Source organism: Talpa europaea, assembly GCF_964194135.1.
Source record: "Talpa europaea genome assembly, chromosome: 10".
Taxonomy (NCBI): Eukaryota; Metazoa; Chordata; class Mammalia; order Eulipotyphla; family Talpidae; genus Talpa; species Talpa europaea.
The window spans coordinates 8114046-8258224 of NC_140077.1; positions in this window are offsets into that span (position 1 = coordinate 8114046).

Below are 144179 nucleotides of genomic sequence, written 5' to 3' on the forward strand. Positions count from 1 at the left end.
GTGGGGCTGGCTGTCATATGCCACACAGTGTGCTGCGTTTCTAGATGTGCTTGTAAAATCAAGAATGGGCTGAGGGATCACTATCTTTTTATTAGTCCTAGTAAGTCCTTTTTAGATTCAAATAGGGAAAGCACTTTTCAGGTGAGAGGACATTTTCAAAAATTGAATTTAGGTACATACCTTTTATATCCAGACCAGGTTTCTTTAAGAAGCACAAAATAAAAGGGAATGAAAGGCTCCTGGTGCTCCCTCACATACTTACTCACTGGCATCCTTCTAGAAGCCTCAGCCCACACCTCCTCCAGGGCCCAGGGGCCTGAATCTTGCTGAATTGCTGCCGGGGGCCTGCTATGTGACAGCTATGGAATGAGGTAATCTTTTCCCACCTCTAATTTCTGAAGGGTGTGTCTGTCCAGTTATTACTTGTTCATTGAACTTAAAGGTTTAGAAACCAACAGCTACGGTACAAGCTGTAATTATTGATGTCTGTTTCATATTCATCTGTAACTGCTGGCATTTGATCAAGAAGTTAATATATCACTTCATCTTCGGGCCGAATGTGCCTCAGCTATAAAGGTTTTATTGTTTGATGGATAGTGTACAATTATGACTACCCAGAGTAAAAAGTGTTTTCATTTGTAATTATGAATGTCACAATAGTGAAACAATGAAGCCTTGCGTTTCTTTGAATTCCTCCCCATATAATATCTGAGGAACATTGACTGAACACCTACTATGTCAGAGACAGTAAGCTAATTTCTGGCAGATGCCAAGATGAATAAGCACAGTCTGATGGGAAATACTTATGAGGCATGTTTGTTTTTAGGCAGACTGTTGGAGAATCAGTGACTTTGCTAAATACAAAGAAATAATCTACATGTGGTAAGTTAAATGACCCAGATTTAAAATTTTCACTTACCAGGGTATACATCCTCTCTGGACCCCAATTTCCTGGCTGGGTACTTGGGTACAGTGTTTACTGTCTTAATGACTGAATGGCACGTGCTTACACCACAGAGGATGGAACTGACACCCTGACTTCCACCGGCGTCCTTGGGCTCACCCCAGAGGTGAGGTTATTGGTGGGGTTGAACGCCAGAGAGATTGCAACTGTTTGGCACAACACTTGGTCACTTTAGTCTTCAAGTTTTTCTCAGACTGGATCAACATGTCCTTTACGTTAGAATGTCTGTGTCACAGCACCATGTTAGGGCCATGTTAATTGCTGAAACAAATATGCCCCCCAAAATGGAATGACTCAAATACAAGCTTACTTTCTTGCTCATGGGACAAAGGAGCATACTCTCGTCAAAGGGAATCTGCTCCACACAGTCATTCAGAGACCCAGGCTGACAGGGCCTTGTTTCCCTAGTCATTTTGGTGTCACCATCTCAGTGAATGGGAAGGGAAATGTGTGGAGAGCACTCGTGGGAAGTTAGGACCTGGCTGAAGGGGCAAGAGCGTTGCTCCTGCCCACTTTTGCCCTGGCTAGACCTTTGTCCCTTCACCACACCAACTGCAAGGGAGGCTGGACCTGTGGAATACAGAGGAAGTGAATTTGAGTAAATAGCCAGCAGTGTCTGCCATGTCGCCTCAATCACATGTGACCTTGAAGTACGAACTAAGCTTTGCTCAGGCATGATGTTGAATAGCACCGGCTGCTATTTGTGATTTGATGTAGGCATTTTTACTTGGATGTGTTGACAGAGCTGATCAAAATAGCCACTCATATTACCAGGTAATGTGCTTGGTAAAGGTCCCGAGGGTCTTGTGTGATGTCTCATAAGTGCTGAAATGGAATTATATGCTCAGTGAGGCTCAAGTGAGACTGCGGTTGCCACCCGCAGACGTTGGTCCAGGCTTTGTGGCAGAGACTGTCTGGTGTAAGTCGTTGAGGGTAATTGGGACCTCATCCAGGAGACCAGATGAAGCAAGAGCATCCCACGTGGATGGCACAGCCTGGAATGAAGCACTGGAGTTCTTGGGGTGTGGGGGGCGGGTAGAGGAGCCACAGAAGGATGCTGGAGATGGAGGCTGGAACCCACTTGCCCACAGCTCTATGACACATGCTGGGGAGCGAGGGCACAGTCACATGTATCAAGGATGCAGGACGCGCTAGTTCACATGCAAACAGCAGAGGGTTGAAAGGTGGAACTGAAGACAGGCCAGTTAGGTTCTATGAGGAGCCCGAGAGGAAAGCTGAATACCGGAGGCGTTCGGGTGGGAGATATGACAAGACTTGCTGAGTGTTTGTTTTGTTTTAAAGCCCTCAGGTGATTCTCATGCAGCTAGTCTGGCACAGGATTGCAGGTCAACATTTTATGTGGGAGAAAAGGATAAAAATGGATGGATGGATGGGTGGATGGATATAACCTAGTCCTTATAGTTAACCCCCTTGAAGTCCTTTTTTTGATGCCCTTATTAAATATTCATGAGTGAGCGGGAACATAGGCCTTGGAACTTTTGTTATTCTACAAAAAAATATTTTAAACATTGAGAAGTCAGCATTGTGTATGTCCCTGCCCGAAGGAGATACCTTAGCCCTACTACTGCATATGAAAGTATAGCAGGTGGAGAAGCTAAGTTTTCACCACACTCCTGACATAATGCTCTGGCTTGGAAACCAACACATAACTGTTTGTTTATTTATTTTTGTTTGTTTATTAGTTTATTTATTTATTTTACAAGAGCTGGGGTACAGGCCAGAGGCAACGGAGGGTGAGAGCATTCACCAGAAACAGAGGGGAGCAGAACAGGCAGACGACAGAAATACACTGCTGAGGGGAGCAGCGGGCGCGACAGGAGAGGTCTGTCGTGCCATGTGGGATTCTCGCTGGCCGGCCAGGATCAAACCCGCACTGCAGAGGCTGCGGACAGTTTCACAGTGCGCCGCACAACCCACTGCACCACCGGGGAGGCCCACATTATACCTGTTTTATAGATGAGGAGCCGAGATGTTGGGAGTCTGGGGGAGGACTCCAAAGCTGTGCGTCTAGCGTAGGAGGGCCAGGATTAGAAGCAGCCAGGCCTGTGTTCTTCTCTTCCAGTGATTCTCAAAGGGTAATGCAAACCAGTGTTGGAGACTCTTTGTAGAGAAGTGCCTTCTTGGGAAGCTAGAGTGGGAGGATAAACCAGCCAAGGAGACCAGTACATCATATCAAACCGTGTTGCAGTCTAATTCCATCACTACAAATACTCCCATCCCCAAATAGGCTGACCCTGCTCAGCAAACCATTTCATTTTCAGAAAAAAAAAAAAAAAAATTTCTGTGTCAACTCAATCGGAATCTACACATGGTACCTGCTTCCTTGCCAGCAGTCTTGAAGAGAAAAAAGAAAACACAAAGGGCTTCCTTCAAGCCCTCAGGTGTTTCTCCACGCCTTGTTTTCACAAAGTCCATATGTTACCAGAAGTGGCTTCACAGCCCTTGTGGTCACGAGCCTCGTAAATGGCACAGCTCTGTGTTGGCCCCTTGACTGCCAGCCTCTGCGGGAAGGGCCTGCTCAAGGAAGCTGCGAGGAGAGAAAGATGGTGCTCAAGTCTGCTCTAAAGTTTTCCAAGTGCAGGGTGGATAATCTGGAAGAAATAGCTCTTCTCCCCCATCTTCTTTCCTTAATCTTTCAATAAATTTGAGGTGGAGGCTTGTGTGCCAGGCACAGTCACGAGCACTGAGGACACTGCACTGAAGAAAGACTGACCACGCTCACATCTTAGCGAGGAAGACAGCTACCCAGCTAAGCAACATCTGGTGCTCCAGTGTGAGACCTAGCCAGCAGCACCCGGGATAGGTAGAAATGCAGGTCCTCAGGCCCCAGGCCAGACCTGAATGGGAGACGTAGCCCCGAGCCCGCAGGGATTCTGATGCACACTCAGGCCCAAGAACCTCTGCGCTCGAGTGTGGCAAGAAGCTGTGGAGCGTCAGAGAAGGGCCTGCAGATGAGTTGCTGATGCCACAAAGGTAATGAAGTAGTCAGCTCCGCTCCTGGCTTCAGGCCCCGCTCTGCCGCCGAGGTCCTGTGGCCTCAGTGGGTCCCTTACCTCTGTATCTCGGGTTGTCCTGAAAAGTGGAGATGACAATAGCACCTAATTAGGCTGTGCAGGTAAAGGAATCGGTGCAGATGAAGGTGCTTAGGTCAGGACACAGCACTTAATGCCCTTGTTGGGAGTTACTCCCCGGGCCTTTTGCCCTGCACGTCTGGCAAGCAAGGCACTAACTGTCCACCTCTATGCCAGTGTGCCTGCATGCATACAGCTTTGGGACTTGGAGATACTTTCTCCTTGGGGGAGAAAGCAGCTATGCTTACCATCGAGCACATAAAAGCGAACATCTTTGCAGCAAAGGCAGCCATAATTACTGCCGTCCCAGGAGATTGTAAAAGATTCCCTAAGCTCAGAGATCCTCCCCTTTACTGAAGTCAGCGGGCAGTGGACAGGCATCATTGTCGCAAAAATGCTGAGACAACAGCTACAGCTTTCAAGTAGTAAATGGTCCTTCATGTCTGACCCAGCAGCTTAGAGCGTTTATCAGCACCCACCGGACAGACTGCTTTGCTAACTTGAAGCAGGGTGAAACCTCGGGCCCGTCGCTTGCATCAGGGTGTATGCAAGTGTGTGTCAGTGTCACTGTTGCTATTACTTCCACCAGTTTTATGGAAGAAACAGAAATGTACCTGATGGCCTTCCAGGATTTCCCAACCACACAAGGAAGTTAAATATCTACATAAAGATGACATACAAGACAGTACAACTTGGGGTTGAATGTAAGCTCTGGACTAGCCCTGGAAACGCTAAGCTTCAATATCTTGTTTATAAAAAGGTGTTAATAATGCTTACCTGGTGACGCTGGCGCCAGCATTAAGGTAACGTGTGAGCGAGTTCAGCGCGAGACAGGGCGTGCAGCCAGCATCAATTACCATTAACTCAGTACCATATTAGTTTTGTGCTTTGGATATAGCCAGACCATTTCCGATCCTGTCCCTGGATCTATGGGGGATGAAGACCCCACAATGTACTACCTTCCAGGCAGAAGCTGCTTTCCTGGGAACCACCCAAACCACAACTAAGTATATGCTTAGATTTGGCTTAAAGAACTTCCCAAAGTGAATCTCCTTTAGGTCGGGTGGATAAAGGGCTGGTTTTAGAGTCAGAAAGCTCTCAGTTCATATATAATTTGAGGTTTACTATAACAATTTAACATTTATATGGCGGTTTGTGAAGAGTTTATTAATGTGCATAAAACTCCTAGTGCGTAATGTGTGTTCAGCCAGTGGTATCCTGTCCCCTAGGCTGCAACGCCGTGTGTTAATGGGCATCTGTTTTTCACGATGCTACCTGGTACATGGGAGATAGTGTCAATAGACTTTTTACTGAATGAGCTAAAACTAGCTACGATTCATTAATAATCTTATTGTCTCTGGAAAGTTCTGCTCTAGAGTATCCTCAGCATATTTCACTGAAACCAGGAGATTCTTGCCAAAACTCATTCCCTCACCTTTCCTCTGCTGTTTTTAAGCTTCTGGAGCTGCAGAAAGACCCTCGTTCTGAAGGGATACACATGCGAGCATACAGCCTGCCTTTGGACATGGTTCCGGCCACTCGGCCCTCCTAGGCCCCTCCCCTGTAGAGGACTCCTCCTAAGTGCTTTGGCTCTAGGGCACCCAGCTCACCAAGATGGCTAGGAAATTGCATCCCCTCTGTTTGTCCCAAATCACCAAGTTATCCTGAACAATTCCAACTTAATGGCTACTTCAACCCTCTAGTCAGGGCCAGTCTACTTATGATGTAGGAGCTAGCAGAGGGTTAAAGCATATCAAGTATTTTGGGTTTCTATGATAGACTTGTGATTTTTGAGTTAAGCTAATGGGAATATTTGTAACAATAGGTTGATTCAGTCTTACCTTGCTTAGAATCCTGAGAATTCTAAACATTCTTTTATATCCATATTTCTCCTCTCCTTCCATTCTTTATTGTGAGGAACCCAGTGGTCAAAGAATTAGCCAAGCTCCCCTTGACCTTAGGGAACTGAGCAGTCAAGACCCTTCTGGAAACAGAACAGAGGATCAGATAATAGAAGACTTTCTAAAACTAAATCATGTCAAGTGTCTTAAACTTGACCTCAAGAAATACTTCACCAGGGTTGCTAATTGATTGACAGGGGACCTCAAAGGAGGGAATGGGTAACGTGTGAAAACACTTAAGCAGAACTGCTCCAAGGAAGAACCTGGAAAGTTCAGCAGTAGATTTTCTGAGGAGATGAAAGTGTAGGCATTAGCGTATTGAAGAATTAGGCAGTGAGTTTTTCCCATTTGGAAACTAAAAAGAAATGATCTGCTGCCCAAGACAAAGAAGAAAATGATTTGGGCCCAGAGGGAACTGTCACTCACACGTACACTGTCCAGGGGGCTGTAGAAGGATTATAGCCGCCATTTTGGCTTCTCAAGAGTGAAACAGCAAAACAATGTCTAGCGGTTGCTAGGCAACCATTAGCCCACCGCTGCCCTTTTCCATTAAACATTATCTGCCTTCATAGATTGTTTTAATTTATTTTTTAAACAGGAAAGGTAATGCAACAGAGAATTACCACTGTGACCTAACAATAAAAATTCTTCTGAGGTTCCCAAATCAGTGAAAGCTTTTCAAAGGTTAGATCACTTTTGGGTCGGATGTCGAAGATAGTGATGGTTGCCTGAAACCTCTCCCCCCAGACATCATCCCTTGACCTCAGGTTTCCACCTGCCAGAAATAACACTGGGGACATAAAGATAATCCCTGAACATTGTAACCCTGGAGGCCAGAGATTTTTACCTTGATCCAGGTTGAATAATCATGTCAGTGCTCTGTCGTCACCCACCTCAAGCTAGATCTCTCCTAAAGCAGAGCAGGGCTGTCGGAGCTGGGGCAGGTGAGGGGGGCCATGGTGAGTGGATCTCTGTCCCGGATCAGCTTTGCAGGCAGCACGTTATTCATAATACCCGAGAGCAGACGTGTGGCAGGAACACCCATTTATGCAAAGAATACTTTTTTTGAGACACAAAATGAAAAATACCTGTAAGGAGAAAATCAAGAGACTTGATTGAGCACCTATTTGCCTTCAGGTTTTAGAGCTACATTTATGACTTTTACAACAAGAGGAAGAAGAGGTGCCCAGCACAAGGATGTAAAATTAGGACTGAAGGGCAGAGTGGCTAGCTTGTCACCCTCTGTGCACACAGAGCATCTTGTTAAATTCCAGCAGACACCCCGTCCTGCTCTGGAGGTGCCTGGGAAGAGACTCGGGGAGCGGAGGGGTGGACGGCCCGGCTGGATTCACACACCCGGGGCCACACATGGGACGCTAGCCCCTCACCCCCACACATGCCCTGCTGGAGGAGATGACAGTGGGCACAGGGCCTGGGAAATAACAACAGGCAAGCGACTCCCTGTTCTCCTGGTCAGGAGTGGTATGACTTTGAGCAACTTTTCCTGTGTCTTCATCTGTGAGTGGAGGTGATAACAATGACCTGTCAGGACTGTTATGGGAAACAGTAAAATGGATGGTAAATGGTAATTATTATGAAATGATTATTATTATAACTACTACTTTATTGTCATTGCTATCACTTCCACTACCAATACTGTTCCTCTACAGTAGAAACACACTGTCCCAAGTCCCCCCACCACATGGCTTTTATTCCTTCAGGGTGACTTAGTGTTTGATATACAGCTTCCTCTGTGCGGGAGGTGTGTGTTGTGTTCTTTGAAAAGACCCTTTGACAGGAAGGGTCTCCAGGCCAGGCTGGACTCCTCAGACACCTCAGGTGAAGGTGGCCTCCAGGGCCCTGGCGGGACAAGTGCCTGATTGCCAGTGCACACCCTCAGTGTGCTGAGATGTAGTCACCATATTCTGATGATGTGACTGACTTGGGGCAAGCACTCCAATGTGTTATTGTATTTAATTGTATGACTCTGTGAAATGGACATTAGTTTACACACGAGGAAGCGTGAGACAGAGAAGTCCCTGAATCTGCCCAAGACCTAATCTATGACAATGATTTATCATGACCACTGATAATGATAAATGGCTAAGCCACCGCCCAGAGCTCAGTGGGTGGCATATTACCATGATGGCTGTGATCTGGATGAGGTGGGCTGTCTGGTGATGAGATGTCACACATCCAAACAGAATTTAAGATCTTCAGCACCTTCTGATAGGCCCAGGAGGCACAAGACTAAAGAGACCCCAACCCATGCAAGTAATGGCAGCTGACAGCAGAAACATCAATATACCTGAGTTCCCACACAATAAGCACCTTGTTCAAAGGATTAGCTTAAGAGTTAGCAGGTGACGGAGGTGCTCACATGAGATGTGTGTTAAGCTCTATGTTTGGCTGAGGCTGGGGAATAGATAGTGACTGGAGGAATGAGAGAAGTTGGAGTGGAGGTTTGGCATGTAGAGTTAGCAAAACAAGAACATGCTCAGCTATTTATTCATCCAGTGTACGGTTAGCAATGCGCTGCCAGGGTGTACCAGGCGCTGCATAACTCCAGCAAAGCTTTTCATGATACCGAGACCCTGATTTCTAAGGCTTATATGGAGAAGCAAAAGACCTGGAATGGCCAACACACTGGTGGAGGAGCTATAAAAATAGCTGAAAATGGATCATTGACCTAAACATAAGATTTATGTAAAAATATAAAACTCTTGGAAGATTACAAAGGAGAAAACCTAGGTGATCGTGGGCATAGTGCTGCCTCTTTAAATGCAGGACCAGTCCTGATTCATGGAAGAAATAATTGATAAGCTGGACTTCATTAAAATTAAAAACTTCTTCTCTGGGAAAAACATTATCAAAAGAATTAGAAGACAAGCCACACCCTGGGAGAAAATATTTGCAAAAGACACATCTAATAAAGGGCTATTATCCAAAAACATACAAAGAACTAAAATTCAAAAGTAAAACAAACAACATGATTAAAAAATGGGTCAAAGACACGTCACCGCAACAAACAAAAAAACAACAGACTGTGAATAAGCACATGAGACTATGCTCCACATCGTCTTGTCAGATAAGTGCAAGTTAAAGCAACAAAAAGATACCCTTACACACCTACATTCTAGGCCAAAAATTTGAAACAGTGACAACACCAAGGATGGGGAGCAACAGGAAGGCTGTGGTGTCCCCAGACACTGGAATACAATTTCATGCTCAAATCCACGACCATGAAGAGACACACACAGCTTACATGCCTATTACTCAGTGAAAGAAGCCAATCTGGAAAGACTAAGTATTTTATGATTCCAACTATATGACATTCTGGAAAAGGCAAATCCATGGAGACACTTAAAGATCAATGGTTGCCAGGTGTCGCGGAGAGGGATGAATAGACAGACAGAGCCCAGGGGGCTTGGGAGCAGTGACAACACTTTGGAGATGGGCCATTAGAGACCTGCCCAAATTCATACAGTGAACACCAAGAGTGAGCTGTAAGGTAAGCTGAGCATTTTGAGTTCTAATGGCACGATCATGTAAACTCTCCCTGGGTAAACAACTGAGTGCTGTGGGCAGGACTTACTCAACGGAATGGAGTTTGTTTTTCATCATTAGAAGAGGACAAAACATGAGTTATCCAGACCATGTAATTAGCACTGAAAATATTCAACATTTTATAAAACTATTTCTAAAACGAGTTACAAATGCCTCTGCCTTCTTAGCCAGATTTAACTGAACATAATTGAGTCCTGGAATGGGTCAGGATAATCATGGTAATCACCACTTACAGAGTTGTGCTGTGATTCAGGGATGTCCACGGGGGTAGTTGTGTGAGCAGGGCTTATAGGCCTTTGCTGAATGACCCCATATGGGCTCTATTTTTGTAGTTTGACCTTCTTTCTCCATTAGATGGCCCTTTCTTACCCTGCTGTGCCTAGTGACCACCTTACGTTGCTTGTAGTTACCGATGGAATGGCCTGAGGGTTTTGTTCAACTGTGAAGTCTTAGGAAATTCTTGGAGAATGGCAGCCTGTGTCTGTGACATATAAAGTTGCTCATCCACAAGAGTGATTTGTTAGTTCAACTTGCCCAGCTTCCAAAACAGAAAAGAAGACCCAGGAAGGAGTTGGTGGACATTACATGTTGGTGAGCTGGTTCACTGAGACGGAACCCAAGTTCTCCAAGTCTCACCCTAGAACTTACTCTTCCCCTACAGTTTATTTTCAGAAAGTACAAACATCCGGTTCTGTTCTACCCTCTGACCCTATTTTGAGTGGCTGAGTTTCTGGAAACAAAGCCATCAGACAAGTGTAATTTCACTATGTAAATCTCTACTAATGGGGATACCCTCTTCTCTGTCTGAAGTCCGTGCTAATGAAAACTGCGAGTGAGAATTGCACTAGCAAGTGGCAGAGGAAGGCAGGCCATTCCTTGGTCCAGATGTGACCCTAAAGGGGTCTCTGCTCAATGTGCCAAGGTTAAGCCATGGCGCGGGCTCAGCCCCAAGGTGTCACATCATTTCTTCCACATCCATATTTTCAGGTAAGAGAAGTAAAAATTCCAGTGAGGCCAAACTTTAAAAAGAACTATTCCTTATGCGCAGATGCTTCTGGTTGCCTCCCAATGTCCACTGCCTTTTCTTACATAACCCTAATTTAATTCAAGATACAGCAATGATATTTTGCTGCAAGGTGGATTTTTGATACATTTCTGGTTAATGAACAGGCAGGACAAAACCCAGGAGGATGCTGGATCACTGAAGGGGATGTGTACCAAGGTCTACAATTTACTGTGCAGTGCCTCAAAAATCAATATTATGAATTGATGGATGAAGAGAAAGATGATAAGTCAAGTATAGAAAGCATGAACGATAGACTCTAGAGAAATGTTTCCTGTCAAATACTTAAAACTTAGCTGTATGTTTGAAAGAGGTCAAAATAAAATGCTGGGGAGCAGACACCCTGTGGTGTCTCGGATTAGGGGTCCGTGCACTCGGATTGGGGGGTCCTCTTGTGACAATGATGGTCACTTTGCTGCACATGGAGCAGAAGGGCCATAGCTGGCGCAGGTCCTTGATTCATTCCTTGAATAAGTGCCCCAGGAACGTCCTTCTAGACCTCTTATTGCAGGAGGCAAGAAGATCCTCCAATGTTTGTGACAACATTGCCTGGTTTTCTGACTGATAGGCTTGGATACTCTAGAAAGAATACTTGCTTGAGAAGTTTCAAAGACAGAGTGTGTAGTCCAGGGAGACAGCCACACACTGGTTTTCTCCCCTGGTGCTCTTTGCATTTCTTGAATTTTTTTTCTGGTCCAGAATTGAGGAGCCTCGCTTTCATCACATAGACTGAGACTGATGATCTGATTTCAGGGGAGGGTCTAGGCTCTTGGGCAGACACTGAGGCACTTGGCAGGCTGTCTGTGCTCCCCTTGGTCTATCCAAAGGCCAGAGAGATTACTGGGGGATCCTGAACTGTGGGGGAGGATTATGAGGGCTTTTATGGGGTGGTGTGTGACATAAACCTGAATGAAGATGTGTCCCCTAAATAGTGTTGAAAACGGATGTTACATCAAAAAAAAAAAACAACAAAAACCAAAAACAACCAAAACAAAACCCACAAAAAACAAGTAACAGTTACAGAAAAAAAGAATAAGGTAGACGAGAAAGACAACAAAAAACAAAGACCAGAGAAGAAAGGAGGTGTATGACAGACCCACTATGGAGCTACCCTTTGTTCTAATCAATCCTGGACTTAAAAATTAAAATTAAATACTACTTTGGCGATGTGCTATAAAATGTTCGCTTTAGGTGCCATCTGTAGGAAAAGTGAGGGAAGAGACAGAGAAAAGAAAAGAATGGTTTACTACTAATCCCTACTACATGCCAGACTGGCTGAGCACCTCCTATGTGCTGTTCTTGACACTGAAAATATATCACATATTGGATGTTTATAATAAGCCTGTGAGTAGGTGTTTTTGTTCCCATTTTGCAGGTAAGTAAACTGAGAGTCTGGAAAGTTAAGGCAGAGGGGACCAAGTGAGGCTCTGGGAGTCACAGCCCCCACATGCCTAGTGCCTAGGGAGCTGGCATATGCCTGCAGGCTGTCTGGATTCCCAGGTTGTGATTTCTCCACCACTTTGTAGACATTTTCAACTCTGAAGACTGAGACTTATTAGAGGGCTACAAATCCTGGTGTGAACATCTAAGTGTGGATGGAAAATAAGTGTGCATGATTGATGGTGAACAGAAAGCACCTCAAGAGAAAGTGGGGAGAAAAGGCTCCCCCACTTTTTGTAGATTTCTGCACTTTATTGTTGTTGATCACATTGGGGTAAACTATGGAATCATCAACTTCTTTAACAACTTGATCAAAAAGCAATGAATCTTCTTTTCAGAAAAATGCATGCAAACTACATAATTTAAGAATGATCCAGAAAACCATGGAGTTTCACAAAGGTGGTTCTAAGAACTGCTGGTCAAGAATCTTAGATGAGACATGACATGCTTCAGTGACAATCTGTGTTGTGTGTGTGTGGTGCAAGTAGGTCTTTCCTTTTTCTTTATATATGTGCATGATTATATATGTAGTATATAGCCAGCTCAGGGAGAAATAGAAAATAAAAGTTTAGCAGAGTCTTCCAGAATCTGTCTAGTAGCTAGATAAGCACTGGGCTTAGTGCTATTTGCATGTGCATCTCCCCTGGGGCCACACCCTCTGGGCGGAAGGCCCTCTCTACCTGCAGTATTTCACAGAGGGCCTCGAGACCTGTAGGAGCTTTTGGTAGGTACTTGTTGATGGATTAACCATCATTTCTGTTGCTCTCTAGCCCTTTAGCGAGCCTTATATTTAACCAGTGGTTAAATATATTAACCACGATGTTAACACAGAGAGGTTGCAATGTCATGACCTAGCTCTTCACCTTGCAGGGCTCCTCATTAGACTGTGTGATCTTGGCCAAGTGACTCCCATTCTCTGGGCCTCATTTCTTCATTTTAACTGTAATTTCAATATGCCAGGGGCTGAGCTGGGAGGTCACTGGGATTACAAGATGGATGACTCCAAGTCCAACCTCAGGAAGTCTTGAATATATATTGAAAACAAAACAAGCAAGGGTGATATTGGCAGTGTTTTACAATCACAGAGGCAGGGACAACAACTACTCATCACATTTAACTGGCGCATCTATTTTTAGTTTATTCTCAAAGAATGTGGTGCCAAAAGACCATGGTCACAGTATAGATTCAGTACAAGATTCAGTGACAGAGGAGTCCCCTGGGTCTCACTTTCCATGTATATAAACTGAGAGGTTAGACAAGCATGGGAGCAGCCTAAAGTGATAGCGTGGCATGTGGACCAAATTCCACTTGCGAGATATTTTTGTAAAAAAAAGGGTTATTGAAGCTCACTTGTTTACATGTTGTCTATTGCTGCTTTTGTGCTGCAACAGCAGCACTGAACACTTGCAAGGAGAGTGTCTGCCCGCACAACCTGAGAGATACACTATCTGGCCCCTGGACTAGTCACCTCTAACCTCCTTCTATCATGAAGTCCCCACGACTTCAGCAGGAGGTTGGGTCAGAGGGTCCCAGCTTCAGAAGAAGCTGTGTTCCAGAATCAGGGAAGGAACTGCAAAGCCAGTGTTTATCTACCTTCTTCATGGACCTCCTCCACGTGCCCCCCAAATTTTCAATTGCATTTTAATCAGTTGCTTTCTCAACGCCTTTCAGCTTGTTTCTAACCACTATCATGTCAACATAGAGCCTTGATGACTACTTTTTGGAGAATGTGATTAGTCTGTGTTACCTTTTCATTGCTAACTCCCATCCCTCCACCCTTATCTCTGGTTGTGCTACATACAGCCCAGTAGATGCCCTTTCAGCCTCAGTGGATCTGTCATTTCTGGGCCAGCACTCAGCTGAAGCCCATTGGGGCCACAGTTGGCAGAATGAGCTGAAAAGTCTGCTTTCTATGCCTTTCCCCCAAACGTCTGTTTACAGTGGTACCTGGGAGGTGAGGCAGTCAAGTAGGGGTCGGGTGAGGAGCAAAACCACAGAAAGTCTCCTGTATGGATTTTCCTTGAATTTCTTCCTGTCTCCCACAGTGCAGTTCCCAGCAGGGGTGGGGTACCTCAGTTGCTGTCACAGAACCCGCAGTTCTTGGTTCACAAAGCCACCCTTGCTAATTCAGGTCATGCCTCTCTGCCAAATTTGTGAATGTATCTGTTGCTCTGAGCCAGGTGGCTCTGGTTCAGGTTCTTTTGTGAGGGTGCCATCAAGATGTTGGCCAGGGATGTTTCATCTGAAGGCTTGACTGGGGCTGTAGGATCCACTTCCAAGGTGATTCATCCACCTGGCTGAATGAGTGCTGACTGTTGCAGGAGGTCTAAGCTGCTCCCCACATGGGTCTCTCCATTGGGTTGTTGCTTGAGCATCCTTACAACATGACACTTGGCAATGATCCAAAGTAAGCTCAAGGCAGATGCTACAATGACTTTTGGGACTTACTCTCAGGAGTCACACTCCATCATTTCCCCAATGTCCTGCTGGTGGCACAGTCAACAGTATTCAATGTGAGGTAAGTTCTAGCAGACAAGGATCACTGGGGAACCATCTTGGACTGGCCACTACATTCAGATACTTGCCTAGTGGAAGGATTTTCCCAGTAAACAATAGTTGCCGCCATTTATTCTGTACTCACTATGTTATAGCCAGTGTAGAGTGTACTTTACATGTTTAACTCATTTAATCTTTTCAACCATCCTCTGAAGTAGATACTATTACCCTCATTTTATATGTGAAGAAACTGACGCATCAAAAGTAAGTAGTTAGCCCATTGTCATTTGTTCAGAATGCAGAAAACCCAGGGTTGAAATTCAGGCAGTATGGCTTCAGAGGCCACACTTGTAAGCGCTGTATTTATCTTGCTCCTTGGTCCTATTAAATTCTGCTACTGTGGCTTGGCTTGCAGTTGCTTTGTGGGAGTTGGAAGGAAATATCAAGGATAGGAGAGGGCCAAGGGAGATGGAGTGACTTGTTTGCTACGGTGCTAAGAATAGCAATTCAAGAATGCAGAGGCTCCCACTCTAATGGGAAGATCGTGCTCCACAGTGGCCCTCTGTGCTCATCATGGCGGTGGCAGCTAGCTCCCTGTTCCCCATCACCACACAGGTGCGTCCTCAGGATGCCTTCTGAGGGAGGGTCTATGCACAACCAAGCTCCTTCAGCATCTTCACCCTCCCTGGAAAATAATACAATTAATTTTTCCTTTTAAATAAACTTTCCACGCCAGTCTATTAACAGTTATCTGCTTTCTGCCACCAGGGAGTGGAGGCAGGTGGGCGCACCTTACCTCTGTTTGAAGAGTATTGGGCAGTAAATTATAAATGAAAATCCCACCAGCCCAGAATGACTCTGCCTATATGTTCGACCCCGAGAGAATGTTAACTTGCGTCAGCTGCAAGAAAGCAGCTGGGTTTCCCAAGAACAACCTGTGTGATTCTGTGGTCCTGGAAGCACAGGTGAGCCAGGGGAGACCAGTTGTACATTGGGATCCAGTTGTGGCACCGTAGGGGGCGCTCGCAAGGTCAGGACTTCCTCCTGGGACCTTGATCAGGTTTTGATGTCTTGGGACAGGCCACGTTGCCAACCAGGGTTTGTTAAGAAGAAATCTGACTAGGGCATGGGGCAGGTGTGGAGAGGACAGAGTGGACGGGACAGTGAGGGGTCCCCTGCCATTCCTGCGGCTCTGACTTTATAATCTTTCTTTTCTCTTTCTTTTGGCTCAGATGAGTTAACATGTGGCTCACAGCTGACTCTGGGGGGCCATTGGATAAACGATGAGCAGACAAGTAACACCTGGGCACTTTTATACCATTATGTGTGGATCGAGGCTGGAGCCAGATGGGCTCCTTTCTCTGGCCCTTTATTTATGGAGGACTTCACTCACTTTCAGCAGGAAAAGAGAAGAAAGGACCCTGAGATTCTGCATTCAGGGCTAGAAAACAGTACGCGCGAGCAGGGGCCTCTGCTAGGTCCCTGAGTAGGGGCAGGGTTGGGGGGACCAACAGTCCTTGGTTTGTGGTCCAATCCAGGGCTGCTCACTAGGGCTACCCCGAGCCAGGCGCCCTTCCAGGGGCCAGGCATAGAAATATTTAGAGTGTACTTCATTTCCCAGTTTACAGAGAAGGAAAATGAGAAAGAGAGAGGTCAGCCTGGCCCGCTTGCACCTTCCAGGTGTCAGCGGCGGAGTGAGGAAAGCGGCCCGAAAGCCCGGCCCCTGGGCCGTGCTCATAACCAGCCGCTCTGTGACTTGTCCAAGCAGGGGGGTCCTTGAGGTGGTCTGGCCCAGTGTTTCCCAAGCACCACTCCCTCCCAAACCACCTTCAGGATCTGTAACCTCAGTCCCTCAGTCCCGCCTCTAATTTTTTTTACGGAATCCTTTTCTTTTAATACTTCACTATGTTTACTTAAAAATATATTTAAAAAGAAATCTTGGTCGTCCTACTGGAGATCAAACCCAGCATCATTTGCCTCAGCTAGCGAGGACGTGGAAAACTGAATTCAGTGCAATCCGGTGACCCGGTGTTGCGAGGTCCTGCTGCCCACCCACGTGTGGGCCCTTGGGTGCCTGAGTTGAAGGATGAAAAGGAAGTCACAGGACTTTGCTCAGGGGGGCGCTGTGACCCTCCAGGTTACCCGCATCACTTGCTCCCCACACAGAGAAAGCGACTCAGCCCAGCAGCCGCATCTCAGCACTGAGGACATGGCGCTGCAGAGGGGACTGCTGCGCCCAGGGTGTGTTGGTGGCCGAGCCGAGTGAGGTAATAGAGTGTTGTGGTGAAAACGCTGCTCTGCTCACCCCAACACTCACTTCTCTGGCATCCACCAGTGATGAGAACCGTGAAGGAAGGGAGGAGCATTTGGGTGGACACAACAGGTAGCTCAGAGCTGGCTCTGGCATTTGTGGGACATCTGCTCCCTGCGCGACCAGCTGGCACGAGTGGGTGATACGACCTGCAGGTAGGACCTCACGGCATGAAAGTGGGGGGGCTTCCTCATGGCACAGACCTTCACCCCGAGCAACCTCAGTCTTCTTGAGACCCCACCTCACAGGTTTTGTATCTGTTCCCAAATCACAGGCCAGCAGGACCAACAGGAGGAAGAAGCAGGGGCCAGAGTTTGGACAAGGCCAACCTGGCGCCAAGGACAAGGGCTGGCCCGGAGGGAAAAGGTAAGAAAACAGAGGCAGGAACTTGCGCGTTGAAGTCCGAGGTCACTTGGTGGAGGAACGCAAAACCTTCCAAACTTCATCTACCCTGGTGTGGTGGTTTGTAAAACACAGCCATGACTAGCGAATATTCATAAGGGCTGTGTTTGCTGTTCCCTAGGCCGGGCAGTCTCTTCCCCACACCCTGATGCATCTGGGCCCACACTAGCCGCCATCTGAACTATAGCCCGTCCTGGCTCTGGCAACTCTTCCTCTGCTTTTGGCTTTTCTTTTACATAGTGCTTTATCACCTTCAGATATGCTATTTGTTATCTATCTATCTATCTATCTATCTATCTATCTATCTATCTATCTCTCTCTCTCTCTCTCTCTCTCTCTCTCTCTCTCTCTCTGTCTGTCTGTCTGTCTGTCTGTCTGTCTGTCTGTCTGTCCATCTGTCTATCCATCTGTCTATCCATCTATCTATCTCTATCAGTCCTCTCTTTCTCACCTATTGATTCCATCTCATCCTGTTTTTCTTCCCCTCATGCTTCCCCTTCTACCATCAGCTTCTCCTTCTTGTCCCTCTTCTTCCTCTTCACTAACATCACCTATCTCTATCGATTGTCGTGATATTATATGTATCTACTATCTGCCTATCTATCCTACTATTCTGTAGCAGCATCATCATCTTTATATCGATCTCTCCTCTTTTCATTGTTGTTATTAATCTTTCATTTATCAATACTTTCTTAAGATTTATTTTATTTATTTATGCATACAAGAACTTGGGTGTAGGCCAGAGGTGTGGGGGGTGTGAGGGGACTCACCAGAGACAGAGTGGGGAGCAGAACAGGTGGATCTACTGAAACATGCTGCTGAGGGGAGCAGCAGGCGAGACAGGAGAGGTCTGCTGTGCCATGTGGGTAGCTCCCTGGCTGGGGACAGAACTCGTGCCATAGTAGCAGGTGATATCTTGATAATGCTGTGACTTTAATCCCTGTGCCACCAGGGAGGCCCTGTTATGACTTTCTTGACTCTCCTCTCTTGAATAGACGTTCCATGACAGGGTGTTTGCTCTGTCCTCTGATGCAGCGTGATCAAGTGCGTAGGTGTTCAATCAGCATCTGCTGGTTGACCTCCGCTTCTGGGCTACCAGGAAAGAGCCAATTGTAGTTAACGTATCTGAAAACAGCCTTGGTAAGAGCTTCCACCCTCATTGCTCCCCATGGTCACTTCCCCCCTGCACAGCAGACGGGGCTGCTCCTGTGGACACCTGCTCCAGGCAGGGCCAGGCGCTGCCAGTCACTCCTCCAGCTGGCTCCTCAGGGGCTTCTTCCTGCACGGACTTCCCAGCAGAGGACTTCCACAGACAGACGGGGTTTTGTTTTTTCTTTTTTGCCACTTGACCACTTTCCTTCATCATGTCTATATTTCTCACTATTCTCTAAAAAGTCATTTAGAAGATACATCACCAGCATCCCCATAGGCCTGACATACAGGGAAGACACTGTAAGTACCACAATTTGCTATCCAGGTTGATCCACTTAAAAGGAAAAACCTAGAAAGGCAAAAGTTTCAAATTAGCCACCTAAAATGCCCTGCTTAACTTAAGCACTTCCCTGGCCCCTACTGTTGCCATAGCAACATGAAGCCGAGCTCGGTGGTCACTGTGCCCAATTCTATTGAAGCTAAAAATTACCTTCGTCTTGTGTATATGTGTGGCTAGCTCAGTCGAGTCTGGGTTACAGAAAATGAAAACTTTTTAATCAGTGAAATTACTTTTACTTCAGCAAAAGAAACTTCTCAAATCTAAGTGTTTTGCTTCTTTAAAAAAAAAAAGAATAATTTGTCGGACATTAAAATAACAAAAGGGCTTTGAGAAAGGATTATGGGTTTCTGATGTTTCACCACTAGAATAGATTTACTTTATATCCCACTGATGTTGTAATCTTGCATTCTGAGGTAATGTTTTAGCTCTTTCTCTTCCCATAAATAAAGATTTCAATGATAGCACTTCATTCCTTTTCCAGAGCATTCCTTTAGATTTTTTTCCTCTTAGATTTGTAAGCCATTTCACCAGGACTGGGTACAAATTGGATGCAGGACTTCTGTCGGGGGCAGGGAACTCATTACCAGAGGTTTTCAATGCTACAAACGTAAAATGGAAAATGTCTGAAGTCGGGAGAGTTTGAATGAGACTCCGGGCAGCAGATGCTTTTTCTACCCACGAGGAGGAGAAATTCAGTTTTTGAAATGGAGAGTTCAAAGTTCTCTTCTTAAAACCAACAGGCGCTTGGCCCTGGGAGTTCTGGGAGCCCCCAGGCTGTGGCTGAATGCTCAGCCGGGTAATTCTGATTTCAGAAAGAAAGCGCCTGTTTACAGCCCTGGCCAGCCTGCTAATCACGTGCCCCTCCTGCCCCCCTGCAACCTAGAGAGTTGCCCACGACTTTCTCTGGGCAGCATCGATTTAATTAGGGCGGAATCTCTTTAAAAATTCACATATATATTCCTTTCCTTGACCAGCCACTGCAGAAACTACCCCGGCTTTGAGTATCTTTTGAAACCAAAACAACTGTATGTAAATAAAGGGCTGTTATTTACCAACAAGGAGACAAAAGCCCCAGGCACCCCCTCTGCTCCAGGCCTGCAGGAGTGCTCTCCCCAGCAACTTCATACTTATTAGCTTGATTGCCAACTTCGGTTTATTATTCACAAACTCGCCCTGAGCCCGGTCTTTGAATGCAAAGAAAAAATGGTGTTTATGTTCCAGATTTTTTGCTTTATTCTCATGACTGAAGTAAATGATGAAGTATTTTCTGCCTCAGCAGAGCCAGCAGGGAAGAAATACATGTTGTAATTACCTTAAACAAGCAGGCAATGGAGACTGCTTCCAGAGCTTCGCTTTGGGGGCTGAGGAAAAGTGGGGGAGCCAGGCGGACCCCCCTACACTTAGCCTTCATCGTATCTACTCACTTGGGGAGTAAGGAGGACTCACTCCCTTGTCCTGTGTCCAACTTTAGACCAGAAATGCTTCCTCCAGCCACTGAAACACATACTATTAGTTGGGTGTGAGTTAGACTTTTCTCTTGAAAGATTTAAATGGAGGAAACTGTTTAAATGTTTTCCAGGAAAATGGTTGTATTCGAGCAACACAAGATGACAAGGAAAATTTAAATTTTACTCCAAAAATCTTTCTTTAGAAGGCATTGTGATAAACCTCTGAATGTGAAACAAAGACACCTTCAGACCAAGATTTTGATTAGAAAAATCAGACAGTGATCAAAAAGTACAAAGCATATTTGATATTTGACCTCAAGAATAATTTCACATTCTGGTATCTGATCCGGTCCTGGTTATATAAATGTCCTCCTTAATTGTTGCGTTGGCAACACCACGCTGATAGATGGGAGTCATGGAGCAGTCTACACCATGCAGGATGCTGCTGAATGAGCAAGATCCTGGCCTTTTTATTGATAGAATCATCATCCAGCATTGGTTATGTGGGATAGGAGAAAAAAATGTGCTTATGTCATCTAGGGCTTCAGGGGGACATGAGTCTGCTGACCAGATCATTCTTACCTGCTTGGTGACCAAGTGCAGTGCAAACCATAGCCCAGACCCCTGGCCATGGTTCAAATCTTATCAACAAGGCATTCCACTGATCAGTTTCTGGGGTCCCTTGATATACCTCAGTCAATGGCCCCCTGGGCGGTCCTGCTCACGCCTGGTGATGCACACCCTTCCCAGGGTGATCAAGCTTTCTGCTTTTGATTGATTTGAAAGGCACCTTGTGAGGTTTGGCTCTGACTGATTGACTGCGCAGTTCTGACCTTTGTACAGGAATGCAGAACTGCAGGTAACAAAAATGGTGGCTGCACAGGCTGCTCAATCTAACAGACCCACACTTCAATACTAAGAAAAGAACAAATCAATGGGGTTTTACTCTCCCAAACATTCGTCACTGGGGTTTAGGCTTAAAAGCAGTATTTTTATTAAGTGGTCTACTGAGCTTCTCCAGCAAATAACAAGGTCTGATTGTCCTTGTGAAGCTGGAGGTTGGATGGAGGCCAGAAGCTCTGTGCACCACCCCCAAGGTGGGGACTGAGCTGAGCTGGGTGCCCCCTCCCTTCGGTTTCTCCCTCTTGAGAGGCTGCAGGATTTATTTCTCCTACCTTCTCCCATACCAAGTGTGTGTGGTGTTCCTCCTCCTACTAATTAATGTGAGAATAGAGAATCAAAGAGGTGTCCCTCTAAAGAGTTGTTTTTGAAGAGTGACAAATTAATCCCCTCGGAAATGCCTGGAGACAGGCAAGATATCTTCTGTTTTGTTTTGCAAAATTCTGCAATTAGATGTGCAAAAGTTCCATTTTTAGTAAAGATTTTGTTGACAAATTTCATCCACTCAGAAAATACACTTACACACACACACACACACACACACACACACCCCATTTCCAGAGAACAATTCTGAAGGGAATTGGGCAATTGAAAAATTCCCATGCCAAGGTCAGCTTTTTTGCTAACCCCCAAGCCATGTCCTTTCAGCAGCAATTGGCAGAGTGCCCTGGGCTCCGAAGCGCAAGGCAGACTCAGAAATTGCTCAGTGGACACTGCTTTCAAACGAACTTGGACACCCCTTCCTCATGTTATCCCTAAAATAACCCAGGAGGGATTCTTATTGCCCCTATTTTACAGGTGAAGAAACCAAGGCTCAGAGCAATTCAGTGACTTACAAAGATTAAATGTTGGAGCCAACCTTCAAGCCCAGATGTTTTTATTCCAAATCTCTACCTCTTCCTCCAGGCTCTCCTGACTTCCTGCAGATTTTGGAGAAAGGGGAATGAAACTTGGACAGGTGAAAGAGCTTCAAACTTAATTGTAACCCTAATGAAAAAAAAGTCTGTTTCTCTGGCAACTCAAAGATCCACATATGAAATGGAAGATAATTGCAGGTCATGATTTCAAGTTCAATGTTCAGCTTTTGCTTAATGCCCACAAAATTAGGACATAACTTTCTCATGAATCAATTCCCTTCAATCAATTAAGCTCTTAGTCAGGGACCCTGGCAGAGAACTCTAACCAGAGCAACGTTGTGCACCGAAGACTTTATTTCCTACATAAAGAAGGTGACTTATTGAAATGACACTTAAGTTGAGGTAAGTTGAGGTACCTTTCTTCCTTTCTTCCAATTACACGTTGTGCCAACATCCCTCAGCCCCCACCAGTTCAGAACCCATGCCATGGCACATCACTTGTTTGGGGTTTGTGTGTGTGTGTATGTGTGTGTGTTTTGCTTTTTGGGTCAGTTCTTTAATCATTTGGCTAGACTGCATAAAATAATACCAACATGTGCTTTTGCTCTTTGAAGCCTCAGGGGAGAGGAGAGGAACTGACATTTCTTGGGCTCCTGCTCCACACAGGCCCTTGTGCTAAGTCATGGCACTCAATCTTTCAGCACAAATTGGCTCTCCAGGATGCTGAGGAGTGAGTAGAGGACTGCTGAGCCCTTCCAGCCCTTTCCAGCCTCCCCCTCGCCCCCTACCTCTCTAACAGCAAATCGAGAGATTCACAGCACAAGGGGGTGGAGCAGAATGTCCTTGCTAAAACCTTGGCTGTTGTAATCTTGGAATATGGCCGCAAATCTCACCTCAGGTCTACTTTGAAGGGGCACATCTGCAAGAAGGTGAATGATTTACCCGAAGTCTTGCTACACTGATTTCGTGGTGGAGCCTAGATTCAACTCAAAGGGTCCCTTTATTCCTAACTCCATGCACTTGACATTTACTTACATGCATTTCTGTCAACATTATGTAAATTCATTAAAGTTGGGTAGTGAAAAAATAGCAAGATGATGGTGGAGATGAAGATCCTCTTTTCAGCCCACTACCAGTGTGTTGAAAAGAAGATGTTGGCAGCTCCTCACCTAAGGCTGAACACTGAGTCTTACTTTCTTGATCAAGTTCCCACTTGGAGCCTGAGATTCCTGCAGTGGGTAAGATTTTTTGTATTTCTTCGAGTCACATAATTAGGGGCTGATTCATTAGTCTTCAGGTTTCCAGTCTTTGTGTTGGGGCAACATCTGAGCGGATATTTAGCCAGGAGAAAACAGTTCCAGAACCAAGATGTTATAAGCTGAGCCGTGTATGGACTTCTGAGGCTGCTGGAAGCTGGAGCAGAGCATTTACAGTGCCTGGGGGCTGCTATCTGCAGACCTGGTACAGAGAGGAGGGTCACATGCGGGATATGGGGTGGGCAATTGTGGTCAAGGGCACTGTGGCTGGGGCATTTTGCCTCACCTGGCGGAAGTGGGGGGCTTCTCAGAGCTCACTGGAATCCCCATTATTGGCTACTGACCACATTCTAGTTCTTTGTGACTTGGTCTCCCCGGTCTGCAAAATGCTAAATATGATGATTCAAAGCAAGAATTCTGCAGTCTGACCAACCAAGCTTTCATTCCAGGTCACTTCATTGCCCTGTGACCTTGGGAAGTCACTTCACCTTTCTGAATCTTAGCTTCCTCATCTGTAAAGTGAAGATAAAAATCGTGCTTATCTGATAATGAGTATGTGAGATCTTCTGTATGAAGGACTCAGAGCCTGACACATACCAAGTATTCAATAAATGGTTATTGCTTTTATTATCTGTGTATTTTGAACATACACTTTAAAGAAGACTAGGCTTAAATTGGTGTAGAGTGCTCATATAAACTATAACAAAGATGAACCTTGAAATATTATGCTGAGCAAAAGATCAAAGACCCCTAAGACAATGTGCTTTATGAGTCCATTCATAGGCAATGCCAGGAGGCAGAGAGTAGCTTAGAGGTTGCCAGGGGCTGGGGACAGAGGTGAATGAGGAGTATCTGCTTAATGGGTACAATGCCCCCCTTTGGGAATGGAATATTCTTGAATTAGACAGTGGTGATGTTGTACAATGTTGAGGATGTGCAAATGCCACTCACGCTGGCACTTGGAAATGGGAGAAGGGTAAATTCTATGCCAAGCGCAGTAGCCATAGTTTCTTTATCCAGTTGGAATCACACTGATCCCACCAAGGTCATCGAGGTCCTCACTCATGCTGCAGACTGATTTATCAAAACCAAAAACTTTCAAAGTTCAGAGCGTGCTTTATCATTTTACGTGTTTACTTGATATACTTTTCGATGTGCGATTTTTACAAGCCCATTAGACCACACTCCTCACTGCACTGTGAGGGGCCCGCACGTAGCATCGCACCGTTTTACAGACAGAAACATGAGGCTCCACAAGGCCAGGGCTGCTGAGGCTGTTACACCGGCTGTTTTACAGCGTTGACATTATTTTCTGAATTCACAGAGTTAACGGGTGTCAGAGGCTGGACTCAAATATGCTGTCTTCTCCTTCCTGGATCCGAGCTTTTCATTTTTCCCCTCCACTTCACATCATGCATATTTCTTGACAGTTAATTTTCTCTTTCACATGTGACTTTATTTTTATGTTATTCCTTTACACGCGATATTGGATTCATGGATTCCCGAGGGTCTCTGGGAAAGGAAGGTTGCTTCCTGGTGGAGCTCGCATTTGGACCGGTGTCTTGCTTTATTTAACTGGAAATTACTGCCTTCACTAGGGGTCATTAGCACATCAAAATGGTGTTTGTTGAGCCAGGCAGAGTGATACATGACGCTTGCATTTATTCTTTGGTCCCCGAAGACTAATTGTTGGTTTGTGTTTTTAAACACCCTTTCAAGTGCTAAGAGCCCCTAATGAGTTAAATTAACAAACCATTAGGGTTAAAAATAGTCATGTCACAGCATTCCAGGGAGGGCCGCTGGACACCAGGGTGCCGAGGGCAACACAGACATGCACAACCCTCCACTTCTGTGCTCCCTGACACCTGACAAAGCGCGGCGCGACATTGTGCCGCCCTCCACAGGGCTGTCCTTGACGTGGGCAGTGGCAGGGCCTTTTCCATTCTACTCCATGTAAGTAGAGAAGTGAAGAGGGTGTAGACTACTCAGGGGCACCCCGAAGCCTCCTCATCAGCCCAGAGAACACCTGTTCTGCAGGTGATGTCACACACCAGGATGGTTGGGGGCATGTACGCTGGCTGGGTTTCTAGCACAACCCTCCCAGGGCCCACCTCAACCTGGTTTGAAGGGCATGTCCCGTGGCGCCATTTAAAGGTCTGACACCTGCAGAGTCAATTCTTTCATGCAGCTCAGTGGCTCAAAGCAGGTCAGGACCAGCACCCATGGGGAGATGTTTGGGGCCTGCCACTGAACCCTGATGAGCTACTCAACTGATTTTTCTAAGTGGACAGAAACCTTAATCTTGTTCCTCAGAGATCGAGCAGCAGCTCTGTTATAAACATCTGGAGATATCACCTGGGTATGGCTCTTTCCAGGGGAGCTGGAACACCCCTGTTCGGGTTGATGGTGTTTATCCACATGATTCCCATCACACGGTATTGTGTGCTGGGCACACATCATGTATTTTTTTAAAAATGATTGATTTATTTATGCATACAAGAACTGGGGTATAGGTCAGAGGTATGGGAGTGTGGGAGGATTCACCAGAGACAGAGTGGGGAGCAGAACAGGTGGATCTACTGAAATATACTGCTGAGGGAAGCAGTGGGCGAGACAGAAGAGGTCTGCTACGCAATGTGGGTCACCTCCCTGGCCGGGCGGGGATTGAACTCAAGCTGCATGCGCTTAGCTTGATAGTGCTGAGACTTTAACCCCTGCACCACCAGGGAGGCCCCATGTCTTGTATTTTTGACCTGGGATCATGTCAACTGTGTTATGAGATCAGAATCAGTTTCCTGTTTCAGAAGAAGATATGGAAACCCAGAGCAGAGGAGCGGCTTTCCTGAAGGCACAGCCACCACCACTCTTGCTCTCTCCTGTCACACTTGAGATACTCAGCTGAGGCCTCCTCCGTGGGGTTGTCACTGCTGGTCATGACAAGCTGAGCTCTGGATGTGTCAGGACCGTCGCATCCTATTAAGCCAGCTAAGCTGAGACGGTCAACGGCATGAGATAGAAGGAAGTTCACTGACAAGGGAATCAATCGTGGCCACCCTTGTAATTTACAACAGGGAGGGGAGATGCGCCAGGAGGCCCTCAAAGCCAGTCTCTACTTCGGCGGGATTGTTCTGCTGCATTTAGCAAAATAAAGCATCTGGCTCTGTTGGAAGCTTTCTAACCAAAGCCTGGCTCCCCAGATTCAACCTCAACATCCCCTAGATGCTATTTGGTGCCACACAGCACACACTAATGGGAGTTGCACTGTGTTAGGGGAATTTGGCTTCTTCTTAATACATAATGATCAACCTCTCAATTACTTAACAAATGGAGAAGTGCAAGGCCATGCTGTTTCTTTTTTTTTTTTAATTTTTTTAAGAGGCATGTATTTTTATTTATTTATGATTTTTATTTATTTGTTTGTTTTGTTTATACAAGCACTGGGTACAGTCAGAAGCACGGGAGGGTGAGAGAATTCACCAGAGCCAGAGTGGGGAGCAGAGCAGGCAGAAGGACCGAAGTACACTGCTGAGGGGAGCAGCGGGCGGGCGGCAGGAGAGGTCTATGCGCCATGTGGGACCCTCCTCCGGTGGCCGGGGAGCAGCCAGGGATCGAACCGGTGCCGCAGAGGCCGCGGGGAGCTTCGCAACCCAGCGCTCAACCTCTGCGCCACCAGGGAGGCCCAGGCCATGCTGTTTCAAAGGAGTCTTGTGAGAGTAGGGCTGGAGATCTCCAATCATTACCCAGAATTTGTGGGAGAGGCCAGACCACTGGATCTTTTAATGGACACCCAGGGGAAGTATGCATGTACTGTGTGCTAATACTTCTGGCCCTACCACAATATTTATTCCTCGCCCCTTCACATTAAGCTCACTCTCTCCTTGCAATTGTGAAGAAGATTCCGCCAGGTGCCTTTTGCCAGTAGCCCAGGTGATGGTGGGCTCCCTTGCCTTCAAACTTAGTAGACCCACCTCTGGTTTGGAGAGCAAATAGAAGTCAGGCAGAGATGAAAAAAAGAAAGGAGAAAAAAACAAACAAACAAACAACAATAAATGTGGTAGTGAGAGAAAAGAAGTTAAATTGTTTGATAAAAAAAACAAATAACTGGGTTGTAAGACCTATTCCTCCTCAGTCTGGAATTGTGCTACCACCTTTTGTGCTGGGTGTGTCTATAAAAGGGCACTGTTAAAATTCTGTGAAAAAGACGCTGTGGACATGTTAAATTTCACCCATTTTCTTAAGAAACACACTTTTTCCTACGGCAATATTTAGCATCTTAAGTAAGCACCGTTTCCTGTGAGAAAGTAGAAGTAAAACAAGATCTTCAGTTTTCCATCCAAGATTTGATTAGATTTCATGTAGGTTTGCAACTTTCATAGGAATGTTGGTGTTTCTGATGACATGAGAAGGAAAATTAAATTTGGATTTAACTAGAAACCCACAGTGCTTCATGAGGAGTAGATGTTAGGGATCTGTCTGACCATGAAACTTTTGATTTCATTTTGACTGGCATCCCTGAATCCTCAGGGCGGAAGCCTGGCTTTAATGTCTGGGCGTGTGCACGCGGGGATCCACTGGCTCGCTCTGCACGGGCCTTTGCACGGAGCTCACCGCCCAGCACTTCTTGCAGAATCAAGGACTAAAGAAGCAAGGGGGAGAGGAGAGATTACCCTTTCAGAACTCCATTCCCACTAAACCAAAGGTAAGCTCTTTGTAACTATTGATCAGGAAATAAATCCTCTTTATTATTCCGCAGATGCAGGAAAACCCCTGCTCTCTGCTTTTCTTCACCTCTTCCTGCAAAAACCTAGTTTCTACTGACCTTGCATTTCTTCTCACAGATCTGCCAGTTCTGGATGTTGCTGACCTTAATTACTCAGGCTATTTTTTTCCTTCCAAAACAGGAAGCGAAAATACCCCAGCTGGCGAGTTGAACGTTTCCATCAAAAATGTTCCCAGCCATGTACCAGTTTCATTTCATCCAGTTAAAAACCAAAACGGAATAGTGAGCTATTACCATGCTCTGATATCTTCACGCAGTGTCTTAAAACAATGCTTTTAATTATATTCCAGGAGCGATGATGTAAGGGCTTCGGGTGGGAGGGGAGGGATTGGGGTCAGAATGGGGGGGGGGGTTGCAATTGTATGGGGAATATAAAAATAAAATTTATTATTTAAAAAAAAAGAAATCAAATATGATGGATGATTACTATGGACATACCAGGAAGCAGTTAGAAACAATGAACTTTACTAGATGAGTATATATATGGAAAGATCTTAAAAATCTAATGATGAATTTTAAAAGTAAATTAAGGAATGAAATTGATAGCCCAGAATCATAAAAAAAAAAAAAATTAGAGCGCACGACTCGCGTTTTGATGCTGGCCTCGCGCTTGCTGAGGAAATGGCACTTTCTTTACTGGGGGTCCACGCGACCAGCCCCACTTGCTTGACCCGCAAGCCCAGGATGCTGGGGAGGGACCATTGCAGAGGGGGGGAGAGGCAGCGACTTGCGGGTATATGTTTATGTTATTTTAGTAGAAAATCCATGTGCCATTGGTAATGAATTGAAGGTTAAGTGACAATTTTTCTTTACAACCACTCTCGTCGGATAGTCTGTGAACTGAAAACTGGATTAACCTTTAATTACCCTCAACGATCTCTCCACCCCAGACATTACCACTCCTACCAGCGGTATTTGCATGTACAATTTAATGAGAGAAACATCTGTTTGCCTATTTGGTATCATGAATATTATGCAGATGAATAGATATTCACAATGTGATAGGCATTCGTGCTAATGTCTCTCTCTTTTTTTTTTTTCTTCATTTCTAGTCTTTCTTCCTCCACCCACTGATTCAGCCGGACTTGGATTAATTACAGTGCAGGCTGTCTCAGCAAACAGCCCCTGCAGACGAGGCACAGATGCAATGGGGGTTGAATGGCTAAAACTGGGGACAGCCCTGGAGGACCCTACATCAAGTCTGTGATCCCTGACTGTGTGTCTGTATGCTTCAAATTAAACTGTTTCCCCTTTTTAATCCAGGTTAAAAAAAAAAAAATCCTTCCTATGCCTACTTTTGGAAACCTTTGCTTTCACATACAACTTTCCCCTCCCATGGCAATGTCACATGCTTCCTGTATGTAGTTTGATGATGTTAGTGCTGAAGAGCTCTTGGAGGTCAAACCAATCAAACCTTTATTTTCATCCAGGCTAAGCGACTGGCCTGCAGTCCCCTTACAGGCCAGTGGTGGAGCTGAGTCTGGGCATCTGAGCCTCAAGCCTCCAAACCTTTTCACCTGAATTGTGCTCCTCTCTATGTGAAAGAAGTTTCAAGATACAACAGTCAGTGAGCCCACGATTAACAGTTTCCTGGAAATGCTATGCAGTTACTGATGGAGGCCATTTTATTTTTTTATTTTTTATTTTTTTAAAAAGATTTATTTATTTATTCAAGCACTGGTACTGTCAGAAGCACGGGAGGGTGAGAGAATTCACCAGAGCCAGAGCGGGGAACAGAACAGGCAGACTGACGAAGTACACTGCTGAGGGGAGCACTGGGCGCGGCAGGAGAGTTCTGGGCGCCATGTGGGACCCTCGCCCTACAGCCGGGGATCAAACCCACGCTGCAGAGGCTGCGGGCAGCTTTGCAACCCAGCACTCAACTGCTGCGCCACCAGGGGAGGCCCTGGAGGCCATTTAAAGGTGGACACATTGTGTATATGAAATGCCCGCTACTGAGCCAGTCTTTCTCAGCAAACTTCCTCTATTTTGTGGCCATGTGTTTTGATCCTGGCGTATCCAAAGCTGCTATTTTTGCATTGGTCCAAGGATAATGAAAGATTCCTTACAGATTTCCAGTGCTTTAATTTCATGGCACATTTTTCTATGCTTCTTTCAATATGAAAAAAAAAAAAAGCGCTGCCCTTTTATGCTTTTTAAAAGTGATCAGCTCTCAGTTCTAGCTTCATTTCATCTCTTCTGATCAGAAGGCTCGCACAAGGCACTGCCACCTTTAGCACTTCCAGCTCCCCAGCATATGCTTTGGAAATTATTTTATAGAGCACCACCCCATGACTGTATTGTCTCATCAGAATGAAGAACATTCTTGGCTTTCATTAGTGAATCTGTCCTCATTAATTCAAACTAAATGACGGTGGTGGTGAGGGGCAGCCAGATTAACTAGTGAACACTTTGAACCCATAGAAATTTTTTATAGGGATGTACTATTCTTACTTCCATGGATGCTCTGTAATTAAAGCTGGGCTGTGACTCTAAAGGTCTTTAGGCTACATGATTAAATCAATTGGTTGTGATTTCATATCCATGATTTGCAGGCAAAGGTATATTATGAAGCTATAGGAAGCAACTTGTTCCCCAAGGATTTTCAACACTTTTCTTACCTACTGTCTCCTCCCTGACACTATTCACTTATACTATCGATGCACTCAAAACGTTTCTGAAGACGGGAAAGAGGCATTAGTTCAGATAACTAAATAAATCAGATTTTTACCATATTGTCCAAGTGAAAATGGACATACTATGACAATTTGATTTAAAAAGACATTTTGAATACCTGTTGTGGAAAGAGCACTGACTGGGAATTAGGTGTCTAACTGAAGTGCAATCATTCCATACAATCATTTTAGATGCTCCATCTTGTAATACTGTCTGGTAAATAACCTATAAATATTCAATACCAGGTGAAAATATGTCCCTTACAATTGTGACTATTAATACTGCATGTGAATATAGATATACAACAGCAATAAACATTAATTGGATGGATGGATGGATGGGTGGATGTATAGATGGGTGGATGGATGGATGGATGGATGGATGGGTAGAAGCTGGCAGCATAAGGCATCTCGGCACTTAGCCATTTTTAAAATCTGTGCATGTGTTGGGATTCATAAAAAATAAGTGTAAAACTGCATTTAATGAACAACCAGAAAGCATAACATAGCTTCCAGCTCCATGGTAACTGATATTCACTTTAATTTATGCTACAACTTTTTATTTTACTATTTTATACTTGACCTGACCCATGGTGCTCTTATGTGTTTCTGGCTGTGTTATAGATTCTAGAAACTCTATAGCTCTCTGGGCTGTGTGGATGCCTGGGTCACGAATGCATTCACTTCGAGTTGGTGGGGAGGAGGTTTAGGAGGGGCAGGGCCAGGTTTCCCCTGTGGGATGCTAAGGGCACATCTGCTCAACCCCTCCTTGGGATGCCCTTGGCTCCTGCTATAATTGCACTTCACCTGTTTCTAGCCTAATTAGGTCAGAACCCTTGGCCAGGGACCAAGCTCTGGTTGCATTAGGCAGTGGATGCATAAATTCCTTATGAGAGGGACAGGAAGGACTTCCAGGGCAGACCTTGGTTTCCAAGGGCCCACCAGCTTGGGGTCATCTGGCACCAGTAACAACCCACTGGGAGAGGAAAGAAAATACTAGAACTTCTATTCACATATTTTGATTAAAAAAGAGAAGAAATAAAATAAACATTGCTTGTATTTACTATATAGCTTCAAATCAGTACATGCTTATCATTTAATCATAAATAAACATACCTTGGGGATGATCCACTTCTTTTTCATGGATGGGGGTACATGATCAAAACATCTGGAGACCTCTGGTTTTGGGGAAGATGCACCTCATTTCCCAGAACAGCCAACTGGGGTTCTTGTCCACCTCTCCCGTTTGGTCTCCTGCTCCTTCTCAGTCATTTCCCTAGAGCTCAGGACAGTCTGGATCTCCCAGCAACCTTCATGCTAAGCTGCTGTGTTCCTCAGGGCCTTTGCACCTGCTAATTTTTTCAGCCTTAGATTTGCTTTTCCTCTGCTTAGTGAATCTTTACATGACTTCTGCATTTTCTCATACATGTGGGACAGTATTTCTTTAGGCCTTACCTTCCCTCTGCCCCCATGTCTCTGTTACTGTTTTACAAATTTATTGTCCTTATTGCTCTGAGCAGCTTGAGGGTAAAGATGGAATAGTATACACCTGTGTATAAATGTTGGAGAAGGAGTGAATGCAAGAATGAGGTGATGGTCCTCTTGGACAATGAGGGGCAGTTTGGACCCTGTGGGTGGTTCAGGTCCCCAGGAGGGGTCGCTGTTGGTACTTCCTGTAACCAGAGCGTCTACGTGAATCTTTTCTTAGAAGTACATTCTCTCCCAGGATGGCATTTAGGTTACCTCCTTCTCCCACCCACTCGCTTTGGAAGGGGATCTGGGCTGATTTAGAAGGCAAAAGAGACTCTCTGCTTTTATGAGATTTTTGGGCCTGGGATGCCCTGGGAAATGCCGCTGGCGAGATAGTTGCTTATTTTTCTAGACCAGAGAAACTGTTTGGAACAAGTCATGGAATATTAAAGAGACTTTGGAAAAATGTCAGTGACAAGCGGCAGTGAACTCTCTTGAGCAGATTTTGTGAGGCATAAAATCACATCGCTTAGGCAAAATATTTCATGACATAAGTTGTAGGAAAAAAAAAAATGTCATCCCAGCCTCTGTGCCAGGGAGTTCTTTCTTTCTTGGAAAACTGGATGGAAAAATGCAGCAAACTAGGCAAGCTCTTTGAACCTTAAGGTTGGAGAATGCGTTGCCATCGACCCTGAAAACCTGTGTTTTAATCAGACAAGTCGCAGAGGAAGGAACTGGTACAAATAAAAAAAGGTACAGAAAGTCTCAGTTCCCTCCCTTCCATTTGCTATTAAAAGTTTGTACTTTTTTAAATTCAAGGACATTTTTATACCTTAGTAATAAATTAACATTTCAAAAGTACTTTTACCTGCTGAGATGGTTCATTCCGCTAATATGGGTAACGCTGTGGACTCAAATAATTAGTGTAAATTGCCTTTGAATAACACAGAGCTGGGAACAGCTCTGACTTGCTGGGGCTTAGTGCCCCTTGCTGTACGGGATGAAGAGTCCTTAATGGGGCCTGGAAAAACAACTAATACCTACAAATCAAAGGAGAAAAGCCGTTTTTGATGCATTTGTCTGAGAGTGTGAGTTTTAAACTAAATTGTTAACACTTCCTCCCTGCTGAGGGTCATGGATTAGCTAGGCTGGGAGATTCTTTGAGAATCTTTCACACTGACCAGAGGAGGTAGGGGGTTCCAAATACAAGTGTTTTCTTAACCCTAATCCCTACCTCCCTGACCAGGACAGCGCTGCATTTCCCTCTAATTAGGTGAAGAATTAGGAGGTGGATAAATGTGTTCAGGAATGAGGATGAAGTGATTAGTTCACTCCAGACCATGATAGCGATTTCCAGGCGCTACTTAGTTCCTTTCAAGATAATAACTTTTCTCTTTTCCACAAAAACGTATTCAGGCAGACCTCAAACATGTATTTAGAGGCAATGATAATTATCTCTGGGTAAGTTTGGGGCAGCATATTGACAACGATTTTTACTCTCCTTTTGCATTTGTTTAATTTTCAGAATATTATTACACACCACGGAGGAACATCCAGAGCCATATCTAATCGGATCCAAGTATTATAATGATTTGTACAATCGGAACAAAATCTCATAACCTCACCCCCCAAAATGTATTCACATTTAAATGATCCTTTCAAAGAAAGGCAGAAGGACGTGTGATTCAGGAACGGTCTGGAATCAAACCATTTCCACACGTCTTCTGGGTATGAATAGACATGTATGTGTCTTTTTTAAAAAAGACACTTCACTGAAGTGTGATTTGAAATTTGAAGTTCACTAAAGCAGTTTCTGAAAGCTTCAGACTTTGATGACCTAAGCAACCATTTCCCCATGCTGAACATCCCAGGCTATGTGACCCCAAAAACCCTGCCAAGTCCCCAAAAGGACGTCTCCTCTTTCACACCCTGGTAATCCCTTGCAGAATCCCATACAAACATGCTTCTTCTTCTTCTTCTTCTTTTTTTTTTTTTTTTTTTGCCATTTTACTCTCTTGTGGACTGAATATCGCCTCCTTTTGCCTTGCCCAGTACAAGTCTTATGTGCTGTAAATGCATAATGAAATGACTCCAGGAAAACACAACGTGGTAGCAACGAACAACAGAACATGGCGTTCTCCTCTTTCCCAGGGCATTTGAGGGCCCGGAGCATTCCCCCTGGTCCTTTTTGAAGGCAATGATCTAACTGCCAACTCTTGGAACAAATTCTCCCTCTTGAACGCTCATCTCAGAGGCTTAGAAATGGGCCAGAGGCAAACAAGTGAAAAGCAAAACTGGAGGTGCGTGCTGGGTCTGGGGGCCTCGTTTCTGAGTTTGTCTCCATGTGTCACATGATGATTCAAAACCAAAACCAAATCCTCCAACTCTTTCTTGCCACTGCAGTTAAGACAGTTCAGGGCGCAACGACACAAGACAGATCACACGACATGAGCTGGGATTATGTTTCCTCTTGATCTTATCAGCTTTGTTTCCTAAACTACACAAAGATCTGACACAGGGCTGAGCAGTTGGCTTCCACCCTCTCCACTGCCATCCATCACTGTCCCGGCTAGCGGGAGGCCTTGGGCACAAAGCGAGGAGACAGGACGGGGCCTGAAAGTCTCCCCAAGCCACTCACTGGTTTCCCACTGACACCAGATCTTCTGTCATCCCCACTTACCTTCAAAACACTCTTCCTGGGCCAAAGGAAAGCCATGTCCTTTGCCTTCTGAAACCTTATGTGCCACGTTACACACTGAGTTGTTTACTTGTTTTTAAATTCAGGACAACTGTCAACTAGAGAGGGAGCAAGTGTATAACGTGAAATATACATCCCTAAGCTCAAAAGAAGGTAGCAGGTTAGAAGGAGAGGACGCTAATTGGCTGATTAAATGTGGACCAGCCCTTCTTTTGGGGTTAACCGGGATAAACTCTGTCTACCGTGGGGCCCAGACACAGTCCATCTAGCAATAGGCCTCAATTCAGCATCTTCTGCATTGGTTCTGGAACTATTCCAAACTGGAGTCAGCTAGGGCCCAGTTAAACCCGTTGTCACCGCAGCCTCATCCCAGGCTAAGCAGCACGGGATTTGAAAACAGAATCATGATCTTATTTGTGGTCCAAGCCTGATAGGATCAACTGCTAAGTCTCCGGGTAGAAACGACGCGCGGCCGTCAACTGGGTAATTGTGGGAATACAGTCAAGGCGCAGGAGAGAATACCAGACCAGGAGATTAACATTTCCGTTACATAATTACAAGTTCAAGGAGTTTGGCCTCTTATCACTTTATAGTGAGTAGAGAAAGTAGGAGTGATCCTCTTCAATCTGTAATTATTTAACTGAAATGTAAGGTCCGGCGGCCCTTCCTTACCCTTCCGGGCCGGCAGACATTGGTATGCAGGAGCGCCTCTGGAAGGCACAGTTCTCTATCATAGGGAGACATGTTTGATTATTCTTTAAAACCAACTAAGAGAAGTTAATCTCATTGAACTTCTTTTTATTCAACAAAAGAGTTGGATGTTTCCAAGTCTAATGTGACTATAACGTTCATTAAATGGACTTCTTTACACCTTTAACTGGATTAACGGCACATCTTCACAGTCTAATTATTATACATGTCATTCAAAAAAATCACAGATCTAATTCAGGGGATGATAAAGGCCTTTCTTTTACCACTATGGAAAAGACACTGCAGTAAATGGATGTGATTTTTATCTGTGCCTTTTTTTTTTCTAAAGGGCACATGTTGCTCCCAGGAGGTGGGAGGCGAGGACGCACTGCCTGTGCTGAGATTTTCTGCCCTAGTAATTTTAGTTTTGAGATTTAGGAGCTGATCATGCCGGAGCTCGCTCCTTCCGGCCTCGCTGTGCCAGGCACCTTTGAGGTCCTTCCCGCCTAAGCCTGCCCGGCTAATGACTTCAGTCTGTCCTGGACGGCTCTTAGTCAGATAAGCGATAAATTATGGACAGCCTCCTTCCTTCGCAGGCCTTTGCGGCTCCTCTGAGAGCCTTTACCCAGCCCTCTCTGAAAGGGAGAAAAACTCTTGCCATGCCCCAGAACGGCAGTTGGCTTTTCACGGATAGGCTTCTCCTCAGCGCTCCCGTGCTTGCCTCTCTTTTTTCATTTTGCTGAGAGAGCATTAACGTTGGGGGAGACTAAGAATGTCACAGGCTTTGCTTGGTGCAGGTGGGTGCAGAATGTTCTAGAAGCTCCCAGACAGAAGCAAGGACATTTCTGTCCTTAGGAACCAGACTCATAAGTGGGGAAGGCCCTGGAAGCCTGCAGTGAGTGATTCAGGTTTTAGGTTTAAAGTTGAAAGAAGAAGAAAGCACGCTTCACCTTCGTACACTCAATTCACTGATATTCGCCAGAAAATTATGAGCAGGTCAGGGACTAGGCCTGGCCTGTCAGATGCAGCCCCATCCTACCCTCAGGGAGTGTTCCTGCTAAGATGTGAACAGATAATTCCATGAATTGACAGAATCTCTGCATTTTCCATATGCAAGGGCCTCCAAGTGTTGGAAGGGGACACTAGAGGTCTTCCTTTGGGCTTGGGCTTGCTTCACCAGCTCTATTTATTTTTTTATTACCATTTTTACATTTTTATTTACATTGTATGGAGTTGCTTTGGAGTGTGGGCAAAGACCTGGGGGAAGGAAGGAGTCACCCACCTGTTCCCATCAGGCCACCTCTAGACAGTAATTTAATCCTCCAGTCCTGGGGAGACAAGGTGGCCCCGGCCTGGAATGAGCTAGGATGTAAGGTGAGATTCTGGAGCATCCTCATCTCATGGCGAAGACGCACAGGCCGTGGAGAGCATGTCAGGTGGGGATGCTGGCATGGCCACTTCCAGAAATATGACCAAGTAACTCACCTTTTGACGTCAATCTCCTCCTCTGTAGAGGTTCTTGCGGGGTCTGAGAAACAGCACACATGGAAGGGTCTAGCACGTGGCTTGGCACAGACTTTAGTAAATACCTGCTCCCTGTCCGCCCCTATCAGCTGCCCTGCCCCTTGTCCTCCTTCACCCCCGGTCTCTTGATTTGTAGTGTTTCATTCACTCTGACTGAGGTCTTCTAAAGCATAACCTCTCAGTCTTCCTGGACCAGCGTCTCTGCCTTTTGAAAGGGAAACCATGAAACATTCAAAATCCCAAGGAGCAGTGAAGGGAGGCCATTGGGCTTGGAGCAGATGGACACTCCTTTGGGTGGGCAGCCCCAGAACCATGCACCCATGAACTCTCCCAACCAGATGCCCCATTTCAGTCTCTGCGGTCTCGCTCCGGGTTGTAAGAGAGGCTGGTGTGTCCCAGGATCAGCTTGGGCCTGCCCCTTGCCTGCGGTCCCGGGCACAAAGCTCAGACACCACATTCCTGCTCCCATTTGAGCCTACCTTCTCCTTTGTCTCTGGCCTTCCACAGGAGAAGGCAGCAGTGGGTGGGGACACACGCAGAGACGCCTGTGCAGAGGCAGGAAGCTCTTTCATAAATCATTTAGGATCCATGTTGTACCAACATCAATTATCAGAATTAATTGTACCCTAAAACATGAGGAATTGTGCTACAAAGAGTCAACACTGGCGGGGAACTGCAGCCTCCTCTTCCTGACTCCGAGGGAACATGCAGCGAGCACCTTGAGAAAGCAAACACCTGCCCCCTGCGTGCTAGGTACCATGTCCCTGCTTCCGCACTAATAAATACTGAATGAGTAAATAATTTTGTTTTCTCTGAGCTATAAAGATTCAGTCATATTTGGTCAAGTAACTTCAGGGAATATCATTAAATACTTTTCAAATACTGCTTTCTCTAAGCCATATTGCATTCTTGGAAAATGTCTATAGACTGATCTAGAAAATCAAGGTGGAAGGAGGTGGGGTATGAACCCAGCTCTCTACAAGAGGCTCCCCAAACTGAGACAGTCCGTTCCCAGGAAGCACCTACTACAGCTCACTCACTCACTCACTCACCTGTTTGTCTTCTCATTAGTTCCAAATGGGACCAAGGATTTGATGGTGGACAATGGAATCCTAATTTTTAGGAATTAAGATCGTACCCAAACAATACAGTTTGTAAACAATACGTGTCTAGTCTATAGTCCTCCGCTCCACCAGCTGAGCTATCTAAGGGCGCCATTTTGTAAATGATACGAAGTCAGAAAAAAATGTAATCATAAAAATTTGACTTCAAAATATTTGAGAATAGAATTCTAATCTTTATTATATATGTGTAGAGTGTCTCCGTGACTATGTTGATTGCATATAAATAATATGCGTGTTACATATGAGATGATGTAACTACCAAAGGTCTATACTCAGTATGCCAGAAACATGGATTATTACTTCATGGTATTTCTGCACCAGGGTGTTCTGTGGCAATCCTATTTTCAACTTAGACTTATGTGATCTGTAAGGTTGGAAGAGTTAAACAATCTTATTACATGTGAATTTTGTCCAAGGCTTTTCAGGGAGTAACCAACGGGCTCCAGTTGCACTTGCTCAGGATCTCACACCAGCTTTGGAGGCTGGGGAGGGAAACGGGTCTTTGTGCTGCACAGTTAACATGTGGAAAGTGTCCTGACTGGTATGTACAAATGATAAGTTCAAGTTGAACTTCCAAAGGTGGGAGGCTCCTTCTTCCTACAAGACTGTGACATGTCTTGCTGATGGAATAAATGGCATCATTATACTTCAGTCTCCAAGTAATTATCAGAAATGAAGCTTTGTGAATTCTTCCTTAATGGGGCCACCTGTCACCCTTCAGTCTTTGTACACAATGGCATTTATTTCTGAAGGCCAATGGTAGCTCTTCCTAATGTCAGGAGCCGTGTCTTGATCCCCCATCTTGCTATGATAAATTGGCATATTTTCAGTGGTTAATCACGCTCCATCCAACAGGTGATTCTGTGTGTCCAACATGCCTGCAGCAGGTAGGCAAAGTGATGGCAAAGCCAGGTGTTCCAGCATCACTGCCCAGCAGGAGAGTTGATGGCTGAAACATTCTGGGGGTGGGGGCTGGACGTCTCTCAGGGTGGCCACCCACTGTTCCCCTGGCCTCCCTGCCTGCGGCTGCCAGCTGCCCCGGGACTTGTGGCCTCTGTGTCAGGCTGCGGAGACCAGGGCTTGTGGGTGGCTCTGTGTAGGCTGTGGCTTGGAATTGGGGCTTCCGGGACTTTGCCCAGCACCCCAGCTCTGTGTTGTTTCTACTGGTCGACTGCATGTGCTCAAGGCTTTTCCTGAGGCTGGACGAGATGCGCCTTGGTTTTGAGACAGCTGTGTGACCAGCAGAAGCCAGTGGACAGCGTCCTGTGGTTCTCTGATCAAAGCTTCCAGATTCTGCTCCACCAGAGCATGGGTTTGTTTGATCTGTGAGATAAGAAGAGTCAGGTAACAGCTCTCTGTTGTGTGCTAATTTTGTCCTAGGCTTATTACAGAGTATCCAACAGGTTACTCCAGATCAGACACCAGCTTTGGATACTCAGGGGGAAAGGATTTTTGTGCTGGAAGGGAGGCATTGGACAGTTAACATGTGGTCACTGCACCAAACAGTTGTGAAAATGACTAACATTGTTTAGCTTAGTGATAGCTTTATTATTTTTTTAAAGTCAGTTAACATTTTTATTTTTTTTAAAAGATTTTTTTATTTATGCATACAAGAGCTGGGGTACAGGCCAGAGATGCGGTGGGTGAGAGGATTCACCAGAGACAGAGTGGGGAGCAGTACAGGCAGATCTACTGAGATACACTGCTGAGGGGAGCAGTGGGCAAGTCAGGAGAGGTCTGCTGCACCATGTGGGTTTCTCCCTGGCTGGCCAGGGATCGAACCCATGCTGCAGTGGCTGCGGATTGCCTCACAGTGTGGTGCTCAACCCCTTGCGCCACCAGGGAGGCCCTAACATTTTTATTTTTCTATAGGGAAAATATTATCAATTCAGCATAAAACAAGGAACACTTTATTTTTCTATTCCCAAAAGATTTAATAGAAAAATGTTATTTAATCTCATTTTTTTTGGTGTTTTATTTTTATTTATTTACTTTTATTTTTTACATCATTGCTCATTTTTAAACAATGTTTGCTTCCCCCTCCCCCCTCAGGTGTAGTCCCCATAGACTTTCCTTCCCCAGTGCGCCCGTGCACCATCACCCCAGGCCCCGGTGCCGGCTGGCTTCTGGATCAACATGGCGGCAAAGAAACACTGCAAGTGAGTTCTCCCATAAAAACAATTAACAGGGAGGAAAAGCAGCAGGTGCCTGAGAGAATCGGGACATGGAAGATAAACGGGCGACACTGGCAAGCTGCCCAAAGAGGAAAGTTGCAACGAAAGAGGACAAGAGGAGAGGAAAGCAACTGAAGTGATAGCTTTAAATGGCCGACATCTTCCCAGAGTGTGGGGCCCTCCCAGTGCTGGCCTGGGGCGCTGACCACTGGGCTCTCTGAGTAGACACAGGGGTGCGCCAGGACCAGGCCCACAAAGAACTCACTTTAGGCTTTATCTTGTGCTTAGTTCTCTAAAACCCGGGAGGGTGGGTGTCTCAGGAGTCTTTTTTCATTTGAGTGGTGATGTTGCCTCGTTTGAGTGAATAGTGCCTTTGAGGACTTGGGAGTGACCACGGGAGCTAAAATTTGAATCCAAGCCCTGGGAATCACGTGTGTGGAAGACCTGAACACTTTTCTTACCCAGGGAATGCCGCCCCATAGCCCATGGGTGGAGCTACAGCAGAATGGCTCTCACTAATCAGGACTCCTTAACTCCCCTTCCTGAAAAGTTAGGGTTTTCATCATTGATGCAAATTTTAATCAGCAATCAAAAGCACTTACTCCTCGGGCAGGAAGAATCCTCGATACTTACTTACGACACCGAGACTTCCCTACCCTAAGCTGGTTCCACAGAAAGTGAGTGACAAGTGGACAGCTTAGCCTATTTGAGCCTAAAATTCTCTTACAAGTGATGGGTCCTCACCCCTCCTTCCCCTGCTGTCGGATAAGACACAGTGACACCAGCGCCCTAGTGGCTGACTGGAGGACTGTCCTCCCCCCTGGACAGGCGGTGAGGTTCTGACCACAGCCCCCAAATTGACACCTGTTGAAATAATATCGGAACCACATTTGTAGCTAATCGCATCTAAGATGTCAACTCAATTAATCTGACAATAGGCCAACCCAGGAGACTCTGCTCAAGTCTGGGCTGACACTCCCAGTCAAGTTCAGACTTGTCGTCTATTATCTGACAAGCCCAGGACAAAATTAACACTAAATATAAGGTAATTTAATTAACTCCTCCTATCCCAGCAGGCAGGTCCCAGCACCCTGGGTGCCCCAGGCCTTCCAGCAAGCAGAAGAGTGTTGCACGCCCAGCTAGTAAACACTTAGGCTGTGCTTTCATTATTTTTAAGTGGGTGATTTGCAACCAAGGATTTCTATGAAACTCCTTTGGGCACTAAAGCAAAGCATAGTTTTTTCTTATCTTTAACATGGTAATAAATTGTGTGAAAGAAAATCATTCATAGGGAAACATACCTTGTGTGTGTGTGTGTGTGTGTGTGTGTGTCTGAGAGAAAGAGAGAGAGAGACACCCTGGGAACAAGAGAATCTAGTTTGAAAGGGTCAGAAAAGGAAAGGAAAAGGAAAAAGATGCTCTGACTGTAAGAAAAAACAATCACACTTTGCGAAATTGTTTTATTTTAAAGACATTGCCTGAGCTGATATTTTAAAGGGGCAGAAACACCCCTCCCATTTCCAAATTTCGACAAATATGACCCTTGACTCTCATTCCCCATGAACTGAACATCAACTTGTTTATTCTTCCCGCTGTCCGCTCTCCAACACTAAACCAACACCAAGGACAGGAAGCCACAGGTAAGAGCCTCCTGGTGCCAGTCTCCGCTCTTCCGTCCATAAAGGCAAAGCAGACAGGTCAAAAAGACTCAGTGGGAAAATGAGGCCACTATGGCTGTCCATATCAGCAGCGGAACACTTGGAGGGAGACAGCCACTGGGGGTCACTGGCCTGCAGGCCAGTCACGGCGCCCTGCTGTGGGACAGCTTCTCACCCGGGCCTCCTGGTGGCCTGGACAGCCCACACTGGCGGCCGGCTGGGGCTCGGGCTGTGTGACGGGGACACAGCTCTTCTGCATGTGAAGTCAGTTACATCAGACGTCAAAACAATCAAGAGGCGGCAGCACACCTTCCAGTGTGGACGGGGTAAGGGAGCTGCTCAGGGAGGGCCGCGCCAATAACAGCTTGCGCAGCTCATTAAAAGACAGGTCAGCGGGATGGGCCAAAATCCTGAAATATATTAACTTACAACAAGGAAATTAAAACTTTGGGAGAAACCAGGCCTGAGGGGTACCCTGGGCCAGGTCTTCACTTTGGCTCCCCGGGCTCTCAGATTGGGCCACCGAGGGTGCTCTGGGTACTGGTCTGCTTGTCTGTTGTGAGGGGTTTGAGTGGGTGTATGACATGATGTTCACCCCCATTCCATGTACGTGTTAACTTGGGGTTCTAGACGCCTTGAGCAGATGCTGCTCAGCCAGGCCACGCATAAGAATTACCCAGGGACCTGCAAACTAGCCCCATGCCAGGCCCATCCCTGGCCAACTCAATCAAAATCTCAGGAGGACCCAGGAGTTGATATTGAAACAAAAATCCTCCAGGTGATTCCAATAGATTCCAAGCTCGTGGACCACCAACCTCTCATTCTTTCTAATAAATGGGAACTTGGGACATTTAAATGCCCCCCACCTCCCCACTGCCCTTGAAGAGAGTTGGCATTTTCCTGCTGGGAAGGGATTGAACGAGCTGCCCCAGCTCGTACTCTACTACCTGACAAAAAGCATAGGAACGGCTGGGGTGATGACGGGTCACAGGTCCACATGACTATTCATGGGAAAGGCATCTGCTGCCCAGGTGGCCCGCTGATGGGCAGAGCTGGTGAGAGCAGCATGGCCCATGCCGCGCTGTGGGCACATGGGCCCTTTGCAGGATTTAGAGCTGCCGCCTCTGTTTCTTAACAGGTGCTTTGTGCCTGCTGAAGGGCGGGCAGTTCTCAGCAGCCTCTTGTCCTTTGCAAAGCAGCTCAGGGTCTGTATTCTCCCTTGCCCTTCCTCTGGGCGGCTAGAGATCAGGGAGAAAACGGATCTGCACAAAGCAGTCAGCATGTGAAGTGGGAGCGGGTGAGCTGCTCTTGCAGGCAAAGTGCAGCGACTTGAAAATGTCCTCCTGATTCCTGTCCTCCCGACCTGGGCAGGTGACCTTATTTGGTAATGGGTTTGGTGCACAGATAATTCATTAAGACCAGGCCGTGCTGGAGCAGGGCATGCTGGCCCATCGGCGGATGTGACTAGTGTCCTTCTAAGGAGAGACACAGGGACATCTGGCCTGCTGGGGCTGTCGTACAAAGCATCATAGACTAGGGGCTTAAAGAACAGAAATTTGTTTTTTTTTTTAATATTTATTAATTTATTTTACATCATTATTCATTTTTGTATAATGTTTGATTTCTCCCCTCAGGTGTAATCCCCATAAAATTCCCACCAACAAATCACCAGGGAACTGTTACCTAGTCTCTTGTACAAAGTGCAGTCATTTGTTTTCTTACCGTTCTGGAAGTCAGGAGCTCAAGATCAAGGTGCTGGCAGGGAGGGTTTCTTCTGAGCTGCCCTCTTGGCCGGCAGAGGCTGCCTTTGTGCCGGCCCTCACACCACTGTCCCCTTTGTGCTCTGTGACCTCCTCTCCTACAAGTTCTATTGGATGAAGTGCATCCTAAAGACCCCCTTTTTACTAATCACCTCTTTACTGTCCCTGTCTCCAAACACAACCACTCTCTGAGCTTCTGGGTATTTAACAAGGGTTTCTGAGGGGTCATGATTCAGCTCATGACACCTGACAGCAGAGGCAGGTTGGAGTGAACCCCAAGGATGGCTGGCGACTACCAGAATCTGGAAGAGGCAAAGAAGGACCCTTCCCTGGAGGCTTCAGAGGGAGCCTGGCCCTGCCAACCCCTGGTGTCAGACTTCCCGCCTGGGAACTGTGAGACAATAAATTCGGTTGTTTTAAGCCACAGGTGTGTGATGCTTGCTAGAGTGTGTGTGTGTGCTTGGGGTGGGGGGGTGGGGTTTGCACAGCTTATCACATGCCCTTCTTCTGTGTGCCCATAACATGGTTTATGCGTCTAGTCACAAGCCAAAGCTATGCCCTCAAACCAGCTTGTGCTGCCCCTGCAGCCGCAGCACTGGGCACCCCCGGGGCCAGGAGTGGAGCTCCATCTGTGGCTACGGCCGCCATCTTGGCCCATGCTTTCCATAGGGCCCCTGGAGAGGGACGACAGGCAGGTCCTTGAGGCGGAAGGTCCTTGCCCTCCTGCCAGCAGTCCTCTGAGTTCAGTGCTGGCTGTTGGGCAGAAGCTCAGCAGGGGTCTGCCCTCCCCGCGGGGCCCGTGGCTTACTTCCTGCTCTCAGCACCCAGCTCCACCTGGGCTCCTGTGCAAGCAGGGCTGGCTGTGGCCCAGGCCGGTGTGGACAGAGGCCAGAAGGCAGCAGCAGGCCTGCCACACAGCCTTCTGTGAGAGGACAGCAGCGGTCAGCCCGGGACCACATTGAGCAGCCAGCAAATTTACAAAAGGAAATGGGTGTGTCCCCCAGCACAGAGTGTGGTGGCTGGTTTTGGGCAACACAGTCAGGAGCAGAGAGGGAGACATGAGCCCACCAAGACCACATGGGGGGATGTCTCAGGAAGGCACTTCAGCTGCAAACAACCGGGTGCCAGGGGAATCCCCAGACAACTGAGTCTCCCCTGTGGGGAGTTCAAGAACCCAAAGGCTGGGCTGGGGGTCCTGGGTTCTCTAAAATATGTTGCTGTCGCTGCAGGACTTGTCTGCCATGGGCGAGGGGCCAAGTTGCCTGAGTGACTGAGTGACTGTGACCAGGGAGGGGAGACTCGGGATAGCTGCTCCCTGAGGCATGTGTGCACAGGAAGTCAGCAACCCTGGCTTCTCCTCACTGAGGGGTTTGGAGCTGCAGCCTCACCTCTGGGCCTCCAGGGGGGAAACGAGGGGAGCACCCACCTTTCCCCGAGTTGGTTACTTTTGCCAGCAGTGAGGTAGGAACAAGCATGGTTCTTTATTTCTCTTGCTTTTGGCTCCTGACCTTGCAAATGAGTGTAGGGGTGTCAATCAGGTGCTGGAGAAGCTTTGTGGAAGTGAAGGGGGCGTCCAGGGGGAGGAACCAGCAGCCCTCACACCCCACCTGCCTCTAGGTACCTTTGAAGAACCAGAACATGGAAGTTTGCACAGAACCCCAGGTCCGTCTGACCACACTGATTCTGGGGACTGGGTTTTAAATTGGTGTTTAAATATAGGAGGAAGGGAGAGAAGGGACAGGGGCGAGGAAGGCACCCCAGGGTGGAGCGTTCTTCCTGGAAGGAAAGCCATGAGTGATAGGAAGCTGCTGAGAGGTGCCCACTTTTTCAAAAGGAAAATGTCATTTGTAAACAATCAACATCTTAACGAGCTATAAACAGCCCACCCTGACTTCTAGCGGATTTACTGATGCTTGAGTGACTAAAATTCACAATGTTTTTCCAAACCAGCTCCCTTAATTTGAGGCCTGGTACTCATTAGGGCAGCAGGTCCCTGGCACTGCCTGCAGCTCCCCCCAGCCTCGTGATGGATGTGGGGCTGGGGTCCGGAGCCCGCCCAGCGTGCCCGCCCCCCACTGGGCCCGTCCGTCACTTCCTCCCTCTCCTTGCCGTGGTTGGCCTGGGAACACACAGGACAGGAGGTGTTTGTTTTGTTTTAAAATTCTAGGCTTTCAAAAATTGCCTATCATTTATCACTCATCTGAGATAAGCAGTCGTGGTTGGAAGCCGCCTGGAGGCTCCCCCCACTCCCAGCTCCTCCTCCTCTTGCCCCCACCCCGGGGGAAATCAAGAAAAACAAGATTCTACTTGTCCCGGCCCTCCGAGACACCTCAGAATTGCTGGAATCGTCACAATAAGTGGTAGTAATGGAACCATATACAGGACTGTAAATACGAACTGCTCGGTGGAGTGGCAAAAAATAATGAAGTAATTAGGTGAACTATTATCAGCACCTGTGACTGATTGGGACAAGCACGTTCCGGCTCTATTCTATTATTATTTGTCAGAACAAGAAGCAGCTTCTGAAGTTGCTAACTTCTGGCCCCCCACCCAGCTCCCCTCTCCCTAGGGCTGCCATCCCCCCAGGAGCGAGACCCAGGATGGGGGCACCTCGGCTCAGCCGGTGGAAACCCACAGTGGGGACACGTGAGTCAGCTTCCCAGCCCATTAGGGTTAATGCCACTTTAATTAGCAATTGATGCGATGCCTAAGAGGTGCTATTTAATGCACCATTTCTAGGAGAAGTGTGTCCCGAAGACAGACAGACCCAAACCGTGAGCTGACTCTGAACGCGAGACACTGGGGGCAACAGAGGTTTTCAAAACACTCCCTGCCGGTTCTGAGCGAAAATGCCTGTGCAAAGGCGCGGCCTGCGGCCTGCAGCCTGGCGCCCGGCGGGCTGCCTGCCTGCTGCCTGGGCTTTCTGCACACGTGTGCTCACTTGCCGGGGATCGTAATAATTTGGGGCTGATAATAAGAGTTAACACCTGCAGTGGGACTGGGCACTGGGCTTTTTTAAACGTTGCTCCTCACAGCAACCAGGTGAGATGGATACTGTTGTCATCCCCATTTTACAGATGAGGAAACTGAGGTGCAGAGAGGTGAAAGGACTTGGTGACTACGGCCTCAGAGCCAGGATTCCAAAGCCGGGCAGTTTGGTGGCAGAGCACACTTAGGCTTCAGCCCACACCCTGCTCAGTGGGTGCCTATGGGACGATGGTCCCAGGGGGCACCCCCCCCCCCCCGTGTCTGGCGAAGGCTCTGCTCCAAGGAGGGAGGGAAAGGGTAGAAAAGGGTCATGCTAACAGCCAAGACAAGAGAGATTCTCGCAGACATGCCAGCTGACCTGGGGGAACCCAGGGCCTTCTCGAGCGGGGATGGTGGCCACCCCAGGGCAATCAGCCTGCTCATGTAGGAATTCTTAGCCCCCTCAGGACAGGTGTGAGGTTGACAGATGGGTCCAATGTCTGAGAGCCACAGATGCTTCTGCCCCCTGACCTCCAGCCCCTCTCCAGATCCACAACATTTGACTGTCTGGTAGAGACTTATTTTTTAAGCCATAGAATTTGCTGACTCACTAGCCTGGTGACTCCATTTTGCAAGTTGTGCTCCAGCGGGAGGTGGGGCCACTTGCTCCCTGCACCAGTGGACATTTCTGGCAGATGGTCGCTGAGCAGGGACTTGGCTGGGGGACCTCAGACACGTCACTCAGCCTCCTGGGACCTCAATGTTCTCATCTGAAAAATGGAAATAATGTCCCACTGGCCTCCTGGCTGACTGTGAGGATGACGTGAGTTAATACAGGTTTATCACACACCAGGGGGTCGGTGATGCTAAAGAGCCTTGAGCTCTGTCTTGCCTGGGCCCTAGATCTTAGATTCCTCAATTTCTCTTCTTTTTCGTAAAAAGAGACTCGGACTATATAAGTTTCAAGCCCCTGAAAGTTGGCCCTGCCTGTGATTGTCCAGAAAAGGAAGAATTTGGTTTGGGTCACTGCTGGGGTCCTGCCTGGCTCGACAGGCAAAGCCACCAGGTCTCAGACGGGCGAGCACGCGAGTCCCGGGCCTGCGGGCAGGGCACGGACACGAGACCATGGAGCCGCAGGAGTCCCAGCTGCTCCCGGCCAGCCCGAGCTGGGCCAGAGTCAGAGCCCAGAGCTCAGTGTGTCTGGGATCCCCTCGGTCCTGAGAAAACCCAGACAGTTGCTCACCCCCTGTTGCTCACCCCAGGGCCCCCAGCCAGCTGAGTGCCTGGCACGTGGTTGGTGCCCAGGAACTAGTAGTTGGTGAGTGGAGTGTAAACCTGGGCTCCCTCTGTGCCCCCCCATCAGGAGCAGTGCAGGGTGTGCTTGGGGGCAAGAGGGGAGATTTCATGGAGACCCAGCGCGAAAACAAGCCTGAAATTAGACCAGAAAACTACCAAATTGGGGAGCACTGTGATGAGGGGTCCCCCCATGCAGGATGACGGTCCCACCCTGATCGTCCTGTTTACTTGTGTGTACCTGGTAATAAACAGTTCGCCTTCCGTTCAGACTCTGCATTGTCATCGTCTCAGTTCATAAACAACCTGGCCCGTGCAGCAGCCTGTCACTACCAGCTAAATCTGGCTGGCTCAGGCCGTGGTGCCCCAGGCAGGTCTGCGGAGGGCTTCAGGCACATGGGCGAGCCATTGGGCCCGGATTCCACATGCTGCGTGGACTCCACTTATCTGCCCCTTGGAGAGGGAACCCCCCACCACCCTCTGCCCCCTTGAAGGAGGCCTTCCTTTCACCTTGCACTGCACCCACAGCCACAGCACGGGGGGAAATCCACCTACCGCCGTCCTCTGACCCCCCAACCTCCCTGGAATGGCTGTGGTTACCCCAGCTACATCTCCACACAGCGACCGGGGAGACAGAGCTCTTCAAAAGAAGGGAGTGTTTCCCGAGAGACTGCGCAGGCCTGCGCGCTGACCGCAGACAGCTTTCCCCCGTCTCCCACTTTGCCAAGGACAGAGAGTTTGAACATTTTTATTTATGTTTATTTTTAGGTTTACTTAAAGATGTAGCCTTGGCCTGTGAGGAAGATCATCCGCATCAGCCCTTAGCTAGCTGGGGTGCTGACGCACGCAGGGACCCCAGGAAAACACCCAAGGCCAGAGAGCAGAATTTGGCAAATTTCATTTGTCTCCCTTCTACAGTACAAACAGTTAGGATTTGTAGTAAGATCTCGCACAGCCCCAGACTGATCTGATTTGCTTTTCAACAATGTCAGTTATTCCAGAAAAAGCAATCACTTTGACCATGTAAGAATAAGGAAAGCAAAAAGGCGCGGGAAAACTATTCTCTTTGTAGGCATCAAAATAGGTGGGCAACGCCAGAGAGGTAAACTCACCACCTGGTTGGTTTTTCCCTACAGACCAGTATATTTTAAATGGGTAGCTTTTGGACAGGGGTTTAAAATTAAGGATAGTGCACTAAAAGGATGGCAAATGTCAGGATGTCCTGGTAGAGGCTGAACCTGGATGACAAGCAGGTCCTTCAGGGGCTAATTGTTTACTGGCTTTTCTAAAAATGACTGGTACAGACACTTTAACTCAATCAACCCTCCTTTTACAATAAACAGCCTTTTGCTAGAAAGAGAGGGAAGGAGACGCATCCTAGATGTAGCTGAAGCTGCAGCATGATGTGGAGATCAGGATTATAGTTCAAAAGGCAAATGCAAATATCTGTTCTGCTGAGCGTTTTATGCTGGGAGCACATATTTATCATGGAAATCGACCTTCACAGGCAGGGGAAACAATCCTGGAGGATTTTCTATTTTGGAACGAATATGCTAAATCATTTCTTATTTGGTGGTCTTAAAAAGCAGTTAACCTGACTTTGAAAAGCAGCCTTTTTCAAGCCCTTTAGACACACTAGGGTAGGGACCTGGAGAGAAACAACATTTCCTGTCTGTGAGAATCCTGAACAAATTGTTTTAAATTCAGTTGTTTACTCTCAGATCTCACCCCACCATGTCGCGATACCCTCACACTGCTGCTTTAAGTCATTTCTTTTGTGAAATTTACACCGAAATGACTTCCTGTCTCACTCCAAATTGTCTTGGAGATACTTAAAGCCGATGTAACGTGAGAGGAACTCAAAAAGCTCCCTCTTTTTTTTTTTTTTTTTTTTGAGATGATTAACACAACAAGAATAAACCTGGAGATATTTCTTAGTTACTACTTATTTGGATTTTACTCTAATTACCCCTAATGAGAACGTGAAAAATCAGATAGCTGATAATTGTGAAAAGTGATATCGTGATCCATGGCAAAACACCACGATTATGCATATGTGGAAGAAGTAAGATGTCTTACGAATTAGCACCAAATGCTGCTGAAAACAAGACTTTGCCACACAGTCTCTCCCCTTGTGCAAATTCCACAACGCTCCGCTCGCCCTCTGCATTGTAGAAGTCAGGGCGAAGTCATGGATTTCTGCACACGGTGCCGTTTTCTGTGGGAAAAACGTAGGAGGGAATGTCATGCTACTTACCTTACTTTATACCAGCACCGCCCAGGCAAAGATTCCTCCCAGGGCTTCTCAGTTTGGAAGGATCTGGAACCAGAAAGAAACGGTTTTCCTGACCAGTGACTTCTTAGTTGTTCCTTAGGATACAGACATTTTGGGAGATAATTTTGCAGGCTCGCCTCAGTGGCCCCCCGCAGCTTAAAGCTTTAAAGATGGACAAATCTGCACTGGCTGCCCGTCAGCCACTGAAATTCGGAGCCGGGTTATCTTGCTCCAAATGCCTTTTCCACGAATGAACACATTCCACATACGGCCACTAGATGGTGTCTGACAACCATTTGTGTCAGCTAAAAGGCCTGCATCCCGTCTGTCAATAACTGACAAATTCTACACAATTCCTTCAAGACAACTCCACAATTAGATTATTATTATCATTTCAATCTTTATATGGAAATTTAAATGGTTCTGATTTGTGTTTTGGAGGTCAGGGAAATCTTCACGGGCAGAGCCTGCATTAGAAAGTGCCCTGTTGCGTTTGTACCTCTCCATGTTAATGAACACGGGCATTTATAGCTGAATTAAGACACAAATGTTAAATGTCATTCTCTATCCTACCCGCTTATCGACACGTGCTTCGTGCTTCAATCGACACTTATTAAGTGTCCACTGTGTGCAACATGTTACTTGTGTGAAATGCTGTATGTGCTTCTGAAATGGTGACCATTTTATTACCAAAAGTTAATGCAAGTATCAGAAAATAAAGATGTCAATTCCACACTGTGGAGTTGAATGTTACAACCAAAAATGTTTCTGGGAGTTCAGCAGTTTCAATTCTTGATGTAGAATAAATCTGAATGTCAGGGACAGAATAGAAATCACAGGAAGCACTTTGTAAATTCTCTTCCCCCAAACCCTTTTGCCTGAACCAATATCAACCCCCATAAGGAAAAGAAACTAGTAAAATATGCAAGTTCCAAAGTGGGGTTAGCCTTCTCTTTTTGTCCTTTGTCAGCAACTGTAGGAACGAGATGTTTCCTGACGTGTTTTAATATGCTAATAAGCCTTGATCCTAATAAAGGCTTTCTCACATAGCACTTTTGGAAGGACAAGAGAAGGCTTCTTCAGAAGTTCCATACCTGTGGAGGGAATCAGTAAATCTCTAAGAGCTTTTCCATTTTTAAAAATCAATGGTTTAAAAAAAAAAAAAGTTAGGGACATTCGAATTCTTTCACCCTTCTCAAAATAGGTGTGACATTTCTGCTAAGTCAACCTCTACCCAAAAGAAAAGAATGGCCTCATTTTCAGAATTGCTGTCTGTTTGTTTGAACTGAAGAATTAGTTGCATTTCAAAATAAAGACATGCCTAATGAAATGATTAAAACATACAGAGCATTAAATTATAAGCAGATGGGGTGAGAGTAGGGGGAGGTGAGTTTGTGAGAGACCCAAGTGCAGGAAAGCTGACAGCTTTGGATTTTTCTCAACAATACAGAAGATGACTGTTTAAGCAACAGAAGATAAGAAAACAACCTCTGAAAGGGAAATTTTTTTTTTTTTTGATAGACAGCAACACACAAGAAGAGCCAGGAAAAAGTCCATGTGTGTTTGAACAGTTTAAAGAGACAGTCGCTCTTTGAAGTAAAAGCCTTCACCATGTCCTAGGAAAAAAACCAGGGACCTTGCAAATGCGTCATAGCACAGGAGGTCCAGAGTGAGCAGAGAGAACCGGACCGGCCCAGAACCAGTCACGCACAGCATTTTGAGGCTTCCTGCGAAAAGTCAGACAGTTCCCGGCTCTGTCTGGTCCCAATTATTCACGAATCGCCTCCTCTCTACCTTCCTCCCTGAAATTTATCATTTAAAACGTTGCTCTGTAGAGTTAACAGATAAGAGTTTGATGAGATAGAGTTTAGAATGGCTAAAGAAGTTTCCCGAAGGGTGGAGGGGGGAGTTCACAGACTGCAAATTGTCTGTTAAGTGGTACTTTATGGTTCAGCCGAATCCAGGAGAGTTTTATCTTGAATTTCTATCAGGCTGCATTCAGCAGGAGCTGGTTCCCTGGAAACGGCATTAAAAAAATCTGTGTTGTTTCTCTCTTTCCTGGATAGACAATGGCTGTTTCGACCCATTTGAGCTGCCTTCCTGGAGGGCCGCACCAATTGTCTCCCAGCGCAGGTTAATGGATGTAGGTCTAGAGATAAAGGAAATAAACCCTCTAAGATTCTGTCTAATTTAAGAAAGGCATCGCCCCTTCCTAAGTTGCATGTCTCCTTTGTCTGGATGTCTGCAGAGAGGGGACTGCAGCACAGTGGCGACGGTGGCCTGCACTGGGGGGGCAGGGCTGGTGCAGAGAGAGAGCGAGGGGTCACTTTCTGGACTGAACGCACTGTTGCTTCAATAGCAGAGGGAGGGCCCCAAGAGGCACGTGGGGCACACACGGACCCTCTCCAGGGACCACTGGCTGCCCCGTTCTATTCCAGGTGAGGCCTCCCCCGTTCTGAGCCGCCCCTGGGTGTGTCTGCAGCATCTCCAGCCTGTCCTCAGCGTGCAGCCGTGCAGCCCGGAGCATGGGCCTGAAAGCAGAGCCATGCCTGAGGAGTCTTCCCGCAGCCCCGAGAACGCCCGCAGATGGAGGGGCAAGCTATCCCGTTCACTCTGGCTCAAGCCTTATAAAAACGCTGCGAGTCCTCTCTGCCGGAGACAATGACGATGTGTGCAGGAATGGAGGGTGTGGGATCCTCCCTCAATGAACTGTCTCATTCACGGGGCAGGTCAGCGTCGGATGGGATGCTTTGCAGCACCAGCCATGTTGGTCCAGCCCCCTCCCCGCTCCCCCTCTGACCACTACAAGACTGTACTCTCTGTTCTTGAATGTTTGAAGTTCCGTCCCTGCGTCCTAGAGTGAGAACATTCAGCCCTTGGAAAATAAATGGTGCATACACGTCACACTTAGCATCGATGGAAAAGACACACGAATATGTCTACTGAGAGGCCGCCTCTCGACACGCGCTCTTTAGAAATTTGAGAGTGTCCACTCCGCTGAGAAGAGAATGCTCTTGAAGAGGTTGACTCCAGACACCTGTACTAGCTCCTGGCCAGAGTGGAGGGCGGGAGGGAGTGGGGTGAGTGGCCAGTCAACCAGATGCAAAGCTGAGCAGGGGCCTGGCAAGGAAATGAGACAGAACCACCACGGGGGACAGGTGGGTGGGGAACCATGCCCCCCGAGGGGGTGGCCCAGAAGGAGCCAGGGCGCCCATGAGCCACTTCCTCCTCCTGCATGTACATGGCCTCTCTGAGATCCTGCAGGAACAGAGGGAGGGCTGCAGTCTGCACCTCGAAGTCAGAGCCCAAGCTGACCTGAGGTTCCACCTGCCCCATCAGGTACTTTGGGAGGCCTGGAGCCATGTCCTCCCTCTCGCCCTCATCTTCACCACAGCAGCAGTGGAAGCTGATGCTTTGAACACCACACATCCTGGGTTCCCCTCCGCCATGTAAGCCTCCCAGCCTCCCAGTGACTTCATTGCCCTGTTGGTCCCAAGTCCCGGTCAGCTGTTCTTGGCTGACAATGCGAGCTCCAGGAGAAGCGGTCCTGGCCGGGGCTGTGTGATGCTGGTGTCGGGAGAGTCCTCTGAAAGAGCCCAGAGCTGCCCAAATGACTCCTTGGCACTAGTGTGCTGAGCACCTGCTCCATGGGCTTCTGGAAAATCTTAGGCTGTTGGTTCTCCAGACCTCATGTCACCCCCAGAACTCACTCCCTGGTTATGTCAGTTTATAGGGGATCCAGAGACCTCAGTGGGTGCCCCCTCACCCTAAGAAGCTCATCCTGAAGGCGAGGACAGGAGATGCAGAGTGAGAGGAAAGCCAAAGGAAGGGAGCAGGAGGTAGGCGCCAGACAGTGGCCTCCCCCACCCTCAGCTCACCAGCACAGACCGGCAGATACCTGAGCAGGAGGGTGAAGAGGCGGACACCTGGGCCCAATCCGGAGACGCTGATTTGCAGGTGTTTCTGATGCTGGGGGGTCCAGAAAGACCCAGAGGAGACAGATGACAGGGGATTGCGGTGGTGTAGGACAGGGAGGCACTGAGCGGGCCTGACCTTTACCACAGTCAGCTCTTCCCCTCCTGAAGAATGGGGTTAATTGCTGGAATTGTAGGGGGCACATTTTCAGAGATATAAACTATGATTTTTCAGGCCTAAGCGCCTGGAAGAGGGAGCAGAGATGGGGCATCCTGATTTGGGAGTTGATGCTGGGGAAGATGAAACAAGGCTCAGATTAGCTGTGGGGCCCTCAGAGTGTAGGGCGAGCCCTTGACCAGCCAGGAGGCCGGGAGCCTCCCTTAGCTTTCCTTCAGCTGCCTGTGGAGACAGTGGAGCTGCAAAGGAGGCTCAGGGTACCCTCCAGGGCAGCTCTGGATGTGTGGGTGGGTGGGTGGGGCACCCAAGGGATCTGGGTAATGAGCTGGAGAGTAGGGAGATGGGGGGCAGAGAGAGAGAGATGACTCGGGAGGAAATGAAAGAGGTTTGGGTTTTATTTATGAAGGGAGGTGGGCATACTTGGAAATATCTTCTGCATTCGTGTATAAATCAATGCTGAATTATAAAGTGGTCCTGATAACCCCTTGAATATCCACACTGAGAAATTGCTTCAGGCTAATTCCACCTGCATGTGGACTTGAAGGGCAGCCCCTAAAATTTCCTGGGAGCCAGAAGGCAAAGGACCTAGGGTACACGAGTCACTCTCAGCAAATGCTTTTGTGACTTTTTTTTTTTTGCTTGAGATGCAGTGATTTTAGAGAGTTTGGCTAAGGGGTGGAGAAAACCTCAAACAAACAAAAGAAAGCCACTGAGGATTTGGAAGACAGAACAGTTAAGAGCCTGAACCGTGTTCTGTCTTCGGAAGACAACAGAAGACAGGGCCCCCAAGCAGTTTCACAATAGGTGAGAAGATGTTATCAAAGGAATCGCTTTCAATGGCTTAAGTTACAGGAGGGAAAACATAGGCTCAGAGCTTGAAGAAGTACAAAAAAAAAAAAAAAAAGAAGAAAAGAAAAAACAGGGATTGTGCTGAACAAGAGAACAAGCAAAACAAGGGAATGAACTGCCAAAGAAAGTGGAATTTCCATCCCTGGAGCTATTCTGAGCGAGAGGAGGGACCTCTTTATTACAGGTTGTTTGGAGTAATGAACTCGATCCCATCGTGATGCATGGGAATGGACTAAGTGACCGAGGCCAAGTTCCTCCAGTCCAAACAACTCCATAATTATTGACCCAGGTGGCCAAGGGTTTGTCTCAGAGGAAGAAGAGGCCATTTTCAACCGACTAGCAAGGGCTCAGTTGCCAACAGTGCTTTGTCATTAACTGGATCGTGTTCAAGTCATGTTGTTTGGTCAAAACTCCAATGGGGAGGCCCACTCAGCAACTGGTTAAGCATCTGACGAGACCCAGGGGTTCGCAGAGCTTGCTGGCCAAACTTAATTCCCAGTTGGATCATGTAGATTTAGGGGAGGTCCCAGTGGTCCCCTAAAGAATCCCATGGCTCCCAGGAGAAAGAGAGGCAGCAAATACCCTCCATGTCTTCTCTTTCTAGAAATTTCTACATATTAGCTGCTAAAACTGGTTGATGGCTGAGCAGAGTACCCATCCATCCTGTTTCAGTCACTGAGATGTGAGTTTGAAATGATTCTGGCCTCCTGCTCTGCATTGTTGCCACGTTTTCTCACCCCAGTGACTTGACGTGAGGTTGTCTTATCCTCCGTATGGGTCAAAAGAGACTCATAATTGGTTTTAACTCTGCTTCTCCCTCCTCTTCCAATTTCAGGGAGACCATTTGAAAAGGAGCCTTAGAAACCAGTTTCAACATTTACATCCTATACAGAAAATACTTTGTCGTTTAATAAAAGAAAAGTAGAAACTCCAATTTTTTCAGGGGTTACCAGCTCTGGAAACCCCACAAGGGCAACTAAACCACACACCGTGGCCCTTGCGCCTGTACAGACTACCCATGCCACCACAGCCCTCCAAGCCAAGGCCTCTGGCTCTCGAGCCAGCTCTCAAGAGGACACAGAGCCAGTCCACCTTGGCCACACCGAAGGGCAATTCCTCTTCTCAGAACCCATGGTAACAAAATGGATTCCCTGACAAGAGCCGGTTCTGATGATCCTGAAGTGGCCAGTCCAGGGGCCTCAAGGTGCTGTGCTCTTCATAACCATCCCCAGGGTGAAGGCTCAGGTTCCAATCCAGACCCTCCCTCTGACCTCCTGCCCCATTCTGTCTCCATGCCTCAGTAAGGAAGCCTCAGACACTTGGCCATTCAGCTTAGCCAAGATATGAACACTTGGCAAAGTCAGAATCTTACCTGTTGTTCTCCTCCACCAAGAAGCAAGAACCAAATTCCCTGCTGCATCAGGCACCTGGGGCCACCCAGTCAGGTAGGAACCCAGCTGCGGTTTTGCTGGCATTTTCCATCTCTCAAAACCATCCTGCTTTTTCTTAAGGTGTACCCTTGCATTCAGTAATTCCTTCTGAGTTGCTTTTTCTAGGGAAATAACTCTGAGGTTGTTATGCACAAAGATGCTTGTTGAAGCATCATTTAGAAGAGCAAGAAATCAGAAATCACTGAACTGTTCAATCATTAAAAATGGATAATTATGGACTATCCCCCTCAAAGGAATAGTCCACAGCCACCAAAAATTATGCTTACAGAGGCTTTGTACAAGGACAATAAGGACCTTGAACAAGTGAAAAAACAATCAGAATACAAAATTCTATATTTAAAGTGGTATACTGGTATAGAACATGGTATGAAATAAAATATGCATAAAAGTCAGGGAGCATATATTTAGCATTACTAATTTGTCTTTAGGGAGTAGAATACTGGGCAGTTTAAAATAGATTTCTTTAGGGCTTCCCGGTGGCGTAGAGGTTGAGCCTGGGTTGCGAAGCTGCCTACAGCCTCTGCAGCACCGGTTCGATCCCCGGCCACCGGGCGAGGGTCCCACATGGCGCTCAGTCCTCTCCTGCCGCCCGCTGCTCCCCTCAGCAGTGTATTTCGTCAGTCTGCCCATTCTGCTCCCCGCTCTGGCTCTGGTGAATTCTCTCACCCTCCCGCGCTTCTGACTGTACCCAGTGCTTGTATAAATAAATAAATAAATCTAAAAAAAAAAATAGATTTCTTTATACTTTCGGAATATATCAAGTTTCACCAAATAAGTTTCATCAAATAAAAGTGACCCCTGAATAAAGTAAAAGATAAGCATAGTGAAAAGAATAAAAAATAAAACCACCCTCACCCCTGTGTCCATCAAGCGAAAATATAGCCCAGATCCGCTGGTGGAGGACACCAAAGGCCAGCACCCCACTGGACATTTGGGGCCGGTGTTCCCTCCTAAGGAAGCACAGAGTCTAAATGCCACACTAGACTTTGTTCAAGTCTGTTGGTTCCCGAGTAGTTATTAAGCACCTATCATGTGTCCATAGTGCTTATTAAGCACCTATCATGTGTCCAGCATTATCTCCCTGGAAAAGACAGAACATACGTACAAATTAAGGGCCATTTTGAAACTTTTTAGAATTCCAGAACTAATGCTCATCTGTCAGCTCTGCCCTACTCTTCGGCTTGGGAAGCTGCTGGACCTGACTCCACTCTGCAAGCCCCATTACTGCTGGGCCAGCTGCTCCTTGAGAGACTCGGCCAATAAAAGAGAGGCCGGAGGAGGCAGGAGAGGTACCCTCCTTCCTCTTGACTTCTGGCTCAGTGAGCATCTCCAACCTGCTGCACCCCCGGGCGGTGGCAGGTCCTGACTGGGGCAGTGACTGAAGCCAGCCTGCAATTTCCCGACACTTGCGGCATCTAGCGGTGCCCCCTTAGAGACACATACTCTGCCAGGTGCTTCCTCCTCAGAGTTCTGGGTCCCCACCCCCGCAACCTGCCTTTGAGTTTCAATAACCCGCTCTCTTGTGGCTGTTCCTCCAGCCCTGGTGCGGTTGTTGCTTTCTGCAGCGCTTATCTCGTGATGATTTAGAGCCATCCTTCGAAGCTTTTCAGTTACTGAATCACTTTATACCATACTAACGCTTCTTTACGGTCATTATTTCAGTTCAAATAGCTGGGGTGGCTTCTCAGCCTGGACTGTACCTTGATGGAGACACACTCCCCGAACGGCAAAGTCACTTGGATGGGGTGGAAAATACCCAAAAGCAGGGGCCTCCCTGGTGGCGCAGGGGTTAAGTCTCAGAGCTATCAAGCTATCGCCAGCCACTGTGGCAAGAGTTCGATCCCGGCCAGGGAAGTGACCCACAGGGCGTAGCAGACCTCTCCTGTCACCCGCTGCTCCCCTCAGCAGTGTATTTCAGTAGATCTGCCTGCTCTGCTCCCCACTCTGTCTCTGGTGAATCCTCTTAACCCCCAACTTCTGGCCTACGCCCTAATTCTTGTATTCATAAATAAATCTTAAAAAAAAATCTCCAAAAGCAAATACCCCTAAACCTGTAAGGAGATTCCTCCTACCTCTGGGTAACAAAGGGACACCTCCAGCTGAGAGCCCCTCTGTTCCCCACACCCCAGGCATACAAATGGGCCACACCTGTTCCCTATTCTCTCCTGTTTTGCACTATTTTAACAAAGCCACCTCTTGTGTTTAAGAGCAAACCACACATGCATATTTTCAAGTCCATTGCCCTCCTCAGGAAGCCTACATTGTTAATTCTCCATTTCCTCTGTACAGTCAACATTTCCTCAAACAATTTGTCCTATTGGCTTTTAAATCTTCTCAAATTACACAGAATAAAAAAAAAAAAAAAAAAAACAACCTTTCCTTGGGCCTCCCTGGTGGCGCAAGGGGTTAAGCACCGCACTATGAAGCAATCCACAGCCTCTGCAGCACAAGTTCGTTCCCCGCCAGCCAGGGAGCAACCCACGTGGCGCAGCAGACCCCTCCTGTCTCCCCGCTTGTAGGGTAAGGAAAAAGTATCAGGCTTTATGCCCTCCCGCCATTAGGTTAGATGCGGGAACCCTGTGGTCCTGAATGCATGCCTGATGGCGGCACCTGCAGTGGGTACACCTGGGCGGAGAGACTGAGTTTATAAGGGCGGCGTCACGAGGACGCCAGCAGAAGCCGAGAACGAAGAGAAGCCGAGTGCAGAGAAGCAGATAGAAGGCCAGAGAGCCCAGATAGAGTGAGGATTTGCTGGGGGCTGGGAGGCCTGCCAGCCCCCCAGCACCCCTGCCTGCTGTGTACCTGGTAAATCCCAATAAAAGCCTGCAAAGCCACTGAGGACTCTGACTCCTCCTTCACCTGGTCTGCTGGGTCAGAAAACCTGCTCAGTGGCCTGTCCTGCCCCTACACCGCTGCTCCCCTCAGCAGTGTATTTCAGCCAGTCTGTCTGTTCTGTTCCCTGCTCTGTCTCTGGTGAATCTGCTCACCCCCCACATTTATGGCCTGTACCCTAGCTTTTGTATGCATAAATAAGTCTTTTAAAAAAAAGCAAATCCGCCAAATCTCCCACCAGCGAATTCCAAATCTCCCACCAGCGAACACCCTGCCTTTCTCATCCCTCAGGAGCCAAGCTCCGTACATTTTCGAATTCATCACCTGTTTCTCCATCTCTACTTCGTCCTTGAGTTACTTCAATCTGGTTTCCTCCTGAGCGGTCAACTTTGTTAACGACACCAATAAACATTATATTTATAATCAAATGAACTTTTTTTTCAGTCCTCATTTTATAGGATTCCTCAGCACCACTAAACACCTTTTTTACCCCCTGAAAACAGATGCAGAGGCAGGCAGTCTCCCGCCATTGTCCCTCTGTCTCCTGGGAGACCACACTCTCCTAGTTTCCGTCCTGTCCTTCTAACTCCTCAATGCCAAGTTCGCCTCCTCTTCCAGGACATTAAATATCATTACCCATGAGCTTCAGCTCAGGCTCCCTCTCTACTGATGGCTGCCAAGGCCATCCTGTCCACGCTGAGCTCAGTATCTGTGCACGCATGTGTCCTAGTCCCCCTTGAATCTGCTCTTCCATGTCTCACAGGCCCCTTGGACTCAGGAGATACAAGATAAAATCCACTCTGTTTTCTCCCAAAATGGCCACCGTCGAGGGCCAGGTGGGGGTGGAAGTCCATTTCCTGTTCAGTTTCTTGGTGACATGTAATGGGGGTCTCCTTGTTAGTGCTGGGTAGCTGAGGGGTTCTGGTTCCCCACTGATAACCTAGAGTGAAATGGCCTCTTCATGTTGGAAGGTTGTGAGACTCCTGCTCTTTAGGACCCTCTGACACCACCCAAGCAGGGGAAGGATGTGAGGACACCTGTTATCGCCAGGTCGGGGTTTAAGTTCAGGCTTTCCACCTGGTCTTCCCGGACACTGTGGGAGTGTAGGCGTTTGGGAGTAGGAAAATCTTTGCCATCTGGAAGAAATGAGAGTCCAACTACTTGCCATCTCCAGCATCCCCAAACAGAAGTTGGGGAGCCCTTGAGGTGCTGCCACCTTACAACCTGGTGAGGGTGGACATCTAGGCTCGTCTTGGCCTTTCCCAGTGTTGCTCTGTTTAGCTCCAGCAGTGTTCCTTTTCTCAAGGTTCTGCTCTTGCGAGGCTACCCCTCCCTTGGCGAGAGAGCAGGTTTTGTGTTGGGGCTTTTTTGTTTGCATCTGTTGGTGTTTCCAGGTCGCCAGCTTCTCTGTCACCCAGGCTGGGACATGAGACAGCAAAATATGTGAACTACCAGGAAGCTGTGTAACATGTAAGGAAGAGAATCCGGGGCACACGCCACTGTGCAGCTCTTGGTCCCTGGACCCGGCCTACCTGTCTCCTCCCCACCTTTCAAAGCCCCCTGATGTTTGTTTTTATATGATGTCCACAAGTTTTCATTGTTCCTGAGAGAGATAGGGAAAAGCATATCTACTTCATCTTTCTTTTTTAAAAAAAATTTATTTATTTATGCATACAAGAACTGGGATGCAGGCCAGAAGTGTGTGGGGTGAGAGGATTCACCAGAGCCAGAGTGGGGAGCAGAACAGGCAGACTGACTGAAATACACTGCTGAGGGGAGCAGCGGGCGAGACAGGAGAGGTCTGCTGTGCCATGTGGGTAGCTCCCTTGTCGGGGATCAAACTCATGCTGCAGAGGCTGCGGAGAGCTTCAAAGGTTGCGTCTTAACCTCTTGCGCCATCAGGGAGGCCCTAGTTCATCTTTCTAGAAAGAAGTAAAAGCTCTTGCTTATTTTTATTTTCAAAGAACATAAAGATTTTTGTTAAAAAAGTAATTTTGAAGGTGTAGGTTGCATGTCAGGAAAATAAATCCAACAAACATAGAACAAATTTAGATGGGAAACCTAGAGATTAGCACTTGACACCTTCTGTAAAAAATCTGCAATCATTGAGACAATCCCAGACCTTCAATGAAAAAAAAAAATACTCCTTTAGATATAGAGTTCTTTATACCTTCTTAAGAATTTTCTTGTATTTTTATCCTATTTGATCCTGCTGGGAGTTCTAAACAAGCAAATATTATTATGTTAGTTTTACAGAAAGGGGAATGGGGCTATAAAAGTCAAAACCAGTCCAAGGATTCACAAAAAATTACACTAACAATTGGTATATTTGTTTGTCTACTGTGAACTAGACAACTTTTTAATAGAAAAATCATGAAAACTGACCTTTTGGGAAGTTTTCTTCCCTATCATCTAAAAAGGGAATATTTTACCTGCTCGAATGCTTCCAGGTTCCCACATGAGATTGGATCAATGAGGATGGGGATTTACTACTTCTCTACCCCCTTCGAAAATTCCGCACCGTAACTCCTTCGACTCATGAATCATCTTTTGAAAGTCTTGAGTTATATTCTGAATCCTCATCTGGATCCAAGCTGGAGAAACGGCATCTTCTTTGAATTTCAGATTCCCTCTACTCAGTGAAGGCCAAATGCTGCTGGGTCTCTTCTACCTGCCCGTGCGGCGGAGCTGAGACACGGGCACCATTTGAGCAACACGTGAGGACGGGCCGGGATGGTGCCCCGGCCGACCCCGCAGTACAAAGTGCACTGTAGTGGATTTTTTCTGGGGCTCCAAAGAATCTCGCATGATGGAAAAATTCCTCAGGTCTGAGCCTTACCATCTGCCGGCAGTTCTGTCGGCAGGGAGCTAGGAGGAAGTGGCCGTGGGGCTTTCTCTAGGAAATGCAGCGGGCTGTCTAGTTTGATTGCTGTGTGCAGATTTAAGAGATTCAAATATAGACTCTATGGATGAGGAAAGGGAAATAAAAGAATACATTAAAATTCAAGATGACTTATAACATCATGATAGAAAAGAAGTGTTTGAGGGGAAAGAATTGAAAACTGGCAACAAGTCATACTGAGTTTGTTGACGTGCTGAAAGAAGACTGACTGTGGGTCTGCTAATCCTCAGCGGCCTGTCCGGCCACCATTTTGTTGCCCACACTTCTAAATCCTAAGCAAGGTCAGAACGGCCTGGTCAGTTGGGTACAGGAGCCCAACCCCGCAAGGTGCCTTTCAAATCAATTAAGAGCACAAAGTTGGATCATGCTGGTGTTATAGGGCAGCCCCAATACAAAACGGGGTGCCTGACTGTGGGTCCTCACCCACGCGCTTCAAAGGTCTTATCAATGCTCTGCTGCAGGCACATGTGAAAGGTTAACAAAAGGTTTATTCACAAGGGAAGGGCAAATGGGGAAATGTACAGCTCAGGGAGAAAAGTGGGAGACAAAGTTTTAAATGCGTCCTACCCGATCCGCCGATCTGGAATCCCAAATGGCGCTCTGAGAGCTGGCCGCGAGCCAGGAGCCGTGGAGCCAGGAGGTGAGCGACAGAGTGAGAGACCCCAAGGCCCACGTGTCTGGTTTTTATACCCAACCTGGCTGCTTAACTCCACCCTCAGGTCCCTGCCACCTTCCCTTTGGTGGTGACAGGATTTGTCTTTCCCAGTGTCCTCATGGCTTTGGTCTGGAGTGGGGGTGGCATCCACAAAGCCTGTGTGGGATTAGCTCAGGACATCCTTTCCCCCTAACACTGGGAAGGCGATGCATCATGAGGTATGACCGGAAACACCCACACCCAGGGGGCTGATGACCGATGCATAAAGCACTCCCACTCATAGAAGTACTCCCGATTATACATCACGAGGCATGACCAGGAACGCCTGGAGGACCCAGGACCAATGTATAACAAGGGACCCCAGAAAGCCTTAATGATAAGATTGAAATCAGGGCAGGGGAACTAGAGCTTGATCTCAATGACAATACCAAGTCATCAAGCAGATGAGAAGCGCCTGGAGGGCAGACTCACAACCCTGACACTATAGAGGACAGAGCACCTTTTCTAGTCTCACCCCGCCCTTTTCTCTGTGTCCTCCTTCCTCTCAACTGATGCTGTATAATTCTTAAAATAAAAAGGTGAGGATCTAGCTCTTCAACAGCATCCTGCATTATGGAGCTGTTCCACCACTCCTGTGTCTTTACCAGTGTGGTGTTGCCCGATGCAACCACTGACCCACAGATCCAAGGCATATGCAGTGGAGATGACTCCTCCCCAAGTGGGCCAGGGTTTGGCTTTCTTGTTTAGGGTTGGGGATTATCTGTGGCCCATTAACACTGTCTAAGGGTTTTTTTTTGGTTATTTCTTTTAAAAGATTTATTTATTCATTCATACACGAGCTGGGGTACAGGCCAGAGGCGCGGACGGTGGGAGGAGTCACGAGAGACAGAGCGGGGAACAGAACAGGCAGACTGAGTGAAATACACTGCTGAGGGGAGCAGTGGGCGAGACAGGAGAGGTGTTGCTCCCTGGCTGGCCAAGGTTTGAACTCATGCTGCAGAGGCTGCATCTTAAGCCCTTGTGCCACCAGGGAGGCCCATGTCTAAGGTTATTAGGGGAGCAGGAAGACCCCACATGTGTCCTAGGAAGCTTCCAATCTGATTGAGGGGCTAGACCCAGAGACAAAGAGATGAGGAGGTCCTAAATGAATGGAGGAGACATATCACTGCTTATTTCTGCCTCGTCTGAGCACAGGAAGTCGGCCTGGGATGGAGAAGGGGAGAGAGATTTCAGCCAAAGAAGAGGAAGGAGAAAAGGCCCACGGGTAGCTGTCCACCTTGCCTTCAGGGGCAGTGAGTGGACATGCCTCTAGGGCCTCTGCCAAGGGGAGAGTGTGTAGCAGGACAGTGGAATCAGTGTAGCAGGAGGTAAGGCAGGTGAGGCTGACGAGGAAGGAGAGCTCTTAAAGGTCAGCAGGGGAAGCGTGACACGCAGAAGGAAAAGCTCTGGAGGTGGGTCACGCAGTGATGGACTGCAGAGCAGATGCCAGGCAGGTGGTGACGGCTCAGTTACCTAGGGGGAAACATTCCCTTTTTGTTTAATTAATAAGGTTACGCAAGGGAATCACCAGTTTGTATCCTCTTGATCTGCTTACAATTAAAATGCTCACATATAAGTCTAAAATCCAGATTCAGCCGTGACCAAAATTTGCCAACCTGGGACCTCCTAATAGAGCTACAAAGCCATCATTCAGCATCCGACACCCAACCTGAGGCTAAAAATGAAAGAATCCAAACGGTTAAAGACAAAAAATCAAACTGCCAAGTTTTCATAAGATTAGGAAGAGCTCCACTGGGTTGGTGGAAGGAATGTCCTTTAAGACCAGATTTTATAAATGTTCATTCTCTAGGAGAGGCTGGCAGGATCTAAACCGTTTCGGGGCCCCTTGTGTGGTTGGAGGCCAGGCTGGACTGGTCAGGGCCCACCTCACAATTGTGCCTCCTGAGGCTCCCGGGACGCACACTCACATCCCAGGCTGCCTGGCCCTGGCTGGGCCACTTAGGTGCTAGCATCCATGCCCTGGCCTGGGGTCTAATTGGACAATGTGTAAGTCCCCAAACTCCACCAGAAATTTATGGGGCTTTCCTAGCACTCAGGTGCTTCTGGAAAATGGACCAAGAGCCAGTCCATCTCTTTACAGAACTCTGGTTAAGATCAGGGGATACTGACTGTGAACTTTCTATGAAAACAGTAATTCATGATCCAAGTATTTCCACAGTCACTCATTTACTTTCCTGTGAATGGTGGATCCATCTGATGTAAGTAGTTGGGTAAGAGCTAGTTTTTAAAGTCGTGGCCAAGTGTTAGTATTTATACAGAAAGCTTTTGTCATTATACGGAAAGAGTCATCTCCACTTACACTGACCTAGAGAGGGTTAGAGGAACGTGAGAATAATTTTAATAGCTTCTGTCTCAAAGGCATTAAGGACAGGAGGGGATGGCTTCCTTCCTTTCCCCCAGAAATCTGATTCCATGGTTTACTGAGAGACTCAGTTTGCTCCTCATTCTTTAGGGGGGATCCTACTCCGTGCCCGAAAGGTCAGCACCGAAGCTCAGTTCCCAGGGAGGGTGCAGGGAGGAGAGGGGAGGGGACAGGTGAGGAGTGACAGCCCCAGGAGGAGAGTTGCCAGGTGACTGTGGCCCTGGCGGATGACCATGCGGTGCTGGGTGCAGATGCCTCTCTGTCTATCCTTTCTTCTTCTTAAACAGACATCACCCAGCATTTCCACTCCTAGGTATTTACCCAAAGGATACAAAAACATTAATTCAAAAGGGCACCTGCACCCCTATTTACTGCAGCACTATTTACAATAGGTAAGCTACGGAAACAACCCAAATGCCCAAAAATAGATGACTGGATCAAGAAGATGTGGTACATATATACCATGGAATATTACTCGGTAATCAAAAAGCATAAACTCATACCATTTGCAGCAACATGGATGGAGCAGGAAGGGATCATGCTCAGTGAAATAAGCCAGAAAGAAAAAGAAAAATACTGGATGGTCTCACTTATAGCAGGAATTTAGAAAACCTAAGTAAGGAAGACCAGGAAAAAGACTAATTATAATAAAGTAAAAATCTAAAATCAACAAGCAACTATGAACCAGAGACACACTGCAGGGGTCGCGAAAGGAGAAGGGAGTAGGATCAAAACAAGGGTGGTGGGAATTGTGTGGGGACTATAAGATGAAAATGCATACATTGTGCAAAAATGAAAAATGATGTAAAAATAAATAAAATAAAAAACAAAACAGACATCAGCACTGAGTTCAGGACCTGCCCTAACTTGTACAACCTCATCTCAGATTAACTATATCTGCAAAAGTCCTATTTTTGAATGGGGTCTCATTCTGAGTTTCCAGGTGGACATGGATTTGGGGGGTCACTCCTCAGCTTGCTCCTGTGAGCAAGAGAGAAAATCAACAATGGGGTGGGCGGAAGAGCTTGCCTGAGAGAACAGAGGTGAGGTTGGTGTCCAGAGGGCCTGCCGCGGGTGCTCCACATTTGTTAGAGGCAGATTTGTTCTTGCAACTCCTTGGAGGATAAAGTTGCGATGACTGAGAGCTCGAGTTCTAGGGTTGAATCCTGGCTGATTTTACCAATGTGATTTGGGGTAAATTACTTAATTCCCCTGCGTCTCAATGTTTTCATCTCTAAAATGGAATTAATGGGGCTGTTGGGGGAATAAAGTAAATCATGCATGTAAAGTACTAGGCACAAGAAATGTTCTTGGGACAGTTAGATATGAGAACACTGGCTCTGCCAGGTCTAGGAAGTTACCATGTTTGGTGTGGGAGGAGGTTTCAAAGGAACTGGAAAGGCTATGAGTTGCCAAGGAAAGGCTGAGTGGAAGGGATGGTCATCAGATGATCTGCATGTCTCAGGTGGGTGGGGAGATGCCCTATCCAGTGAGCCAGGAAAGTAGGGGTTTGTGGGGGAACAACAGCTAAGCCAATTTGGGGGGAGCATAGAACATAAGACAAGAAACTGGCCTGAAGACAGGGTGACCCACTGGATCAACCCAGCCGTCATGGCGCCATTGGAACATGCCAAGCTCTGACACCAGCATGCACATGCCCTGCTCTTTGCAGGACCCAGCCCGCCCAGCTGCTGCTTCCCCATGGCTGCTCCTTCATATCTGCTGTAAATTTCATGGCGATGCTTTGAAGCGCTCAACCCTCTCCTCGTCTCTCTTTGGTGGGACCAGAACTGGCGGCCACTAGGGCTTCCCCTACCTCAGCTGTTTTATTCCAAACTCCTAGTTTTACAGCCCTGGATCTTCTGCCTCTCCACTCCCTCATGCTTTATCTCTGCGCAGGGTTACACATGTGACTCTGTGTCTGGTCCACGGTGACCCCTGGATCCCTTCCAGCCTGTCTCAGGCGTGCAGGCTTTCTAAATCTTCTCCTGCCTCCTCTGCATCTTCCTTCTCTGTACGGCACAGAGATGTGCTCGCTCGGGCTGTTCTGTATCAGCGCCATGGCCGCCTGCTCCCCCCAGCCACAGACCATAAAATTAAGAACGGCAAGACTCTCTTGATTAATTTAATTTGCCTGTCTTAAAATCCATGAAAGAAAACGCCTGTTTAAATCATTCTTTTGCAAGCATATTTGTAAATAATACTTAAAAAAACACTTCATCTAATTATTCTTACCACAGCTGAATGTTAACAGATTGAAGATGAGATTTATGTTTAGACAGCATTAAGGTACTAATTTTTTCTCAACAATAGGCGCTGCCATCGACAAAATTAAAACAGAAAATGTAGACCAACAAAAATTAATTTGCACCAGGCTTAATAGTTTCTCTAAGTAAATCCAGTCTCTCCTCAGCTGCCTAAGAAAAGCCATAAACATTTCTGAGAAGACTCTGGAGTTTGGGATTCCACACTAATTGCTTTCCCTCCCCTTGTACCTCATCTCCTTTCCTTGCTGGTCCTGACCGGGAAGGGACATGCAGTTTCCATACCCAAGATGCCTTCGGCTCTGCTGGGGTAAGGAAGTCAGGGGGAGGGGGGCCCGGCTCGGGAACCCCATAAATAAATGAGCATTTCTACATGGACATGAGGATTTTCGTTTTCATTCTTTAAAAATGAGAAGAAGGCACGAGTAGAAATTCCAAAAAGAGCAATTTATGTAAGTCTATCATTTTTGGCAACACAATAGAACGCACACTGGGATGAGCAGTCACAAATCACTTCCCTTCCCACTGTCTGTTCGCTGTGCCATATGTTGTGGGGAATACAACTCACATGTTGAGGCTTCGCCTCCTCTCTATGTGAGGAAGCATATTGCGGGGCGGGCAGCTGGTGGCCGCGCCCGTGTGTCCTCGAGTCGTGGGGGTGGGAAGAGCCGACGGAGGAAACCCCACCAGCCCGCCAGTCAGAAGATCACTGAAGCCTGGAGAGCCTCAAAAGTAGCTCATTCCTGGCCCAGGCGCGGAGGCCCAGCTGGACTGCGCTTCCTCCAGCGGGTCTCCCCGACTCCCGAACTTGGGGGCTCACCTTGAAGGCAACCGGTGCCACTACGTGGCCTGGATGTCCTATCAATTATTATTATTATTTTTTTCCACTTTGCCATACACACACACGGATATGTACAAGAACAGCCCCTCCCCACCTCTGGTGGCGCAGGGGTTAAAGACAGCACTATCAAGCCATAGCCAGCTAGTGCATCAGGAGTTCGATCCCCGGCCAGGGAGCTACCCACCTGGCACAGCAGACCTCTCCTGTCTCACCCACTGCTCCCCTCAGCAGTGTGCTTCAGTAGATCTGCCTATTCTGCAGATCTGGTGAATCCTCTCACCCTCATGCACCTCCGGCTTACACCCCAGTCCTGTATGCAGAAATAAATAAATAAATAAATCTTAAAAAAAATATTTGCTTAGTAGAAAGGTTATATTTGAACCCCTCCTCAGCACCCGCCCCCTCAAGTGAACTCATCTGGCCTCCATGACTGGTGAACGGGACAGCCGTTACTGGTGCCATAGACAAAAAGTAATTCCGAGGCAGACACACTTCCCACCTCATCAGTACTTCATTGTAACCCAATGAGCTGGGTACCCACAATACACCTGCACACGCAGGAGCAGCTAAGGCGGTTCTGATCCCTCAGGGACAGCCTCCTTCATGGTGGAAATGACCGTCGGATGTGCTTTGTGTCATGGCTTTCCTACTCTTCCTTCCTTCCATGTACATGCCACAGATGGCCCTGATGAAATGAGACTTTCTAGAGACATTCTAAGCCGACTCAGTATGAGGTCAAATATTTTATTAAGCCCTGCTCTTTGAGTTGGTGAAGAAAAAAAAGCCAACCAAACTTGTGTTTTCATTTACAGCATGACAATGTTTGAAACAGTATTTTTAAAAGCGTTTTCATCAATTAGAAAAGCCAAGCAAACCTAGGAAACTGCATGGAAAACTGAGAAAAATCATTTTTGGTTTTGGGAATGATAAGAATCACAGGTTAAAAAAAAAGAACTTGATTCTCTAAATTGTGCATCAAACTCCTTGTCTAAATTAAAGTGAACAGATGTGGAAAAAATGAGTCAGGGGCTCCCCATATAATTCTAAATGAGCTTTCAGGTTCCGCTTCCTAGGGCTGATTTCAGTCTAAGCCGCCTTATTGCCTAAAATCTGCAACTTGATACTAAAAGCTTGTCAAAATTAAGTGCACGCTTTATAAGTTTACATTTTTACAGTCTAACTGTTTTTCTTTGATATTTGACAGGGACACAGGTTCCCATGTCATCTGGCCTTGAAGTACTTTTAGAACTTTCTCCTGGACCAATTTGAAGGAGCTCAAGCCTGCAGTGAGTTATGGGCCCTTAAGCTGCCTGCCCAGCAGCCGGCCGCTGGGCCCACACTTGAGGGCTAACACCTGTTGGCTGGACAGAGCAATTAATTTTTTTTTAAATGCAATAAGCCGTCAAAAATCAAAGCCAAAGGATAAAAATATAATTTTACCTCTTGAGCTTCCAGGGGTGACCTTTGATCTCCCCCATGTCTGTGTGGCAGGAGGCACAGACCTTAAATTTTCTTCCCAAAGAAGCACCTTTGAAACGTGAATGCTGAGAGCGAAGGAACCCGCCTGTCCTCCGTCACTTCACTCTGGCGGGCTCGCTCCCACGGAGCCAGGCTGTGACAGCCGCTCCCCACAAAAAGGCAAATCCACCCAAGGTCCCCCTCTTCACGCAAAGTATAATTGGAAGCGCTTAAATTATACTGCAGTCCATCCCTTGTGAGATCAAATGTTATTTCCCGAAGAGGCGACAGTTGGGTTGATGATTATAATGTGGCATTTGTTTCAGCCCATGTCTGGACATTAAATGGATAACTGTGAACTTCAAAGAGCTCGATACCAGTCGTGGGCTGGGGCACGGCCACACGTACAGCCTCCCTCCTGCTCCCAACCCTCTGGTAGCCAAGACAAGGTCACTGATCAGGGTAATTTGCAGGAAAAGTCAATTTCTCAAGTACCGAAGCAGGTGTTGTGGCCCTCTATGACAATTTACTGAATCTAAATTGAGGAAGTTGAAAAAAGCAAAGGTCGTGATCCACAGGAAGAAAGGAGGAAAGGAAATCTCTTTGACTGTATTTTTAACTCCTTTTCAACCAAGACACACTCACCAACCGAGACGATTAACGCTAAAAATAAATAAATGAAGATCAGAATATCTCGTTCCAATCAGCAACTTATCTAACTTCTTTAACCAAAGGAGAGGAATTCCATTTTGCTTGCATTCACAAGAAAATAAGTTCAACTCATAGGAGCTAAAAAGTAGCTCTTGTGCTCATGAGTTTGGGAACAAAAATCAAATCAAGATGTGAGAACTTTCTGTCTTAAAAATATTAGGTGTACGATAGACACGGTATGATACATACTCTTTTGCATAGAGAATATAGTTTATAGTGTGATGTATGATAAACATGTAACACATTATCCTGGATATTTTCTTCAAAATTAGCACATTCCCCAACTCCCTAGCCCCAGGGAAAGAGAACATTGCTGAAATGGAAACTGCTTTTAGGAAGGGAAATTGGACATGACATTGTTGAGGAGCAAGAACATGGGTGTGGAGCAGGAAGATTTCAACTTAATTTTAGCGAATCACTAATTTTTCTGTGAATTATAGAAAATCGCTTAACCTCACTAATCCCTCGTTGTGAGAATTGAATGAGCTAATATATGTGAGAGCAATTGACGAACTAAAAATATTAATTATCACTATAATCTTTAGGGCAAGACCATCCTGAAGAATGACCAGCAGCCCTCTGGCAATGCATGAGGCCTTGTAAGCATTTAAGGTTTAAAAAAATGAATCAGTTGGTAGAAAAATATTGAAAGTGTCATGTGAAAGACTATGTTTGGGTTACTTCCCAAGACTTAGTTAAATTCTTCTTGGGAGGTGAGGAAAAGAGATGAAGCCACCAAGTTCATCATGATGGATGTTTCCAGGACCAAAAAAAAAACATGCTTTGAAAATGTTGGTAAGAAGCAGAAACATGAGTTATTTTTAGTTATTTCAAACACTAGCTCTAAGGAGAAGAAACATTTGCTTGTTTGTCAATTTTGCTTATTAAAAAGAAATTTCTCATTAAAACAACATTATTCACATAACCCAAAGACTTCTGAGTTCTTGCTGGTAGTAGAACATTTTCAAGCAATAGAAAATGCAATAAAATTTCTTCCAACGTAATCTGAATGTTCCCGTTGAAAGTCATGTCCTCTCTCTAGGTAGGTCAGCTCATGAGGTTTTCACAGGTGTGAGTGTGAAATGAGGATAATGAGGAGCAATCACAGATATCATGTATACTAACCTCACTGCGTTATAAGTGGGGAAACTGAGGCCCTGGGAAAAGCAGCAATTTGGTGACTGCATAAGTCACAGATCTAGGGTTCCATTAAGTCCAGGATGTTTCAAATTCTTAAGTGTCGAATGCGTAATGTCCCAGCTAAGTCAGGAGGGGTTGGGGAGGGTGCCAGCATTAAATCTTTATTTGTTTTTCTTTATGAATGCTAGAGAAAAACCATTGATCACACATAGAGGGAAATCTGAAAAAAAAAATTAAGCATTGAATTGAAATACAGATTGAATATTACTTCTTCCAGACCCACATTCTCACCTGCTTTTAAATTTTATGGTTCTTTTGTAGTCTTAATTTCATTCTGAAGTTACTTTCTATGTTTATGTTACCTCCCCTTGGTTATGAAACATGTTTGCACAAAGGTGCTTCTTAACCTTGATTATGATGGTTGTGTGCCACCTACCTTTATTGAAATGGTTTAATATTTAGTATTGATAATTGAAAATTCGGCACAGAAATATTTGTGAGGAAGACAATAATGTAGTGGTTGATGTATATTAGCACTTTTGAAGCATTTAATCTGCAAATAGTGTGCTTTTGGGGTACACATTGTTTGCTAAAATAGGTATTTTCCAGTGGCCAGTCAAATAAATTACTGGAAAATGAATCCTATTTTAGTTATCAGGATTCCATGGCCATTTCAGCTTTCAGAAACCAAGCTCCAAACACATGGAGAGAAACATGTCTTGAGGTAATTAGTCTCGGGGCACTCAAGCATTTTACTTAACCCATAGCACTGTACCCTATGGAATTTGATGTCTCATCTAGAGGCTTGCTTATTTTAAAGTTTCTTTTTATTACATTTTTAATTTTGAAATAATTTCAGATATATGGAAAAACTACAAAAGAGGACATAAGAGTTCTCTATAGTTCTCATTCAGAGTGCCAAAATCTCCCCATTTTACTAAAGTTGCTTTATTGTTCTCAAGACATGGATGGATGGATAGATGGATGGGTGGATGAATGGATGGATGGATAGATACTTTTTCCTGAACCATTTGAGGATAAATTGTAGGCTTGCCCTAAACATGCCAGCATCTCTTTCTCCCAAAAGCCACAGTACAATAATCAAAACCAGGAACTCAACTATTTTATTTAATTTATACACCTTATTGAAATTTCTTAAACTGTCCCACTAATTTGGCTTACAATACTTTCAATATTTCGTATCATCTTCTAAATGCCTTGTTCTCCCCTACATATTGACAATCCTATATACCAATCGAAATCATTAGCTTATCTATTCTCAATAAATTGATTATAATAAATTGCTCAGATGGAAAGAATGCTCATTTAAATTTGTCTGTCAGAGTGCCTTCTGGTGGTGGATGGATATCATGTGATCTTGTCTGAAATGTGTGTTTCATGACAAAACTCTGACTTGTCAAAGTGCTTCTGCTCAGAGGGCTGGGTCTCCTAGACATGGAAAGCTAATACACATTTGCAACCATGCGCCCTCGGAAACATGCCTGGCACACGCTTCAAGGCAGCTGAGGCTCACACACCCACAGGCAGGTGATCCTTTGAGCCTCCACCACTCTGTCTGGTCAAGGAGATTTGGGAGCTCAAACTCACATCTTCATGATGTGAATGACACGAGCTCAATAAAGCATTAGGATGCAATTAGGTGGCTCATTAGGTGTCCAGTCACTGATAGACAGAATTGGTTATAGTATTTGAATGAACTTAATAGGCAAATACACTGTTTTGCATGAAACAGGAAAAACCCTAATTCCAGTTCAATGGGATCAGCACACTCATTTCTCACAGCTTTTGTAATCAAATTAGAGAAACCCTGAGCCTCTCCATGAAAGAAAAGATAATCAGTCTTATTTCAGAACTTTTTGTATTGAGAGAGTATGTTCAGCTAATTGTACAGAACTGGGACAGGGGCTATCAAAATATCTATGTTTTCCAAGGGTGGGAAGAGCTCAGGGGCCATGGTGATAGCTCATGGCTGAATGGGTGGTGGGAATTTTACAGAGACTCTAACCAAGATGCAAATGCATACATTGTACAAAAATGAAAAATGATGTAAAAATATATAAACTAATTAAAAATAAATAAAAAAATAAAAAAAAATTGATCCTAAAAAAACCCCAAAACACTGACCATCTAAATGATGGTCAGATCACACTTCTGTTTCTTGTCTAAGAATCTGAAAACAAGACAACTTATTGGAGAAACTAAAGATCTCGTCTTCCTTCTTTCATGAAGGGACAAAGGGACATAGACGGGACACATCTAGCTTGGGAACGTGACCCTTAGCTGATTAGCCAGGCAAATAAATAAATACAGCAGAATATACAAATAAACGCCGCCACACCTGCAGGCAAGAGGGCTGCGCGAGGGGGCTCGGCCCGGGAGGACCACACGGCTTTCCACCGCCCCGACCCGCCCGCGGTGCAGCTGTGGCACCACTTCGCCTCCAGCAAGGTCAAGGCCCGGAGGAGCAGGAACAGAGGCCGCTTTGTTTCCAGGCTCACACGGACACTGTCCGAGGCGCTCTGATCTGCAGCTGCACCAGGGCCTCCCCTGTGGTGTCTGCGCCAGGGCCTCCTTGGACGGCCGTCTGCTGTCACCCATTAGCCACCTTTCTTCCGTGAACTTGCCTTCCCTAAAATGCCTTATCTTGGCTTTTTAACACTCCTCAGTCCTTTGGTGAATCTGAGAATTCTAAACTTTCCAATTTGTACAAATTGCCTTTAAATGAGAAGTTATTTGGCCTGTGGTAGGCACTGCCACCTGGAGCCAAAAGCTCAATGAAAGCTATGATTAATGAATTATAAAGCCAATTCGTCGAGCCATGACATTAGAATAGCACTGTCGTAGGCAGGAACTAATTATATGTGGAAATAATCATTCAACCTGAGAAAGGCATTTCCTAGCCATTAAAAAATGCTACGAAGAGATAATATTTAAAAAAAAGAAAAGCTTCTTATACTTTTGGGCAAAAGAAAGGATTATTCTATTCTTTATAATGAATTGTCGAAAAACCTTAAATTTGAATTTTGGTTCCATTATAGGTTTTGCTTTTGAAGTAAAAGAAATGCTACTTGATTATTTGATTATAAGCAATTCAGTCCATGATGAGTTTTTGGAAAAAAACCATATCTTTATAAGTTTTCAATTTACTCAATTACCAAAAGATTCCATTAGAAAAAAAATGTTTACAAGATGACAACATAAGTTTAAGGAAAATTTTTGGTCATTATTGTTCATTTATTTTCCTTATTGAGCTAATTTAATTATCATAGAGACACAAACATTAGCTCCAGTACTGGGCTTCTCACATCTGTTAGTAAAGATTTGATTAGGGCACACAAATGTGCTAGATTAAACTATCTAGTTGGTGAAATTCAAGCCACCTGGATATTTTAGCAACATCAATAAGAATAATTCTCTTTTTCAAAATCAGTAAATCCAAGCTATATTAAAAAGAATTAATTAATGAGTGCCAGATAGGCAAAACAAACATTTGACAATGAATCATATTATCAAAGGTTTTGAGGGAGATCCCTCTCAGCTTATGTTTAGATGTCAAATTATATTACCAAAACTAAACAATCTGTTAAAATGATGTCTTAATGCAATAAGTCTTCTGTGCCATACGGGGTTTTTTTTTCTCCTTTTTTTTTCCCCACTTCTTTAAGATTTTTAGTAGGAAAAAAAGATATACTCACTCTGTTTACCAATGATAAGTCATGAGACATTTGCCATAAATTATTGCCTCGCTAAGGACTGTTAATATAATTTAAATCTTATAAGAAAATTAAAAAGAAACTATTACAAAGTTTGGCTAATATATCAGACATACCTTCTGAAACAGCACAGGCATGCTTCATAGGAGAAGCTCAGTAAAGATATTGAAAAGCCCCATATATAAAAATCAGGTGTTTTATGCACTATATGAAGAATTTTATAATTGGAAAAGACCCTAAAAATTACCTGGCCTGGGGCTGACAAGTGTATTCTGTTGACGGGCACACAGTAAATCTTGTAGGCTTTGTGGGATGGATGGTCTCTCACTCAACTACTCAAATCTGCTCTTTCAGCCTTAGCAGTAAACTGATGGGCCTGGTTTGTTCCAATAAAACTTTATTTACAAAAACAGGCTGCACACTGGGTTTGGCCCGCTGGTGGTATTTTGATGATTCTTTACTGAGCCAAACTTCCATATTTTAAAGATCTGATCTTAGACCTTCTGTGGGAAAGTGACTTACCCTGATAAACAGTAAGAGAAACAATGCCCAGTGGGAGCTGGTGTCAATCCTTCCAGCTTCCGGGCTCACCCTCTGAATTCTCTAAGTTGACTCATGGGCCTGTGGACCCACCGTGAAGTGCATGGGAAGACTTTCTGCACTTGACCTCTATAGATTGCCATATGGAGTTGACTCCTAAAGTCTCCAGAGACTACTTTGCTTTCCAGAGACTTAAACAGGTCACAAAGAATATTTTTTGGGAAGGACTGTGACCATCCTGACAGTTAACCAAGCATGAAAATGCTTCACTGAAAAGCCACACGTGGCTGGCTTCATTAAAGACCAGCCCAGTCCTAGAAAACTGCATTTCCATTGAATATTTATAACAAATACATTGAGTAAGAAGAATTTAAAGTGGAAAAAACCCTGTGTGTTGTGATTCCAAATTAAATCTTGTTTTCATGGTTGACTGTGTTTTGTATTCCCCATGTTTTCATTGCAATGAAAAATAACCATCCTATGAGAATGTCCTTTTCCAGCACCAAATAACATGAATTTCTAGATTAACACTCGAGGCACCAACATCCATTTTTCAGGTGGGATTTCTGCCGTTCACACAATTCATTCTTTCCATTTGGAAGGAAGCAGAAGAGGAAATCTTAAATGAAGAAGTGGGTCTGCTTCTTTCTCTGAGGACGTCTGTGGATGTTTGCGTGGAAAGGTTTGGTAATCATTGCTCTGAAACTGACAGTCCAGAAAGACATGATTGATGAAAGGGAATTGGATGTTTGAGCCAAAATGAACCGTCATTAACTAACTGAACCAAGTTAACGAAATGGAGTTTCCATGGGGGCAGTGGGGCACATTCTTCTTGAAAACATGGACCCCATGTTCAAGTTGTGTTTCTCTGAAGGGGGTGGGGAGACAGGAGAGAGCCATTACTTAATGGCTCCCAGCTTGCAAAGGTGAAATCACCCACACTATACAGGTTATTTTTTTCTTCAGCAGCTCTGTGGGGCTGTTCATTTGCACATTTCTCACTGAACAGCTGAAGGTACATCTTCTCATGCCTCAAGCATTTCTGATCTTGAAATCCCAAAAACGTTTTCCATACTAATAAATGCAACTAAAATTCTACCACTGTAATTGTTTTCTAGCTTAGGCATTTTAGGCCAGATTAGAAATAAACTAAGGTGTATTATTTGCTACCTTAGCTTGTGTAAGCAAACAAAATCGTATGCATGTATAAGATAGAAGTATGCGTTTATATGAAATCATGTTTACATATAAATCATTAGTTTCTCTCATTAGTCATTAGTCTTATGTTACTATAAGCTCATGTTAGAACTTAAAATAATATGTAGCTTTATAATGGAATACAAATTCATATGATTATTGAAATATTGGAGCTATATGTGTGTGTGTGCATACATATATATAATTTTTTTTTCAAATGTGCAGTTTGAAATCCCATCCCATGCTGAACAAAAAGTCTACCAGATTGCTTTAGGTTCAGGATAACACAAGTTGAATGATTCAGATGAATACCTTTTGAACTTTGCTCAGGAAGACTTGAGCAGTAGGATAACTTAGGTCTTAGCCAGAATGCGTGCAGGTGGCCATTTCTCAGTTTGAAACATCTTGAAACAGTTTTCATACCTAGCAAGGAGGCTCCTGGTGTCAGAGTGTGGCTTGCTGAAGAGGGAGGGTAAGAGTATGCAAATGAGTGCATGTGTATTAGTTCAAGAGCGCCTTGGAGGTAAGAGCACAGAATCTCATTACCCTCTTCTCAGAAGCTGGCCAGAGTACATTAAATGACCAAAAATGCCTTTTTCATTATGCTTCATTAACTGAAGGATTTTCTGTTTTGGTTTCTGTAATAGACTATTAAGGAATACGGGACAGCCTGAAATACATTATTATGCAAGAACAACAAAGACAAACAGATGCAAACTACTGAATTCTAGTGGATTTATTATGGAGATGTTTAACTGAAGTCTGGGACATTGAATTTAAGTGTTCGTGGATAAAAATCTTGGCTGAGCTCTTAGAGCTATCCCTACTTATAAAATAGAACCTGAGACAAGTGTGTAAGATTCTCAGATGTAAAAATACATTTTTACATTAGTTTCATCCTTGTTCCATGCTGTGTTCTTTTCCCCCCCTTCTAATTTATGTTCTTTGTATAGAACATATGAATTTATGTATCTTTAGAAATACTTTAGGTCCTTTTTGGAAATAGGAAGTTATTCATACAGTGTGAATTTTGCACAATCATGGAAATTTGAAGATGTTATCATTCACAGATAAGTCCAAATTATTATAAGAAAAGATGAAGTCATTAGCTCAAATAAAGGATTAGTGTTAACAATGGAATTAAACCTAGAGTATAATTAATGAATTCTCTAATTGTACTTCCTGTGTTAGTTCATTAAGCCTGACTACCGAGTGGATATTTGGGCATCTGTCTCCAACATCTGTCATCTCATTGATTCCCAGGGTTGCCTCCATGAATGCTTACGAAGAAGGTTGTGCTTTTCTTCCTTCACTCGTTTGTATTTCCCTCCCAAACCCGAACATGTGTGAAAACAATAACCATCCTCTAATCTGCTAGTATGACAGTGGCTAGGACCACCTTGGGGAAGGTTTAACTCCCCTAAGACATGAAAAGTTTGGAAATTATGTTAAATGAGTACAATTTGTTAGATCAAATATATTCAATGTAGTTTCTCAAGAAACTTGTTTTGTGTTCACATTTGCTGAATTCATACATTGAGCACTTACTTTACACAATACATTCTTGGCCAATGGCATTTCTTAGTGAGCACTTAGCTTGTGCCAGATTTGGTGCCAAGTATCTTACATACATTATCAAGTTTGATTTACTCTCTCCTGAGGATTAGTATTGGTATCCCCATTTACAGATTAGTAGACTGAGGCTCAGAAAAATCATCCAACTTGCCCAATTCCACCAGGCTAGTAAATGGTGAAGTGAAACTCCCCATATGTGTAGGCATGCCTCCTGCACTGAACTTTTAGCCAATACATGGAAGTCAAACTTTTCTCCTCTAGAAAGCAGTTTGCAGCACATCAGTCTGTTCAGGCTGCAATAACAAAAATGCCATAGATTTGCTGAAACAGCAAATAATATTTCTCAGTTATTGAAGCTTAGAAGTTAAAGATCAATATATCCAAGGATTCAGGGTTGAGTGTCTGGAAGGGGCCTGCTCCTTGGTCCATAGATAACCACCCTTTCCTGTGTCCTCAAATGGCAGAAGGAACAAGAGAATTCTCTTTTATAAGGGCACTAACTCATTCATGAGGGCTCTACCTTTACGATCTGATCACCTGCTAAAGGCCCCACCTCCTGATATCATCACTTTGGGGATTAGCATTTTCAACATAGGAACTTTGGGAAGTTACAAACATTCCATGCAAATGTTCCATAGCAGAGAGGAGTATCATAACTGGTCCAAAAATAAAAATGTGAATAAGGAGTTAGGAAGAAAACTAAGAAACAAAAACCTACCACTTGTTATTGATGACAGGTGTCAGGGAGGAAAGAAGGCATTTCTAGAGAAGTGTCTAGTTGCTTAGGTTCTCTAAGTTAAAGAACTTATTGATTTGCCTATTTCATTGTATGCCATTGACAGTGTGGCAGCCCTGCCATGTGGCATTGTCAGGCTCAGAGCTTTGCTGGTGATGAGATAGTAGATGGGCTGACATCTGCATGGATGCGGGACTGTGCCAGAGCCTCAGAGCCATTTGTCAGGAACAAGTTCCTGGCCTCTCTGTGGTTAAACCATATGACCTCTGTCCAGCAGGAGTTCTCTAAACAATCTCACTGTGTTCAGAACTTACAGTGGAGAGAAGAAATAAGCTTAACTTTTTCTTGTTTTATGCTGACCTTTACTGAACTGCTAGTCCAGATGATCTACTCACTAAGAACTACAGGAGCAAAAAGACCTAGGAGGAGGCAGAGGCACAAAAAAGCAAAAGGTATTCTCCACCATTTAATCAACTTGTTAAGTTCTAGCACTTTACAGTAAAAAAAGAATAGTTTCTCAGGCTATTATTAAAAGGGAACAATGGCACTTTAGCTGAAGAATAGTGGACTAGCAAAAGTAATCCCAATATGAGTTAAAAGCTGGAAATTATGTTGGTTGGTGGTTGGGGACAGCATGCTGGGTTAAAACACTTCTCCTGCAGATGTGGGTGGTGATTTGTGTAAGCCAATTGAAATGGGTTCAGGGGGGAAATATGTATACATACACACATGCATATATTATTTTAAAAGTAAGTGTGCTTTACTTTATTTGTATCTAAAATGTCTTATGTTTAATATATAAAATGAAGCTCATTGCTACTTAAAAAATAGCTTTGCTTCAGCTTGCACCTGCAGCTGGTTGTATGTATAAATATTTTCTCAAGGCCATTACTACTATTAATGTATAACATTTGGGATATATCAGAGTTCCGGTTGCATGGATTTATTAGAAAATGCTCTGCTCTTTGGAAGATGTGCATTGCTACAGTATTTTGTAGGAAAAGTCAGTACAGCCAGTCAGCTGCACAGTTCCAGCCAGAAATTGTGGTGCTCCATTTCCCTCAGGCTGTATTTCAATTTGGTGCAGAAATGGGGGTGGAGGGAAATACGGAAGTTGGAGGTGGAAAGAGCATGAAATAGAGAACCAGAAGTGTTAATTTCTAGTTCAGTTGCTGCCATCCAAGTGTCCAGTGACCTCCACAAGTCTTGTCATTGTCTAGAGAAAAAAGAGGTGAACTCATGGATTTCTAAAGTTCCCTTCAGGTCTGACTTAGGACTTCATGTGCTTTCCCCCTCTAGAAACACAAGGATGATTCCCTAAGGGCAGTGGGTTCAAGAAATGATGCTCAGTGAGTAAACAACCCTCCACTCCCTGCTGAGGGAACCCTAACCTCCCTTCAGTTAACTCTTATGCATGTTTGTGCTTTATAAAACTATGAAGAAAATACCGTTTACCAAGAGTCACCTGAGTAATTAATCAATTCAGAAGATTTTATTTCATCATCTGGTAACTGAAAGATTCATACATTTATTTAACACCTATTTGCTATGTGTACACTGTGGATCTGCCACTGAGAAGAGGACAAAGCAAAGACATGACAGAGTAGAACTTACCCTCCTGGAGTTCACAATTAAATGGAGGATAGAGATTTTTAAACGATAGCTCACTAAAATGAAGTGGAAGGGGTAGAAATGATAAGGACATAGAGGAAGCTGTAGGAATATTTGTCACAGAGCACCAATTCAATCTAAGAGCTATGGAGACAATCTAAGAGACTGAGAGGCACATTTGAGCAGGTACCTGAAAGCTGGGGCATAGGTACTGAGCTGAAGGGTGCTACGGTGAGAAGACAAAGAAAATGGTCATTTATTCAAGTTCAATAAATCACCTGAGAGGTAGAGGCACCTGCCACAGAATCTTAATGGACAGCTCAACAGGGGAGAATGGGAAACTTTGAAACAGGAAAAGATGGGACATCTGATTCTAACCTTTGGAGGAATGGACAATGGATTAAAATAGGATAGGATGGATGCATCAGACAGGATTTTAGTAGCAAGCAATAGACACTAAATCTAGTGGATATGTCCACAAAGGATATTTATATACATGACACAGAACTGATATCAAAGATCTACAAAGAGGGGCTTCCCTGGTGGCACAGGCGGTTGAGCGCAGCGCTGTGAAGCTGTCCGCAGCCTCTGCAGTGCTGGTTTGATACCCGCTGGCCGCGGAGATAACCACATGGCAAGCAGACCTCTCCTGTTTCCCCTGCTGCTCCCCTCAGCAGTGTACCTTGGTTTATCTGCCTGTTCTGTTCCCCATTCTGTCTCTGGTGAATCTTTTCACCCCCACACCTCTGGTCTATACCCCAGTTCTTATATGCATAAATAAATACATCTTAAAAAAAATAAGAGGGCATTGGGTAAGGACTTTCTTTTATAGTCAAGGGACTGACTTTACTCTCCTGTAGCAACCTCAACAACAACAACAACAACAACAACAATAAAATACATTAAACAGCAGTTCTCAAGTCACTGAATATCAGACAATGAACAGTGATCTCTGAGAAACCAGTTTATTAATAAGGTAAATCTTATGTCTTTTCCAGGCTTACTGCCTGGAAAAAGTCTCCAGACTGTAGTACGGGGCCAGACAACCTGGAAGAGCCTGTACGAGTTGAAGAGAAGAAGCTAAGAATCTGGGAGACTAAACAAAGTAGAGTGCATAGTACAGGATGTCTAAAAAGAGACAGCAGCACACAAGGAGAATGCAGAAATCTGCCAACAGTCCCTGGCAAATATATAGCTGATTAATAGTCACTGTATGTGTGTGAAGAAACAACTCAAATCTAGAGAAAGTACTACTTGAAAAGAGGGAAGATGGTAGTGCACAATATACATGTAGGATTAGGGAAAGTTCCCATTTGTACCATTCAGACTCAAAAATCTCTTGACTTACAGTGTGCTGGATAGATTATACTGAAAGTTCTTACCTTTGTAGTAAGAAATAAATATTTTTAGATTGTACATATCTGGTTCCAACTAATAAATCTTAAAAGCAGGATCCAAAGAGGCTAGCCTCTTTTCAAGTAACTTAATTGTGTGTCAGAACCAAGCTCAAGAATATTTAGAGGACCATAACAACACCAAGCACCCACTAAAGTAAAATGTATAGTGTCTGGCATTCAGGCAACCAAAGAAGCAGGAAAGTACAATCTGAAATGGAAAAATCAAACAATTAAAACCAACTCTGGACTAATACAACTGCTAGAATTAGCAGAACAATATTAAACAGTTACAACATGTATTCCATATATTTAAAAAGACATTAGAAATTATTAAAAACAAGACTCAAATTGAATTCTTAAGGAGGAAAACTACCACTTATGAGATGAAAATACTATGGATGAAATTAACAGTAGATTAGACTTTGCAGAAGAAAGGATCATTGAGCTTGAAGACATTTCAATAGAAATTTTCAAAATAAAGCATAAAAGTAAGAAAGAAATTATTTTTAATGAAGAAAAAGTTTGTAAGCTATAGGATCACTTGGGAGGCCTAATATAGCTGAAACTGGAATCCCCAAGGAAGGGAGTGTGGGGAACAGAAATAAAATAGTTGAAGGAATAGTGTCTGAAAATGACCCAATTTTATGAAAAGCATAAATTCAGAGATCTAAGAAGTTCAACAAAACCCAAACACATGAAGCACAAAGAAAACTATAGCCAGGCACATTATAATGAAATGGCTTAAAAGTAAAAAAAAAAAAAAAAAAAAAAAAAAAAGAAACAAAAAAGTATTTTTTAAAAAAGTAAACAGGGCCTCCCTGGTGGCACAAGGGGTTAAGACACAACCTATGAAGCTGTCTGCAGCCACTGCAGCACGAGTCCCATCCCCGGCCAAGGAGCAACCCACATGGCGCAGCAGACCTTTCCTGACTTGCCCGCTGCTCCCCTCAGCAGTGTATTTCAGTCAATCTGCCTGTTCTGCTCCCCACTCTGTCTCTGGTGAATCCTCTCAACCCCCCACCCCCCACCTCTGGCCTGTACCCCAGCTCTTGTATGCACAAATAAATTAATCTTTAAAAAAAAATAAACAGTCTTAAAAGTAGCAAGGAGGGAAGTCACATTCTATACAGAGGAGCAAAGACAAGAATTATTGTAGATTTCTCATCAGAAACAATGTGAGGAGACAGTAGGACAAGATTTTAATAAAGCTGAAAGCCAAGCATCTATGCCATAAAAAATACCTTTCGCAAAGATGAAATGCCTTTGTCAGATATGCAAATATGGAAAGAATTCATCAACAGCAGAATTCATTGTAAAATCTTACAAGAACAAAACTTTACTCACCCCCCTCCCCAAATAGTCATAGAAATGATATTTAGGCAGAAGGAAAATGATACTAGATGGAAATATGGTCTTCAAAAAGGTATGAAAAACATGGGAAATAGTAACTAGGTGGTTTTGAGTTCTTTCCTTTTTTTTTGTATGGAAGAACTGGGGTGGAGGTCAGAGGCAGAGTGGGGAGCAGAATAGGTAGATTTGTCTGAAATACACTGCTGAGGGGAGCAGCAGGCAAGATAGGAGAGGTCTGCTGTGCCATGTGGGCCAGCTCCTTGGCCAGGGATCGAACTCAGGTGGCAGTGGTGCTAGTGCTGAGACTTAACCCCTAGGCCACCAGGGAGGTCCCAGTTTTGATTTCTTTTAGACCATTAGTTTATTTAGTACATTTACAGCAAAATGATAATCATAGTGTGCTTATAATAGATATAAAGCTTGTATCTGTTGATATGAAAACCACTAAGCAAAAGATAAATGAGATAAAAATAAATGAGAACATACTCAATTTCAATAAGAATTGAAGAAATGGAAACTACAACAACTTGAAGATATTTATTTTTCCTTTAACATTTTTAAATGTTCCTAAAGATCCCGAGCAATTATCAAGGTATTGTACTACAGTTTCTCACACAATGCTAGTGACCGTGTAAAATTACATTATTTTTTGGACAACAATTTGGTAATATGTATTACAAATAACATACAACCCACGTCTTGAAAATGAACTTGATATTGATCCAGTAATTTTACTTCTGGGAATCTACCCTAAGAAAAAAATGTCAAAAATGAAAACTTTACTTTTCCTCCCAAATATATTTATAGCAATGATATTTATAATAAGAAAGTCTTCGACACAGTCTGAAATTGAGCCATATGGAAATTATTTTTTTGTTGCTACACCAATTTCTTGAAAAATGATACAGTGCTATAAATTCTATTTACAAAGATTTTATAATTGGGAGAAAAATTAAAAAAAAACAAAGGTATAAAAAAATCGTTGTATGATTACTATAGAGATTTAAAAACTCTGCTTTTAAAAAGTATGTTTTACAAGAAAACACATATTAGGGTAAAGACTAGATTTGAATACATCAAGGGATTCACATGGATGTCGTTGGGATTATTAACTTAGAGCTTATTTTCTTACCTTCTTTCTGATCTTCAGAAGTCTCCAGTTTTGTTTTAATGGCTGTATTAAACTTTCGTGTTCAGAGGTAAAACCCACTCTGTGTAAAATATAGAAAGAAGCAGGAGGTCTGCCAGTTACTCACAGATTTTAAGTTTGGGAATAAAAGGCCCATTATGGCTTTTTCCTTAGTTACTTGCCACCCACAAAATAGCATTTGGAAGGATCACTTTGCCACCAATTACTGTATGGCGAGTTTTTGTCTGTCAAAGCTATTTCTTTATCTTCTCACAGAGAAAGTTGGTCTCATTTCATTCATTGCTTCATCACGTATTTTTGGAGTACCTGCTCTGGGTAGAGTCCCAAGTGGCATGCTGGGAACTGCAGAGTCTCTGAAGTTCTGCGTCCAAGTTTCCCTCCAGGAGGTGCACATGAAGTGCAGGTTCTGAGACCGGGAAGATGCTCGATGAGCCAACCCAGACCTCGGGCTGGCGTCCCGGTGGGTGTTCTGGTGGTCATTTCACAGAGACGAGAACAGCTCAGGCCCACAGGTAAGCTCACATTGATCCCAGGAGCTTGTCCATCTCTAAACCAAAAGGACAAGTAAGTTCAGAAGAAAAATAGAAAAGACAGCCTAATATTTCTTATCGCTCAGGTAATGCCCACCATCATTCAGCTCAGAGGGGATCAAAGACACAAAGGCATTTCCCTGGAGAAAGAAATGGTCATGTGGGGGAATCATTTGGAAGGAGGAAAAAGCAAGCTAATAGTGCTGTCTGTCAACCTAATAATGCTACAAGCTTACAATGTGTTCGTTTATTTATTTATTTATTTGTTTGTTTGTTTAATTTTTAAAATATTTATTTATTTATTTATAAAAGCACTGGGTACAGTCAGAAGCGCAGGAGGGTGAGAGAATTCACCAGAGCCAGAGTGGGGAGCAGAACAGGCAGACTGACGAAATACACTGCTGAGGGGAGCAGTGGGCGCGGCAGGAGAGGTCTGCGCGCCATGTGGGACCCTCACCGGTGGACAGGGATCAAACCGGCGCTGCAGAGGCTGTGGGTAGCTTTGCAGTCCAGTGCTCAACTGCTGCGCCACCTGGGGAGGCCCTGTGTTTATTTATTTTTTTAAAGATTTATTTATTTATGCAAACAAGAGCTGGGATACAGGCCAGAGATGGGGTGGGGGGTATGGGGGAGGTGAAAGAATTCACCAGAGAGGGAGTAGGGAGTAGAACAGGCAGACTGACTGAAGTATACTGTTGAGGGGAGCAGCAGGGGAGAGAGGAGAGGTCTGCCCACCATGTGCATTAGCTCCCTGGTGGGCCAGGGATTGAATTTATGCTTCTGTGGCTGGTGGCTGGCGATAGCTTGATGGCGCTGTGTCTTTAACCCCTGTGCCACCAGGGAGGCCCTCAGAATGTGTTCATAGCCAAATTTTATTGACGCAGAGGACTGAGGACTTAAGTCAGGTGGCCAGTTCTGAATGGGTTACCAGGTCCATTCTCACAGGAAGAATAAGTTGCTCCAGAAACACTTTGACCCCAGCCCAGATTACATGCTCCCTACCTCTAGACACTCCGCCTATCTTTTCTATCCTGACTTTTTCATGTCTGTGACTCCAGAAGTCAGACATTCAGAGGGAAAAATGTGCTAGCTGCCGTTAGCCCAGACCTACATTATGCTTCTGATTTACGCATGAAAAAGAGATTCTATTTTGACTTTCTTCCATAAGTAAATAGTGATCATTTGATGATAGTTTCTTGTGCAATTCAAAAAGAAAATTATTAGACGTATGTAGGCAAGTCCTGACTTGTGACGGCAGTGTCAGCGAACATGTAGAATGTATCAAAAATATATTGCTAGGGATTTTGTTTGTTTTCATTATCTAATGTGCACTGGGTTTGCAGGAGGTGAGTGTGTGTGTTTCCATGTAGGGAGAAAGTGCAAAGTTATTAGCATTTCCATCTGCAGAAGCTGATTGAAATTGAGTTCACTGACTCACAAGTAAGATCCAGCACAGGACGCTGGTTGGCAATGTGGACAGAAAAGCACTCGGCGCATAAGAAATTGTCATGGGCAGGGACAGCAGTGGCCACTTCTGAGACAAGAGGGTTGAGGGGTGGTTTTAAAGGGGCTCGGCTGAAGGTGGAGGACCCTTCAGGCTCCAGCGAAGGGTTTGACGACAGTTAATAGGTCACACTCTGGCTTGTCACATCCTCAGGAAAAGCTGATCTGTTTTCTGAGTCCACGAGTGACAGGGTTATTGTGTAAGTGCTTCTGAACGCTTCCATCTTGACCGATTTCATCTGAAGCTGTTGTAAAGGGCTTTGCCAAGAAAAGCAAAGAATAAAATCGAACCTGCCCTGTGCTAATATCTTTGGTTTCACGAGCTCAGCACCAGGGACTTCAGTGTAAAATGTGGGGGGGGGGGCACCCTGAGAGGTCATGGAGCCCAGGATGAAGCACACCAGGGGGTGGTCCATAGGACCAGGGGAGCGCAGGGGAGCGCTGCCGAGCACCTGGCCCTCCTCCCTGCTTGCCCTCCTCCCTCCTCCTTGCTCGCCCTCCTGCCCCAGTGTCAGGGCCCTGCGGCCACAAATCCCTCCAGGCTGCCTTGGGGGCAGCTCTCAGTTTTGTGGTGCACAAAACTGACAGTGCTTCTTGCTCACGCTCCACCTGCTCTCAGGAGGCCTGGTGCTCTCTTGCATTTCTTCTCTTGCTCACAACACCTACTAAGCGCTCCTCCAGCCGGGTTCATGTCACCTGCAGCTCACGATCAGGAGCGAGAGCCAGAAGTAGATCACAGACACCCTCCATCCCCCCACCCCCCTGAACCTACTGAGTCAAAATGTTGATCCAATGTGGCCTCCCTGCCCCACCCCCTGCCTCACCCCTGTCCACTCTGCGTCCTCACCGCCTGTGCCTGCCTTGGGCCCGTGTGGCTCTGCCCCCCTCACCCCTGTCTCCCAGCATGGGGACAGGGAGCCCCTGCTCTGCTGCCAACAGACTCATTGTGTTGCGGTGGTTGCTTCCGACTCTCCCCTTCTCTCCTGGTTGCAGTTTCCTTTGCACCCAGCAGGGCAGAATCTCTGCAGGGACACATCGAGGCAGCGCCCTCCCCAGGCCCGCACGGAGCGCGTGCAGTTGTCTTCAGCATTGACCTCCCGTGGGACCAGCGTCCTGGCTGTTCTTCCCGCAAAGGGTGACAGCAGCAAAGCGTGGGCCCCGCCTCTTCATCCTGCCTCCCCTCCCCTCCTCGCCCCCGACCCCATCAAAGCTTGTCTTTCCTGGCACCAATCAAGGCCTCTCAGAGCCAAGTGTCAACTATAATGGCCACAAGTGGTTTTGTGTGTTACTTCCTCCCTCCACACTTCAGAATTTTCTCAGGAGTCCTCAATGCTGTCAGCGCAGGGCTGGGCGCACTGTGGTTGGCCTTTCAGTTCTCCGGAGCCCAGAGGTGGAGAGGATTCCCGCACCCCAGCAGGAGGACAGGGGCAGCTGTCCAGTATCCTGTGTGCCAGCCCAGGGGTGTCTGTCTAGGAAACTGCTTCCTTGAAGAAACTGTAAAATCCAGGATGCTTGACACAAGTCCTATTGTGCTAAAAGCAAAACAAAACAAAACTTAGGCATTAGTCTCAGGCCTGAGTGTGTGTGTGTGTGTGTGTATTAGGGTTGCTGTGCATGGTTGTGTAGGCTGTGAACTGCGCAAGGGGTGCCGAGAAGGGGGTGCCATTGCGTGGCCAACATTGACTCCTACATTTAATTTGACAATTGGCTGGCAGGTGTGTCTGATCCCATCAAAATCACAGTGTTATGAGAATACCTTCAAGATGGAAGCAAAGTGCCTGGAGGCAGAGGCCTCCTAATTTGGAGCTGAGAGAAGCCAGTACTGTTTCTGTGAGAGACCAGGAAGCTTCCAGCTTATTCCTTGAGGACTCTCCCCAACTCTACCTTCCTCATTCCTCCCTGATCACCTCCCCTGTCATTTCAGACTCAGCCGGAGACAGCCACGTCCAGTCTCTTTCCCCAGGTCCTCTGAGGCTTGTTCTACACGGTTCCATGCAGCCCTGTGTGTCTGAGGGGACCCGCGGGATGCACCTGCTGCTGGGCTGGGCCACAACCCCACCTTGTCACACTGCAGACCCCCTCTTTCGGCTCCCTCTGCTACTTGGCTTGGATTATGTCCTTGCTAACTGTCAGCTCCTTGACTCCCTGGTCCTCCTCCTTTAGATTTTCAGATCCTACCAGCTTCCAAGACCCCATGCATATACTTCTCATACTTCCAGAAAGCTCCTTCTCCCTTTTCTGCTCACGCCAGCCCAAAACATTCGTTCTTGTCTCTGCTGTCCTATAACTCTGTCTCTTCTGCTGTGAGCCAGCGAGTGCCCTGCAGAATTCTGGCCCCAGTCAACCCTCCGGTTCCTCCGAGCAGGGACAAGAGCTTCGTTCTACCTGTGGCCCCCAAGAGCCCTGCCAAGGTCCCTCATGCAGTCCGTCCTCAGCAGTCTTGGCAGATGAACTGAATTACCAGGGGCAGTTGAGAAGAGACGATATTGTCTGCCTCCCTGGCTAGCAGTGCATATGCGATTATCTTTTCTTGTTTCCTTTATTGTGAGGATGCCCGACTGCATCGGAGAGAGCTATCTCTTTATCAATTCAAAAATTTTTTTTTAAAGATTGATTTATTTATGCATGCAAGAGCTGGGGCGCAGGCCAGAGATCTGGGGGGTGAGAGGATTCACCAGAGACAGAGTGAGGAGCAGAACAGGCAGACTGACTGAAATACACTGCTGAGGGGAGCAGTGGGTGAGACAGGAGAGGTCTGCTGCACCATGTGGGTAGCTCCCTGGCTGGGGATAAAACTCATGCTGCAGTGGCTGCTGATAGCTTGAGAGTGCTGTGTCTTAACCCCTTGTGCCACCAGGGAGGTCCCTCAATTCAAATATTAATGTCTTCCCAAAACACCCTTCCAGACACACCCAGAAATAATTTTTTTAACAGTTCTATGGGGATTCTTTATTCCAATCAAGTTGACCCATAAAATTACCATCATAAAGGTTTTGGGGCAAAAATAAATTCCTGCATAGATGCATTATGTGACTCAATTATATCCTTAAGTGTAAAGAATCTGGGGCAAATCTGAGCCTGGCCAGCGATGCCTGTATACAGTAGTGGACCTTTTATTTCAGGAGGGAACAGCAGAAGACTCTGAGCCCCTCAGCCCCCTCAGTGAGTCTCTGTGACACTGAGCAGCTGAAAGCAGTAGAAACAACCCACTCCAAGGTTGTCACTCAGCTTTGTGGAGCTGGTGATAGAGAAAGGGAATCAAGAGAGCCTATTGGAGAGAAGAATGAACAGTCTTTCATGTTTAGACTGAGATAATATGTTGAAGTAAATAGAGGCAAGTGAAAAGCATACCTTTTTCCAGACCCTGAACTTCTTACAGGAATGTTATGAGACAAGGAAAATTCCAAGCAAGACTTGCCTCAGTGGATAGGATCATGTTACCTGATTTAAAGTCTATACTGCTATTGATAATTTTATTTCTACTGGTACATGAAATTAGTTGACTTTGGAATAAAATTTTTAAAAGGGGGCAGTGGAATGTCTGAATTATTTGGGATCATGGGAGAGATCACCATAACCTTTGAACACACTTGCTTAGGCCATGTCCTCTCACCTTGCATAGTGCCTCAAGTATCACAGAATGTACTATTTGGAAGAAAATCTAAAAATTCTCTTCGATGGCAGTTACTATCTTAGGCAAATGACTTTTTAAAAAAAAATTTGCAAAACTCACTTCCTTTCAAGGGCATTTCAACTTGGAGTTAGCACTGGTATTCATATGTGTGGCACTATGAGAACATCTTGGGTGTGGTAGAAAAAGAAAAGGAACATCCAGCTGCCCTACTTTCCTTGACATATTCCAGAACTTTGATGCAACACAAAGATGCTTGCATGAACTCCAGCTTAGGTCCTAGATGATTTCTGGGAAGACTGTCTCAGAATCTTTACAAAACGTCAAGAACAGATTGTCTCCAGCATTGCAACCTTGTCTATTTGGGCACAAAATTGACCATGTAGTGGGAACTCACCTCATTGACCTGATTAGTAATGCAGGTTGGGATGACAACTTCCCCTGGTCGCTGTTGGTCATCTTTCCTCAAATCTTCTCTTTGTTACTCCCAAATCTCAGCTCATCTTCCAATGTCTCCGGCTCTTGCTTCCCCTGTTGCACCTTCTCTCCTGCAATGTTCATCCAACCTTCCCCCCAGTCTAAGTACATCCTGAGCCCTTCCTTGCCTTCTACTTTCATCCTCATTGACCATTGTCTTCACCTTACCCTCTGGTCATAGCCTGCCAGTCATTGAAGGGATCAATAACTGTGGTTCATGGAGATAATGACATATTATTCAGCACTAAAAAGAAATGAGATCTCAAGTCGTGAAAGGGTTTGAGACCATAGAAGAAATTTAAATGGATATAACTAGGTGAAAGAAGCCAATATGAAAAATGTTACTGACTGTGTGAGTTCAACGACATGACATTCTAGAAAAGGCAAAATGTTAAAGACAATAAAAAGATCAGTTATTACCAGGGGTAGGGGGAGGGAGAAGTAAATAAGAGAGAATTTTTAGGACCTTAGAAATATTCTGTGTGATACTTTAAGGGTGGACACATGTCATTATAGCTTAGTCAAAGTCCATTGAATATGCATCATCAAGGGTAAACACTAATGTAAGCTACTGACTTTGGGTGACAATGATACGTCAGTGTGAGTTCATTGGCTGTGACAAATACACCCCAATGGTGTGGGGATGTTCATCGTGGGGGGAAGTTATGCAAGTGTGGGGACAAAAGTATATGCAAACTTAATCAAGACTTTCTGCTTAATTTCACTTTTAATGTAAAATTTCTCCAAAAATAAAGTTTATTAATAAAAAGTTTAGGTCCTTTAAAAAAGTCATTCCCATATAATAGCTCAAATACAATTTATTGAAAAATCAAAATTTCCCTTGACACCCTCTTCTCCAAATTTTTGCACAAGACATTATTTCTGAAGAATCAGAGGAAAAAAGAAAGCCGCTGACCAAATCTCCAGACCCGAGGCTTGAACACACCAGTCTTTGCATCAGTTTTTCAGTCTCCAGTGTGAAGATGAAGAGAATAGAATTTGTTTTATTTTGACCAACGACCTAGGAACATGAATAACTTGGCAAATACTTGCCAAGACATGAAAATAGTGGGAATGCATCTGACTCAAGGAGCAAGCGTTACAAAACTGAGAATAGAAGAAAGATGACAAGACCTCAAATATAAATTAGAGGCAATTTCTCTCTGTGATGAGCCATCCCCCGTTCTTTACACCACTTAGAATCAAACCCCAGTCCTCACTGGCCCTGCAAGGCCCTGCATGAATGGACACCTGGCCACCTCTCCAGCCTCATTTTCCAGCACTTGTTCCAGCCACTCTGACTGCCTTGTTGTTTCTGCCCCCGGACCTTTGCACTTGCTGTTGTTTTTGCCTGGGAAATTCTCTCTTCCATCATGACTTCCTGTCACTTCCTTCTATTCTCTGATCAAATGTCAGCTCTTCAGAAAGTCCATCTGTGATATAAGACTGAAAAGATAAAATCTCCCTGTAAACTCCCTGCTTTACTTTCCTGCTTGATGTCTCTTCACAGCACTGAGGGCTATCTGATGACTCAGTTACATACTAGTTTCTTCACCTGTTCCCTATCTGTGAGCTCCCAAGGACAGAGCTCTCTGCCACTGGCTCCCTTATCCTCACCTGAACATCTCCAACAGTGCTGACACACAGTAGCCCCTCAATAAATATTTACTCATTGAATTTATTGCAACCAATTTCTATATGTCAACTTGGCAATCGCATTACATTCATTGTTTGGTTTTTCTAACAATAAGAAGAAATCTCAGTAACTACAAACCTCCCTGGAACAGCTCACGTGTCTCCAATGGCTGAGGCCTAGGTGGCAGGGAGTGCAACCTGCCTCATTTATTTCAGATCAAACTCAAACACTCATAATATAAAGAATATCACATGCTTCCTCATGGAACCGAGACATACTTTTCAAGAGGATTAGCTTATAAGAGTCAGATAATCCTCCTGGGTTGAATAAATAGATCTTATAGAAATTCCTGAGGCACGTTCTACATAAGGCCTTTCACTAAAATTAAATTAGCAACAAAATGAGCTTTCCTGGGGGTAAATTAAAGTGTTTTTTTTTTCTTTACAAGCTGTTTTAAACTATCATAATCTCATAGGCAGGTCCACCCATAGACAGACAGATGGACACACACACACACACAGACACACACATACACAGGGTACTTCAAATGGCTCATTTGAAACCAAGGGACCCTGGATCCAGGAAATGAAAGCAAAGGAAGACTGGAATTCTCTAAGATCCACTGGTCAGTGTGCAAAGGGAGGCAGATTTGGAACTCAAAAATCCCAGCAATTTTTGGAAAACTGCTTTGCATTTACGGTAGTGTGAAATGCACAGAGGAACTCTGATAAATAAGAAAATCAGCCTGCCAGCTGCCTCTGAACCTTAACACAAAACTGATGCTGAGATTTTGACTGTGGCACAGTCTTTGGTGTTTATCAGTAGCTGTTGCTGGCGGCGACTTCACCTAGGGCGAGTCCACAGGGCGCCTGCAACCCTGAGATCTGCTTTCCACCTCCAAGATGCTGGTCTTGGGAGGTCAGCCCGGCAGCCGCCCCTCGCTTGGGCATAGGCTGCCTGCTCCTGACTGACTCACACACTGTGCAAATATTTTACTTTCATACATCATCTGTAGCAAGTGTAAGACTGAGATTTAAAAGTAAACAGCTAGAGAAATTGCAGTTGCATTATCAAACTGACATTCCTATCACCACAAATCAAATTCTGCAGTGTGCAGCTGAAAGCAAACAGTGGTCTTAGTCAAATTCCTTTTTCTGGGCTCCTTCAGACAATATATCCAAGGCTGTGATTTTGGGCAATAAATAATCAAATAAAAACATATGTTGTAAGGGTTGCTCTCCACTAAGGGGTTAAACTCTTTATTTTAGTCTTTTATTTTTTTCTCAGTAGAAAGAGTCAGAACTAAATTTGGTAGAAGGTGGGGGTATTTTTTACTTGATGTGATTTAGAACAAGGAGAAGAGTAAACTTGAATTGAAATAGTAAAAAGACATTTTGTCCCTGAAAGGATGGGATTTACCTTGTCATGTCCCTGCTGATGGTCAATGGAATGCTCGGGCCTGCGGCTGCCCCTCTTCTGTGACAATGAACTGAAGGGGAAGCAGTGGGCCTCCCAAGTTGGAAGGGAAAATGCCAGATACTCATCTTCCATCTCCCAGCCTCCCTTGAAACTAGGGTGTGGCTTATGGGCCTCGGTCCCATAGTCAGTTTCAATCAGTCTGGGCTATGAACCAGTGACTCTGACAAGCAGGGACCACAGAAAATTCTCCCCAGTAGGGAGATATTAAGTAGATCCCCAGAGGCTAATGGTCTTGTCAATGCTGGAGGGTAGGTTGGGGGTACAAGTAACAGCATCAAATCAAAAGAAGCAGTTTTGTGACTTGAAATGAGAAAAATAAGGCAACATTTCTGACCTGTGATGGTACATCCCAGTGATTCAGAGAGCTACCCCTTTTTATTTTTTAATTAGGTGATATTTTTCTTTTTTATTATCAGTTTTATTGCTGTATAAGTGACATACAATATGACACCCATATTTATTGACATACAATAAACCACCCAGTTTGATGGTTCAATGCAGGTATTCTGTGAAACCATCACCACAATGAAGGTAAAGAAGGACTCTGAAAGTTTGTTCATATGTCTTTGACATCTGTCTAGTCCAATCTCTCCCTCCCCTATGCATCTGTGTTCTGATACTGCAGGTTACATATCCTAATATTTTATATAAATTAAATCATCCAATATTTCTCTGTTTGTCTGGTGTCTGTTTTTTTTTTTTTACTCATATTTTGAGATCGATCTACGTGGTTGGGTATATATCAGTGGCTATTACTTTTTACTGCTGAGTAGTATTCTTTTATATGGATATACCATAGTTTGTTTACCCCGTCAATAGACATTTGTGTTATTTATAGCTTTGGGTTATGACATATAATGCTTCTGTGAATATTCATGTGCACATCTTCCCATGCTTTCATTTCTCTGGATACATACCTGGAAATGGAATGGCTGGATCATATGGTAGGCTCACACTTAGTGTTTTCAGAAACTGGGATTTTTTCCATGTTAATTGTACCATTTTACATTAGTTGTATCTTTGTACAGCAGTATGCAGTCAGCTTTTAAACTGGTACCTTGTGATTTTTGTTTTCCCTTAATGACAATTGATGTAGAGCTTCTTTTTGTAGGCTCATTTGTCATCCACAAATTTCTTGTAAACAATTGTCTACATTTTTGGTCATTTTTATTGAATTTTTAGTTTTCTCATTACAGAATTCTGAGAGTTCTTTACGTATGGACATTCTTTACCAGAATGTACTTAACAAAGGTTTGCCCTTATTATTCTCTTACCATCTCATTTACATAAGCTGAAAATATCACTACCACAAAATGGAGAGTTGACACCACAGTGTCAACATAGCTCTCATTCCTGATATTGATGCTTTGTGTTTTCTCTCCTTGCTTCCTGATCAGTCTGCCTGGAGAATTCTTAAGCTTGTTGATCCTGTATAGGACTCATTTTTGTTTCATTAATCTCCTCCATTGATTTCCGCTCTGATACTTATTAGTTCATTTATTCTTCTTTCTATGGCTGGTCTAAATTTCTCTTCTTTTCTTGTTTTTCTTAATGTAGAAAAAGAGATCATTCATTTGAGATTTTAATTTTTTCCTAATATAAACATTTGTGCCATACACGTCTATCTAAATATAAATACTGTTTTAGAGCATCACCAGCTCAGAACCCATGGGGTTTTGCTTAAGCGTATCCTCTCTACCCTGAAGTCCAGAAACTCTCAGAGGATTCTTTTCATCTGCCTCAAGTCTCTCAAGGATCACTGCCTGTTTTGGTTTAACGTACAGTCTTGAAAATTGTTGTTACGTACATTTTGTCTCTTTATTTTTGTTTCTTTCAAGTGAGAGGATAAATCTGGTCTGTGTTCTTCCATCTTGTCCAGAAGCAGAGATCCTTTGTTTGATTTTTAATTTTCCCTCACATGCTTTTGATTTTATGTAGTTAAATCTATTGATCTATTTACATTTTTTTCTTCAATCATAAAAAATTTACCCACCTCCAAAAGTCTGAGTTGCACATATTTATTTTTTTCTCCTGATTTTTATTTGTTCATGAATTTGTCCAGATTTTAAACCACAGTGTGAGATAAGGTTTTGAATTATTTCCCTTATGCCTTCCTCCCCCTACCAAATAGCCAATTGATTGTTCCAACATTATTTATTATAATGCTTCCTTCTTTCATTAATTTTGGATAAATTTCCTATCATTACATTATACCTTTGTAGAGAATATAATCTACTTGGGGATATTCATAACATTACATTGATTTTTTTTCCTTTTTCCTTTTCTCTCATTTTTCTTTCTATTTTTGTGGTAGTGGTATTCTCAGCTTATATAAATATAAGTGGTGTTTTTAAATTTTTATTTTACAATCTCTTGAATATTCTTTTATGACTTTAACATGCTTTAGTCAGTGATATGTTAGAGCTGACTTTCACCAGCTCATGAAAGCTAATTCTGAGCCAATACCATGTTCAGTAGCTTGAAATTGACCAATAAAGAGGATATTTACCCTACAGAAATGAGCAAACACTACATATCAGGATGCGTTTCTTCTCCCCTGACAGCCAGTTGACCCATACCTAATTAAAATATTTATTAACATCATAACCAAATTCTTCTTTTTTTTTAAAAAAGATTTATTTATTTATTTATACAAGCCCTGGGTAAGTCAGAAGCGTGGGAGGGTGAGAGAATTCACCAGAGCCAGAGGGGAGAGCAGGACAGGCAGACTGATGAAATACACTGCTGAGGGGAGCAGCAGGCGGCAAGAGAGGTCTGCGCGCCATGTGGGACCCTCGCCGGTGGCCAGGGATTGAACTGGTGCTGCAGAGGCTGCAGGCAGCTTCGCAACCCAGCGCTCAACTGCTGCGCCACCGGGGAGGCCCATAACCAAATTCTTTTAATTGGAAAGAATTGATTTCCACTTACAACATCCAATCTTTCCATTCTGATAAAATACCCATAACTCCATTTAAGTTTTTTCAAACACATCTCTTCAAACACGGTCAGTAGTTTTCTCTGTCTTGGTCCTATGGTCTGAGGTGCTACATTGCTCACAGCGTTCTCGACTGAGGTTGTGAGAGTCAAAAAGTTATGGATTCAAATGAAATGAGGGTGAGAAGAAATATACGTGCAGGTCCCTTAGAAAGTTCAGTTTCATGATCATCTAGTGCAGACACATTCTGCCTCATCTGACTCCAAAGAAGGAAATTAGAAGCACAGCCTGGGAGGCCCCATCTCAAATAAGTAAACAATGGAGAGAAAATGGATCCCGCTATGCTAACAGAGTCTGGAAGCTTCACTCTAGAGAAAAGAAAGTGAATGTATGATCTGATAGAGAAGACAAAGATTCTTCTGAAAACCACACTGAGGAGTTCATCCAAGAATGAGCAGTTGCTGGAAACAGTGAAGAGGAATTTAAGGCAATGGTCAGAGTTGGATGAATGGGCTTTTCAAGTTCTTTTGATGCTGATAAGCTAAGGTGTAAATTCTCTCTGATGATGGAGAACAAACAGGAAAAAACTGACTGACACCAAAGCAAACGTTTTAGTTCAATGTTAGGAGAACCTCACCTCTATGCAAGCAAAAAGACAAAAAGCAACAAAATCAGAATAAACACTCAAGTGTCATCTACAGAAAGCTGGTTGCCCTCAAGCTCTGGATATTTGGAGGTGAGCCTGGTGGCTGACATCAGGGGCAATAAGCTGGGAGATGATGGGTATTTTATTTATCTGGAAAGATAGCATTTGAAAAACAAAATCACGCCTTAGATGGAAGATACATTCTCCATCGGCCAGAGTTCTTCTCTTCTCTCCTGCCTGATATTTTCCACTGGAGTCTGCTGTGGTCATTTCTATTACCTGACTGGCTTTGAAAGCAGCCACATTTGAAATTTCTGGTATAAGCTTTCAGTGCTCTGAAGTTGAGGCACTAAACTCTATTCCAGACTTAGGATCGTAAAAACCTTAATAGAGGACTTTAAGTTGAAAGTTATTGTCCACATTTTGGACTTTTAATCTTTTCTTTTCTACTTGAAAACATGAATTTCATGTTCCGGACAGCTAGGTGATGTTTTGTGCACCCCGCTGAACGTGGTAACATTTCCACTTTTTAGAAATGAATTTGCTGAATACTCTCCTTGACTGTTTACAACATTAAGAATTGAATGAGTTCCAAAGATCAATGATAAATAAACATTACTTTATAGATTCTTGTTTTCAAGTGAGATATAACTGACTTATACCCTTATATTAGTTTCAGGTGTACAACATAAGTACTCAATATTTTTAGATATTGCACTGCTGTTTTGAGGTGACATCGCAAAATGAAGTCTGCTTAACATCTGTCACCATCCATAATTACACAAGAGTTTTCTTGGAATGAGAACTTTTAAGATTTACTCTTTTAGCAACTTCCAAAAGTGCAATACAGTATTGTTAAACTGTAGTCTCTTCGTGAAACTAATTCATCTATTCTGAAAATATGTTTCTAGAGAATAAAACAGCATTCGGTTGTGCATATAGAGAGGCCCTGAAGCCATTTGGACCATCACACTGAGAAATGGAAAAGTAACAGCTCTAAAAGCCCAACCATTCTGCAGCAGGAGGCAGCTTTAAAGAAACAACCCTAATCATTTAGGTGAATCACCATTACGGGATTGCTCACCATGGCTCTTAACCATTTACATAAGCAAATTTAAAAACAGAATCACAAGAGCACACCCCCTTGAGGTCTGGGGCAGGACTCAATTTTCCAGGTGGATTTGTTTTTGCTCTTGCCCTTAACTTTTTAGCTTTGACTAGGAATGAGAAAGTAAGGAGAGAAGAGGCCCGATGGAGAGCAAATGTCACACTCCCAACATGGCTTTAATATTTAATATATTAGAAACAATATAAATTTAGCTTGAAGAAATTTCTTTTTAAATTTATAATGGAACAATAGAATTCCACACACAGTGTTTTGAAAACCAGAGCCTCCTGAATAAGAGTTTAAAGTTATTTCTTAGTACTTGTTTAAGGAGTTTGGATAGGATCATATTTTGAACATATGTATAAAACAGCATTCCATAATTGATTTATTAACATATGAGGTCATGTTTATGATTTCTTTCTGAAATATTTAAAAGCAAACTATAACTGCATAATCCTATAAAATCTATTCATCACAAACCTGCTTCAAAAGTTCATAAAAAGCACAAAAAGAGCCAGCATATTGTATTTAGTTACGGTTGAAGTTTGTACTCCAAAGGATAAATGAATACGATTTGTATTTGCTATGGATGGGACTGTGTTTTATTCACATTGTATTACATCTCAGGAGAGAGTTTGCTAAATGACTCCAAATGGCAGAGATTCAGAAATCCAGAAAAATGCAAACATCACATTTTTTTTCATGATGGACAAGACAGGAATGATTAAGAAATCCTTTAGAAAATATTACATTTTCAAATATTTTCAAAAGGCCACAGAATTCCTAAAAGTTAAATCCCTTCCCATCCCATTCATCTTTAACTATCCTGTCATTGCATGTGATCTTTAAGAATAGAATGTGCATACTGTGCTCTGCTGAACCCTTTTAATTTAGGTTTCATGGGTCCTTCATATTCAGATCCATTACTTGTCATCATCCCCTGCTGATCTCAATGGTTACCAGAGAAAACCGAGGCCCTATGCTGACTCAATAGGACCAGAGATTCCTTTGTAGTGCAATATCTGGGCTATCAGATAAAGCCTTCCTATAAAATTGCTCCCCCAAATAGTGTTCTTCTATCAAGTGTCCTTGGAAGAAGTGACATATTGAACTAGAGTCACTCTAAGTCGTTAATGATTATTATTATATCTCTTTGTTCTCTCTAGTTTCACCTAGAGAGGAAGGCAGAGGTCTGGCACTTATAGGAATCTTTAGATGGACAAAAAGAAAATTTGTGGGGAAAGGGCAAAGGATCAGGACAGAGGCTTGGGATCTCAAAGATGAATAGCCTGCTTCGGTTCTCCCAGAAAGGAAGTAAAAAGTCACATTGTCTTGAGGTCCCAGGATGAATGATGCTGGTCGCAGAATGGGTAAAGCAAATTATAAGCATTTATTTGGGGTTTTACTAGGACTGCAGCCTGAGACATTTTAGATATCCCTGAATCACATTCCAAATTGCCTGGGTGGGGTAGGGCTTATAGCCACATGGAAAAAATCGGTTAGTTCTTACTCTGGTCAACTATGCAAATTAAGATTAGAAAGTCTGCAAATTCTAATTGTGGTCCATTGTGCAAATTTGGGTCAAAGTCAGTTGTGTTCCAATGGGGTGCCATAATATGCAAATGAGGTGAAAAGTTAGCTGAGCAATGATTGGTTGAGTTTCAATCTTGGGCAGTCTATGGTGGGCGGGATTTGTTTTGACTTCATGGAGGTGGATGGTTCTGAGCATGCCCAGACAAGCCTGTGGCCCCACCCTCAACAGCCTCACAATCAGTGATAGTGAGGTACACTCAACTCCAGAACATTTTGTATTACTTGTCAGCCTTAACCTGCAGAATATAAGACAGATGCTATTGCCATTAGTCCAGTTGTAATCTTGATAGAATATTCCCCCTGTCCCCCATTCATAGAGGAGAACTAAGCATATTTTTCAGGTGGATAAAAAGCACAACTCTTACACAAAAATGCACATGTCAAAGGTTTTACCTACCTCATTAACTAATGAGAGAACCAGTAAGATGTAATAGGTATGAGAGGAAGTCTTTGAATAGGAACAGAGGAGTACAAGGGTGCTGAGTGAATTTGCAAAATTGGTTAATATCTACTTGCAGCTCCTCAGGGATAAAGTCCATTTACATGTCTCTAGACAAGAATCATTTGTATCATTTGTAGTTTCCTGCAGTTTAGAAATTTGTGAAGTAGCTCAAAAATAATGAAAGGGGTAAAGGATTAGACCCCTCAAGAATCTGCAGTTTTAACTTGCATTTTCTTATCATAAGTGGAACATCTCTTAATATATAAGGGTCACACATTTGTATCAACATTTGCATCTATTGTATGAATATACATCTTCATCTTTTTGTGAATTTTTGGCTTAGCTTTTTGCTTTTCAGTGAGTAGTTTTTCTCCTTTTCTCCCATAATTTTAAAACATGCTTTGTACACAAGGGATGTGTTACATGTTGCAATAATTTTCTTCTAGTTCAACATTTGTGTTTTGATTTAAGACCTTTTTTTCACACACAAAACATACTTTAGCGCAATGTTCTTTTTGTCACACAAGTCACACAGTGAGTTTCGCCTGTTTCTTCCCCATGCACAAATGGTTTATATTTCTATCTCTCACCCACTTGGAGTTTAGTTTTATGTGTGGTGTGAGAGAAAAGATGACTTTTAAATCAATTTTAAGGTTAGTATTTACCTGGCTTGTGATGTCTCTTTGGGCTTGCTAGAATGCGCCACTTATGAGATGTAAGTGTCCTGAGGACAGGGGACAGCAGGGTGTGAGGATTCCCACCTTCCCACTGGCAGGGGAGGGGCGCGTGGGGCCAGAGGACTCGCGTGGGGGGACGGGTAAACTCCCCTCTGGCAAGGGGGGTGGAAAGGTGGTGACAGATTGGTCAGGGAAAGAGGAAAATCTGCCTTGATGAGTGATGGGTTCAAAGGAAGGGGAATCACCTGTGTTGAGTGGTGGAGGCTGAGAGGGAGTAACGTGTGTCAGCAGAACCTGGTCTCTCGCAGACCCAAGAAGGCAAAGACATCCAGGCAAAGACGAGGGTCCTGGGTGAACATGAAGTCGACCAGGAAGACGATGGTGCTGCAGCCGTGGTGTGTCTCTGCCAGGAGAGCTCTGGCTAGTCCTGTGCTCTGAACCTAAAGGGTTGGCCTGCACCCAGCACTGCAAACGATCTGTGCTCTCCCCACTCGGGGGTGGGGAGAGAGAGAAACGTCAGCCATCTGAGGGAGTTTGATGGATCAGCCCCACGGGCATTCAAAAATGCATCCTACAGAACGAAACACAACTTACAAGGATTTAGAAAGATTTCTGACACAGACCATGAAATCTGGCTCACAGAGGCCTCCATGAGTCAGGGGTATTGCTGTAAGTAAAAAAGAACTAATTCCACTAAGTGAATTATTGCTGAATCTGAGACAAAAGAAAGTTAGTATTTTATTTTAATTAACATAATTGCTGCCACTTCTCCCATCCTCTCCTGCCCTCTCTGTGGCGGAGCCTGCTAACACCAGTCACCAAAGATAACTCAGGGAATTGGCTCTTGCCCCAACCAGGATGGAGGGGCCTGGTCTTGCAGTCACCATCTAAGGGAAGGCCCAATGAGGTACTTTCCACATTAAAGTGATAGTGTCTGTCAGTCAAAGCCTGGAGGCAGGTTCAAATCCTATTTTATATGTAAGGAAGCTGACAAGACACCTCTGTTAGCCTCAGGCAGCTCAGAAGTGAAACCCTCAATGGGCAACAGCAGAGGAGGGCAGGTGGTTCACCCTCCTGTCAGAGGAACAGGCTGTAGTTTGGTGTGGGTGGGCCACCTGGCAGACAGGCAAGAGACCCCGGGGATGGCCTCCAGTGCCAGCATGCCTGCTCCCTGGCTTCAGAACTCCTGACAAGGCCTCTTTGAGTTCCAGGTCCCCCGTGTGTATGGGAAAAGTGACCAACTTTACAGGGCTGCTGGCCCGACTGTACCAGGAATGTCTATGAGCAGTGGGGCCTAGCACAGGCACCCAGAAAATGGAAATCAGCATGACCATTACTGTCACCAGACACGAAGCCATGCAAGTCACTGCTGGAGGTTTTGGCACATAGTTTTTCTGGAAAACATTTACCATAAGTTCTCAAGCTGTTTCCTTTGAATCAACCATTCCGATTCTCAGCATTTATCTGCAAGAAACAGTCAATATATACACAGAAAGTCATGGATAGGGTGTGCATTTTAGAATAAATATTTTTAGTATAGTAAATATATGTTTTTTGTGACACTATGGTTAAATTGCTCAACCATATAATAAAAACTCTAGGCAGAAATGAAAAGAAGTTATGAAACAATAGTTTTCAAGCTTCTTTAGCAGGAGAACTAAAAATCTCCTATCTGGAACCAAAATATATATACCCACATAAATATATATTATACCTGTACACATACATATATGAAGGTGGATGTAGAGAATATAGATAGGTTTATTAGTGAATGTGTATTTCTTTACTTTGGTAAGTAGGAAGAAAATTTTAAAGCCATAGAGATAAATTATGGATGATTTTGCACTAATGTGTTGAGAGCCAAATGAGATATGGAGATAGTCTCAAGCTGTGTCTGCCCCACAGATATTCATTACAAGTATAATTAAAATTGTCTTCTGCTGGGACAAAATGCATGTTGGTTTCTTAACAAATGTAGCAAAAATCAGTCTTGCTATCTCATCCCACAATGTACATAGCTCTTTTCAATTAGTGTAGAACAATGATTTTTAATCGACTTTCTTTCACCAGACTGTGCAGTTGAGAAAGAAATGTTCTCAATTGCCCATCAAAAGTTTGGCTGAAATTAAAGCTGCTTGATGGAGCTATCTAAGAGGCATTCTTCTTGATCCTTTATGCTCCAATGTGGTGGCAATGTAGACAGGACCTTCTCTAAGCTGTCTGCAGCACTGTGTCCACCTGTCCACCTTCTTTTTTTTTTCCCCCATAGGCTGGAATTAGATGTGCAGATATAAATAATGTGCTTGTATCTTGCAGAGAACTTTTTTTGGGTGAGATTCATTACCCTACTAGCTGTTATTTGATGAGGATGCATATAATATAATAAACACTAAGATTCAGTACCAAGAAGTCTGCCCTTCCTGACGAAATGGTAACTGCTTTTTTATAAGATAACAAGAGGTGTATGTTTTGCAGGATTTCCCTTTTCACCTTGGCTATAAGGAAGTTCACAGATTTAGTGTCCAACTAAAATATGTATCATGTTACCATTTCTGGAATACTATTTTTGTTTTTATATAATTTCTGATTTCGCTTGACTTCATTTTAGTTTTCCTGATTACACATTGTTGTAATTCAAAAATACCGAGATTAAAAAAAATTCCACAGGGCCTCCCTGGTGGTGCAGGCAGTGGAACGCCACACTGTGAAGCTGTCCCCAGCCTCTGCAGCGCGGGTTCGATCCTGGCCAGCCAGCGAAAATCCCACATGGCGTAGCAGACCTCCCCATATCTCACCTGCTGCTCCCCTCAGCAGTGTATTTCATCAGTCTGCCTGTTCTGTTCCCCGCTCTGTCTCTGGCGAATCCTCTCACCCTCCCGTGCATCTCGCCTGTACCCCGGTTCTTATATAAATAGATAATAAATCTTGAAAAAAAATTCCATAGACACTCTTCTATCCATAGACAGACACTTGCCAGGCTAATTCTATGATGGATACTCAGTCTGCGTCTAGTTGTGATAGAGATGGTTGTTTAATAAACCAGAGAAGACCAGTCTCTTAAAGACTCTATTTTAAGCTAACAAAAGTCTTAGGGAATTAATGGTGCTGTTAATCATAATAATAGCTAACATTTATTGAATACCTATTTTATGGGTGTTTTCTAGAACAATAGAGTGCATGAGTTTCTTGGAGACTTCCAAGTTAACCACATCTATAAAAGGCTAACAGTCATTGCCAAGAGTCATGATGACAGTAGCCCACTTTGTGAAATATGCTCGCCAGCGGCCAAGACGGTCTGTAGCGAATAGTGTTAAGAACACAGCATTTGGACTTGAGTCTGGGTTCAGGCATGCTCCCCAGTCATGTTCACAGACAATGTCATTGTTCCCTGTCTGCAAGCATGCAGGTCATTTATACAAGGGAGCTGTTTCAAACATCGTTCTGATTTTATCCATTTTATTGTAACAGAGAAACTTCTTTTTTGGTCAGATCTCTTAACCACAGTAGGGCTGCAGCCTGTCCCCCAGGTCCAATATTGTGCTATATTTGGCTCGTTTCTTTTTTTCCATTTCATTGTAGATTCCCTTATATTCTTTCCTTTGGCTTTTGAAAATAGGCAATGTTGTTATTATTAAAAAAAATAACAGTCAATAGTACTTGTAAGAACAGTTCAAAAACTTTTAAATAACTAGTGCACTAGCTGAGGGGAGATAATAATTTTGTTAATTGTAAAACCGAGACACCTGCTTGATGGTGGGAAAATGCAGTAGAATGAGCATCTGGTTTAAAAGCAATAACGACGCGACACCAGGCACAGCAACACCGCACGCTTTTCCTTTGCAAATCCAAAAGGAAGAGTCAGACTCCAAGAAACCAGAGCTCTTTGCTGTGGTGTGGAAATAAATCATAGATTATTTTCTTCTTCCAGTGAAATACTATTCAAGCTGAATATTTATATTCTTCCCTTCACTAAAATGCTATTGGAAATGAATATGAATCTTGTGGGGATTGAAGCGTTGCAGATTGTCTAGCTGACAGAGTCATTTGTAAAAGTTGGGATATTTTATACCCCATCAGGGCTTAATTAGAGTTTCTAAAGATCACTGGCAGTTGCAATAGAAATATTGTATTCTTCCTTCCTCCAATGACTTTCCCTCATTCTTTTATGAGGGCCTTTAAAACTCATTTAAGTCTTGCTGAAGTTAATCATAAAGATAGATACTAACCATCCTACAGGGGAACTTGTGGAGCCTCTCCACCTTTCCCTTTCTCCCCAAGTTTCTTGGATAACCATACGCAGGTCAGTTCCAAATTCTCTCCTCTTATAGACATCTGAAAGGAAATTCCCTCAAACAAGGAGGTGACTGAAAATACACACAAAACTCAAGACATCTGCACTCAGTGAATTTCAGCTGACTTAGGCCAAAGAATAAAAAATGAACTGTTTGGTAACTCCAAACAATGGAAAACGCTGACAAATGGTACCTTTGCACAGGAGATATTAACACTCTGGCAGGGAGGGTGAAAAATTGAACAGATGGCACCTCTAAATGCAAGGCTCATATAATCTATTTCCATTTGTGCTCTTTGTAAAGTTTTATTTTAAATTTTGTGCTAAAAACAACAAAAAGTGTGTGTTAATGGCACTATCCAGGGACAAACTTGCACAAGCTTCTCTTGAAGACTTGATTAATGTGTTTCTAATTCAGCCTATGGTTTCCATCCTCTTCCTGTTCTTCATTTATTCTGGGAACCAATTAGGAGGGGCTTTCAGGGGAATGAGGCTAGTGTGTAAGATAATAACCACCGCCCCCCAAAATAAGTTTGTACTAAAGCGATACACCTCCAAGGCACTTTATATCAAAATGGAAACCAATTCCCCTAAATCATATACAGTATTGGAAACCAGTGTTGCCAAAAAAGGAAAAAACAAAACAAACAAACAAAAAACCAACCTGAGACTTCACTTCTCATACTCCTGTGAAATCATCATCATAATAAAAAAATGGAAACTCAATATTGTTCTCCCTCTGGCCTGTCTGCCTTGTCACTTTATGGGCCTCACCCATGTCAATTTTCTTGAGCTGCAACTATTGTTAAGGAATGAGACAAATGTCATTGACAGTGGCTCAGGATTCAACTGTCAAAGACTGACCATCTGAAGTTTAGCTGTTAAGTTTGGAGCTGGACTCCAAAATGGGGATAATTTAGAATGTGTAGACTCAGAAAATTCCACCCCTCTAGTTACCGATTACATAATATATTGTTTTTGTGGGGGTGGACCCACACAAGCGGCACTCAGGGAACTTGCTTTTTACTTTGAGTCGGTGTCTTATCTACACAACCAGGGGGGTCAGAGCAGGGACTACATCTGAGACTTTCTTAATCCTCTCTGCCCCAATTGTGTGATCATAGTGAGCACCCACTAGATGCATGTTAACTGAGCTCTCCAGTAACACTACAAGGGAAATGAAAGCAAAAAGAAACAAATCGGACTACCTCAAACTACAAATGCTTTGGTATGACGAAAGATCTATCATTAGAATGAAAACCCTACTGAATGAGAAAAAAATACATGCACATCATGCCTCTGACAAGGTGTAAATATCCAAAATCTACAAAGAATTCATGTAACTCACCACCACTGATGACAACAACAAACAAAAATCTAATCAAAAAATGGGCAGAAAAGCTAAATAGATGTCTTCTCCAAGAAGGCAGACAGATGGCCAACAGGAGTGTAAAAAATGCAGCTCCAAACCACAAAGAGATACTGCCTCACACCTGTGAGAATGGCCCACATCAAAAGGTCCAGAAACAAGTGTTGGTGAGGATGTGGAGAAAAAGGAAACCTCAACACTGTTGATGGGAATGGAGACAGTGGAAAACAATGTGGAGGTTTCTCAAAATATTAAAAAATATGCCTGCCATATGATGCAGCAATTCCACCCCTAGGCATCACTCAAAGAATGCAAAAACACTGATTCGAAGGGACACATGCACTCCTGTGTTCATTGCAGCACTCTTTACAATAGCCAAGTAATGGAAACAACCTAAATGCCCAACACAGTGGAGTACTACTCAGCTATAAAAAGTAAAAGATGAACTCTTGCCATTTTTGACAACAGGGATAGAATTGGAGGGGATTGTGTTAAGTGAAATAAGTCAGAAGGAGAAAGACAAATCCCATATGGTTATACTCATGTGTGGGAATCAAAACAAAGGGTCAGGCAAACCAAACCAAAAATAAATCCTAGAAATCTAACTGTAAAATTGAGGTTACCAAAGTGGGGAGGGAAAGAAGGGGAAATAAAGGGGGGACAGGGCAGACTGGACTATGGATGGCCTGGGGTGGGTATGGCGTGGTGACATACATCTGAGGAGGAATCTACACATAGACCTCAGAATCATAGATCGTGCTGTGCCCTACATTACCTCAAAAAAAAATGAATACTATTTAAAAAAGAGAATGTCAGTATAAAACAGAACGTAAACAATGATCTAATCTCCTTCTGAAAGCGTCTCTTACGTGTTATTTTCACAAATTTTTGGTGCAGAATTCTACACATATCCATTATTTTATTTCTCTAATGTTTTCTAATGTAATCACCGACCATAATTAAATTACTCTGAAAACACTGTAAGTTATAGAATTGTTTTTGAAACCCAAAGTAATCAACTGCAAAAGTCTACAAGTTATTTTTTGGCTTCAATAAATGAAAAAAAATTCTAATAAAATAATGTGCTACATGAATAAAGTATTTATTGCAGTGTAACTTATAACCATGAAGAACATTGGAAACAATGTCTCTATATAATAACGAGGGCTAAGTAGATTAAGGACTAGTCATTCGATTAAAATGTTATTCCACATTTTAAAAAAAGATTGCCATAACTGTGTAGCAGCACAGAAATGCTTATGATATAATGTTAATTGAATAAAGCAAAATACAAAATTAAATCCATGCTGTGTTGACAATGTGTACTCAAATTACTGTTTCATAGAAACAGAAAGGAAACAGACGTTTCGTCATGATGAGGGCTCATGACCTTATCCTTTATTTTAATTAGGTTTCTGATAATGTTATTGGTGTAAAAAATTTATAAGACACATATTCTCTCAAGCCTGATTCTTCGAATTTATTTGCGCTTATTTAAAGCTACGTGAGAGGTGCAGAGGGGAGGGAGTAGAGGAGGTGCCTTCGGCTGAGGCAGCAGCTCCGCTTCCTCTTCTGGGAAGTGAGGATGACAAGAGTGAGGATAACTCCCCAGTGTTATTGTGAGAATTAAATAGATTAATGCAAAGTAAAGTTTTAGAGCAGTATCTGACATACAGTAAGCATAGAAAATTATTACATATGCATGTGTGTCTCTATATAGTATATATTAGTATAATATGCTTTATATTTATAGACATGTTAATGTATATTAAATATAATACATATGTGGACACACCTACATGTGTAACAATTCACTGTGCTTACTGTGTGTGTGCATGTGTGTTTGTCTGTCTGTCTATCTATCTAGGAAAGGAAACAATTCTAAAGGATAACTTATTAAGGTCGATGCTCCTCAAGCAGTGTGTGTGCACTTGACTTCTCAGTGTGTGTGTGAGCCTCTGCGCACACTCCTGTCTATGCACTGATCTGTGTCCCTGGGGGTGGGACTTCAGGTGCATCTACTCCAACCCTTTTGTTTTACCAAGGAGGAACCTGACCCAGAACTGGGGAGTGAGGCTCCTTCTGTCACAGCATTAGACAGAGCAGCTGGGAGAGTGGGCAGCCCCCGCTTGGGGCCAGCATCAGTGAGAGAGCTCCCTGGTCAGTGCAGCCTGCATGTTAGAAGGGTGGGTTCCTCAGTGAGGTGGGTCAGGCTTGAGTTTTGGCTCTTCCACTGCAGACAAATGATGAAACCTCACCGCACCCCACTTCTTGTCTCTTGAAGGCCCAGGATCCTCCTGCTCATCTCCTGCTCTCTTTGGGTATCAAAAATGGGATAAATAAGAGACCAGGAAAAAGACTAATCAATGCAAAGTAATAATCAAAATCAACAAGCAACTATAAACCAGAGACACACTACGGGGGTAGGTGGAGGGTTGGGTGGGGAGAGGAAGAACTAGAGTCAAAATAAGGGGGGGGGTGCAATTGTATGGGGAATATAACCAAAATGAAAATGCATACATTGTGCAAAGATGAAAAAAGATGTAAGAATTATATAAATTATTATTTAAATTAAAAATTATTTTAATTTAAAAATTAAAATAAATTAAAAATAAAATAAAATTTTATTTATAAAATAAAATAAAAATTAAAATAAATTTTTAAACTAAATTTTAAAAATTAAGAATTATTTAAATTAAAAAAAATGGGATAAACAGTGCTTGACACACTCTAGGTCCCTGGTGGGATTGGATAGAGTTTCCATGGGGCTGCAATTCAACATTGTTTTATCAACTAGGAAAAAAGCAGATAATGAAGGTGGACCTTATGTTTAATCTCCATGAAATAAAGAACAATAACACTTACTAAGTGCCTATAATGTATGTAGAACTTTATGTAAGCAAGCTCATTAATTCCCTAAGCTACCCTCCCAGGCGGGCCAGTACTATTCTGGCCATCTATTCAATAAACTATGGAAGAAATAAAAATAATTAATGAACAATGAAAACATCAAATTCACTAATAATCAAAGATGTGTACAAAAATACCAATGAGATACCACTTTTAATACATCCATTTTGTAAAAGAAAATTATTATTGAACAAGATTACACAAGCTTTTGCAGCTGGAGTGAAGTGAGAATTCTGTGTACTCCTGGTAGGAATGCAATTTGGGGAGGAGATTTATGAACTTCAAATTCATGTTCACACCCATTGGCACAGTAGTTGCCTCTCTTGGAATCTCTTCTTAGGAAATAATCAAAAATATCCATAAAGATGGATGCACCATGTTGTTCAACACAGTGTTATTTATAATAGCAGAAAAGAAATAGTGTAAATGGCTAGCAACACACCCACGATTAAGTACATTACTGATAATGTAATATTGTATAACTGTTATATATGATGCTTATCACAGCGTGGGAAAATACTATAGTATAATGAGATTAAATGGAAATCAAGACACAAAATTATAGATACAGTATTATCTCAATAGTGTTAAGAAATCATTGGGGAAGTGACAGGTCATAGTTATTTAGCTGTAATAGATGATTCCTCTTATCTTCTTTATACTGTAGTCATTCTAAAATTAACATGTGCTCATTTAGAATTAGAAAAAATAAAGGCCTATGTCCAACGCAGCACGTAGGGCAGGGCAGAGCCATGGCTTAGGTGAGATGAGCAGATGTTGGCGCTGCATTTATTTTACTACATCAGGACCAGAAACCCAGAGGCCACAGATTGTCAGGAAAGGGGATGTGACACCAAGAGGATATGGTGTCAGTACTCGGAAATGGTGGGGACTCTGGGCTGCCTCCTGAATGGGGTCCCTAGTCCTCTGCCCAGGGAGAAGGTAGGCCTGGTTTGACAGACTTTTTTCCGAGAAGCTGGAAATACAGGCTTTAATATTAAATATGTTCATGTTTAATGTTGAAAACTATTTCAAAATATTTGAAAACACCATGGATTTCCCAAGAAGCTAATTTAGGGTATCTGCTCTATGTCATGAAAACCCCCCACCCCTTCCCCATCCCAATAGCCAAGTTTCTGTCACCTGAAAGATTCAGCCACCTACCCTGGACCTGTTCTATTAGGCCCCAGCCCTGCCAAGTAGCTTCCAACATCTAAATCTCCAGAAAGGTGCAAGGAGCTTTTATTATTTGTATTTGCCACACTGTGAGAATGAAACAGACTTAAAACAATTTTTTCAAAATAATATTTACCTATGTTCCCTGAGACACAGTTTGATCACTACTTTAATCAGAAATAACAAAGTAGGAGCAAGGTAATAATTATTCCCAACCCCAGAAGCAGATATTTTTTTCTGAGTAGAATATATATTGGAGTATCTATGTATTTTTCCAGAATGACACTTTACATGTTGTATCATGTCACGTGCCCAACGATTGGATAAGCTAGTCTTGTCTATGAAGACAGAGACGTGGTAAAATTCCAGGGGGAAAATATAAGCATTCTTGCAGAAATGTTTCTAAGGCGTCAATTCAGATGCCTAACCAAGCATAAAAATGGTATCCTTCTGGGAAAACCTCACCCTCTGCTTGTGCACCTGCTTTCTCAATTTTTGTTTTGAGTTTTAATTAAGGAGTTAGAATTGGTCCCTTTCCCCCAACCCATAACAAAAAAGACTTAATGGGTAGGGCAGTATTTTCTAGAACATAGGAGAACGTCTTTGTTTACCCAGTTCAATGGCGGATCACTCTGCAAATATTTTTGACAATGCAATGTTTAGGTATTTCCCAAGATTAATTGTTTGCTAATATCCTAAATTAGCCTCTCTAGGTATAGTGAGGCATAGCGCTTTCTTTCTTTGGCATAGTGCTTTCATTTTGACAAGAATGTGACAAAGGATTAATTGGACCCATTTATTCTTCAAATGTTGGACTCTCAGGGAATTTGTTAGTTCTACTTCTAATCAAGAGCTAAACTGGCAAGTGGGTAGTTAGCAAAGTTGACTGCACATCTGCAGATATCAAATGTCTGCGAACAAGACTAAGAACTCTCTCTCTCCTTTCTGGTCAGATGGTTTCATTTAAGATCCAAAGGGTCAAGGGTCACAGCATGACCTCATCAAATTAGACCCAACTGAGAGAGGTGTTTAGCACAACAGAAAGGAAATAATCTGAAGGACATTAAATGCAAATGAAATTGCCATCTGCAAACTTCAAAAAACACCTGACCTAAAAAAATAAATCTCCCACTTAAAGCTGAGACCTTGCCTCCCCCCTTCTGGAGAGTGGACACAGAAGTTTCTTCTTGTAGCTCCCTGTCAATCCCTTGACCTGCCAAAGCCTATTTGCATTTAATATTCCCCTCCCGACTTTTTCTAGTTGAAAAATTTGACAATGATCTCTAAGGAACAAGAAGAGAAAAGTTCAAGCATGAATATTGCTCCCCCACCTCCAGGGCCTGGTTGACCAAATTGGCCACAGGAACGTTTGATTTCTGAAACGAGAGGTCTGTCACTCTGGGCCAAGTTTGTGTGACCAGCAGTGGGAGACCAGGCAAATTCAGGGTATGGGGTGGTGAGATAGAGGTCCCGAGAGTGATGGGAATTGGAGTTTCATTTTCATTTATGCAGAATACAAGTCTTCACCTGTCAGGAGTGCTGCCAGATCTGGGGCGATGGGGCTGAGCCGAGCAGACCTAGTCCTGTGCTCACAATTAAACAGGTGATAAATGTGACATGTGACAAACACTGGGACAGTGTGTTTCACCACTGTGGCCACTTGGAAACATTCAAGCACCACCCCAGTGGTCTTATCCTGCCCATATCCAATCCAGATGCAGAGGAAAACGAGGCAGAAGGTAGCAAGCAGAAGTCTCTAAAGCCTTGTTCTTGTATTGGGTATGGGAGTTACGTCCTTGGGAGAGGCTCTACTGGGGTCAGCCCTGCTCAGGGACACCCCTACACCTGCCTGGCCCTACTGTCCTTAGCAGGCTAAAAATGGAGGCCGGTTGGTAGCTAATAGTTGAAAGCTGTTCGTTTGGGATAAGAACGTACTGACACAGCCTTCTGGCAAGGTCTGACGAGTCTTCAAAGAGGGTGACATTTGAAAGGGGAAGAGCATTAAAACTGCCCGCATTAAAACTCTCAGTCTTCTCATTGACAAAGTGACATTGCAAATCCTGCTTCAGAGACAATATTAAGCTAGTGGTCCTGCCCTCATTTCCCCAGGACCATAGAGCAGGCAAGCAGACATCACCATTCATGACAAAAATGGGGGTAAAAGACGATCATCCCAAACAGAGTTTTGTTGGTACCCAGGCAGGGGGCACATCCATGCTATCTCTGTCAGTCATTGCTTGCAACTTGCTAATGTATTCTTCGAGAGCATCTGGGAGTCAGAAAGAGAGGCCTGTAACTCCAAAAGTGCTCTGTGTGCTAGAGTGGGGAGGTTCCTTTGATATTCAGTGGCACCAACTTTGGGGCACACAGTCCTGGACTGAGCACAGCAGCTTCCCCGAAGGCTCAGGCAACCACTCTGGATGATGTAGATGAAAACAAGCAGGTCCTGACTTCTCCCAGCTCTACCCTTACCTGGTCGCGAACGTACAATTATCAGGATGTCTTGGGGGCTCAGTTCACTCATCAGAACAAGAAAAGGACTGAACCAGATGCCCTCTAAAGACCTGGCAATAAGACAGTGAAATGTCATGGGATTAGGTCGAGGAAGGTCTGGGTTGCGAGCACCGGCCCTATCTTTTGTGGGTTATGTGATATTACACAAATCTCTTCCATCTCCCTGAGCCTTGCTTTTCTCATCTGTAAAATACACCAGTAATATCTATTCTCTGGGGTTGTAGAGACGAATAAATGAAAGAATCAAGATGGAAATCCTTAGTTAAGTGCTATACAAATGTCAACTTGTTTATAGTCCCAGAAGTGAAGGGAAAAGACCAAGGGAGCAGAGAACGTGCACTGACGTGTATAAATGGCTTCTCGCTAAAAAGATGGATATGCAATATTAATGGCTAAAACTGGCTTCCCTGGAGCTAATGCACTAAGAGTCAAGTATTTTTTCATAAGTAAGCATTTTTACCCACTGAGTTTTTTAATACATTGATAGATAAGTCAGTCAGGAAAGCCTAGTCCTTGCTGATAAGCAAGCGGACTGGACAGCCATGAGGGAGAGTTGAACTATGTGGATGGGGTACAAAAACACAGCTCGCGCTGCTGGGATCACACTTCTTGGAGCTGGCAGTGAGCTGGGATAACTTCATCAGCCTTTGCTTGCTAGGAAAGAAGAAGGAGGCCTTGGGCATGAGGCCTAACTGTCATCTTCTTGGGTTTGAGGATGATGACACCTCATCCATCTTGTCATTTCAGAAAATGGCCAATCGCCTCCCTGCCTTGGAATTGGGTCAGGGGGCAGCGGTCCAAAGACTGCTGACGGCGGCGAGAAAGCCGTCAGTGCGGGTAGCAGGGGATTTATGAATGTGAGCCCAGAAACGCTGGGTGTGGGGCGCACATCTGGCCACAAGATGCTCTCCCGCGGCCTGGTGGATGAAGAGGCTTGGTCGAAGGGGGTCAGGGCAGGTTCAGTGTGGTTGCCAAGGGTGGGGGGCTGCAGTGAAAGTAAACAAGTCGCCCTCATGGCTTCAGGCGTCTCCCCACAAGGAAGAGGAAGGGGGTGTGCTCCCACCCCCACCCCTGTTTATTTTCAAGATCATTCACATTTTTTTAAGCTCTTGGAAACTCAAAATGGACAAACTTGTCTTATCATTGTAGAAAGTTTTGTCTGAGGATAATGGCCACTAAAAAGTCACCCAAATCAGAATGCACCTCTCATGTAATTACTAAAAGGATTAAAGAAATATATTACACATCCCTCTGGGCTATCTTCCTGCACAGTGACTCAGCAATCCATATTCCATGGGGCGTAATAACTTTTGCTGTTTTCCTAGACTAATTTGAAAAATTATATTGGCAAAGATTTGAGGGAATTTGATCCTTTTTTTGGTTATATTATTTGCTTTTTAATTCAAAACTGTAACCTAGTTCAACTTAATTGATCAATCTATAGTAATTTCAGTCATGGGAAAGACTCCCCACCGCCCCATGCCACCATCCCTGCCCAAAACAAGGGATAATGGCCTGACTCGGGACTTGATTCTCAAGGAAATCACTTATTTCATGGAAATGTGCAGCAGCCACCAATCCTAACGTCACATTAAAGAGAAAAATGCCTCCAGCCCCAAGAAGGACTATTTCTCATGTGTCCTAGGGTTGGAAAATACTGCTTGGTTTTGCTTCTGCTGAGTTTTGCAGGTAGGAAATAGGTTTGTTTTTAATTGAAGCATCGTGACCTCGTTCTATGTGACAGGGCTTCATCTCTGAGAATCAAATGTGCCTGTTACAGGTGTGTTCGGTCGTTTTCTGGTGTGAAAGTTTAAATTCAGCATCTGCCTTTATGGGGGCCTCATTTGGATTTCTCCTGGGGAGCTCCTTCCACCCACACACAGAACCCCAGCCAGTGAGGCACCTCTTTGTTGTGCCCTTTTGAGATGGGGGTCTTTCCCTCTCAAAATCCCTTGTACAGGGCCAGGCTGGTAGCCAGCGGCCAGCTGCGGCTTGAGAACCATTGGGCCTTGCGTCAGCCCCCGCAGCTGGCAAGCAAGCTTTCTCTCTGGCTTCGCCTTTGCACTTCACTTGTGACAGCCAAGGAGCTGCCTGTCTTCTTTCTTTCAAGCTCAGCTACATTTTTTGTTTGTTTGCATTTGATTCTGAATTCCTAGCAAATTGTAGCAGGATGGACTCATATCACCAAACTGGATTTCTTATGGAGCTGACTTTTGTAAAGTCACCAAACTACCTATCTTTCTGTCATGGGGGGTAATAATGTGTTCTCCAAATTGGGGAGGCCTGGGGCGTCTGAGAAAATGCTCAGAAGAGGAGAAAAGTTTCAGGTCTTACTCCTGCCACTGCCCAACCTGGGCCCTGGGGCCAGCTGCTTAGCTTCGCTGATTAGTTATGGAGTTGATGCCAGCTCCTCACCAGCAAGGTGGTGGCGTGAAAAAATTTGAGGAGCAATCGTCACTTCTCTTTCACCAGTGGCAGTGTCTATGTTCCTGCCCGGGCTCAGAAAACACTATGTATGCGAGACAGATTTACTCTAGACAGAATATGGAACAGCCCATTGTCAGGAGCTAGCAAAGGAAGAGTCATTCATTGAGCACGGAAGGGCATTTTTTAAGGCAGAAAGAGATAATGTGCTTCTGGAATTCTTCACAGGAGCATTGAGAGGGATTGTCCGGATTTACGTGGACTTGCCCTGCAGGTGTCCCTCAGACCAGTTTTGGGATGATGTTGTCAATTGGGCCCAGCTCTCCTGCTCCCCACATAGGCCGGCCTCACTGGCAGCTTCCGCCTGGTGCATGTTCCCCTCCAGCGCTCCCCCTCAAGCATCCTCTTTCATCAACCTGCATAAATGTCCTCACTGGGTGCTGCTTTGCTCTCTGTCTTGGAGTGTAAACACTCAGTGTCAGAGCACGAAGTCCTTTGTTAATAAAGATAGAGTGAAACTGATCAAAGTCTGTGAGCGGACTAGGCCAGGAAGAGCCCCTCTCATCTGCCTTCCTGCCCAGGGAAGAGGGAATGGGGGATGTTTTTACATCACCACTGCTTTTTCCTTCTTAGGTGACACCTTAGAGCAAAGTCCTTGGTTGCTGAAGATTTGGGTCCATGTGTGGAATGTCTTGAGATGTCTCCTTTGGAAGGAGAGATGAACTTGAGAAGGATGATCGTTCTAAGAAATGACCCACAAGCTTGCCATTCTAGGCACAGCAGTGCACACAGAGATTGCTGCAAACACTCCGAATAAATTTATGGGTTTAGGAAAAGATGTTTAGGAGCAGCAAAGCAGTAAGTAAGAGTTTCAAATGCTCTCAGGGATTTCTGAATTAGATATGAGCACCCCAATATTGATATCCCCAGGTTAGAGAATTCATCACTGAAATTTCAAGCTGCTGGAATTCTTCAAGATCTTTCTCAGTTCTCATATCATTTGTTTATTCATTTTCCAGCCATGGGAAGAAAGACATCATTCTTTTAAAATGAAACTATTCTAAGTTTTAAGATTTTACTTCATAATAACTGTTAAGTTTGAAACAGAAGTTGATATTTCCCCACAGTGTAATAGTAACCCTCTGAGGACAGCTTAAAAACTTTCCTGAAATTTATACCTGGAAGAGTGTGCCCTTGCTAAGGACACAGAGGATTTTGTGAGGTCATTGATACTTTGAAGAAAATTTATTTTATTTTTGTGCTTTTCTAAATGATGTGAATTCTTTATAATAAAATTGTATCACTTTTACAAAAGAGTGGTAATTTTTCTTAAGTGAGGAGCAAATATACTAATTATATTTATTTTATTATTTTCTTCTGTGCATGATTTCATATTTTCTAAATTTCTCAAGTTAAACAAGTATTAACAGTAACGCTGAACTGGAGATAATGTAATAGCCTTATCATACAATCATTGTCGTCTATAATTTTAAGCAGCCCTTTAAAGAGACATTTTATTGAATGTCATCAATTAACTAAACATACAAATATGTAAGCTTTCAAAATCTATCTTATTAAGTCATGAGTGATAGATTTTCATCACAAAGATATATGAAATTTTTAAGCTCAAATAATTTATGTGTTTTAATTTAAGACATCTGTTTTTCATTTGACTAGTTAAAATACCTTCTGTACAATGTTTAGATTTTTTTTTAGCTCCGCGTCACATTAGTTTTACCATCCTTAGCATTTGAGCAGTTTTAAAAGTTTCAATACTTTGGATGCATAAATCATTTAAAAAAATACAAATTGACAACCCTGTTCTATCACACCACATCATTCCCCGCGCTGCGGGGCTGACTTCTCAGGAGGGATCATTCTTCATGTCCATAAAACTGCTCATTCCTCAGCAACACCAGGAGGAAGGGAGATCAGTTTAGATTTTCACAGTCACCTTTCCTTCCTTTGTGCCTTGCTGAGTGCTTACTTTGCCCTCTGCATTCAAGTCCTTCTACAAAGTCACTAACATGTAATCAACCTGCACCAGTATCACCGGGGGCAAGTCTTGTCTCTAGGTATCACGGTGGAGTGTGAAGAAGATGTGTCAAGTCACCCATAAGCTTATAATTTACTAAGAGAGATGGAGATGTAAATGTTACATCTAATAACGTCAATCTGCAGTGAGTGCCTGGATGAGTCCACAGGGACTCATGGAGGGAGTCATTCTTTGTACAGAAGGGGGAGTTCAGAAGCTGTCTGAGCCCAGTAGGGGGTGCTAGACTGTACTGAGCAAAAAGGACCAAACTCAGAGCCAGGAAAACTGATGGCACATCCTCAGGATAACAAGAAAGCTGATGTGGGTGGTGCTTTGGGAGAGTCATGGTGAAAGATAAAGTTTGAATGAAACTCTGGGCCAGCCTATGAGAGACCTAAACAGCACATTAAGGAGTACAAAGGGTATTTTAGGTACTGGGGACAGATGGGCATTGAAGGTTTTTAGGCATAAAAATTACATGATCAGATTTGCACTTTAGGTTGATCATTCTGGCCAGCTGTGTGGTAGACAGATGAGAAGAGGAATATATTGGAGGCACAGACCAGTAAGAGGATACCGCAGTGGTTCAAGTAAAAACTTTAAAAATGGCCAGAATAAACACAGCAGCAGGGACATGGATGAAAGGGGTAGATATTTCAGAACTTGAAGGAGCAACATGGATAGTTGGAGAACCATTAATTTGACTCTGTAGAGAACTATGAATTAGATGTTGAAAAGTGGATGAGAGATGATCCCCAGCTTCCATACTTATAGAACTAGAAGGGTGGTTTTACCACCAAATGAAAAATTGACATAATTAAGTCTACAAAGAAAAAACTGCTAAAACTTGGAAATAAATTTGAAAAATGAGTGCATCATTTTCAATGTCCTACCAGACCATTGTCTACAATATCTGACTCTCTGGGGAAAAATTAGATCATTGGACATGTTCTTTATTATTGAGTAGGGCTCAGAGTCCTTAAAGTTATGTGGACTTGTATTAGTTGCAAATGATTTTTGTGTGGTAGAGCTACAAATACAATTTTTTTTACTTTAATGAGACATTTTATTTAAACAGTTATCATACTATGTTAAAAATATAGAAACCAAAGCATACTGTTTATGTTTAAAAACATGAGTGCACAGAACATCTTGAGCATCTCAACCCAGGAAACATCTGTTCAAAGGAAGAAACTGCCCAGCCCAGAATTTTCTTAGTGATACATCATCCCATTTTTTTTTGTTGTTGGTAGTTTTTTTTTTAATTTTTGCTGTTATCTCTTGATTTATTTTTAAAATTCTTTTACTGTGGTAAACCCTAAAATAGTGGTTGCATTGACCTGTAGGATGTTAAATGATCTTACAACCAATTTAGCAATTTTATTTCAGCATTCTCTTTTGATCCAGCTTTGTTTCCTCTTCTGTGTCACTGGAAATATCTCTTGGCTATACTTAAGTGTGCAGTTCAGTGGTGTTAAACACATCAGAATGGCGTGCAGCCATCACCACTGTCATTTCCAGAACTCTTTTCATCTCGTAGATATTAAATCCTGTGCCTATTAAACAACAACTCCCCATTTCTCTCTTCCCCCCAGACTCTGGCAACCACCATTCCACCTTCTGTCTCTGTGATTTTGACTACTCTATCTCATGTAAGTGGAATTGTACAGTATTTCTCTTTGTGCCTGGCTTACTTCACTCAACATGATGCCATCCATGGCCATCCATGCTGAGTCATATGTCAGAATCTCCTTTATAAAGACTGAATGTTGTTCCATTGTTTGTTTCATTGTGGTAGACGGATGAGAAGAGGCATATATTGGAGACACAGACCAGTAAGAGGATTCCGCAATGGTCCAAGTAAAAAACTTTAAAAATGGACAGAATTAACACAGAATTGACACACGCAGAGGAGAGCTTATCCACTCATCTGTCGATGGACATTCGGGGTGCTTTCCTGTTCAAGGTATTGTCTCAGTTACACATTTCAGATCCACTGATATCCGTGAAAAAGAGATTGGGTTTATTTATGTCTGAAAAGTTGAAATATCTGAAAAATGACTAAATTAGAAGGCTGACTCCCAAGTCCAACTCAGAAGTACCTAAGGATACCCTCTCTCCCATCCCCACAAGAATTGGGGTCTGGGTAATGAATGTTCATTGTGAGACCCTGGGGCATCATGCCTCTTTTTCTCTCCATCAACTTGAAATTAATTTCTATAAAAAGATTAACAACTCAGATTTAATTAAATCCTATATTTTATGTCCGTAAATAATATCAAGAAATACTTAATCATTCTATTTTGTTGTTTTGGATTATCTGTTTAAAGACAAAAGAGGCTCCAATTAGCTGCTGTCCAAAATTAATTTAAGTAACCTAATTGACTAATTGCTGTAAGCTACATACAGTCTTGGTGCTTAAATAATTCAGTGCCTCACCAAAGCCTGCGTAAGTCTCATACTCTCTTATAAAACAACGCTAGATCAATCTGCTACCAAACTCACTAAGCAGCTACCTTGGGTGTGCCCACAGCTCACACTATCATCTCACATAACAGGACAGTGTGTGAGTCCACATGCTTGTGTTGTTGGCTGTGTTTTGTGTGTCTGTGGCTTGAATCTGCAGCCGAGGAAGGGGTGGGAGGCAGGACGACAACAATAACAACAACGGTCATGATGGTGATGACATGATGGTGATGGTGGGCCCTTATGATGATGCAAGGTCCCAGCTGAGCAATTTACATGTATTATCACATCTAATCTTGACAACAATTCTGTGAGAAAACACATATAATAGGTTCAAAGAGGTGAGGAAAACTGATCTTCTAACTAGTAAAACACACAGAAGGTACCACACTCCAAGTCAGACTCGCATTGTTGAGTGGTTCTTCCCTGAGTTTCCTGAAGTTATTTTTTTAAATTTTTTAAATTTTATATATTTTTACATCATTTTTCATTTTTGCACAATGCATGCATTTTCGTCTTGGTTATAGTCCCAGTACAATAACCACTCCCCTTGTTTTGATCCTACTCCCTTCTCCCCCCAACCAAGTTTCCTGAAGTTATGAACACAGGGTCCTTTAAAAGAGGTGCCTGCCTAGCAGGTTTTCATCTATTGATTCACTGGTTCACTGAGGACAGTGACACAAAGGGAAAGGAAAGGCCAGGTAAGAGCAGGGCCCCAGAGTCTGGATGCTCTGAAGCCAACATTGAGGAATTTAGGAAGCAAGGAGCTCTCAGGTCCTGGAAATTAAATGAGAAGCTGCCTTCTAGACCTCGATTTTCCATTTAACTGTCCACTCTGGAGGCCAGTCTGTGCCTCCGTGTAAAAGTAGAACAAGAAGTCTCTGCTGCAAATAACAACCAGTCAGACCTCCCCTATTTCTAAACCATTTCACAGCAGTTCCTTATAAATGACATAAATTTGAATCTCATGTAATTTGAATTTGATTCCCAGGTAATGGGAAGGCATTCGTGGGCTTTGGGCTTGGACGGTAAGATCTATTTGCATTTTTGAGCATCATCAGATATTGATGGAGAACGAGCAGGAGAAATCTGTGAATGGAGGTCTGGAGACCAGGCAGGAGGCTGTTGCAGTCACTGAGGGGAGTGGCTGGGGGTGGAGGGAACAGAGAGGAATGGACGGGACCCAGGGCAAGTTAGAGTCAACAGGGAGCGATGGTGGATGCATATCAAGGGATCCCAGGTGTATCCAAGTCTTCTGGCTCAGCAACTGGATTTGCAGACCTTCAGAGTTCACTGCCTACATTGTCTTCCCACCTTCATTGGCATGCGGGAGGGTCTGTTCAGAAGTATGGCCTAAGAAGGATGGGGCAGTTGCCTAGAATTCACACTTGCTGCAACGTTGACTATCTAAATAGCTGCCTCTGGCCATTCTGAAAATTTCTTATTCAAGAATTTATTGTCCAAGAAATGAGAATATTCTGTGCTTTCCTTTCAAAGGACCCTCCACGAGGCAGAGATATACTGAAAGCAAACTTTGTACATTCCTTGTGTCTTTCCACCCATTAAGATCAAAGTCCTCAAGAGTCATTGACTTGGGTTATGATGACCATTTCAACCTTAGGTAAAAATTAATGAAGCGCACATTTTGGTTCAATGTAAGGAAGGACTTTTAAAAAAGGAAATGAGATGCCTCAGGGGGCAAGTGATAGTTACCTCTGAGACTTAGCTCAACTATCACAGCTTAAGATGCCAGCCCTGAGCCCTGAAGAAGAGGTGGTCACTTCAGCCTTACTGCCAGGCCCGGGTCTTCCACGACCACATTCATCTCCTCTTATTACATTTCACTACAAAAAGACTCTTAACTCTGAGTCTTATCTACTCTTGTGACCTGGCATAGAATACTCACTCAAATATTGAATGAATGACCAAGTAAAAGAATGATGTTAAGAGTTCATAGAGTTTGGGATATAACTCAGCTGTGATGTGAGGAAATTCAAGCAATGGCTAAGAGGTTGCATGATAAGGCTTTTGAGATCATGGCTATAAGAGTTGGCACCCTTAGCCATGAGCAGCCTCTGCTCTCTACCTGAAGCCCTAGGTTTTTGGGATTACAGGTCAATGGCTCAGGAATCACTCCTGACACTCCAGGGTCAGAGCCTTAAGTCACCTTGTTGAACCTCCTCGTATGGTGTTAACTCCATAATTGGTTCTCACTTCCAATTTAGGTTTGGCCAGCAGGACGGACCTTTGCAGTTTTTGCAAGGGCATGCCAGGGACACTGTTCTTATTCCTCCTTACTCTGTAATCTGAACCAAGGACTGGTTTCACCCCAATATATAAACCTCGTTTCTGCAGAGTCAACCCAGGCAAGAACCCTGGACCTTTTCTAAGAAAGAGTTCACACAAATCTCACATGACAGCTGCTGACACAGGTGCTACATTACTGTGGAAAGCTTAATTACTATTCACATCTTGTACTTGTACAAATATTACAGGAAAACGGAGCTGAAGCAGCCTCCCATGGCATAACCCAGTATATTGGTTTCCTGTGGCTGCTATAACAACTATAACAATGTGAGAGATGAACAAGGGCAATGTATTCTCTTATAGTGCTGGGGATCAGAGTCTGAAATCAAGGTGTTGGCTGGTCCATCTTCCCTCTGGAGGCTCGAAGGGGAGAATCTATTCCTCTCTTAGCTCTGGTGGCTCTAGGCATTCCTTGGCTGTGATCACATCACTCATTGTCTCTATGGTCACACTGCCTCTTCTTCTGTCTCAAAACTCCCTCTTCATTTCTCTTATAAGGATACTTTTGATTGCGTTTAAGACCTACCAAGATCACCCAGGATACATTCCTCAAATCTAGATCCCTCATTTCATCATTTTTTTTCCATTTAAGGTAATAGTCACCCTTTTGCCATAGAAGGCATCACTTGTAGTTTCCAAGGATGAGGACATTGATATATCTTTTTTAGGGCCACCACTGAACCCACCCCACTATGTAAAGTTTGTTTTGTTGAGCATTTTTGGAAACTGTTATTAAATAGCTATTGTATGCCAGACCTGGCAAGCCACTGAGAGAACAGATGAAGAAGCCCGAATCCAGAGAGGTTAAGCAAATGGCTAAAGGTCACTCAGTAGTAGCTGAAACCAGAGGGAAGACTCAAGGCATCCAATCCAGAGAGCCTGGGTCCAACAACATGCCAAAATTCCAGATGCAGTGTTGTGTATCTATGCATTTCAATTAATTCCTGTGTTGAGTTTCTGCACATGACTTGTAATCTTATGGGAGGCAAGTCCCTTGAGATCCAGCAAAGCTAAAGCTGTTCATTTATGACCATCCTTTTATCATTGGTGAGGAAAAAAATACAAATGGCTAATATTTCACTCTGAGGTGCTTAGGAGTAATATGAGCAAATTCCATAGCATAAATTTGCCCAAAGAGGAGAATTTATCGGTTTCAGAGAAAAGAACATGGAAGGGAATTGGAAATAGACTAATATGGACTTGAATTACAGTTCTTCCTCTTCAGAGGTGGATCTCCATGAAGTGGTTTGACATTCTGCGAAAGTACCTATCATTGTGGATTGCTATAAAACTCAAATTAAAAAATATTAAAACCGGGCCTCCCTGGTGGTACAAGGAGTTAAGCAACACACTGCGAGGCAATCTGCAGTCTCTGCAGCACGAGTTCGATCCCCGGCCAGCCAGGGAGAAACCCACACGGCGAGGCAGACCTCTCCTGTCTCACCTGCTGCTCCCCTCAGCAGTGTGTTTCAGTCAATCTGCCTGTTTTGTTCCCCACTGTCTCTGGTGGATCCTCTCACCGCATCTCTGACCTGTACCCCAGTTCTTATATGCATAAATAAATAAATCTTAAAAAAATATTAAAACCCTATAAAGAACCACTCACAATGATTGCTGCATGGCAAGTTCTTGATGGGCAATAATGAATATTATTGTCTTCCAGATATTGATACATAAGGGGTGAGAAAGCTAATTCTAGGCAAACTATGTATTATTTAAAAAAGACAAGAAAAGCATAAGGCCAGATTTGGGAAAATACTTGGAAACACATTTTAACATTTTTATGATTTTTTTTTAACCAAAATCGTAAAAATTTGGCTGACTATTTTTGGAACAGAAGTTATTTTCAAACTTCAAACCTCACAAGTTTTAAGTACTCATGGGTCATATTTTATTCTTAAAAAAAGAAATATGGTTATTTATGACAACAAAACTTTATTGAGTATTTAACATGTGCAAAGAATTATCCTGGGAGCTCTAAGTGCCAATTTTAAAATTATATCGAGGGCAAAGAGTTATTTGACCAAATTAACGAGGGAACCAAATGTCCTTAGACATTTAAGGACAGAACAACTTTGACAAAACTGTGAAGCACATGGTTTCCATGGAAGTCATCACTTCTGCTTTTGCTTGCAATGCCATAAGGCAAGAATTACTATGTTTAATAAAATAGTCGCAGGATGAGATGAATCCTAGGCTAAATAGCATTGTAGAATTTTACATGGTGAAAAATAAATACAGCATGGTTTTTAAAATGAGGTCTAAAAATCAAAATAGAACAAAATGGGAAATTATTGCATTATTATCATGAGAGGCACAACGAAGTAGCAAAGAGCATAGCTTAGAAGACAGACACAGCTGGGCTGGAATCCTGATTCTGTCCCACACTGATAAGACTGAGACCATGCTGTTTCTCTCTCTCGCTCTCTTTTTTAAAGATTTATTTATTTATGCATACAAGAGCTGGGGTACAGGCCAGAGGTGTGGGAGGTGAGAGGATTCATCGGAGACAGAGCAGGGAACAGAACAGGCAGATCGACTGAAATACACTGCTGAGGGGCACAGTGGGCGAGTCAGGAGAGGTCTGCTGCGCCATGTGGGTTGCTCCCTGGCCAGGGATTGAACTCGTGCTGCAGTGGCTGCGGATAGCTTCATAGGTTGCCTTCTAACCGCTTGCGCCACCACGGAAGCCCTGTTTCTTTTTTTTGAGCTTCAATTTCCTCACCAGTAAAATGGGGAGAAGCATGATGCTTCATAGAATTGCTGTGAAGATTAGCGCAGTTCTGAGGGTTAAGCTTCCTGAGTATCTGGTATGTAGTAAGTGCTCAGTAAATGCTCAGTAAATCTATGAAAAGAATTGGCAGCTGAGATAACATCATTAAAAAGCATCAGATGAGTACTTAATAAAGAAAAGCATCTATCCTTATCATTTGTGTTAATCAATGTACGCTATTGACAATTAGAAGGATTTTTCCATTTGTTTCATTGATAGAGCCATTTCACACACACACAAGCACAAAGAGCTCATGTTGACCTTTGTAGAAATCACAGTGAAGTTTCTTGTTAGCTCTTTCCATGAGAAATGGCACTGATCTAAATGTTACCCAAATAGAGCCCTCCTCTGTTGACCTCCTTCCATTTTGCACACCCCCAAAATCAGCCTGCATCATTGTTCACTGTAAACCCTGGCAAGGAGTTCAGAATTATCTTAGAGGAAACATGCTCTCCCTTTATCATAGTCTGGAATTTTTGGGAGACAGACCAAATGTTCGATACAATAGCTCTAGCTATTCTTTGTCTTACAGAACTATATTCTAATGTGAGTTAGCCTATACTTATCTATGGTTCTTGGGCAGAAATAGAATGGATAAATCAACAAATCTCATTATGACACATTCACTATTCCCTAAAAACTTAAGTTAAAGTTTTTCAAAAGGAAGGACATGGTGGTTCCTAGGCCCAGCTCCTTTGACTCCCTTTTATTAACTGGTCCTGATAAGAATTAGTAGCTTGTTTGTATTTGAGGGCAAAACTAAAGGGAGAAGTGAATTCACTGGGTAGTAGTGTATTGACAATTTTGTCAAGGTTACCCCAAGGTCTTTTCTCTGCATAGGGGAAATATAAATTGCTGACTACCCTGATTTGATTGCAAAGATTGATGGACTGGCCAAGAACGCTATCCAAGAATAAGAATCAGTGTGAATTAAAGGGGAAAATAAAATTGCAAGCTTCTGTTAATGTTTTCCCTTGTGAAGGGGGTAAAGTCTTCTGCACAGGATAAAGTGCTGATGGTTTTGCTTGGCTGATTAAATGTTTGGAAGGAGATGCATGATACCAAGGGCCTAAACCACAGTAGAGAGTCAATAACAACAACCAATGCCATTCCTCATTGGTAGATTGGAAGCAAGTCATGGAGAGGAGTTTTCTCTGATCTGGGAAGAGAGGAGGCAGAGCCTGGCAATGTGGTTGTCTGTGAAGCAGACCCTGGGGAGGAAGATGATTGGGGGTACATCCCTCGTGATAGAGACAGCAAAGAATCTTTTAAGAAAAACAATGACTTCCATTTAATGTTAAGTAGTTTCTTATACATGAGACTGTCATCCTCTCTGATATAATAAGCCTTCTGAGAACATCTGTCATGCAGCAGCTTTGAGAAGCAGGAGTCTGAAACAGCAATTTAGTCCACTGTTACTACATAGGATGCTCAATCAAGCTTGTTGAATGAATGAATGTATGAATGAATGAATGCATGAATGCATGCATGACTAGACCTTGGAAATACTGGAATAGGAATGGTTGACTTCCAAGAGTTTGCACTACTAGGGGTGTGTTAAGTCATTCTATTGTTGTATTAATACAAGGAATGATTTCAGAAGCTTGTAGAGTTGCAGATACCCAGTCTACAAATTAAGACCTTTATAGAAAATTGGAAAATGTTCTCATGAAGTTGAGGATGCCTTAAGGTTGAGGATGAGAAGGATGAGAAGTTGATGCCTACTCTAGAGAACTGTTTCTGGATCTTGCTTAAGTGTGCTGGGAGGGAGACACAGGAGATTTTTCTTAGTTTTTTCTTTAAATTCTCAATTACATTTGAAGTGGAGAGGATCAGTTCCATTAGTGAGAACAAATACCAAATGACATTTTGTTTTGCTGAAGCAAAAGATGTTATGATTCCAAAATAGATAAGTTGGTGTGACACCTAGGATGTGGTAGGCAGGAGTCAAAAATCTCACAGCCTTGGAGCTGGGAAGTGAACTGGGCATCTGTTTAAAATCATAAGGGCATTCCACTAAACTATCCAACAGAAAAGATTGTGAAATAAACAGCTGATTTGCCAGCCTAACTTCTTTATGAAATATACAAAGCTGACATTTTTGTGCTCTTTCCTAAAACTGGCATTTCACCAGCCTCAGGACAATGGTTAAAGAGAATATAGGCATGATATCCCTTGAAGTGAACATGATCTTGCCAAGCCAGTAAGCATTGTGCGCTCCACTCAAATGCTCTCAGAGTAAAACAAATGAAAGGTGAAATGAATGAATGGAAGCCAGCAGTTATTATTAAATTCCTAGATTTGAGCACAACAATTGCTTATTTTTACTTATCAAAATATTTTTCATTTTAGAATAGTCCCATTTCAGACTGAGTCCATCTAAAATAGAAACTCAGGAGAGAAAACAAGTCTACCTTTAGTTTTGTGGGAATCCAATGGCTGGAGACATTTTTGGTTGTCATAACTTGGTGGGGGGGGTCCTCCTGGCATCTAGGGCAGTGGTCAGGGAAACCGCTCAACAACTCAACTTCACAGGACAGCCTCGCCCAATAGAGAAGATGAGTAATGTGGAGGTTGAGAAACCCTAACTTAGCATGAAAGGCTTGAAGTACTTCCAATCAGTCTTCATGGAACAATAAGCACATACTGAGCTTACTGTGTGCCCGGCCTCCTAGGAAGTGTGAGTACAGAGTTTTGCTGGTGAAGACCTCACAGTCCAGAAAGGGACACAGGTGGAATTGAGCCAAACACAACAAGGAAAAGTGTGTTATCAAAGGCATATCTGGTGACATAGGAGTTGGAGAAATTGACAATGATTGCTAGTTAAGTGTTTCCTGGGATTGAATTGTTACCCTTCATTACTTTTGTCACTCAACAAAATTTATTAAACAGAAAATATGCCAAGAATTGTGCTACCTGGAGATAATATTGTCCTGTGAGTCCTTGATTAGTGATTTTAAAGGTAGATGAAGCCAAGTCTTTGTAAACTCATTTGATTAGACCCTTCCTGTGTTCAGACAGATGTAGGGGGTTTTGCTTTTGCAGAAGAAGTGATATTTCAGATTGATTTCCTGATCTCCTGGGCTCCTTACATTTGCCTCAGTGACTGCACAGGGTAAGTCGGGACAAAAGATGGGGATGTGTTAATAAGGTGGACTTCAAGTTGTCCTGTCCCCTCCTCTGCCCCATTCAACAAAGCAGTCATGTTTCTTAGGCATGTACATACAATGATGTACGTGAAAGGATCTCTGCTTCCATTTTTAAGTTTAAAAACGATTGGTTTAGGGAATTCACATTGCTACAGTAGACACCAAGAAATAAACTAAAGTGGGTGTTTAAGGAAACCATGGTATGATGGGAAGAATATTGCACAGGCAGATAGGAAAGCCAAGTTCTAGTTCAACTCTGCTCCTAACAAGCTCAGTGACCTCCATGGAGGAACTTCATTGCCCCAGGTTTCAGGTTTATCATGTGCAAAAGGCAACGCTTGTTCTGTCTCTGAGGTCTCTGTTATGTCATTGTTTGATGATAATGATGAAACAAAAAGCAGGGAAAGTATTTGCATTGTACATATAATAAGGGAAAATAAAATCCTTGATCTGAAGTTGGGATTGTCATGGGAACGCTGTTCTAAGAAAATGGAATTTAAGTCTGAATCCCCAGGGGAAGCTGGCACATGCCAACTAAGGCTTCCTAGTATCCCATGCGCAAGGTGGGCGAGTGAAACTTGGCGCTTTCATTGGTCACCTATACATACAAATGAGAAAGGATTCACTGCTTTCAAGGTTACATGAAAACACTGAATAACAATGGGAGGGAGATATTCTAAGAGAATTCTGTGTTGAACACACAAAGTAGACACTTCAGGAGCTTCATCAAGGTCTGCAGCCAAATGCCAGATGTACAACACGACTGGCCCTTTTGTGCTGTGATCAGGACTTAGGAGAAGCTGCTGAACAGCAATAACCAGACAAAAGGGGGGTGGCTGATCCCCCTCTGTCGTTATCCCAAGGGGATCGCACAGGACCCTCACACAACTAAGCATGAGCTGCTCTGACCTCAGCTCACTGGATGAGCATGTCCCTGATGACAGCCAGCGCCACTTCCTCCCTTCATGCAACAAAGATCCAGTCAACACTTAAGGACATAGAGGTGAGGTGATCTCGCTTCTGGTACCCCCCACCAAGATGAAGATGGTTTTAAAATGCTGACCTCTGTCCTTCCTGCCACCTGCACTGTCCAGAATCATTCCATTTCCTGAAAGCGCCAGGCACTGAACCTTAGCCTTGCAATTTCCCCAGCATTCCCCTTTTGGTGTTTATAACTCCACGAAGGCACATCTCCCCCAGGTTACGGGAACAGTTCAGTTGAGCCTGAAATCTACTGAGAAAGAAATTAGAAAAAAAAAAGAGCAGGGGGTTAATGGCAAAAGCTATTAGCATGGCGCCACCCCCACGGGCCCCCAGGTCTGTGATGTCCTTACACGCGTGGTTAGCGAGGCGTTCCTCCCTCAGGAGGTGCCGGGACATCCAGTCTCTCTAAAGGACCCGCCAGGCCAAACTTCCTGGAGAAAAACCCACTATCCATAAAACACATTTAAGTAACAGCAAAGTGCACAGTGACCCTTAGCTTTTTTCTTCTGAACAAATTGTTTAAAGACCAAGATGTGTTGGGGAGATACCGGGCAATGGAGAATTAGCAGCAGGTGCTATTTATAGAGCCACTGAGCTCTGCAGAGTTCCCTCTGCCCAGGGAAAGCCATTAATCTTCTGGAGCAAAAGAAAAAAGAAGTAATAAACGGAATAATGATTTAGAGTAAAGGAGGGAGAGAAAGCACTGAGGCTAATACTAAGGTGGATCTAAGCCAAGAGATTAGTTTCTCTCCCTGGAAAACAACTCACGCGTGTTCACGCACATCTATGCACACGTGTGTGTGCACTCACTACCTGCACACAGGCACACACACCCGCCCACTCAAAAATGCAGGTCTAGTCCACTCCTACCTCCCCAAACCTACTGCTGCTGTTCAGTCTCTCTACAGGAGTGGTTAAATGCCTTTTCTTTTTGGGAGGCTGACAGACATATGTCTCCAAATAGTGCACTGCTACAAAGAATGTTCTGGAGGCAAAGGCCTTCCGAGTGTATTAAACTTCACAGGGCTGTCGCCTTCGGTGCCTAATAAACAGAATGGAAATGAATTAATTTCCTAGTTAGTTACTTTTAAAAGTTTTTTAAATTTAAATTTTTTTAAATGAAATACCGTTTTACATGCTCGTTAACATTTCAACAATATAGGATTCCTCTCCTAAGGAGCGGTTACCAGAGCTCTCCCACCACCAAAGCACACCTTGTCCTCCACCACCATCCATGGGGCTCTCTGGCCTCCCCACAACCCGAAATGCTAAGACATATTTAACAAATTTATGTTTCAGCATCATTTGACTCACATTCCAGTATGAAGACCCAGCAGGTTATGAGAAGTTGGAGAAAAAGGATCCTATTTTTGAAGAGAAAAGAGCTTTGGCCAGGTAGAGCAGGATTTAAGCTCCAATTCAATAAAAGGTCTTTTGCATCAGGAAACACTTGCTTTTTTGTAAAGTTCTCATGGACTGCAACCATAAATTAAAAAGAGCAAGATATATAGAGATAATTATTGTTTTTTTTAAAGAAAAGATGCATAAAAATAAATATGCATCCAAAGGAAGTAACTGTTCTCATTTAAGTCTTTTAAGTTCCCAGAGAGTGCCAGTTAGAGGGAAGTATTTTCACTGCAAACAATTCTGCCTTTTTAAATGTTAAGTATCCTTTATTCCTGGACACCGACCAGAGACAATGGAAAGAAAGAGAGACCTGGGCATCCAGGCAGAAAACAGGCCTTGTCACGCAGCCAACATGAATTTAGAATTCTTGTGCAATACAATGTTAAGGCAGGAGTGTTGAGCAGAAATGTGTAATGAACTCCAAGTGGCTGCCTTTCAGGTCTCAAGAGCTGAAACTGACTTGACACCAGGACGTTGCTTCCCCTGCTCAAGTATTCAAGTGACTCTGACACCCAAGAATGACAACGAGAAAGACACAAAGACCACCACTTCAGGGCACTGCCCGGGGATGGAGACTGGCCAATTGTGCATGGGCAACAGATCCCAAAAACACTGTGAGTAACATTTGCTAAAATTTGATGTAGCCTCGCCTAGATATCAGGAAAAAAAAATCAGGCATGGACGGCCACTGAGTAAGTTCAGTATCACTTTGGGGGCAGCTTTGAAGGTGAGAACGCTAGGTTCATACTTCACATTATGTACCTAATCACGTGAGCAAAAGAAGAGTATGTTACAGGACATCGTTAAGTAAAAGTTCCCTTATTAGACACGAAACTGTCGTCATGTTCATTAAATTGTTAGTTCTTTGAAAAAAAAAAATCTCCAAATTTCTCTGTGTTAATAATGCCTATCATCTCAATTCTTGTTCATCATGAAAACCCTGCAAGTAAATGTGGCAAGTGTGCTGGGTCTCCTTCAGCAAATGTGGGGAAACCGTGGCAGGGATGGTGGGCTACACCAGGTGCAGGATGGTAATAGGACCCGTGTTTGAACCTGGGTCTTCTGATTTCTATTTTACTGATGATTACACCACAATCAATTGAACATGGAACACAGAGTCTCTATGTGACTCTAAATGTCATTAATGCAGTTATGTGTCATTGGGTTCACCGGTTAGAACACAGTGCTAATGTCAAAGACAGTAACACCTGGAGGCTGAATTATAGGAAGGAACAACTAGACTTGCTCTATCTCCCTGGCCAGAAACCACATCCCTAACTTCACTTGGCTGCTTCACATCTATGTACCTGAGATCAAAAGGATCTGAAATAAAGTAAAAGGCTGGATAGAAGAGCACCGATTTCTTATCACAAATAGGAGAAACAAAGATCAGGATAACTTTGAATTACTTATAAGTCAGTGCTGAATGTCCATAACAAAATATACATGCTATTATCATAAGATAGCAAAAGTCTACCTAATTTGAAATGTCTGCCTGTTTGGGACACCAGAGTGTATTCATCATCTCCCACTACCCTCCAGACTTCTACACTTAACACATTCTCCAAAAGACAATTACCCCAGCACGTGGCACTATCCCAACCTAAAGGATGGAATTCAGATGGGCAGAACTGCCTTTGTTCCCACATAAGGCAGCTGAGAGTTTTCTCCTTAGAAGAGCTTTATCAGTTACAAGGACCCACAACCCAGTTTCATAGCTGACGTTCTTGGGAGACTATCAATATCCAGTCCACAGTGCCATTGGCGTCCCCTTAGATTCTTCTTTGACAGCCCCTTTCTTTTCTGTGTAATGACCAGTGCATCTAATTTGCATTTCCCTCTTTTTGAAAATGCCTTTTAAAAAACTTGCTTACTAAGTAGAAACCTTCCAGAAACTAGTTAATGAAGGGAAAGATAAGATGCTTTTCCATTTTCACTTCCCCTAATGCAAGATGATCTGTTTCTGAAGACACTTTTTAAAGGCCATTACCAAACCATGTCCACTTCCACCAAGTCGGTTTCATCTGTGTTTGTTAGTGTTTGTTTTGCTGTCCCCTTCATCATGAACATAATTCAGAGCAACAAGCAGCTTTCATCTACTCACTTCTGTGTGACCTAGGAATTTGTTGGGGAGAGAAGAAGAATAGAAAGGAATGAACCAATGTTATAGTTTGGATATGAGAATTATACGGAATTGTAGATGCTCCTTATTCTAGTTCAAAACTCCAAAGATGGGTTGATACAGCAATAGAATGTGTGAAACCCAAGAATCCATTTTGAAATGTACTCTCTTCCTGGATAACACAACTAGTTACAGTGGGAAGATTAGCTGGCATAGAATTTCGTCCTAAATTAGGTACTGGCTACTAATGGATGTTATAGCAATAAGATTTTGTGATAATAATAAATGAATAATGCTTTGCATCAATATGTACTCATTTATTTTCAGAGATTCTACCACTGATCACTGATTACAAAAAAATAAAAGTAGCTAGGATGTTGTGTTTTTCTGGTAGTCATTTGTAGGGTAAAGAAAATGTCAGGCTTTTCTGCCCTCCCGCCATCAGGATAGATGATGGATCCTTGTCCTGAATGCATGCCTGATGGCGGGCACCTGGAGTAGGGTGTGGGCATAGGTAGATGGGATTCAGCTGAGCTAAGACTGTGCTTTTTAAGGGCGGCGTCTCGGGGACGCCAGGAGCAGTAGAAGCAGCAGCAGAAGCCGAAAGAGAAGCCCGAAGCAGAAGCAGAGAACGCCAGAGAGCCCAGATAGAGTGAAGATTTGCTGCCAGCACCCCTGCCTGCCATATGCTGGTGAACCCCAATAAAAGACCTGCAAAAAACCACTGAGGACTCTGACTCCTCCTTTACCCGGTCTGTATGGGATCAGAAAACCTGCACTGTGCCCGTTCCTGCCTTTACATCATTTCTTAGATTTTGGGGGGCTTCTGTTAAAGTGCATGAATACACTATAGTTTAGGACCATATGAAGAGGAATTTAACTTAAAGGAAAGAAGACAAGCTAAGAATGTGAGTTTCATTTTGAAAGAATAGCTGAAACCAATGACATTTAATTCTCTTTGTTTAATCTCACAGATTTTGCCATTTCCACCTATACTTATCAACATTTCTTTTAGGGGAAGATAAGCAAAACAAATAACCCAGCAAAATTATATGTGGCCCTCCAATATTGTCGTTAAGATTTATTTCATAGAAAGATTTTTTTGTGTGTAAGATCAGTGAATAACACTATGAAACACAGGTCCTCGTTGAAGATAGCCTGGTTTCCTCACCACAGGGGACAGTCACGGCCCACAGGGCCTTTAAATACTCTGCTCTGGTTGTCATGGAGAGCTTGACAGTACTCACAGGAGTGCCCCTCACAGAGCAAAACCACCTTAGGACAGACACCCCAGGAAGTTGCCGGGGCACCAATGCCAGCCTAGCGTGAGATCACATCAAGAGAGAAAAGCCCTTGATACAACATGGCCCCCAACAAGGTCAGAAGCCCTTCCTTTGGCCTGGAAGTGGCTCAGGTGGCTCACGCTGCCTTCCTACTCCCATCCCCGCCGGGCAGGACAGGAAGGCTGCCGTCCCACCCAGCAGCACCAGTGCCCAGAGGCAGGTGGCTGAGTACCTACTTGGAAAGCTGGCTCCTGAGTAATTTAAGGTCAAAATGACAAAATCAAGAGTTCAATCACTTCCCTTCACAGAAAGCATGTCCTCATGTTCCTGATCCAAGACTCCGAGGGCAGCGCCAGGCAGCCACTCCTGCGCTCCCTGGTGGAAGTGACTCAGCAAACCCTTTCACACCGAGCCTGGAAGGCCCTCTCCCCCCTCCTCAAAAGAATACACGTCACTGTTTTTCCCTCTTTCTGCCAAGTAAGGCTTGCTGCACCAGTGACCTGCTAACACTGACTTTCCTAGAAGCTCAGACAGACACTCTGACATTAGCACCCCACGTTGGGACAGACACACTGGAGCTCAGGCCTGGGCAGCAAGTCTTGGCTCCTGTTGGACACTCACCAGTGGTCATTAGTGAAAGCAGGAGGGTTCCAGCAGGTGGGAACCAGGCCTGCGAGGGTAAGAAGGGCCCCACCAGGCTCCAGCTGTTTTCTGCCTAGAACTGTAGCTGCTCTAGTTGCGTCCCTTTGTTCCAATTTCACAGCCCGCTCTCCTCTCAACCCTACCCACCAAAGACTGCTGGATGCTATTTGGAGCTTCGCATAAAATAAACATAATACTTAAGAAAATTGAGCTATAATGGATGTAACAATATATACCATTGCATCGACCACACAACAATAACATAAAATCAAAAGCCATGTTGCAAAAGAAAAAACACAGCCAGACTCACATCGAATTTGAGACGGGTTGAAAGCTGCCCTTGCAGTCTCGCCCTGGAGGTCCTACGCCCCGAATCACTTTGGGTCTTGCTGAAGTCCCAGGGTCATGGCCCTTTACTGGCACTTAGTTATTTCTACAGTGGGAGTCCTGCAGACCACGACAGTGATTCACCAGAAGAGGGGCTGAGACTTTTCTGGTCAGAGGAATTTTGTTCGAGGTGGAAAATTCCTTGAGATACATTGATTGAATATTTAAAATTATTTAATGCTTAGCTTATTCAGGGCTCACAGTGGAAGCAGGAGGGTCCTGAAGACCCAAATATAGTAAGATTCAATTTCCTAGAGAGAAAAAAAGGAAGGGGAAAAAATGCTTGTTTTTAGCAGTCTCTTGTCAATTGACAAATCAGTAGCATATGCTGAATGCTAGATTTCTCTTTGCACAATCGTTGCTCAGATACAATTGCTTATGTTCTTAAAACACAACGCATGTCAGTGAAAACACAAACAGGTCATCACCACAGCTAATCAAAGAGGCTTCATCCTTCATACACTCACCTTTTATTGACATCTGAGCTTCCTCCCAGCAGAGAGAGTAGCTCCTTGAATTGAAAGGCTCTAACTGTTTTGGTGACAGAACAATTGATTTTTCTTTCTGCTACGATTTCACATGTCACACTGAGCCTCCAACGCACCTACATCAATATGAAATGATGTTTAAAGAGCTCCTACTGGAGTCCTTTGTGGGCCACACAAGTATATAAATATACACAATAGATTCCTTTTCACTCCTAAGACTACGAAACAACAAGGCGCATGTCATGATCAAGTGAACTTATTTACTCGATGAAAAGTCTTCCTACTTGATCCCGGCGTCATATTGTTCTTTTCGTGCTAAAAATACCAGCAACCTCCAGCTCCCTGGGCAGAGCGGACGCAGGATTCCCCATTTGAGTTTTAAAACCTGCCTCTTCAGGAACATGATTATCCCATTTTTTAATTAAAGAAAAACCTGGCTATCAAAACGCTCTCCTGCAGGTCATTGGGGCCCAGGTAGCAGGAACACAGTTTGAGCTTGAAGGAGCCGCGTGGTTATTAAGGAACTTTCTTGGAGGACCACTGGAAAAAATCATAAAGTGTGACTCATCACATCTGCATCAAGTTATGAAAAAAGTAAGGCTTGTTAACCTGCTGTTTGGAAACCAGAACACTTTTATCAGTTCATATAATTGCTAACCCCTTATTCACTGCTCAACACTGGAGAGTTCTTTACCTCCTAAGATCCCACTAATTGCTGACAGATTTGATTTCTCCCTGACAGCAGGAGTCCTGTTTCTGGCCTTTACATCAAGTAATTGCTTTATTTTTCTCCCTCTGCTCTAAAAAACGGAATTCCCTTCTCCCCTGCTTGAACCTCTTTAATGGCTTCTTTCTCTGTTATTAAATCCTTGCCATTTAAATCACATTTAGCGATGTTTTGAATAACTGATTCCAATTACTAAAGCTCTTACCAAGAAGCAGCTGAAAACGCAAGTCATTACTTGCCCACAGACCAGCAGCTCTACCTTGCAGCCAAGTCTCTGGTGAACTGTATTGTGTTTCTCCCCAGTACGGGGCAATTTATACGCACAGGAGGTGGATGTTCAGCAAATAGACAGCCGCTGGAGCCCTCCCAGACTATCATTTGTGCATAATAGATATTAGGCTTGATATTTATTTTATAAATAGTCCGATTCCTTAAAGGAATCATTCTCTCCTTCCCAGAGTGGCTGGAGCAGGCCACTTGAATCAACAGCAGAGATGAGCAGCTGACCGCCGCCTGACCCAGCGTGAGGTCGCTCTTCAAAGGTCTAATCATGGCAGGTCCAAGCAAAACAGCCAGGCGCCTCCCGGCCCAGCGCGTGAGGCGCTCAGCTGCCTTGGGTTTTGCTGTCGACCGTCCGTGGTTTGTTTCCCCTTGATAATGTGGACGTGAAAAAATCTTGGCCATCTTGTTGTCCCCCTATGCCCACGCTGTCGGATGCTCTGGTCATTTCAGGATTGATGTTTACATGGCAAAGGATGCATCTGATCAATTTCATGCCATGACCATGGATCCTGTATCATCTCAGCCTCCAAGGCTTTGGGCAGAGCCTGTTTCCCAGTCACCAGGGAAGTCAGATGACCAGAAATGTTCATCTGTCCATGTGTGTCCATCTTGCCGGACACGTGGTGCTGGTCTTTTTGTTATTTCTATATTCTGCCAAATATTTCGTGCAGGGAAGTCTCTGTTGCACAGGACAATTTAGGAGGCATGGCATAATTCAGATATCTTCAGCCTTCTGATTTTAAACACACAACTTCTAATTAATCGTGTAACCACATGGCGAATGTGCTGGGTTTAAACGGTTCACCGCATGATCTGGACGTGGCCTGGCCATCCAGCTCGCTGGCGTGGCTAACAAACGTGAAGACAGACTCATACTTCTAATTTCATTAACTGTGCATCTCAGCTCCTACTGGGGCTGAGGAAGGTTATTACTAATTTCAAACTTGAGATCATTAGAGAAAACGAAAGGTCTCTCAATTTTACATATTACATCCAAATGTGAAAAGAGTCTTGTGTGTGAGGCTGTCGTCAAGAGGTTTCATAAATACCACCTCGATGACATCAAGGATTCTGTGACAATTAGTTCATGTTGCTCTAAATTAGACTGGACGTCTCGCAACTTTGGTGGGGCTACCCCAGGGCTGTAAGTAAATTCTATACAAAATGGAATGGTAATTTTTCGACCTAAGTTCACGGACATTTGGGTTTTCATCTTTTTGTGAAGCAGGTAATTTCACTTTTGATATCCATTATTCTGTTATTTGACCCTCCTCAAAAGAGTGACCAAAAAACTGCACAAGTACTAAAAGAATTGACATGAGATGTTGGGGTGCCAGAGTATTTCAAGGCCTCACACTGTCCGGGCTGTGCCCCGGGAGATGCAAGCAGAGCAGAGGCACATGGCACGAGAGGTAAGCAGCCAATTCACCTGGGATTTTGTCTTTCCCGTTTTTAAACATTGCCTCTTACATTATTTATGTTTGATATTTGTGGAAAGTGCTACCTCCGATGGCCCAGGAACCCCCGTCTTCTGTTTGTGTGGAGGACACCAGGGTAGTGGTGCCTGCGGTCCATTCCGGGGACTGTATTATTAATGTGCTTCCACCCTAAAGGCCATTACCTCATTCCCCTCGTCCAGCCTCGAAACCAGGGAGGTGCTTATTCATCCATAGAGACAAAAACCTTGTTATGATTGTGGAACTGAGCACATAGCAGCAGAAATGCCTGCCCTTTTCCCACATCTATTATAAATAGGTGACCCTCCCTGTCTGCGCAGCTATTGCCTATTTTTCACTTTCTTATCAGCTCTTTGTTGAGAAATCCATTTGCAAGGGGGCTGCCAAAACTAGGTTCTTCCCTTCTGGAGATTCCCAGAGGAGCTTCTGGGGTAAACAGTGTGCTGTGTGGGTCATCAAGATGGCACAACTTTGGGGTCCTCAGAGCCAAACTCATCAAGTCAGCCAGATTGGGGGTGGGGGGTGGGTGGAGGGAAGGGTTTTATTAAAGCTCTTTTGGTCGTGAGAAAAAAAAGGTGAATCAAGCCGGTCACGACAATGCCAAACTCGTCATGTAGGTGAGTGGTCCCTGTTGGGGTTTGGGGCTCTGACGCTGGAGGCAGACAGCTGGGCTTGCAGTGGGCTGTTTGTTACTGGCGTAACTTTGGGCAAGTTGCTTAATTTCCTTGCCTTTATAGCCTCATCTCCAACAGGAATAATTATATTAGCCTCTACTCCCTAAGATGGAGGAGAACATGAATGATGCTTGGAGAACCCTAAGGCCAGCTCAGGTGTGGTGTAAAAGGCTTTCAGTAATCAATTTTAGCACTGCCTCTCCCTCATCTTCTCTCCTGGACATCTATTCCCTTCCCCTTATATGCTAGACACACCCATGGTCCTCTTGATTTCTCTCATTTTCCTTTCTTATCAAGATTCATGTTTTAAGACATCATTTAATGTAAAGAGGAAAGTGAATGATAACATTTTAGGCTGTTTGTACCAGGGGTCCCTATGCATAAATAGAGCCCTTAAACTAGAAGAGAAGAAACAAGGATGGTGTCCATTGAGATCCCAGCTAAGAGGTCTGTGGCTATAAAGATACAGGAGGGTCTTCCTAGGGCCCTGAAATCACTCCAAGCTGGGAGCAGCCTCCTCCATGCGCTGAAGGTCACCCCAACTGTTGGACACTCCGTTGGAGGGGGAAAGAGTTTCATCCATCAGATGATTTTGCAGAACAGCCCTGACAAGCTCACATGCATTTTGACCTGCCTGTCTGCACCTAAAAACCCTCTGAGAATGAGAAGAAGAAATTGGTCAAGTGCTCCCTGGCACGGGAGTCAGCATTCCTCTTCCCTTGGTTGAAGAGATGCAACTTGACATTCAGACCCTGCTCTGTGGAGCTCGCGGCAAAGGTAAAGGGCCATTTGCAAAATCCATTTGCATTTCATCATCACAATTTTACACACGTTTCAGCATTCTGCAGAGTGGTTTCTTTCTTTTTTTTTTTTTTAAGATTTATTTATTTATTTACACAAGCACTGGGTACAGTCAGAAGCGCTGGAGGGCGAGAGAATTCACCAGAGCCAGAGCGGGGAGCAGAGCAGGCAGAAGGACCGAAGGACACTGCTGAGGGGAGCAGCAGGCGGCAGGAGAGGTCTGTGCACCATGTGGGACCCTCCTCCAGTGGCTGGGGAGCAGCCGGGGATCGAACCGGCACTGCAGAGGCTGCGGGCAGCTTCGCAACCCAGCGCTCAACCGCTGTGCCACCGGGGAGGCCCAGAGTGGTTTCTTTTTGATCTTGAATATCTTCTCAGGGCAGGAGCATCGAGGATGGAAGAATTTGCACCTCTTCTCCAAATACAGATTTTTACCCCCAAGAGGACATTCACGTATGTGGCGTTCAGTCCAGGAACGGTGCCTGGAGTAAGGAAGAGTGGCTGTGGAGGAGACAGAGCTTCCTCCCTCTCCTGAGCTCAGGAGTCTCTTCCTGGTCTTGGGAAAAGGGCCCCGACTAGGACTCAGAGCACCTGCCTTCTGTGGAAGAGCTAAGAGGCCTTGGACAAGTCCTTGCCCTGTGTCCTGAGTCTCCTTAGTCACAGAGCATTGAACTAAAGGATCTCACAGTCCCTTCCATCCTCAACACTTACTGTTTGGAAAGAAATAGTCTTCTGTTCTAGGAATTCAGTGTTTGGTTGCTCATCCTACTTGTCACTTGCTGGTCTCCTGGAGAGAGAAGGGTCTCCATATACACACACTGTTATTAAAGAATATATTAAATACACCAAGAATAATTATCAGGATGTGTGTGTGTGTTGGTGTGGGCTTGTACGTGTATGTACATATGTGTCCATCCCCAGTTATTCACTCTAAACTAGCTCTACTAAGATCATCATTGCTTCTCAGAGCTAACTTTTATAAGATATTTTAAGAGCATACAAGAGAGACCTGGATCCTATCAGAGTTAAGTATCTCAGGGGTACGTTTCCCTAAATATTTGATGCCGTTTGTAAGAAGGAAGGACACTGATGAGATGATTGCACCTTTACCTCTGGAATCCTCCAAGAAGATATTTCTGTGAAGCCTTCATATTTGCACTCAACCTAGAACTCATTAGGAATATACATTTTTTTCTTCAACTTAATTTTTGTCTTGGTTTTAAATAATTTTTGACTTAATTTTAAAAAGCGGTCAGGCAATAAAATAGCATTTGTTACTATTTGTTAATAATAATGATAATTTGGTAATACTACACATGAATGGTACATAATAGTATACATTAATATAGTACCTGTTGCATATTGTTTTGTTTATCACATAATATACTGTTATGTCACTAAATATTGCGTTATATATTACATGTGATAGATGTTGTTTATAATATAGATGCCAGATAGTATTATACATTTCATGTTATATATATAAGATTATCTATAATATAATGTGCCAATAATGATATTAACATAGTATCAACATTGACCAAAATAGTTGTGTTCTTGAGAGTTTTTCAGTCCTTATAATCTGGTAAAACTCTCTTGAAATTCATTTGGAGAATTTCATTTAACAGACCACATCTGTGTCCTTAATGATAAGTAATTAAAACTCACAGCAGCACTCCCATCAGGTGACAGAGGGTTATTATGCACACCTTCTACAAAAGCTAGACTTTAGACCATGCACTCTGCCCTCTGTGTGGGTGTCAGCACCCGTGAGGAAATTGAGACTTAATTCTGATTTTTCCATTTCTAGAGGGCTAGGGAGTTTTTTCAAAATAACTGCGAATTGAAGAAGTCCTGACTTCCTCACTTGCCCTGCAGCTGGGACTGGTGGCAGATTCTAGCCTGATCCTTTCAGTGTTGTGTAATTGACCTGGGGAGGGTGGGTGGTGGTGGTGGTGGTTATCTGTCCCTCTGATCCTTGGTTTCCCATCTATGAAATAAGAGTTTGGATCAAATCCTGCCAAATATCATATCTTGATCTAAGAAGTGTGGAATTTCTCTCCCCCAAAACTCCTAGCATCAGCCACGGTGGCAGCGACATTCCCTGTAGGTGCTGGGCCACTGACCTTGGAGACTCGACTTTCTGTCAAGCAAGGTGGAAACAGTTGCTGAAGACCCTGCTCTTTCACTTGAGCGCTTTGGCTCCTTCTTGCTAGATAGCTGCTGACGGCTTCACAGTGCTGAGCCTTAGCCCCTTGTGCCACAAGGGAGGCCCCACCTATCACTTCTTTCCTCCACTAGTGACAGGTCTTAGTCTCACAGCTGAATTTTTGTTTCAAATATCTGTTATATTGCTACGGTTTCTGCTTGACCTCTCTCTCTGAAGTATTCTTTCTAGTATTTCTCCTGCTCTCCTGACTTTGGCCTCAGAAGGTCAGGAGTAAGGTTTAAAGGGTCTGATAATGTGAACCTTCCCATTTGTAAATGCTTGACACTTTATTAAGGAATTTCTTGCTACCCTACTGAAAGAGCTTGGGAGCTAGAGTCAAAGGCGTTGTGTCTACATCTTGGTTCTTGAACTTACTAGCTCTGATGCTAGACAAGCCATTTGTCCCTGCTATGTGCTGTCTTCCTCATCTGCAGAGAGGAATAATAATGGTGATCACTGCCTCCCTCATGCATAGCCGAACAAGAGACCTCAGGCAACCAACAAAGACTCTACACCTTGTTATCTGATGCTCACAATTTTAGTGTTCACTGCAGTCTTCTAAGAAGGCAAGCTAGATGCTTGCCTTATGGCAAAGGGAGCAGAGAATCTCTTCGGATTCTAATGCAGAATCTGTAGTTCTCAAATGCATGCAAAGAATTATTGTAGCTTCAAGTCAAATCACATCTAAAATACATTTGAAACGTTGCATTCTTGAAGAGAGAAGCAAATACGTGACATTCTTTGAATAAGTATGGTCACAAATCTGAGATCTTGGAACAACTGAAACAGTGTGAGACTTGAATCCTTTAGAAAAAGTTTTGCTGTCCCTCTTAAAATTAGCCACAGAGTTAAGAGGATCAGTCATTGGAGAGTCTAAAATGTACTAATAAGGTTGGGTGGAGAGACCAAGTTATGTACTTATCAGCTATTGCTTTTTTTTTTTTTTTTTAAAGAAAAAAGCTCTCTCCAATGACTTTTAATTTCCTAGATAGGGGGCAGGCAGCCTTTTGAAGAAACTCATTTATATCAGCGTCTCTCTGAGTTTCTAATGTAAACGTATTTAAGGGTTGATTTGGAGGAAGTAGGACAAGACATTTCTGCTATTGCCTGAAGGCAATTTGCATCTCTTAAAGATGAAGAGGCAGAGGTTAAACATAAGCTGAAACTCATCATGACTTATATACCAAGGGATTTTTTTATATATCATTTCACACAAATCCATTTTAAAAAGTTGAATATGTGATTTTTAAAGTCAAATATCTGCAAAGGAAATTGGACTGACCTGAATCTGCCTTCGATGTTTAACGGTGAGGATGTTGTGAAATTTGAAGCAATTTTGTTTTCTTTTTTTAGGGAGAAAATCTTTCTTTGCACCACATTCCTCTTTGTGCCCACAGAAATGCTTGATTCGGTTTGGTATGAGTCAAACAAACTGTTCTCATCACAGTGGAGCAAAGGGAA